This window comes from Sciurus vulgaris, assembly GCF_902686455.1.
Source record: "Sciurus vulgaris genome assembly, chromosome: 11".
In the NCBI taxonomy this organism is placed as follows: Eukaryota; Metazoa; Chordata; class Mammalia; order Rodentia; family Sciuridae; genus Sciurus; species Sciurus vulgaris.
This window is the reverse complement of record NC_136472.1, coordinates 123,947,867-124,092,045: the sequence shown is the minus strand read 5'-3', so window position 1 is coordinate 124,092,045 and position 144,179 is coordinate 123,947,867. Positions and strand designations below refer to the sequence as shown.

The 144,179-nt window shown below is 37.6% G+C and overlaps 1 long non-coding RNA gene across 1 annotated transcript; it reads left to right on the top strand.

Annotated features, from left to right (window-relative positions):
* Positions 1-63,965: 63,965 nt before the first annotated feature.
* On the top strand, positions 63,966-135,048 carry LOC306639301. The gene is made up of 3 exons (XR_013757606.1): positions 63,966-64,518; positions 118,254-118,328; positions 134,758-135,048. It is a non-coding gene; the product is annotated as an uncharacterized lncRNA (long non-coding RNA).
* Positions 135,049-144,179: the final 9,131 nt, after the last annotated feature.

Here is a 144,179-nt window from a genome sequence, read left to right as displayed (position 1 = left end):
GTTCTTTGGGTATAAATCTAGGAGTGAGATGACTGGGTCAAATGGTGGTTTCATTCCAAGTTTTCTGAGGAATCTCCATACTACTTTCCATAGTGGTTGCACCAATTTGCAGTCCCACCAGCAATGTATGAGTGTACCTTTTCCCCCACATCCTTATCAACATTTATTGTTGTTTGTTATTGATGATTGCCATTCTGATTGGAGTGAGATGAAACCTCAGTGTAGTTTTGATTTACTTTTCTCTAATTGCTAGAAATGTTAAACATTTTTTCATGTATTTGTTAATCAATTGTATTTCTTCTTCTGTGAAGTGTCTCTTCAGTTCCTTAGCCCATCTATTGATTGGGTTATTTGTTTTTTTTGGTGTTAAGTTTTTTGAGTTCTTTATATATCCTGGAGATCAATGTTCTATCCTGTGTGCTGTTTTCTGTCAGATGTGCACACTCCACTGGCTTGTTGCCAACTGCTGTCAAGCTCCATCTGTGACATGCTTTGCAAACTGCTCTATGCTCATTTAACCTCTGTAGTGAGGTGCTTGCGATGCCACCAGTGACACTGTGGCCCTTCCATGGGGATGAAAGTGACTGTATATTCTCCATGCTATGCTGCTGCACATTGGAAGACTGTCCACTAGCCCACTTATTTACACTCAGCTATGCTACTGTACAGCCCAGGTTGACACTGGGCCACTTTCTGAGTTCTGAAACTTGCCACAGCTATACCATTGGGAAGTTAAATAGTCATTGTTTTGCTCTGGGATCCTCCCTCTACTGTTGCCAGCAGGTGGATTTTAACTTTCTGCTGGAGATTTTGTGAATGTTTTGCTAAAGATGGGGTCCTTTTTGTAGACTGACAAGTATTGAATTTCTGGTCACATTCCTATGATTTTCCTTTCGACATGTGTTGAGCCTTTTATTTTCTTTTGGTAGAGAAAATGTTTTTAGACCATAATGCATTCTTCTCCATACTTCTTCCTTTCAAAGACTTGGTTTGTACGTTTAAATGCCTTCACTTTCAAGACTTTTATCATTGAAATTTGTTTTTAAGTGCAGATTTTCAAATTCAATTCCTTGAATTTGATTCTTGGTTTCTGGTGGATTTAACTGTGCTTCATAGAGTAGAATGTAAAGTAAGTCATTATTACTCATAGAACGTTAATAAAGACAGTAGAAATTGGTGATGAGCAAAGTGGGAAATGAGTCCAGTTAATAGCTCAAAGTTTTGTCCAGTTACACAATCCATAACATCTTCCTGTCATCAGGTTTTTATTCTGGACGTAGTCATTCTGAAGAACAAAGGAGAAAAACAATCTTCACAAATAGATTCATAGTGGGAAAAATGAAGAAGCTTGAAAATGAACTTAAGTAGGAACCAGGCGAGTATCTTTATCATTGTTGTATGCATTGGTTTTACCTTCAGAAACATTCATCTTTTTGGCTTCAACAAAACTCAAGAGGAAATATCAGCAATTTTACCCCCAGATATTCAGAAGATGAACACCTTTCACCACCACAAATACTTTTAAAAAGAGAAGGAAAAAGAAATTCTAACCGATACCCAATTTTTTCATCCTTCCCTCCCTCCCTTCTTTTCATTCTCCTTTCTTCCTCCTCCCTCCATCTCTCTCTTTACTCTCTCTCTCAAAGAAAGCATGTGGTTGAGTGCTTATTTTGGGGCACTATTCTATTCATTTCCCAATATCAAATTATGACTCTACATAAACTATAAGATTGTTCTGAAATTTAAGAGAATAAATAGACTTGAAAGTACAAGATACATTAAATGTATTAATGGAAGACAAATATTTTTACTATGATTGGTAGGGCTGAAAATGAAATGAATGTGATGTACACTAAAATACATTGGGGCACCTCATGGAATGCTATCTATTGGTATGGAATTAGCTAATTGTATGTTGCATAACTGCTCTATGTTCTGGTGTTATTTTTCAATATGGAAATTATTTTCACTTTTTTAAAATATAGGTTTCTATTATCTTCTTGTTATGGATGGGAAGAGTGGATTATCTGTTCTCACATAAACATCTCTTGTATCTTAAAGAGGAGCGAAACATCTAACTTTTTTCTTATTCTCTTTTAGATTCTGGGCAATAAAATGATTCAGATTTCTTTATGCATCTCTAGGACCTATGATTATGTTATGTTCTGATTACAAGAGAAGTTAATGCTCCTTACTTTTGCACATACTCATTCATTTGATATAAAGTTATCTAACAGGTGTGGTGTTCCACATGCTATGCAAGAATTATGGTTTCGATTTAGAAACATCCCCTGAAAGCTCATGTTTTAAGGCATGATTCCCTGTGCAGCAAGTTTCAGTGCTAGGGCTTTATTTTTATTTTTATTTTTATTTAGCTTTTAATTTTTTACAGACTGCATTTTGATTCATTGTACACAAACGGGGTACATAATTTCGTTTCTATGGTTGTACACAATGTAGATTCATATCATTCGTGTAATCATACATGTACATAGGGTAATGATGTCTATCTCATTCCACCATTTTTCATACCCCCCTCCCTCTCATTTTCTTCTACGTATTCTAATGTTCCCCCATTATTCTCTCATTCCCCACCCCCACCCCCATTATATATCATCCTCCACTTATCAGGGGAAACATTCAGCCTTTGGATTTTTGGGCTTGGCTTATTTCATTTAGCATTATGTTCTCCAATTCCATCCATTATTTTCAAATGTCATAATATTATTCTTCTTTATGGCTGAATAGTACCCCATTGTGTATATATACCAGAGTTTCTTTATCCATTCATTTGTTGATTGGTTTCACTGTCTAGCTATTATGAACTGAGCTGCTATAAACATTGATGTGGCTGTGTTAATGTAGTTTGCTGATTTTAGGTCCTTTGGGTATAAACTGAGGAGTGAGATAACTGGGTCAAAAGGTGGGTCCATTTCAAGTTTTCTTAGGATTCTCCATACTGCTTTCCAGAGTGGCTGCACCAATTTGCAATTCCACCAGCAATGTAAAAGTGTTCAGTGCTAGGGTTTTTAAGGCAGTAATTAGGACTGTAACCACATCAGTAGATTAATCCATTTGATAGATCCATTTTGAATGGACTACTGGGTGGTAACTGTGGACAGAGAAAGTAGGTAACTGAAGGCATGCCTTTAGGAACTGTATCTTGTTCCTGGCTTCTTGTGTGTGCTCCCCCACCCCTGCTTCCTGGCTGCCACAAGCTGCTTTATGCGGCTTTCCTCTGCAACACCCTTCCACCATAATGTTATCCTTCATCTGGGGCCCAGAGCAATGGAGTTGGCCTACCATGGACTGAGACCTCTGAAATCATGAACCTAAAATAAACTTCTCCTTCTCTAAGTTGTTCTTGTCAGTTATTTTGCTTACAGTGATGAATAGCTGACTAACACATCAGGTATCCAAAGGAGGAATAAAGACACATAAAAGGTAATTCATGTCCTTAAATTTCTTTCAACTCCAACAGAGAAACAGACATAAAAACAACCAAATCTATTAAAGATATAATGTAGGAAATGCTAATTAGGGTTACAAACTAACTGCTGAAAAAAATTTGACTGAAAACATTGGGCATGTTTTATGGATTGGGTAAGATTGGAGACTCTACTTGAATTTAATTTTGTATAGGTGTAATTGGTACCAAGGATAATGCTCATTCTTGGTCGGCAACTATGTGCACATGACTATTGAAGATGATACTGTGGTGTGGATATAGGGACAGTAAATTTTTCCTGTGAAGAGTCATGTAATACTTTGGGTTTGTAGACCATATAGTCTGTCTCAACTTTGCAATTCTGTTGTAGTATGTGAGCAGTTATAGATGATACATAATTGAATGAGTGTAGCTATATGCCAATTAAAGTTTATTTGTAGAAGTTCCAGATTTGTCACATGGGTTAGAGTATGCCATCCGGTGACCTTAAGAATTGGGAGGGATGTATCTAGAGTGACCTGAAAATTGGCTGAGTAGTTGAGAGTACTGAAATCTGAGCTAAGGATTTTTATAGTTTTTATAGTAATGAGATGCCACTAGAGGGTTCTATCAGAAAAAATAAGTAAGCCAACTTTTCTGATCATGTTCAGGATGGATGAAAGTGGAGAGAGAAATGAAGAAAAAATACCAGTTAACATTTAATCCATCAATAGATTCTATTAAAAATTAACAGATTTCTAACTGAAGTGACAGTGTGACAAGGGCTCTTCTCCACAGTTAGAAGTATACTCCTCCCCAGTTTTCTTGTGTAGGTCTGGAGCTCAGCAGGAAACAGGAGCATTTACACTGTGTAATTTGAGAAGAGTTTAGTTAAGATAGTTTACAAAGATGTGGGCAGAGTGTGGGGAAACCACAAGAAATGGTGTAATACACTTAGCCTCACAAGAATAGGTTGTTGGGGTCCCTGAAGGGATGAGAGGTGAAACCATTTTCTGGAAACTAGGAAGAATTGAAATGGAAAATGGTAGAACCCTAACCCCATTCTTGGCAATGCCACAGAATAGAAAACAACTATTATCTTGACCTCACTCTCCTTTCCTACAGGTGCTCCCTGTAAGAACACAAAAAGGTCAAGGCACAGGAAGTCAAAGGGTAGGTGCACATTCGATGCAGGTTCAGTCTCCCAGGTCATGGGGTAGGATGAAGAAAGGTAAAGAGTACCCTGAAGGAAATAAAAAATACCATTTTCATGATGTGCGGAGAAGAGGTTACTATCCTTGAAAAGAAGTGTGACAAAGACATTTATATCTTCCCAAACATCCATGTGCTTCCCAGCTCCCTTTATCAAAAAGGTCATGTGAGTGAGTCTGGCTAATGGGCTATGAGAGGAAATGGCATATCATTTCCACGTTGAGAATTAAAGGCCCAGCACTTGACCCTGTGGCTATCAATTTCTTTGCTATTGCAACTCAAGAGGCCAAATACGTTATAGCGTATCATTAGAGAAATAGATTGGAGCCTCTTCTCTGGCAAGAAGAAACTCATTGTGGAGAACTATTGGATCTGTATCAGAGTTTGCATAATGAGAAATTAAACTTGCTGTTTTTATGGTTTATATGCCATTGAAATTTTGGGGGTTCATTTCTTCTTGCAGCATAACCTAATCCTCCTGCCTAATCCATCTAGGAAATTTCTAGCCTCATGCATTGAACTCTCAAAAATGTAATTGGCTATTATCATTTAGCTGAAGGAGAATTTGTCAGTACAGGAATCTGTGATACATTTAAGAAAGATCACCAACCACTGCTTTGTAGGTAGTCATCCTCTTTTTGTATGACGATGATGGAGTATTACTGGTCCTATTACTGTTCTCATCTAACTTATTTGATATTATTTCTAGATGTGCTTCTTCATCAAACTTCACTTCCTCAGACTTCTCTTCTAGATAAAAAGTCAGGTAATTCTTCAGGATTACTGTCTTTTGAAGAACAGAAGTCAATTGAATTGTTTGATGTGACCAGGAGATGAGATTGTAAATTTGAAGTTATAGAATCTCTCTATGACCTATGGAAAGAGCTTGTATTTTGCAATCCAATGTGCTTCTGTTTGAGTTTCACTCTGGTCACTTATTAGCTATGTGACCTTATGCATGTTACTTTACTAAGCCTCAATTTTTTCTCTCTGTCAAATGATAATACTTACCCAAAACTGTAGGTAGTTTTAAAAAATATGTTAAGAAAATAGTACAGTGGCTGCTGCCTCATATATAGCAGGAACTAATTGCTGGAAAATCTTCTTTACATTTCGTCATTAAAAATTCTGGTATATTTGTAGATGAATTATCATCTACAAATTTGAGTTAACCAGAACACAGTCTCAATTCTTCATTTCCTGTCTGGTTATGTTGACTGGACTTGATTCTCAGTAGAATTTTTGTGAAGATCAAAGTAGATATTCTTCTGCAGAGGTTATTATATAAAGAATAATGCTTAGTTAAAATGCAGAATATTGTTTTGGTGGGGAAGTTTGGTATAGGGGATCAGAGATTAGTCTATGAGTTCAAAAGATATGGTTACTGGCTCTGTATCATCATTGTAAGTCACACAATCACTGTTGAATCATTTATTTTCATCAGTTCCTGGTATTCTCATTATTAAAGCCTGGCTTGCCTGCTTTTCCTTTAAAGCTGGCAGGTTTTCTGTGAGGCTCAAAGAGATTAGCACCTATGGAAAGTCATGGAAGCCTAGTAGTTAAGAACAAGCCATTACAGTTATTTTCATATCCAACAGAGCTTCGCATTTGACAAAATGTTGCTAAATGAACAAGGTGGATGAATAAACATAAGCCAAATCAAATGAAATAGAAAAGAGACTTGGAGTACAGTCACTTCCTCCTGTGGATTTAGCAGTGAACAGGGAAGTTCACTAGACTAGAGCACTGGAGTCTTATCAACATGGCTGGATTTCTACAGTAGAAAAAGTCAGTTCATTTAATCCTCTCATTCATTCATAAGGAAAGTTAATACAGAGGGAGGAATTGCTTATAGATTTTGGCAAAGCTGGAGTCCCAACTTTGTCTTCAAAACTTGGGATGAGCATGTTTGCACTATTCGGGGAGCATCCTCTGGATTTGATGAGGTCTTCTTCAACCCTATGATTGTGTAGATTCTAGGAAAGTATGTTTGGCTCGGGTAGTATACACATGAATTAAGATCATATTCATGTGCTTTGCTTTAGATCTACAAACTGTATTCATTAACTTTCAGACTTTCTTCTTCAAAATAAGTCCTGAGATTATTTATAGTTGTGCTCTAAAAACTCTAGAGTGATAGGAAGGTAGGTTTTTCCAACCTCTCGGGCTCTTCCCACATTTCCAAATTCCCAAAGGTCCTCTTCAGTTGAGTAGAGGCATTCACAGATTGAGGTAAGCCTCCTCCAGGTAGTCTAGGTTTTCCAGGCATATGTAGAGTTTTAGGCACATGAGTGATGTCATGTTCTGCCTGAGCTTTGCCATAAATGCATTTTCCATGATGAATTATGCTTGCATTAAGGATCCTGAGAAAACAACAAGGTTTGTGACCACTTCAGAGCAAACGTTGGCTTATGAAAGCTGAAACTTCTGAGCTAGCAAAAGCTGCTGACTTTTTAAGAGTGCTGTTTGTGTTGGTAAATTGGCTAGGTTATCACTCCCTGACTCACTTCTCAGAATTGACTGCATATGAGAATACATGTGGGTGTACTGTGACTGGAAGTGAAATATCAATTGGTCAGGTAATCCTCTTTCATGCTATTGATGGTTTCTTATCATAATTTGGAAGCATTCCAACATTGTATTTCAGTATATTTATTATGGAGCAAACATATGTTATGCTTTTCATATTCTTTATATCCTTCAGCCTTGAAGAACAATGGGATAGCTCAAGATTCTCTTGACCTTGGGTAGTATAACTGGTAGCTCAAACAAACTTCCATGACTTGATTACCGAGATCTTCACCCCAAAGTGTGGATTGAACCTGGATCTCCAATGCAAAATGCAAGTGAAAATAATTTCTAACATTCTTCTGGAAAAACAGATCCTGTTTTTGACTCATATATGGGTGTTTTTAATGAAATCATGTCTTAAGTTGAAAAGATAGAAATAGTTACTTTTGATTATATCATTTTTGATAGTATCCTAAAATTTTAAAATCTCAGTGTCAAAATTCTCCTTTTGACATGGTAGTTTTGACATGGTAGATGTGTATGTGTGTGTGTATGTTTATTAGAGCAGATTTAAATCTGAATATAAGTCTTTGGTTGATGAAGTTGGTTAGGCATGAGGCACTTTAAATAGGGGCAAGGTGTTTCAGGCTAGACCCAGGACCCCATGTTTCTGGTTTATGGTGTCCATCACACCTAGTGGAAATTAGGATCAATGGATGTGTAATCCCAGGTACTTGGGAGACTAAGGCAGGAAGATCACAAGTTCAAGGTCAGTCTGGGCAACTTAGATGTGGACATGGGCATGCTGGTTAGCATTTTAGCTAGTAAATGGAGGAGGATTATTAGGGTGCTCCTTTTCCTCTCCCAATCTTCATTTTATGAAAACACAGTAAACCCTATTCTACTTGTGCCTTTTAACCTAGTTTTTAGAGTCATTTTCTTCTTTCTAATCTGGTGACTTACTGGAGTTGAGGATAATGAGCAGAAAGTCTTGTTTTTGCACATTCTGTGCTCCTAGGATATGGTAGCCATGGATTGTATTTCTTGCCATTGCTCCTTAAATTCAGGGTGATCTTAGTTAAGGCTTTTGAGCTCACTTTGGGTCTGAAAAGTAAGATCAAATAAACTGGTCTATATCTAAGAGTTAAATCCCAATATACAGCAAATTTCATCATTTTTCCTGTTAGATAAGTCTGAGGTAAGGCAGTTTCATCATATATTACCAAAGGAAATGGATAATATAAAGACAATAACAGAAAGGGGCAAAAAAAAAAAAAAAAAGGAATGAAATAAAATGCTGACTTAAATTCCTTTTTTGAAGTTTTTAATTTTCAGAAATTTGATTTGAGAATTAGGTGAAGGTGCAAAGCAATGTCTTTGAACGGGACCAGTAAGAGATAAAAAGAACCAGTATGTGGTGAATATCTTCTGATGGGAAGAAACAAGTTCAGGTATCTGTGGTGACACACTGTTTGTCTTCTTGTTTATCTCCTCAACCATCCTTCAGTCTGCACAGTACCATCAGATAAAAACCACTGCAGTCATCACGTTGCCCCATATTTATCTTAGTGAGCTGACCTGAAAATTAAAATGGAAATTATCCCACTGCTTAGTTTCTGCTCTTGATTGTTGCTGAATATTGTTCTGCATCAATCGTACACACAAAATGCCTACTTAGTCATCTTCACTGTGGGGAAAGTTAGTTGGAGCCTTAACTAAGAATCCTCCTTCTTTAATCTGTCAACCAACCTAAGCAATTCTTAGAAATGATTCTTGAGATAAAAGAGAGTTGTTTTTGTTGTTTTAAAATAAAAATAATCACCTCATCTAATAATTACTTTGCAGTTTAAAACAGCCTTTAAAATTCTTCTGCCAAGTATGAAAAGATATTTTCTTGTGGGATTGAAACTGAGAATTCTGTCATTGTTTCATAGATAGGGTGTGGGGCTGAGAGCAAACATATTCACCCTCTGAAAGGCCACTGTTTTATTGACTGAGGATTGTCAAAGGCTTAGAGGAGAAAAACCTACATGAAGCCCATTGATACTCAATTCTGTGGTTGTGTATCCTGGAAAATCCCATAGCCCTGAATTTTGAAGCCATCATCATAAGGAGAGATTCTAATACTATTTTGGAAGCTCTTGTACATTTGTTGACAAAAACACATTGGCATCATTTATTTACTTGTATGTTGGTCAAAACAGAACTTCAAGTTTTTGCAATTGTCCAGACTGTTTTTCTAAAATTCCCTAAATATACAATGTTTCATTCTTTTTATAAATATTTATTGCATACCTATTCTATAGTAGGCTGGGGTCCAAGGCATTTGACATAAATCAGGGATATGTGTCACCTTCCAGGAACTTGAAACCTGTATTATTTTCTTTTCTATAATAAAAAAGCCAACAGTTCTGTTTGATGCCCTTTCCATCTCCATTTCCCATTAAAATAACCACCACTGTGCAGATAACACTTAGATGTCTTTCACAATGTTTGAAATCTGCTAAACTGTCATCTAAGATTTTCAACTCTCTGCTTTCCATACCCACCTATGTCTCAAGCTCAGAATATCTGGGATACTCCACATAGACCTTTCCCTGTCTTCCTCCAGCTAGGTTCTCTTTGTAACTTTTATGTCTCTTAGTGGTAGTTTTCCTGCAGACTCATGGTTGGCACCATCTTCCTCCATGGACCCTATGCACAGTATACCACCAGCACTTTGATTCAGCATCCTTATGTGTTCCTTGAAAGTTCTCCATCCTCACTGACAGCTCATTCAAGGTTAGCTTGTGATCCTTTGCCCACTCTGATTGTTATTTGCTGGTCCTCTGCTTCTTTTTCTTTTATCTTCATCATAGTGTACTCTGTAGATTGATCTTTCTGTATCATTCTCCTGCTTAAATACCTCCACTGATTTCCCTTTATCTAGAAATGAATCCTAAACTAAACCATTTTCTGACCATAACCTCCAGTTTTGTTCATATCACCTATAATCCATGTATGCACATAGATTACTAATCTAGAAAATTGCTTTTTACAAACATTCATTTTGCTGGGCCACACTGGAATGTGCTGTGACAGCATTGCTTTCTATTTTGATTTTATTTCCCTCAAATTCTAGTTTGAGCATCCAATTCTTCATGAAAACCTATAATAGACTTCCTATGGCAATCAATACTTGTGATGGATCTCTGTTGTCCTCAAAATATTTTTATTTGGAGAGGCATGACATGTACTTGTGGCAAATAAGTATCTTTAGTACATGAATAAGGTTGATCATGTTTATCTTCATTGCTCACAGTGTCTAGCCAACAACTTCCTGAGAATATTTGTTGAATAAAAAGAAAGACAGAATAAATTTAGTTGGGTGTGGTGGCACATGCCAGTAATACTAGTGATTCTGGAGGCTGAGGCAGGAGGATTGCAAATTCAAGGCCAGTCTCAGCAATTTAGTGAGGCCCATCTCACAAAATGAAAAGGGTTGGGGACTTAGCTCAGTGGTAAAACACCCCTGGGTTTAATCTCCAGTACAAAACAAAACAAAAGAAAGGAATAAATTCATTACTTAATAGGAGGTGGTAAGTGAAGTGTACCAAGATAGTTAGTAAAGCTCTAAAATCAGAATGTCTGATTTCTATCCCAGGCTCTGCCTCATAGTAATTGTGTGATTTTAGGCATGTTACTTCCCCTCCCTGTGCCTTGTATCATCACCCATAAAATAAGGATAGCACAAGTACCTTTCATGGAGTCATCATGAGAAGTAATTATTTTATTATCTAAAATGCTTAGACTGAATGGCCCAGAGTCAAGACCTCAAAGGCATTAGTTACCACTACTATTTTGCTATTACAAATGTGAAAGGGGAGTTTATATATATAAACTGGAGTAACTGAATAAGCTTCATGCGAAGGCAGTCAGGAGTTTTGGTGGATCATGAGTCATGGATCAGAAGATGGGACATTTTGCGATTTGCTTTCTTTAAGATCTCAGAGTCAGTGATCACATGGCACTATCCGTTGTCAACCATAAAGATGGAACTTCTTTTCCCTAAGTTCTTTCATTGATTAGAACAACAACTTTTTTTTAGGATCCTTTGTTACAAGGCATTTTTCTCCACATTTTAAGGGAGGGCCATGAAGGCTGAATTCAGGGCTGACTCCCCTCACCTCCTGGCCTCCAGCTGCCAAAAAACCCTCTGTGCTTAACCTTGGTCTGACTCAGCACAGGAAACATCTGCAAGGGTGGCTTTAGCTTCACAGTGACACATTCTCCGCATCAGACTGCCTGGCCTGGGGCAGCCTGCTGGACCCACCTCCCCCAGTATGCTGTGCATGGGGAGGCTGAGGAAAGAGATCTGGGACTGGACTTGTCACCTGGGGCCCAGAGGGCTCAGATGACATGATACTATTGTCTAAAGGACAACCGTCTGTTGTTTTGTTCTTTTTAGTAAAATAAATAAAGCCTCCTTTTTCTATGGTAATGTCTGAGCCACCAGAGTGCAGCCTGATGGTCCCACCTGGACTCATGGTCTGGGCTCTCAGCCTAGGAGGGTTATGGTGCATGTGGGAGAGTAATTATTTGCACAGCTCCAGCCTAATGAATAGCTTTGGATAGGGAACTTCCTGAAGTTGACTGGGGGAATACTCCACCCATGCAGCTTGATTACAGAGACTGTTTTGAAGTACACTGCTGTGACTCCCAGAAGGGAAGGCCATTTGATGGTCCAGGCTGTCCTTGTAAGCTAGGCATGCCTCACTCATCTCACGCGTGAACACTCAGTGCATCCTGGGCACAGACATGAAGGTACCTGGGCACTGCTCCCAATGTTAGGTTTCCTGCATTCATCCCTTTTCCTGCTTCTCTTCCAGTGTTTGTCACTCCTGGAGTGAATGGGTTCTGCTTGGGTTGAGGTGAAGAAAGATTCTGCAAGTTTTCTATGTTCTCTTTCCACCTTCCTGTGTATGTGAATTTCAGAGGGCACGTGTTCACCTGGTGGCCTTAGAAACCACTGGTCTTCCTTTTGGGACTGAAGGGTAGAACAAAGCTGTTTTCTGAGATGTTTTATGTTAGCTATGCTCAGGTTCTATGTTGGATATACAGGAGTGTATTTCTGAAAGTAGGGGAGTGGGTTGTTTGATGGGCTTGCTCAATAGATGTTTTATAACTGAGGATGAGAAAAATGAGGTCTTCTCTGTTGGAGTTTACAGTGATTTCTAGCTTCACTTGCTCTCAGCTTAGATCTTCTCTCACTGGGAACCTCTGCAGTCAGTTTGCTTCTTTGATATGGAAATGTGCACATTGATCCCTGTTGGAGGACCTGGAAGCCTCTGGGACCCTAGGGCTCAGGGAGGCAGTCTCAGGTTGAAAGTGGGAGAGAGGAATTCAGCCCGCCTCTGTTTCCACTTCCTTCCCTCACACTTCTGTCTGAAGTTTGTTTTTCTTTGGTATTCTCTTTCTTAGGCACATTCTTCCCAGTGCTTAGGGAAATCTCTCCCTAAAGCCAAATAAACCAAGTCATAGCACAGGCTACCCTGCTCCTCAAAATGCATCTGGGGATAAAAATGTAGAAATCTTAAAACTGAAGTGTGATTTGGGAATTGGGTGTGCTAAGCCCTGCCATGAATAATTCAATGATTTGCAGATTCTACTTACTCTTTGCAGGCATATGGATTTATTAAAAGAAAGCATTAGGCACAGTGGAAGCAACAGAACCAAGACCTAGTAAACTTACCCAAGATAATCACTAGGGACTTGCCACTGCACTTCCTCAGAATATGAGATATCATACATCTGAATTTTGAGACTTTTAACTCATGAGACCAAAGGTTGTATTTCAAAGTACAGTCCTCTTTTTGGGTGATTACATACTTAATTTAGTTCTGGGATTCTAAATGTTTCTGGAACAGCTCCTTGGGAAAAAACTACAGGCATTTTAGGCATTTTACCCCTAGGGTTGACATGCTTTTCAAGGTCCTAAGATAATATTTCTAATCACCAAAAAAAAAGTTTTTCTGTCTCTAGAAATCAAGTTTATATCTGAAAGAATAAAGATAAACCAGTATGCAGGATAATTAGTAGAGAATGTTTCATCTAAGAGGGCAGTTCTAATGATTAGGTTTCTAGTCATTCAATGCCACATGAACCCCAGCGAACCAAGTAGAGAATCCTCTCAGGATTCCTTTCAGGAATCCTCTCACTTGACTGGCTTATGATGATGCCTGTGATCTGAAAAACACAACTCCATAGAAGAAATAAGCTACTTTTCTACACAGGGAGAGCATGTGAATGACAAGTGTAGGTTTAGCATCTCCTGTCTAAAAATCCCAAATCTACAATGCTTCAAAATTCAAAACTTCTTGAGTGTCTCCATGATACATCAAGTAGAAAATTCCATACCTAACCTAATGTGACAGGTGAAATTCAAGGTACAGGCACACTGAGGGCTGGAGGTATAGCTCAATGTTAGAGCCTATGCTGAGCCAGCCTATGCAAGGACCTGGGTTCAATTCCCAGGATCGGAAACCAAACACAAAACAAAACACAGGTGCACTAACATTATTTCATAAAATCACTTTCAGGTTGAGTACAGAGTGTATAAGAAACATAAATAAATTGCTTTATTAGACTTGGGTTTTATCCATAAGGTATTTCAATATGTACATGCAAATATTCAAAATATGAAAAAGAATTCAAAATTCAAAACGCTTCTGATACCAAGCCTTCAGTTAAGTGATCCCTAACCTGCATTTCCATTGAGTCTGTCTTTCTGAAGTTTCCCAGACCTAACATGCTTTCCCATTCCTGGGACTCTTCCTGGACTGATGGCCATCATTTTTGACTTACCTAAAAATTATAGTAACAAACAGAGGGGTCCTTTGGTATTTATTGACATGTTACATGTAATGTGCACATCTGACATGTGGCAGGTTCTCAGTAAGTATTTTCTATTTTTAAGATGCCTATAGTGTTTTCTCTAATCTTTGTGTTTATTAGCCTGATTTCACACTCTTCTGTGACCATATTAAGGTGAGGGGCTATGTAGATTTATCTTCATTCTTGAACACCAAGCACAGTGCTTACGACAATAAATGTTCATTAAATGTGAGCAGAGTGGATGAATGAGTTAACAGGTAGCTCAGAAAGTTCTAAGACTTATGTCAGATTCTTCCATTTTCCTGAACTTATATTTACACAATTAACTTGCACAAGTAATGGACTCACAAACTGATCTATAAAACATGCAAAATGATCTTCCATCATTGACCGTTTAGCATGTTTTGTAGATTCTAGTATTAGGATCCTCTGGAATTCAATCTCCCCACTTTCTCCATCACTCTTTATTGACACACCAGAGATCAAGCTCTGTTCTTTTATTATGAAGTATGTGTTGACTAACTCATGGGCTGAGAATTCAGTTCAAATCTTGATCCTGTCCTTTACTTTTCATATAATCTTGGGAAAGTAACACAATGAAATGGTCAGTGTGTAGCATTTATCGCTACTAGCAATTATCGTATGTACTTATCATCCAGCTTCCTCTGTAAGAGTGCAAGCAGCTCAAGGGCCAAGACTCTGTCTTGCTGACCACTGTGTCTATGGTGTGTGGAACAATGCCTGGAAACTAGGAGCTGCTCACTGATATTTGTTGTCAGAAATGCTGATGTAGTCAGTGTGAAGTGATGAGTACAGTTTCTCATACCCATTGGACACTCAACAAATGGAAGCATCCATCTGGATTGTTCCATATCCTCCTTACCACCAGTCTTGCCTCCCTCTGTTCACTTGGAACTTGTGAACAAGAGTATTTCTTTATTGGAAGCATAATTCTGTCATTGCCATTTTCAGTTCTTTAATGACTCTCCAGTATCTTCAGATTAAAGGTCAGGCATTTTGATGTTGTACCCCAGGCCACTTGTGATCTGGGTTCCACCCAAAGAGCCATGATTACCTCCTGCTTCAGGTGTGCTGCAGTCTCTGTTGTGCACCCCTTTGCAAGGCTGTTGCCTGTGTTTTATGCTTGTCTAATTCTTAGCCTATGTTCCTAGAATTTGTCATTATTAAAAACTCAGCTCTGATCTCATGTCCCTGCAGAGACATCCTGGTGTTCTCCTGGTAAGTTTAGTCTCTTCAAGCATGTGTATGTGTGTGCATACATGTGTGTGTTATATTCTCACATCAGACTGTACTATTTCTATTGCATCTATTAGCTCTACCAAATTGTAGCTCCAGGTGAATTGTCCTGCTGTCAGTATGTTATGAGTAAGTGTAGACTGCACCTCATTATGCATCTTTGTTGAGTGAAGGAATGAATGAACGAATGATTAAATGAATGCTTTTGTATGTCAGGGACTGTACCTACTGAGTTTGTGTGGAGTGGTATTGGCTGGGCTACAGAGTCTGTGTTTGTTTATGGACTCTTTGGTGATGCTACTGTATTTTTTGCATGCTCCTTTTCTCTTTTGAGTATTTCTTTCTTTGAATCCATGACTTTAGCTTTATATGGAGCAGACTATAGAAACTAGGTAGATAAGACACTGTTCTCCAGGGCTCTCCCTCTACCTGCAAGTAAGGATGTATCTGCTGGAGTGATAAACTCATTTCTGGCATTTCATTCTTTTGATGCTAATCTAGATAACAGGAAAAGTTCCATCTCTCTTCCTCATACTTCCTATGTCTCCTTTCTATTCCAAGGAGGTCTATCCCAGCCATGGTTGATGTAATGGAATGGAGGGGTCACTGGGGCAGACAGAAGAGGTAGGTGCATGTCCCAATAAGCCACTTGAGCCCTCTGAGATTCTGTCTTCTCATTTACAAAAAGAGGGGTCATCTGGCTCCTTCTAGAATGTGACATTCTAGAATTACATGATGCCTATGGTGCTGATAAGGATGATCACATAGTAGTGATAGCCTTTGAAGAGGGTCAGTGGTGGGTTCATGTTCTCCAGGCAAGCCTCTGCCCTCTGTGACATAAAATCAAAGAGGACACATTTTGTTAATATGCTTTGTTTTGCTCATCAGCTTTGGGAACTAATTCCACCGGGTGATCACAGTTACTTGACCTTGTGGTCTAAGGAGATGCAATCCCAGGAGCAGTTGCCCTCTGACCTGCTGGCTGGCCTGTGCATTACTCACTCTGTCACCGGTCCTGAGACTGGCCTACTGCCTGCTGGGAGCTCCACATTCTGGAGCAGCAGCTGGGCCAGGAATGAAACAGGATGCTTGCTGGGTGAGAGGGCAGGGGTGGAGACTGTTGCACAGGGAGGATGATACAGCTCAGACCAAACACACACCCATACTCAACTTGTGTACCCAAGGAGCCATGGATGCACTGTGATCACAGACAGAGAGTGGATAGATGGACCCCAGGGAGAAGAGTATCTGATTGTTGGTAATTGAATTCTAGGAATAGATCATGGCTTTGCCAAACCAAATAATCAAAGCTGAGGGCAGCAGAGGCTGGTATGTTGGTGTCTTCTGTCACCTTTGCTTGTGTTTCCCATTCATGGCACAGCTCTGACTGCAATAACAGACAACACAGGAAGCCCAAAGCTCAGTTCCTGACAGGCTTCAGAGTGAGACAAATCAAACATCACAGTCAGCCTGGACTAGTGCCTGATTTAACAGGGAGCTCATCCTGGGGCCCAGAGCCTTGAAGCTTCTAAAGTAACCGTGACTCCTGAGGCCTTAACAATTAATCCTTCCAAATGGGGTTCATGGTTTCTGTAGATGTACCCACCTTGTTTCTGCTAGAGTTAATGACTGATAAAAGAGGAGATGCTGAGATACAGCAAGGTAAGCACTGAGGGAAGAAAGGACTTAGGTGACTTCAAGGCAGAACAAATGGCCCAAACTCTAAACTCTGAGGTTTGCAACTGTCTTGTAACTTGAGCAAGTTTCTTAATCACTCTGAGCTTTGGTTCTCTCATCATATGTATGGACAGTGGAAGGAGTTCCTTTTAACAATTAGGTATGAAAGCAAAGAACTGCAAAGTTGAAAGAGTATAGTCATAGATTCGCTTAATTACAACTGTTTCCATTCATCCATGTATATGTTCTAATGCAACATTCTGCAATAGGAGATGATAAAGGCAGGGATGAAGAAAAGAAGCAGAAAAGAAAAGAAAAAAAAGAAAAATCTTAGGAAACACAAAATTTCCACATTTGTGTAAAGGATATGTCTTCCTTCTCTGATATTTGCCCACAAGGGGAGGGGTTTTTGTCTGATTTTTTTTTTTTTTTTTAATAGAACTGGCAGTACATACCCGTAGGCGCCAAATGCTAGGGAACTAAGAGGTAAAATGAAAACTACAATTATTTGCAATTCCACATTGAGAAACATAGGGACACAGATTGTGTGTCTAAGTCCAAAATCATTTGCTTTGACTCAGAAACCCAGTTGTTTAATGGAGAGACTGTAATACCTTTGGGAGTTACAGTCTATCACATGGAAACCTTAGTTCTGTAAGTTGTTTCCTTGTAGACAAAGTACTGAACTAGAACGAGATTTCTCTCAATGTAGGACATACTGGGCTAAATCAAAGCTGGTAGACTCTGCTTAAGCAGTGACCAGAGAGATGCTTGCAGAGTGCAGTAAACAGGACATGGAGGAAGTTGGGAGCTGGACTTGAGTTGTTAACAAGCCCCCCCCACCCCATTGTCAGGAAACATGAGGAGCTGACGGCCACAGAGCACACAATGATGCAGCGGGAAGTAGCCTTTATAAATACACAGGGGTCAGGGCCAAGCCCTGCAAACAATAGGGGAAATGATGATGGCAGGGAGTGGGTGTGGGAGGTGGAGAAGGCCAGGATGAGTCCATCGATGACAATAACTGAGGAGGCAATATGTGTATGTGTGTGTGTGTGTGTTGTGTTGTGGGGGTGGGGGTTGTAGACAGTGGCCTGGGGGTTGCAAATTAAACAATACACATTTCCAGGTGACTCAGTAGCCACACAGAGGGCAGTGGGGTCTGTAAATAGTCCACTGTGAGTCCCATTGTTCCTTCAGGAGCCTCTCCCTGGCCTCTACGTGTGGAAGATCACCATTTTGCTCCACTTACCGAAAGTTAATGGAGTGTTGAAAGGCTACCATTCCTCACCATGATGAACGCGAGCTGTTGGATACTATTCTTTGTCTATGTTCACTCTTGAAAGCAAATAGACCCTAGAAAAAGCTTGAGGATCCTGGAGTGCAAGGGTGCAGGTTCTGCAGAGCATCAGGCAGTGCTTTCAGAGCTGAGCTTTGATTTAATCTCCTTGGATCCATTTGGTATGTGGCTGGGAGATGAATAGATTAGGATATCACCCTTCATTTGCTCTGTGGGGAAATGCATCTTTGTAACCAGAATATAACCTTGCAAATGAGATCAAATATTCGAAGTGCTGTGGAAAAGGTCATAAACCAAAGTGAGAATCTTAATCATTTGTCCAGCATGAATTATTCCTTGCTGGTCAAGCTAGTGAGTGACAGGCTATTTGTAAAGGTGCTTAAAAAATCTGGAACTTTCTTTCTTTCTTTCTTTCTTTTTTTTTTTGGTGGGGTAATTCTTAGTTCTTTTCCTTATTAGCTGGAGATGGCATAGACAACTTAAATTCTTTAGGTTTACTTTCCTATTACTGCCTGAGGTTTGTCATTCAGGATACCTACGAAATGCTAAACTTATGACAACAAGAAGATTTTGGATAAAGTCAATTTTTCTTTCTGTCTTTGCACAGCCATTTTCTGTTGAGCCCTGGAGGTTCACCTTTACCCTTGACATGTAGCATATGTTCCATTTGTTCTTGGAGCATGTGTGATTGCATGAAAATCAAAGAAAGATAAAGGAGAGAAGCTATCATCAAGTGCCATTTTAATTGTACCAGGTGTTTATAAAGGATGGCTTATAAAGGTGGTTTCCATGTGCAAAAATATTTGTGACATTTGAAGACATATCAAGGAGAAAGTGGAACATGTCTATAATCCCAGTGGCTCAGAAGGCTAAGGGAAGAGGATTGTGAGTTCAAAGCCAGCCTCAGCAACTTAACCAACTTAACAAGTCCCTAAGCAACTCAGCAAGACTCTGTCTCTAAATAAAATATAAAAAAGGACTAGGGATGTGGCTCAGTAGTTAAGAGCCCCTGGGTTTAATACTGGTACCAAAAATAAAAAAAAAAGTAATAAAAAAATAAAAATTGTGAACTTACTAGATTGAATGTTCTGTTTATCAGTTATTCTGTTTTAGAGCACTTTATTACGAACATAATTATTTAATTGAGTAATCTATTATTTAATAGATTACCCCTTTCTTGAAAAGGTATGCTTTCCCAAGATGGGTCCTGTGTCTCTCCTGTTAATGTGGTTCCAGTGCTCAGCATAGTTTTGGTAAGAGGTCTGTACAATTTAAAAGGCATTGATTTGTATCTGGGTGTTCACATTCCTCTAGTCATGGAAGGAGGACTCCTCGATTTAGGACAATAAATTTTGCTTTAGTAGAAAAGAATATATTGTGAAAGGAAACAGCTATATTTACCCTAAGAGTACATTTACTCTATGTTTACTCAATACTCATCCATTTAATATTTATTAAGAGCCCATGTAATGGGCCTTCAGTAAACACAGAGGGAGTGAACAGGGGAAAGCATGCACTCTGCACATCTCTTTTCCACACTCAGTCTCTGCAAGGAGCCAGTTGGGAGCTGGGAACTGGGGGCACAGGTGTATTGTGGGGGCCTAAGCTCAGCTCTCAGGTCTGGGGATGCCATGATATTCAGGGTGCCCTCCAAGAAGGTGTTGGACTTGCTTCATGTCTGATGACAGAGGAGCCATTTCTTACACATTCCACGGCAAATATAAAAAGGCAAAGTCTGGTTTAAATCAGAGCCCCTTTGAGTAAAATGAGAATGTATGAACTTTAAATGGAGGTTAAGCTACTTTATATCTACAGCCTTGTGCTGCTTAATGACAATTTAGTAACTTAAATGATGGCGTCCCATAAGATAATAAAGGAGCTGAAAAATTCCTGTCAACTAGTGACGTCATAGTGTTGTAGCACCACTGTGCATTGCCTGGCTGATGTGTTTGTGGTGACATTGGAGCGAGCAAACTTCCTGTTCTGCTGATCCATACAAGTGTGGTACACACAACTGTGTGTCACACTTAGTACTTGATAAGGAAAACATGACTGTTACTGGCCTATGTGTTTACTATATTATACTTTTGTCGTTATTTTAGTGTTCTTCCTTACTTATATAAAATAAAGGTTTCCTGTAAAATAACATGCCCTTGTATGCCGGTGGCAACCTCATTTATCTTGTATTTTGATTACATAATTTTCTCTTGTAGGTGATTTAATCTGATATTATTTTGTTTCTCATGGTCCTAGGAGCAATAGTTTATAATACAGACACAAACCATATGGCCTAGGTGCACAGAAAGCTGTACCCTATAGGTTTGTGCAAGCATAATCTACAATGTTTGCATAATGATAAAATCACCTAATGATATATTCCCCAGTATATATTCCCTCGATTAAGCAATATATGAATGTATTTTAATGCCTGTTGTTTGAGACATATACTTAATAGACATTGATTTTGAATTTCAGTGAGGAAAGACTAATCAGAATAAGGACTTCAAGCTTGTTAATGACACACTAAAGTTAACCTTGATATATTGCTGGTGAAAAAATCAACAGCCATATCCTTTCTAGCAAAAAATTATATTAAGCCATATTCTATTCTTTAGCCTCAGAATTTTATATTGAAAATCTTTAATGAAAATGGGGACAAAAACATATAAACAAAGGAGTTTATCAGAGATCTATAGAAGTAATTTTAAACGTAGGAAATACTTTTTTTCTAATAATAGGGATGTTTAATTAAATTACTGGTACAAACAAATGATAGAATACTATGATGGCACTGACAAAATTAATTAAATTAGTGACATTATTTAAATTACTTTTGTGTATAATTTGGATCAGTGACAATCATTTGACAAAATTGAAAAAATGCAGAACACAAAATCATATAGAATTTCTGAACTAAGAAAAATACATATAAATGTAAAAAAGACTGAAACAATGTTGTAAAATATTAGTGGGTGATTTCTTTTCAGCATGTTGGAGTGGTAATTTTCTATTTTTTTCTTGATATTTTTCTGCTTTTTAATATATTCAAATAATAAATCTCTGTGTTACAATCATTTAAAAAACTATTTTAACTTTACTTTGATATGTTTACTTTTGAAATTCCAAATTTAGATTTCTCTATTAATCTTTGGAAGAAATGAAGTCTTAGGAGCTAGTCTCTTCAAAAAAGAAAGAGGGAAAGAGAGAGGAAAAGTCATGTAGAAGAAAACCCTTCAGTTTTGGAAAAGATCATGAGGGAATCACAAATATATCAAGAGAGTTTACATATATATATATGTATATATGTGTGTATATGTAAGTGTATGTCTGTATATATGCACATATATGTACACATAGTCCCCATTCTCCCCACCCCCAGGCTTCTGATAAGCCATTGCAGGAAAAGAAGAAAATGAAGACAATGTTCCTATAAGAATGCCTTCAGCAGAGACTATGGGAAGTCCATGTGACAACTTTTAGTGATATGCTCAGGGTTACAAACACTAGACAATGTCATGTTTTTTTTTTGTTATTAGAATATTTTCAGGTACAGATAAATTTTCAAGAGAGGTTGAGCTAAATAAACTACAAACAAACACCGTAAGGATAATAGCTATAATATTGGGATGGGTTAAGAAATAAGGGCTAACTTTATTGTGTGCTCACCAAATACTGGGTGCTGCTTTAGGTATTTTTTTGTGTGTGTGAACTCCTGTAATCCTTGCAGTTTGATGAGATTACTACCTTCATTCCATAGATTAGTAGACTAAGCCTTAGAATGTCAAGCAAGGTCACAGGACTAATGGGGAAATCAGGAATTGAATCCGGAAAGTCTAGCTTAGAGTCTTTGCTTTTGCATCACAATATAACCCCTTACTGGTAATGAACATTCTGCACAATGTGAAAGGAATTGCATTATAATGAGGGTTTTGCATTCCCATGTCCAGGGAAAGAGGACTGTTCAGGAGGACAACAAACTGCACCATAGTGGAAAATATTACAGAGAAGAAAATAGCTATATTTGCCTCAAGATTGAAATTCTTATTCAATACTCATCCATGCAATAAATATTTATTGAGGATATCCTGGAATCAGAGATCAAATACTTACTTGAGAAAGAAAGACAAGGAAATGATATGCTGAAGGTCACCAAGACCTTTGGACTTATCCAGGACTGATGTAATTACACAGGGCACTTTGACAATCTGAATAATATCTAGGAGACTACAGGATGAGAGATTTGGTAGTAACTTAGCAATCAAAGTTAGATATGTTGAGGGCTTAAAATGTAACATTGTCTGAACTGAATGAAAAAGAAATTGGTCGCTTTATTAATTTGGGTACCATCAGGGAAGAGATGGAACCCCACTTAGCTGGGTACTATAATGAATTTAATACAGGGACTATTTAAAAAAAATGTGTGACTGGGATTTAAGGAATACAGTGTGATCCCAGTAGCACCAGAGAGGCTAAAGCAGGAGAATTACAAGTTCAAAGCCAGCCTCAACAACTTACTTAGTGAGGCCCTAAGCAACTTAGTGAGACTCTGTTTCAAAATAAAAAATAAAAAGGTCTTGGAATGTGGCTCAGTGGTTAAGTGCCCCCAGGCACTTAATCCCTGGTAGGACAACAACAACAACAACAAAGATAGAAAGAAAGAAAAAGAAAAAGAAAGAACGAAAGATAGTGTGGGTTAAGCAGTGATCCCAGTTGGCAATATTAGGAGACAGGAATCCTTTATCACCTTCAGACTGATGGCCAGCAGGAAGGAATGGTTTCTAGAACCCAGGAAATGACCTGTGTAGAAAAGGATGCCTGATGGTCTAGCCCTTTGTCCAGGATGCAGCTGGTCCATGACAACCCACAGCACACAGCACACAGGGAGGTAGCCCTCTCACTCTCCTGCCTCCTCCCTACCTCCCTCCAGTGCCCACCAGCTGGCAACCAGAGGGCCATGGAGCTCTGCAAGTTGATACTTATAAGCTAACTTCCTTGGGCATGCATATGGGAGAAGAGGAAGTGAAGCTGTTTAACTCAGTCTCCGTTTGCATGTGGTAATACAAGGGGGATGGAACCTGCCATGGGTCCCAGGTTTTGGGTTCAATGTTTCTAGATCCTGAGAGAAGAAATATAGGAGGATGTGTTGAATGCGGAAAAACAGGATATATTCTGTTGGGAATGCATTTTTGAAGTGTGTGTAACAAATTCATGTATAACTTCCAGAAGGTAGTCATCATAATCTCAGCTATGACGAGATGGAGAACTACTAGCTACCATCAGTTTATATGGGTAAGAGTGAAACCATCGTGGTAGACAAGTCACTCGAGGAGGATGTGTAAAGTCACGTAACAAGTGGACTAAGGATTGGGAGGATCTCCCATTTTTAAAGAGAAGATGGAAGCAAAGTCACCGAGGAGAAGTAGCCTAGGGGTTCAGAATTCACTTAAACCTGGCTCTTTTTTCTGTGCCAGACGTAATTGCTTTTTATGGACTCCCACTGTTCTAAGGTGGACACATAGCTTAGGCTGAGACTTGGGCTTGTCTGCTGGGCCTCAGAATAGAACCCTGGCTGCTGACCTTTCCTCTCGAAGCCTTCTTTACCTCTCTGGGACAGGGTTTTTTGACCACATCCTACCTCGCAGGGTGTTTTTAAGGATAAATGAGATAACGTCTGTGAAGCCCCTGGAGAGGAAACCTCCTTGTAGATAAGCACACCCTCTGGTATTTTTAGCTGGAGAGTGCTGGGTGTTCAGGATATGCCATTTAGCAATTCCTGGAGCCCTGAAAAGGAAAGAGAAAGGGGTGGGGTGGGGGCAGGGAATCAGTAGACTACAACAATATCATTTTTCGAGAAATCCCTCCCACCCTGAGTGTAAGAATCCACGTCAAAGGAAACAAACACCATGTGTAGATAAAACAGGAAGGTGACAGGTTTGCTTGCTTGCAACCAAGTCAGGGAGATGCCAAAGGGCTTAGTCCTGGCTATTTGCTCACTCTAAGGGGCAGGGGTCCAATTGCTGGCTACTCCTCTGATAATGACCTGAGGGTTTGGCCACTCTCTGTCCTGAACAAAGTGACAGGAAACATCTTCATCACCCATGACTCCTCAAGAGGTAATGAGGTCGGTGTATGTGTGTGGGGGTGTATTTCCTGTCAAGATTCCAAAAAGGGTGCTCATGGAGGCAACAAGAATTGGCATGCTGATCCAACAAGAGACAGGCTACAGAGTGATAATAGGGAATGGCCCGCCCTCAGGTCCACATCTGCCTCCTAAGCATAAAGTCTTTCAGAGCTAATAACAGGAACCTGGGAGTGATAACTTACTTGGAGAAAGGTCTTAGAAGAGTTCATCTAAGGGCTTCATCAATGTTCTTTTCCTCCTTTCCATTTCTGGAGTCAAAGTGTTTATCTCTCAATCCCATGCTAGAGAGCTGAATGTCCCTGTGTTTGGGGAGGAAAGTTTACCTTCCCTGCTCCAGGTTCTGAGTCTGACATTGTGTTTGCATTATGTCATTTAACCCTATATACATGCTTAGGTATTATCAGTACATTTGCACACATAAATAAGCTCAGACAGATATCAAAGTTTCAATATCAATAGCCAGATCTAGGTTTAAATTCTGTCTCTACTATATACAAGAAGCATGTTTAGGAAGTAATTTGACTCTTCCTAGCTCATTTTCTTTAACTATAACTTGGACAAAATAACTTCTATCATAGGATTATTATGACAGCTAAATGAGATAGATAGACAAAATTTGAACAACTAACCTATTAAACTCAGAAACCAAAGTGGCACAAAGTATAATTATGAGATATTGCTCCAACCACTTTCCCCAAGTATCCAGTTGGTGCAGAGTAAAATTAATGGGAGGAATGCAATATTTTTTCCACCTTGGTCATCTTGTTAATTTTTGTTTTCTTAAAACAGATGGAGTGTGCCCTCTGTAGACATGTGTGGAGATCTCTAGACCTGACTTTTGCATTGCTCCACATTTGTGAAACAGTGACGCACCTATTTTGGGGGCACTGGAGGTGAAGCATATAGTACATCCCTAATGTGTCTCCTGTTGAGTGGTTTAGTATCAGAGCAGCAATCACTTACTTGCTAGATAAAGATTTGGGAGATACAGTTTCCTCAGAAGATGGGAAGGTCTTAATCACACAAAGTCATAAAATAGTAGCATTCAAAAGATTCACTTCTTCTTTTTTTTTTTCCTTCTTTTGCAGTGTTGGGAATTGAACCCAGGGCCTTGTGCTTGCAAAGCATGCACTCTATGAACTGAACTATATCCCCAGCCCAAGAATCTACTTCTTTTAATTACAAATCAGGGAATTGGAATCCAATTAGGTCCAGTTCAAATTGTCACAGTTGGCTGAGTATTAAACTAGGGTTGGAGCTCCATTCTTCTTTACCTAAGGCTTCTTCTACTGTATCCTACTCTCTTTTTTGCATTTTATATCTTCTACATCTTCTTTTACCTGACTTGCCTGGTTTTTAGAGTATTTCCCCCCAAAACAATGGAAATGGTTTATAATAATGCTTTCTCATTGGAAAATACTTCACAAAAGAATTGCATCATGAATGAACAACTTTACTTCCAGAAGTATCATACTCACTTTCTCAGATCTGTCTGGTTCTCCCTGTTACAAAGATTTGAATTCAAATCAGTTAGTTCAGATAGTGTAGAAAGCAATTCTCTTAGAGGGAGAGTATGAAGAACAATGGCTCCTTTTTTCTTCTCATGCCAGTGTTTCCTGGATTTTTAGTATTATCCCTCATTTAGGGAATATTAAATATTACAGTTGTTATCCCATGCAATGACAAATCCTTGGCAGTGAATGCTTCTTACTACTAGAAAATTAGACATAGTGACAGGGTTAATTCCCAACAGGACAAAAAGGTGTTGGTGGTGCGAAGCTATTGCCGCCCTGGGATACACATCAATTCTGTCCCTGACAGTCTGATTGGCAGTAGAGACCGAACTCATTTGTGCCCAGAATATTATCTCCTTTCATCCTTCAACTAGGCCTTTGATGCTCCTTAAGCTGTGAATGTGAAGGAAATCAAGGTGCTTTCTTCAAACTTGAGTTTGGAATTCCATCTGTGTGAAGGTTGAAAATGATTGGGTAGCAATGAGCTCCTAACGTGAAAAGGAAAGACCACCCCTTACATCAGCATACCCCATGTAACTTGAGTCCACCCTTCTGGCAAAGCTCTCCACTGTTCATCAGGAGCAGAGGGAATTATCAACCTATTGAGTGGAAAGGTTAAATGAGTTTTATCATCTTCTCACTGAAATGACAATCCTGGTGTCAGGTTTCATTTTGGTGATGAATGTTATGGTGGGGAGGGCTAGTAGGATGCCATAGGCTCTCAGGCAGCCTGCAGAAGGACATTCAGGGGAACAGGCACTGCCTTATAGAAAGAAAGGCAGAGAAATGGTGTTCTGTGCTCTCTAGGAATGGTCTCTGTTTACCCAAGAACGTCTGAGAATTCTGAGTTCCAGAACACTTTTATCACATATATTTATGTCAATACAAATTTATGTCATCCACCACAATGAAACCATTCACCAAAGTCAGTGTGGGGTTCAAATCTCATGATGCTACTACCATTGCCATCTTGGTTGATTCCTTCCTCCCACAGAATTTGTAAGCATTTTTTCTACTATAAAACAACTACCTGGAATCCAAACAGTTGTGCATTGACGATATTTTTAGGGGAAGAAACCATTAAGATTTAAGGCAAGCCAACCTCATATTTGATACTCAATAAGTTTGTGTTGAATAAAAGAACAACACAAACATTATGCTGCACAATTCGATTCCTTCCTCAGGGCCTTAATACACTGTGCTCCACAGATCACCAGCATCATTATCTACAAATGTTACAAAAAAAAAAAAAAGAAAGAAAGAAAAGAAAATGCCAAGTCTCAGGTCCCACTCAAGACTACCTGAATCAATCAGAATCTGTATTTGTAGCAAAACCTTCAAGTGATTTCTGTGCATGTTAAAGTTTGAGAAACACTGTTCCAAGACACAGTCCCTATGGCTGCATGGTTTCCTCAAGGTAAATGAAGTCTTTTGTGTCTGTTAAGCATGATTGTAAGAGATCTAATGGATATGGAAAATGAAACAAAGTAAGTATATAGCACAAAGCCTATTCACATCCTTTTCTAGGGGAAAAAATGCAGCTTTTAAAATACCTTAGTGATAAATCTCTCTTCTATTTCCAAATATTATTATTCGTGTATTCAACTGGGCTGAATCCCTTTCAAAGGTTTTGTGCTTCTAGAAAGTAAGGATCATATTTCAGTCATTTGTATATATCCCTGCAATTTTACATGTGATAACTAATTTTAAACTGTATATTGAATCTAAGTAAAATAGTTTCTGTCATAGCATTACCCATTCTCTCTTCAAACCACAAGTCATAATTTGCAGCTATTTATTTCATTAATATCTGTTCCTTCATAAGATGAAAAAGTACAGGAGCAGGTGAAGTTCATCTCATTCTCTCTTGTGTCGTGTTTGCCAAATTGATGAATACACAGTGGTAACTGTCATAAATATAAATGTTCTGAACACTTTCAAGTCAGAACTTGTCATTCTACTTTGAGAAAAAAGAAACCTTTCTTATTTTATATGAGAATAATTGCAACAGTTATCACCAGTTGTTAGTTCCTGTTGGTTCTACTGCTGGGCAGATTGAAAACATTTATGGACTCCCAAAGGGCCCTAGTTTGAAGTTCCTTTGCTCCATCTACTTTCTTATTCAGAAAGAAATTGTTTTTAATTCCCCAAGCTAGAAACTCTCTGTTTCAAGCTCTGACAACTATCCATTTTTTTCTTTTGTTTGTTTGTTTGTTTTTCTTTCCCAGAACTGCCCTTCTCAAAGAAAGCAGTAGGAATCCATTCATGTGCAGCATCACCTCCGACCCCCAACAATTGTGCCATCCAACAGATAATCTCTCTCTCTCCCTCTCTTCTTCTTCTTTGTTGGCCCATTAGCATTTCCTCCAGCCCATAGAAGCTTTGGGTTTAAACTACTGTGTGTATGTGTGTATGCATATGCCTGTGTGTGTTGTGTCTCTTTGGCAGCTTTTACCATTCTGTGGGTGTTTTCTCGAACTGCGCTTGGAACCACCGCTACCAGCCGCTGCCATTTGTGCAATTCTCTGCAAAAATGGCTTCAAGTGTTACCTTGCTGGTTCCACTTGGGGGCAACCACAATGATGAACAGGCACGAACCCCTTGACGCATACACTTCACCTCCCTGACAGGCAGATAAGATCAAACAGCAGGGCTGCAAGTGGTCTGACATGCTGGGTTTGCTCTGTAGAGGGGAGGTGGCGAGGTGAGGTGAAGCGAAGGCCTCCCACTATCACGCTTCCATTGTGCAGGCACTGGGGCTGCCAGTGTCCCCCTCTCCCATGCCTTGCTTTCCAGGAAGGCTGACCTCAGTGGCAGAGCGACCTGGTTGAATTTCCAAAGGGGTTTATGAGTGCATATCAGACACAGAAATGGGCCTAGAAAAAATTCCTTTCCAAGGACCTAGTTTTCTTTTATATTGTCACTGAAATTATTATTCCTTTCCATCTTTTGCTATTTCTCCCCCCATTACATAACTGTAAGAAGAATTTCACATGGTGTGTGCATTTACACTGAGCCAGGTTCTGTGCCAAGGCCTTGACACATCTTCCCTCTAATTGCCTCTACCCTGAAAATGGACCTGATTTTGCCTCCACACTCTTGAGGGAAGTCATGCAGATGTCAGCTTCTAAACCAAAGCCAGGAGGACTTGTGAACCCCACAGCCAAGTTAGGCAGGCAGTGTATGCAGTAGGATTTCTGATAGACTTTCTATTTTTTTGTTTATCATGTAATGATTACTTGCAACTCAAAAGAGAAAAGCAACCCTTGATTGGAACAGGATTAACTAGTGATCATGTTGTGAGCAGGGATTATCTGGGTCTAATCTTTATTACAAAAGTCATACTTGGTGAACTTGACTGACATTGCCTCATAGTGCAACAGCCAATGGCAGGAGTCTGAAAAGCCCTAACAAGAGGAGCTTGTGCAAATTATTTGTATGTAGGAGAAGCTGTGAGATCTTGCACTGGTCCAATGTGGTGAGTGGTTCAGGAGCATTTATTCAGTTGAACTAAGGGTGGTAGGAGGAAAGGGATTTTTGTTCATTTGTTTACAAATGAGAAAATAGAGTCTAGAAGAAAATTGACTGGATTCATGATTCAACAACACAGTTGGTTAAAAAAAAAAAAGAAGAAAGAAAGGAAAGGTGTCAAAGCAAGAATATAATTTCTTCCTTAAAACTCTATAAAAAAGGCTATTATATACAACAAGCAGCTGTTCATTTTAGTTCTTTACAAAAATGCTGAGAGACAAAATTATCAAGGGGCAAGAAGTAGAGGGAAAAAAAACCCAGAGACATGCTCTTATTTAATATCTGCAGTATTTCAGGTTGCTTCACTTTTCATGATGTGTTGCTACTTTTGTTTCATAGGTAGGGAATTTAAAGCTGGGAGTAATTCGCCCAAGGGCATTAGGTAAAAAGCAGTGGAGCTGGCATGGACTCTGCCAGGTATGACTGTCTCAGACATACTCCCGCCTCCTGTCTCAAATGCAAAGCAGGTAGCCCGGGTTCTAACTCTGCCCCATGAGAGCTCACAACTCATCTAGGGTCCCTGGTTGTCCAAGTTTGCAGCAGGGGAGTTGTGCTTTTTCTCAGAATCTGCTTGAGCTGGGAAGTTGCAGTCCTTGCTTGCATTATGTCTTTTACCCATCAGCCACAGCCACCCACCTCCCCCCAACTGTGGCCTCTCTTTCTAGCCACATATGGTTGGCTCAAAATGTACTTTAAAATTTTTTTCTCTGGTCCTAGTAGTCAGAGAAATAGGGTGCTCCTGGGATTACCCTGTCAGTCACTGTGAAAACACTCCCTGCCAATCCTCCAAGTTCCAGAGAAATCCACAAACATCACAACAGCCCCAGGGGCAACAGTAATGAAATCTTGTAAGACTCCTTGCCATTCCTCCTGCTGAATGGCAAAATTCTGATAGGCTCATCGTATTACTTCCAAGGTTTAAATACCCTCAAGCCTAGCAAAGGTCATTTGGGGATAATTAAGGAAACTGTATACCTAGATATCATTGAACTCATTCTGTGAAGGCTGTTCTAGCAAAAGGGAGCCCTCTTACCTTGAGCTGTTTGCACTGTTTTTTCTTCTACTCTCCTTTGGTCACTTTGGGCAGCCAACTGTCACTGGCCTATTTCTCTTTGCCTAGGTTGGGTTAAAGATACTAAGTTGGTGCTGTGCAGAGTGGCTTTGGGGTACTGTTGGACCAGTAGTTCCTAGACATTACTAAGTACTCATATTTCCAACCTTGAGCAGCAAGGCTGCTGCCTTCAAACTTCAGGATCTCACGTTCCAAAGTTCCAGATAATGGGCCACTTGACAAGCTCATGAGTTTCTCTTTGCTCAGACAAAGAATCAGAAATTACTGGTCAAGAGAAGAATAAGAAGGGAGCTGGGGGCCTAATCAAGCCCTCCCCCATCTTTTCTGAACACCTAACTTGTTCTTACCACAGTTTCCTTTTCTTCAATACACAAAATGCAATAGGAGAGAAACCACATATACACATGTTAGAGACACTTGTGACTGTCTCTCAGATCCCCTGGTGCCTCTGTTCTCTCAATACTCCCTTTTAGAGGAGTTGGAAAAGGTAACCTTTCTGTTTTCAGAAGCATCTTTTGAGTCATTCTGGTGCCAGACCCCTTATTCCAAAATTTTGAGCTAATGTGCTCACTTCACTCCTGAGGATATTGGCTATTTTAAGTCAGGGTGGTTATACTTTATTTGGTCACAGAATTTCAAGGCTGGGGGCACCTGCAGAGGCTTTCTCTTCCAATTCTGCCATTTTACACATGGTGCACTGAAGCACTGGGAAATAAAGAGCTCTGGCTCTGGTGGAGGAAACAGGACTCACTCTCTGGCCTCCACACTCTAGCCTGACAAGCCCCTGACCATTAGCACAGCCTGTTTCTGTCTTTTTATTGAGTGTAGCATTGGGACCAGAAGGTTTTATAACTTGAAGCTCTTGTCACCTTTCTTCACTTGTTTTTCTTGTATTCAGTTACAAATCTGGCTCTGACCCTTGCTGAAGGGGTCATTGAAAGTGACCCAGGGACAGAGAGAGAGGAATAAGTTTGGTCATGACCCAGTCAGTCCATGGTTACTGGATTTCTCAGGATTGGAGTCTTTTTACAGGGTGGAGAAGAGGAAGTGGAGGAAAGCAGGGGCCATGGAGAGAGGGTCCAGGGAAAAGGGTGGGCACCTGGCAACACCATTCATTCCAGTGACCCGTGTTGAGGTCAGAAGCCTACTGGGAGCACAGTGGTAAAATAGCATCCACTGAGAAACTGGTGACCCAGGAATTCTCAGATAGCTTCACTGATTAAAAGAGGTGAAAGAAAGATGCTAATTTGAAAAATAGCTATTAGAAATGTCTTAAGGAAATAGTGGATTTGAAATAGAATAGATATAATAGAATTCTATGATAGAATAGAATATTCTATATTCTATAATAGAATAGAATAGAATAAATAATAGAATTTATTAAAAATGTGGCATCTTGCTCCTCTCCCAGCTCAGGAGATTCTTACAAAGTTTAGCATTAGAGGCCAGGAGTATGTTTTTCTTATTATGTTGTTATTGGTGGTTTTTATCCAGACCCCAGACCCCAGACCCTAGCCCGTGTGTGTGTGTGTGTGTGTGTGTGTGTGTGTGTGTGTGCGTGTGTGTATTGACTTTTCCCTCCATACTAGGAATTAAACCCAAGTCCTGGAACATACTACTACTGAGCTAAATTCCGTTTATATATTTTATTACAAGCAGCGTCTTGTTAAGTTGCCCTGGCCGGCCTTGAACTTGTGATCTTCCTGCTTTACTTTCTGAGTAGCTGGGATTACAGGCTGTGCCATCTCATCTAGTCTCATGTGTGTGTTATTTCTTAAAAATTTTTTTAATTTGTTCTAATTAGTTATACATGACAGTAGAATATACTTATATATTTTGATAAATTATACATAAATGGAGTACAATTTCTCATTTTCTGATTGTATTGTAGGATCACATGGGTCATGCAGTCATGTGTGTACATGAGGTAATAATGTCTGTTTCACTCTACTCTCCTTCCTACCCCCATAAGCTTTCCCCTCCCTTTACTCCCCTCTACCTAATATAAAGTAAATCTACTCTTCCCCATCACCCTAATTGTGAATTAGCATCTGCATATCAGAGAAAACATTTGACCTTTGAGTTTTGGGGTTTTGCTTATTTCGCCTAGCATGATATTCTCCAACTCCATCCATTTACCAGCAAATTCCATCATTTTATTCTTTAAAGCTGAGTAATATTCCATCATATATGTTATAAATATATGTATGTATTATATGTATATATATGTATCTGTAGATATGTGTCTATATATTCATACATGTATACACCCCACATTTTCTGTATTCATTCATCTGTTGAAGGGCACCTAGGTTGGTCCCATAGTTTAGCTATTGTGAGTTGAGCTGCTATTTTAAATAAATTTTTTTTTAGGAAATAATTTCAGATTTATAAAAACATTGAAAAGATAGATTGAGAATTGAGTACATACTTCACCTTTATCCTATTTCCCTTGATTTCATAAAATATGCTAATGAAATTTACTATTTTAATTGTTTTAAAGTGTACAGTTCCAGGACATTAAATATATTCATATGGTTGTACAAACATCACCATCATCCATCTCCAGAACTTTTTCATATTTCTACACTGAAACTCTGTACCCATTAAACACAAACTGCCCATTCTCCCTTCTCTCAGTCCCTGGAAATTACCCTTCTGTTTTCTGTGTCTGTAGATTCTTGGTACCTCCGATGAGTGGAATGCAGTATTTGTCTCTTTGTATCTAGCTTATTTAAATTGACAATTTTAGCATGTATCAGAATTCCATTCCCTTTACAGGCTGAATGCTATTTCATTGCATGTAGAAGTAACATTTTGTTTAATCATTTATGTGTTAATGGACATTTGGATCATTTCTACCTTTTGGCTCTTGTGAACAGCTGTGACCATGGGTGTGCAAAATATCTGTTTGAGTCCCTGCTTTTAATTCCTTTGAGTGTATACATAGAAGCTTGATGTTAATTTCCTACATAAGCATAACACATTAGTATTCATAAGCGACAGATTTATTCAGATTTCACCAATTTTTCCTTTAAAATACAATCTTATGATAAGCACTCTAGGAAATTCTGGTTTATGGATCAAGGTTTGAGGAAGAAGTGTCTTAAACTGACTTTTAAAAATGGCATATTTCACACATTTAGCAGTGTGGGATGTTGAAGAGAAGCCTGCCCTAACCGTGGGTGTGTATGCTGAATCTGGGGCAGGGTCCATGACAGACGGTGGTGATTCACTGCCTTTCACTAGGTTGAAGTATTGCTATCTTTCAAAAAGGAAAACTTGATAGCATTGATTGCTCGAGAACTACCTATAATGTTCTAGAGAGAAGCTCTTGGATGTAAAGTTATTTTGGTAAGAACTCTCCAGACAAATGCTGACTAGGGAGAAACCACTCAGTGTTTCTTAAATCTCAGAAGCAGACTCATCAACAGAGAAAAGCATGGGAAGGAACATGAACTGGAGGTTTTCTTTATTTCTTGCTTTTCTGGCACTGGCAGAACACAGGGTCTAGTCATACTGCTGACATCTACCTCCTACTGCCATTGAACACAAACAAGAAGAGATCAACTTTAGGTGATGGGTGGGATGCATGTTTAGTTTGAAGAAGTACATCTTGATTTGACAGGGGGTAATCCAATTCTTCAATGTTCTGGTTTTTTTTTTTTTTTTTTTTTTTTTTTCCCACATTAAAAAACAGACAAATAAAAAAACCCCAAAACAATCATGCTTCATTTCCCAAGTAACTACTGCTAGTTTTATTTCTTCATTTACTCAATGCTGATTTATTAAGAATGGAGCATGTTCTTCACAATGCTTCTGCCAGGCATCTAAGGTGGAGAGGTTGATCAATAGACTCTTCACCTCAAGACTCATGTGATTTGGTGAAAGAATTGGGTGGATGTTCATGTAAATAAATCTGGGATCAATGGTTATTTTAATTTGAGGATTATTTTTGCATGAAATGGACAAGGATCTGACTAAATCATAAGAGTTCTGGGATTCTTTTATAGCAGCATTAGGTTTTCATAAAACAGCATGGGGGTATCATCTATAGAAACTAGCCCAACATAGCACTACAGAACCAAGCCTTTAATGACAGCACAGGGAGAAAGAGCTGAAGAAGTCTAACATGTGAAACAGCCTCATTACTGCTGCCCCAGGAGTATGGTATTCTTCAGGTACTCTTTCAACTCAGTCTTCTTGTGAGAAAGATTTGGGAGCAAATGTGAAATGAGTCCATAGGGACATTTTTATGACAGTACTCTGGATGCAGCATGGGGATGTGCCTTTCACAGTGGAAGGATGTGAAACCAAAAGCAGAAACCCAAGCTACTCTAAGGAGGTGTTAAAACAAGGAAGCAAGGGGAATTCAGAGAGAGGGGAGGACCTGGGCTGAAACCTGGTTTGGATTCTATTAATCTCAGTGACTTGGGAAAAGCCCTACAGGGTCCTTAGCTAAGAGAGACGCAGTCATGACCTCAGTACTAAGGTTGTTAAATCTTTTTGGAGAGGTGTCAATTCCTGGGGACCCCCTTGTGGCAACCCTGACTCAGAAGGAAACTCAGCAGCCACTGCAGCATATCATCACAGACCACTTCCTAAACGGCTTTGGGTTTTCCCTAGAAGGCACTTGCTTGTGTACAGTCCTGCCAGGAACAGAGGGTATTAACAGCTGGCCAGGTCAGTTCTTTTTAACAAACATGCACATACCACAATATATACATAAAGGACAGCTGTAAGAATAGGAGAACAGAAATAAAGCAGAATTTGTACCTTTTCCTTGCTCTCTTCATGTTTATACATACACATATGCACAGACTTGATTATATACAGTTTATTATCTGTGCCTTATAATGTGTACATCAAAGGTAGACACAGAAACAGGAAAAACGTCTGGCGTGTGTGAGACCCTGAGTTCCATCCCAGCACCACCAGAAAAGAAAAGAAACAAGAAAAACCTCAAGAAGGGGAAGAGAAATAAAGCAGTCCATGACCTAGATCAGCCCTTCCTCCTTTGCATGCTCTAGGATAATAGGTATTATGCAAAGGCAGAATTCTGTGGTCATGTATGTTTAGGAAATTTGAATGGAAACAATTCAAACATTTATTGTTGGATCTCTTAGAATTGCTTATGTGCTAATGGAATCATAAATCTCTTTTCTAACATCTGTGGCCATTAAACAATTTTTTTGGGAAAGCATCATGTAGTAGAGGTCTGTGGAGTGCTCTTAGGGAGACAAACCTAGGCTGATGTAGTTATTCGTATTTGAACGTTAGGACTTCCTGGGCTTCCTGGCAGGCAAGACTAAAGAAATACAATTTGTTGTAAGTTTTTCATTAGGTTAAAGCCTACCTTTTTTGGATTCTAAGTTATAAATGAATTTTTGGGTTGGTTATATAAAATGAGGAGCTCATTGAAGCACATGATGAATTGTCTCCTAAGTAATGGTTTAATTGCAAAAGTAAAATAATTTTTATTCATCTATTTATCTGTTTTTTACCCCATATCAAGTGTAGGGTACGAGTTAGCCAAGGACTTATCCTGAAAACTTAAATGAAAGCACTGTGCCTGGGGGAAGGGCTGTTGCTGTCTGATGATCTTGTTTGATGAACACTCCTAAAGTTTAGTTCTCCTTGAACACTAAGTCATTTGTCTATGACCTGGATAGGGGGTGACATTCCCTGACCTATAGTTCTTCTTTTATTTTTTATTTTTATTTTTGGAGTACAACTTTTCATTTCTCTGGTTGTACAAGATGTAGAGTCATACCATTTGTGTAATTGTACACTGACATAGGGTAATGAATTTGTCTCATTCCACCATCTTTCCTTCCCCCCACCCCTCCCCTCCTGTCATTTCCCTCTACAGTATCCAATATTTCCTCCATTCCTTCCTTACCCACTCCCTAGCCCTGTTATGTATCAGCATCCACTTATTAGAGAAAACATTCAATCTTTAGTTCTTTGGAATTGGCTTATTTCGCTTAAGCATGATATTCTCCAACTCCATCCATTTACCTGCAAATGCCATAATTTTATTCTTCTGTATGTCTGAGTAATATTCCATTGTGTACAAATAAAACTGTTATTCATCTACTAAAGGGCATCTAGGCCTAACCTACATTTCAAATCTGTAGCAGGATCCAGAAGCTGCTTCCTAATTGAAGGAATTTTCATTTTTTAAAAATTAATTTTATTTGTTCTAATTAGATGTAATATCAGATATACATATGATGAAATTTGGATATTTTGTCAGAGTGTTGAGAAGGCTGGCTCTTAATTCACCTAAATAAAAGGTCTTTGTTCCTTTCACTCTCTCTAAAGATGGTCCCAGGGGAATCCCATAGGCAAATAGTCTTTCTTTATAGGCCATCTTGTATTTGCTAGGATGCTCAGACAGGGGCTTGAGCAAGACCACAAAGACTGGCTAGGTTGAGTGGTGAAGTCAGACCATGGCATTAGGGTTAAGGAGGAGGACTGTCTTCTTTTTTAAATGACACAGGTTTTGAAAGGAAAGAAATGCAGAAAATCTTCATCACAACTCTCTTATCTCCATGATGTCATTACTCCTTATTAGCACAAGCAGACTGGGGACAGTTATAGTGAAAGTCCTGATAAGGGGGAAGTGATCACTTTCAAACTAATCTGGTGTATCTGTCATAAGATGGTGACAACCAAGAACCATTTAACTATTAAGTAATCAGTAGCATAGATCCTTAATTAGAGATATAGCAGTAGTTCCTCCTTGATTATCTCTCCAATCACCCCACCCTAACACACACACACACACACACACACACACACACACACACACACACACTACACTAACCAATTGGGTCTAGGTCTGTATCATTTTTTGATACATCCATTGCCCCCAGTGTTTCTCTTTATCAGACTTAGAATTTACCACATCATGTTGAAATTAACTGCTTATGTGTCATCCTCTCTAAACTACAAATTTCTCAAAGATACTTTCAACATATTATCATCTTAAAATCCACCAAAGAGTGCAAAAAAATTTGATCAAGCATGTTGCACATATTATTTCTGGACTAATTTATGGACGCTCATTTATGCTGTGCTTACTGATGAAATTTGGTCAGATATTTCCTTCTTTGATTTGTCACTTTTTAAATTTGTTCTTTTTAATTATACATGACAGTAGTGTTTTGACACATTATACATACATAGAGTAAAACTTCCCATTTTTGTGGTTGTACATGATGTGGAGTTACACTGGTCGTGTATTCAAATATAAGCAAAGTTATGTTCAGTTCATTCTACTGTCTTTCACATTCCCAACCCCTCCTGCATTCCTTCCAGTCCCCGCTGTCCAATCCATGAACCTCCAAGCCTCCCTCCTCACCCAACCTATTGTGAGTCAGCATCCATGTGTCAGAGAGAACATTTGGTCTTCGTTTTTTTGGGATTGGTTTATTTCACTTAGCATGATAGTATCCACTTCTATTCATTTATCAGCAAATTTCATGATTTCATTCTTCTTATGACTGAGTAATATTCCACATTATCTTTATCCATTCATCTATTGAAGGGTACCTAGGTTGGTTCAATAGCTTAGCTATTGTGAATCGAGCTGCTATGAACATTGATGTGGCTGCATCACTCTAGTATGCTGATTTGAAGTCCTTTGGGTATATGCAGAAGAGTGGGATAACTGGGTCAAATGATGGTTCCATCCCAAGTTTTCTGAGGAATACCCACACTGCTTTTCAGAGTGGTTGCATCAAGTTGCACTCCCACCAGCAATGTATGAGCATACCCTTTTCCCCACATCCTCACCAGCATTTATTGTCACTTTCAGTCTTGATAATTGCCATTCTGAATGGAATGAGATGATCTCTTAGAGTATTTTGATTTTTATTACTCTTATAAAAATGTCAAACATTATTTCATTTATTTGTTTCATATATTTGGTGTATTTCTTCTGTGAAGTGTCTGTTCAGTTGCTTTGCCCATTTATTGACTGTTTTTTTTTTTTTTTTTATTGTTGTTGTTGTTGTTGTTTAAGTTCTTTCTATATCCTGGAGATTAATGTTCTATCCGAGGTGCAGGGGGTAAAGATTTTCTCCCATTCTATAGGCTCTCTCTTCATGTTCTAGATTGTTTCCTTGGATGTGAAGAGGCTTTTTAATTTAGGAATCAATCCCATTTATTGATTCTTGATTTTATGTCCTGTGCTTTAGGAGTGTTGATGAAGAATTCAATTCCAAAGCCTACATAATGGGATAGATTTCGGCCTACTTTTTCTTCTAGTAGGCACAGGGTCTCTGCTCTAATGCGTAGGTCCTTGATTCACTGTGAGTTGACTTTTGTACCGGGTGAGAGAGAGGGGTCTAATTTCATTTTGTTATATATGGATTTCCAGTTTTCCCAGCACCATTTGGTGAAGAAGCTATCTGTTTTCCAATGTATGTTTCTGGCACCTTTGTCTAGTATAAGACAAACTATTAATGTGGATTTGTCTCTGTGTCTTCTATTCTGCACCATTGGTCTTCATATCTGTTTTGGTGCCAATACCATGGTGTTTTTTGTGCTATAGGTCTGTAGTGTAATTTCACATCTGGTATTGTGATGCCTCCTGCTTCTCTTTTCTCTCCGAGGATTGCTTTGGCTATTCTGGATCTCATTTTTCCAAATGAATTTCATGACTGTGTTTTCTATTTCTATGAAGAATGCCACTGGAATTTTAATAAGTATTGCATTAAATCAGTGTAGTGCTTTTGGTAGTATGGTCATTTTGACAATATTAATTCTGTCTATCCAAGAACATGGGAGATCTTTCCATCTTCTAAGGTCCTCCTCAATTGCTTTCTTTAGCATTCTGCAGTTTTCATTGTAGAGGTCTTTCATCTCTTTTTTTTCTATTAATTCCCAAATATTTATTTTCTTCCAGGATATTGTGAATAGAATAGTTTTCCTAATTTCCCTTTCAGTTGATTCATCACTGATGTATGGAAACGCAATTGATTTATGAGTCTTATTTTTATATTCTGTTAGTTTGCTGAATTCATTTATGAGTTCTAGAAGTTTCTGGTGGATATTCTAAATGTAGAATCATGTAATTGACTAATAGGGATAGTTTGAGTTCTTCTCTTTCTGTTCATATCCCTTTAATTTCTTTCTTCTAATTACTCTGGCTAGAGTTTCCAGGACAGTGTTGAATAGAAGTGGTGAAAGAGGGCATCCCTGTCTTGTTCCAGTTTTTAGAGGGAATACTTCCAATTTTTCTCAATTTGGGCCGAAGTTGGCCTTGGGTTTAGCATATATAGCTTTTAAAATGTTGAGGTATGTTCCTTACTATCCCTAGTTTTTCTAGTGTTTCGAACATTAATGGATGCTGTATTTTGTCAAATGCTTTTTCTGCATCTATTGCAATAATCATGTGATTCTTGTCTTTAAGTCTACTTATATGATGAATCACCTTTATTGATTTCCATATGTTGAACCAAACTTGCATCCCTGGGATGAATCCCACTTGATCATGGTGCATTATCTTTTTAATATGTTTTTGTATGCAAGTTGCCAGAATTTTGTTAATAATTTTTGCATCTATGTTCATCAGGGATATTGGTCTGAAGTTTTCTTTCCTTGATGTGTCTTTGTCTAGTTTTGGTATCAGGGTGATACTAGCTTCATAGAATAATTTTGGAAGAGTTCCCTCTTTTTCTAGTTCATGGAATGATTTGAGGAGGATTGGTGTTCTTCTTTGAAGGTCTGGTAGAACTCAGCTGAGAATCCATCTGGTCCTGGGTTTTCTTTGATTGGTAAACTTTTGATGATGTCTTCAGTTTCATTGCTTGAAATTTATCTGTTTAAATTTTCTATATCCTCCTATGTCCTCCTGTTTCAATTTGGGTAGGTCATATGTCTCTAGAAATTTGTTGATGTCTTCAAGATTGTGTATTTTATTAGAGCATAAATTTTCAAAATATGTTCTGATTATCATCTGTATTTCAGTAATGTCCATTGCCATATTTTCTTTTTCATGGTGAATTTTAGTAATTTGAGTTTTCTCTTTCTTCCTCTTTGTTGACTTGGCTAAGGATTTATCAGTTTTATTTATTTTTTTTCAAAGAATGAATTTTTTCTTGTGTTGATTTTTTAGTTTCTTTTGTTTCAATTGTATTGATTTCAGCTCTGATTTGAATTATTTCCTGCCTTCTACTGCTTTTAGTGTTGATTTGTTCTTTTCTAGGCTTTAAGATGTAATGTTAGGTCATCTATTCATTGACTTTCTATTCTTTTAATGAAAAAACTCAATGCAATGAACTCTCCTCCTAGCACTGCCTTCATAGTATCCCTGAGATTTTGATATGTTGTATCAATATTCTTATTTACCTCTAAGTATTTTTTTTTAAAATTTCACCTCTGATTTCTTCTACTATCCATTGGTCATTGAATAGCATGCTATTTAGTCTGCAGGTGTTAGAGTAGTTTCTATTTTTTATTTTTCATTGATTTCTAATTTCATTCCATTATGATATGATAGGAAGGTATTATCTCTATTTTTTTTGTATTTACTAAGAGATGCTTTGTGGCTTAATAGTCTATTTTAGAGAAGGATCTATGTGCTGCTGAGAAGAAAGTGTATTTAATCATTGATGGATGAAATATTCTACATATATATGTTAAGGCTAAATTATTGATTGTATTTTTTAAGTCTATAGCTTCTTTATTTAGTTTTTGTTTGGAGGATCTATCCAGTGGTGAGAGAGGTGTGTTAAAGTCACTCAGTATTATTGTGTTGTGGTCTATTTGCTTCTTGAAATTGAGAAGGGTCTGCTTAATTTAAGTCACTTTCATAAAATGAGTGGCTCATTTGGAAATAATGGTTTTTAGTCGAGACCATAAAATGGAGCTAGCACTCCTAAAGAAATCATAAGGATTATTTCAGGAGGAATGTAACTTTGAAACATAACAAGAGTAACATAAATTTGAAGACAAACCAGGTCAGTCTCTTTTGTGAGTTCAAACTTGAGAAAATCAAAATAACAATTACATGCTAGCTTGTAGACAAGTAAATAATCTTTTTATTATCTCTTGAGCTTAGGACCACTAGTCCACTCTTGTTACTTCAAAGTTTGTTTCATGTCTGGAAAAGAGAGAGATTGAAAGCTTCTTGTAAAAGGGAATTTCTTTTCTTTTAAAAATATTTTTAGGTGTTTTTATGACTACATTATAGTTATACATAATAGCAAGGTTCATTTTGACATATTCATAACTGCATATAACATAGTTTGCTCTACTCAATCCCTGGTACTTTTTCTTACCCTCCTCTCCTCTCCCCTCTCCCTCTACCGTATTGGTTTTTCTTCTCTTCACTTCTCCTTAAAAGAGGTGTGTTATAGTCATATATGAAATCGAATGCACTGTGATACATTCATATATGCACATAGCAAGATTTGATCACCTTCATTCCCCAGTTCTTCCCCTTTCCTTCCTCTTGTGCCTCTCTCTTGATTTCTGCCTCTACTCCATGGATCTCCCTTCTATTTTCACAAGATTCCCTGGAATTTAATTTCTAAAATCCTTTCTTATATGCAAGCAATATGAACTCCTTCAAATAAGACTAAAAGAAAGAACTCCTTTGTTTTGATCTGTAATCTAACAGTTCCTCAGAAAAGCATTTTCAAGCATTGGTAAAATATATTCTAGAAAACGCTCTTTCCAGTAGAAATATATTGCAGGCTATATATGTATTTTTGAATATCTAGTAGTCTTATTAAAAAAGTAAAAAGAAACAGGTGAAATTAATTTTTATAGCATATTGTTTTTGACCCAATATATCCACAATATTATTCTTTCCATATGCAATCAATATGAAATTTTCATATTTTATTTTGCATTATTTTTTTGTATTGATTCTTTGACATCCAGTGTATATTTTATACATATAGAATATTTCAATTTGAATTGGTCACATTTCAGTACTCAATAGACACATGTAAACCAATGTCTACTGCTGGTCTAGAAAATCCACCACATGAGGAAAATCTTTCTCTTTCTTTTACAATACGTGTGATTTTGTTAAGAAGATATTGATGGGTCTAGTACTGATGAGTTGAGCAAAGTATTTGGTAATAGGTATTAATTGAGTTTGGTTTGAAGCTGTGTTCTAGGCACAGAGAACCTAGTTTTGAACAAAAGAGTCAATCTTTCTTTCCTTGGAGAGCTAACATTCTGCTATGTGCTACAAATGATAAGTTATATAAATAGAGTCTATGTTAAATAGTGATATGTGCTAAAAAAAATTGGAATGGTAAAGAGGAATAAAGAATGTTGAGAAAGACAATCCAGTATTAACATATTTTGCGAGTTGCCTTTGGACTGCAAAGGTTAAGGCCATGCACGGGCACAGGTTTTCCATGAAAACCATGTTGTTTGGTAACTATGCTTTTTATTTTAAGTAAAGAAATTGATGAAATGCATAAATTCATCTGATTTTTAAAGACACACAGGCTGACCATGGGCTAAGCATTGTGGATGCAGCAATGAGTAAAACAAACTTAATCTCTGTGCTCCTGGGGTTTGTATCCTAGAAGGTTAGTATTTATCATTTTCAAGGATAGAAATGCACAAAGATGGGCTGAATAATGATCTTTTGGACAAGGAAAGACTACATGTGTTCATATACAATGGTGAGCCCATAAGATTATGCCACCAGGTGACATCATATCCATCTTGGTTTGCTAGTATACTCTACAGTGTTTTCATAACAACACACACACACACACAAGAGTGTGTACAAAATGCCTAATGATGTCTTTCTCATAATGCATCTCCATTGTTAAATGGGACATATTGTAATTACAAATGGAGATCAGTCCCACAAATTCATATAGAATTCATATGACAAAAGGACCAAACCAGACCTCTGCTAGACTAAAGGGATATCTGAGTCCATGAGTTGACATGGAGGTAGGGTGGTTGGGAGAAGGAGCCATTGTGCAAATGCTCCATGTGCAAATGCTCCTGGTACTCCATCTAAGAAACAAAGCAGAGTTTATTTGACTGGTGTGAGTGCAAAGAACTCTACCAGAATGAAATTGAGATCTTGGGTGGAATCTACCTGGACATGCAGGCCATGATGAAAATTCAGCTTCTATTCTAAAAGCAGTGGGAAGCTATTGAAAATAGTTTGTTTCTTTTCAACCTTGAAGATTTTACAGAAAGTAACTTAATGTCATTTTGAAATACCCTGACCTTGAAGGTCAGATCATATGTCTTTTGGGCTCAGAGAACCAATTCCTTATGATGAGAGAACCTATGGGTTTCTAGATACTGTGACTTCAGGTGAAATTCATTAGGGACAGTCTCAATGTCCAGCCCTCCGACAAGAGACTTTTGGATGACTTTATGAGGACTATTGTAAATAAAAATGTTAATGAGACAAAGATGGGGCAGAGTTCTAAATCAGAAGAGTTTCATGATAGCATAAAGGGAAGTTTTGGCTGCTTAGGACCGTCTTATATTAGACTTAGAATTTATACCTTAGTCTTGACTATTGATAACTTGCTTTGAAGATTTCTATTTTGCCTTTGATGACTTTCCAAAAACTGTTTTTTGAAAGGGAGTAGAATACAGGGGGTAGTTATCAATTCATTTTCCCCACTTTTAAAGAATTTCTTTGGCTCCATTATGATTGAAATGAAAGGCTGGTTCAGAACTTGTTAAGGTTCTCTAGAAGGTGTTATTGATGAACATAATTTTTATCTTATATAGGTCACATTCAATGATACAGTCAAATACATTCTAAAAAACTTGATAAGAAAAAATCTATACTTCTTTAGAGCCCAATAGATGGGGCAAAAGGCTGAGATTTAAAATATTTTTATATTAGGAGTTCCTTTGATGCTTTCCCTTGATTGAAAATAAGCAGAGAATAATGCACTCAAGGTCCTTCTCACTTGATTAAAGAAGGTCTCTTACACAAGAAATCTTAGTAGTAAGATTAATAGTAGTGATGGTCAAAATTTTTTAATTGGAACTATAGCTAAACTGCTTTCTAAATATGTCATGATACGTAACCTTTACAATAAACTCACAACACAGGCTCTAACGTTATTACTATTCTGTAAAGCAGCAATCTAACATATAGAATGACCAGGTAACTTGCTTCAAATCATGGGCATTATGCTGTAGAGCAGGATTTTGAACCTTGGCAGTGTGAGTCAGAAGCTCACGTGCTTCTGGATCCTTCTCTCCTAGGTTAGTGATTTTCCCCTTTACCTTGGAAAACACAAGAGGTCCATGGTGAGTGTATCTTTTTAACTGAAATGATGCTGAGTGTGAGTCTTGCAAAAGTATGGCCACAGAAATAACTGTAAGGTACTTCCAAAGTGGTCCCTGGACTGACTACCATGAGAACAGAGATCACTGCCTCCTCTTGCTCATTGGATGACACCTGTCTTGGAGGTATCATTCTGTCTCAAACGTGGCCTCCTGTGTGTGAACGGTCTTGTTGAGTGCAGGTGTGCTGAGGACATGTCCCTGAGATCCCTGAACTTTCTGCAGTGTTTAGAGATAAGCACCTCTGCACAGAGCATGCCTTATCAAAACTCCTAAACTCTTTTTTGTTCATTTACTTGTTTACCTAAGCTAAGTGTATTCAATGTGTACCTCTGGGCTATCAATCTTTTAACTGAAATGATTTTCTTTGGAAACCTAGGCTCATAAGATACTCATTTCAGGATATAAGAGGAAGAATCATTCTGCAGATCCTGTAGCAGTATATGCAGATGAAAAACACTGGGTTTGGCCAGTCAGGACAAATATGTGAAAAATTATGTGAAAAAGAACCTGAGGCAGGAAGAGATCCACTAAAAGCAGAAATACATGAGTATGCCAAGGACTACCCCCCACCCCCCACACACACACTTTCCTTGGAAGGGACTTTAATTAAACCATTACGAATAGCTAAATTTTGATTTTAAAAACTACAGGAAAATCTCCAAAGAGTAGGAAGGCCAAGGGAGGCAAAGTTATAGCCCATTTTAATAGCAATTTTGTAGGGCAGACTGGAGACCAATGCAATCAAAGTAGGAGGAGGCATTTCCTACCTCCCCAGATAGCGAGGATTAAACTTCTAACCTCAGCTTGCCCAAGACATGAAGTTCTTTGAAAATGTTACAAGATCATTGCCAAGTCTAGCTCTGAGTCCTTTAGAGTGGGGAGCGATTTCTATGAGGGCAGTCACCTCTTTTCTCTAAAGGAGCCATTCAGGTAACTCTCCATCTGTCACTCTGGAGAAAGAGAGATTAAGCAAATGTTCATCAGAGCACTGGTCTTTTCCACAGGAGTACCCTCAGATGCTCTCTTCTTTCAGCTTGTACCACCTCTCCTCATCCCACTTATCCTAATGGACTTTTCTGTTGGGTTCCTTATATTGGATTCTCTGCCACTGGCCATGATGGATAGACTTCATCATCACTCATTCCTTATAGACAAGTGGTCCTGTAGCTTAGGACTATGTTTAGTAGCTCATAATAGTTGCATCCCATACCAGAGCTCACACTCAGAATTGCATTCATCCTGCAGGATGAGGAAGGATGTGAGGCCACTCAGGGTACAGCAAATGAGAGACCACAACTATATTCATGTTCAGAACATTACTATTACATTACTGAGTTGTAGAGCCTCACTATTTCATTTGTTTTTTTTTTTTTTTTTTTTCCTTTGTTCTTTGTTGAAGAATTGCTCTGAATAGTGGAGGACCATGCTGCTTTTTCCTAAGGAGTGAAGAGTTGGAGAAAAGGGAATGATGCTCAGGAGCACATTCCCAGGAGACAGCAGAGGCAAGGGAAGAAGTCTCTCCTGGTCCCTTCATGGTGCCTCTCCCTACTTCACACCCTGATAGATGGAAGGTTGCTCTTGGAAGCACGGCATCACATAACTCACTTTATTCACAGAAATCCATCTGAAGATCCCCAGTGGATTGTGATGGTGGCTAAAAGAAATTCCAAGTTCTAAGGGATCACACTGAGAGGAACTGAAGGCAGTTTTCACAGGGACTCTGTCAGCATAATATACTAAAAGACCTATTGAGGCAAAGTGAAGAAAAGGGATAACTGCAAAAATAAGACATAATAAATCTTAAAGCCTGAAACACCTGGTAACACTGCTCCCTATTATGGTCATGATCTATTTTATCTGTAATTATTTCCAGATTATTTTATCTAGTTATTAATGGGTCATTTATATGATCTTTAAAATTCAAATACCTTGAGGGCAGAAATCATTAAATTATCTTTCCACAGTGAAGGTCAAAGAACACCACAGATCCCTTAGACTTGAGGCAGAGTGCCTGGTCAAGCAGTGGGTTCCTCCTCAGAGGAGGTAGTTGTTTCCCATTGGAGAGGTTTTTGGGGTATCTGTCTAGGTGTTATGCAGAGTACTTGTACAAAGGTGGTAAGCACAATTCCCTCCAACATTGTAATTCTATGCCCTGAGTCCTTCAAGCGGTGCCCTTGAAGAAGACCTGTATAGCCAGATGTTTGGCTTTATGTAACACCCAAGGTATGCACGATCCAATATAATCTTTCCCATTATTTTCTCTCTAAATTCATCTCTTCCAAGACTTCCTCTTACCCTTAGTTTGGTACTGCAGAACACCCATATACCATATATGAGTTCACCTCATATACCTTGATATTTCTTGCCTTTAGTTTGGATCATCAAGTGCAAAGCCTTGGTCTGTCCTTTCAGTATTCAACCTCAATACTATGTCTTTCATCGACTGTACCAGGTACCTCTTTTAGTTCTTGCACCCTAAGCACATCACAAGTATATTTTAATTTACTATCCATTTGTTTCTGTCCAATACATTGTAATACAGCTCCTTGGGTTAAGGACCATGAATCATTTTCTCTATATCCTCAGTAACCAGTCTACTGCATCAATGTAGTAGATGTTAAAAAAGTGTTTATTGAATTCATTCCTAAGTAACTAAAACTTAATTAATGAATGCCAAATGTGTCGATTTACTACTCAATTTAAACCCTGTCTAGTCACTATAGTCATCTACTAATAACTTGGTTTAGACATGGGCAGGTATTGGCCATCTCTGTGTGCCAAAAAACTATTTTCAGTTTTTGCTCATAATGACCTGATCACCCAGCTTTTGGTTTATGTTCCACAGGCTGGAAAATAGGGGTGAAAGTGTCAGTACAAAAAACATTGCCCCTTTTCCTATGAGTGAACCACCTGATCAGGAAGTTGTAAAAGTGTGAAGAATATCTCTTTGCCACAGTAGTAATGCATGCACAGGCAATGTGGGCACCTCTCTGTACGGTAGGGGTTTTGTCAGTGACTACTAATCTTTTGCGACAGACTGTTACTGTGTATGAAACCTCGACAACTAAAATCATTCCCTTTCACTTAAGGCTTATCTCTACAAATTTCCTTTTTACAAATGAAGGAGACCCTTGAAATGAGCATCACACAGATAATTTGAAAGGATTAGTCTCCATCACTAGAAAATTTTCTCCTATGACAACAGACCTCAGAAAGATTCTTGATGAAGAATTTAATGTCCAGAAATATTTGGGTATAAAGTGCTGAAAGCAGAAGGAGGTGGGAGACCCCTGTGTGAAACTCTGTGTTGTATGAAGTAGCTCAAAATCTTAGGTGTACATTTGGGAGGGAAAAAGGTGGGGGCAAAGTGGAAAACTGACTCAACTTCTCAGCTTTATAATGGCACAGTCCTGCCCACCCCCTAAAATGGTCCTTTATGGTTAGGACACATTTTTCTTGATGTGCACAAGATATCACAAGATATCTTGGTTTCTCTGTTTTCTCGTGAAGATGTAAAGCTCTCTTTCTTCAGGGCGTGTCTCATTGCCACAGTTTAGAAGTGTAACATTTTGACAGCACCTTTGAAAATAGAGTGAAGCTTTGTGGCTACATATCTTCTTTGATTCTGCTTAAAGAAAACAAAATAAACAGGCTCCATGTTATGCAGAAAAGGCTCGAATCAAGTGACAAAATATTTATTGGCAGAGATGACACAGTGTGGTCACACATTTTATTTCCCACAAGCATGTGAGAAGTTCTGCTAACCCTCTTTCTGTGAAATATTTTACTCCTTCTGTGGGAGATGCTTTTTGCTGCTAGGCATTGGAGGGACTCTCTATGGATATTTTCCCTTCAGAGCAAAAGTAGTGACGGAATGTCAAATCCTTGGAATTAATACACACAAATAATTGAAGCATGGCACTTGACAGAATGGTCCTCCCCTGTGAATTTCCGCATTTATCACCTGACTTGTCAGCTTTGCCTAATAAAACCCAAAAGTTCCTGCTGCATGTCTATTTGGTCATCTTATGCCAATCTAGAGTTGAGAATTTTAGAAAAATATAAATCCCGAGGTGCTCACCATGAGTTCTGTTTCACTTGCAAATACAGACTCATAACAATGGTTCTTGTCCATCATTTGTCTTTCTAGAGAACCTACTGGAAGATCAAGAAGTATTGCTTCTGAGGAAAAGTTTTCTAATGGGAGGATTGAAGGATGAACTTTTTTTTTTTTTTTTTTTTTATCTTTCACAGACCACAACATGCTGTTGAGGAAAGTTAAATAACTTTAGCAAAAATTAGAAAGTTGCTTCAAAGGACATGCAGCACTTTCCCATGTATTTTCTCATTGGAGTCCTCTAGACTTGCCAATTCAAGCTTATTCCATTCCAGAAATAAGAAAGGAGGGATCTGTAAGAGTGAAGCAGCATGCCTGGGGCCACACAGTGTAGAGGTATCTGAGCTGACATCAAAACTTGTTTGCAGATTGTATAGTTTATTTTTTAGCTTTTAATTTTTATTTTCTGGGGTGCTGGGAATCAAGTCCAGGGCCTCTTTCATGCTAGGTGAATGCTCAACCACTGAGTACATCCCTAGCTCTAGGCTATATACTTGTAACTGTCACCAACCAGAGAAACAAAGGTGGGTTGGTTTCCATGTATTTATTATGATTCATTTTGAAACTTCAAACCAAACAACAAAGCAAAGCAAACAAACAAAAACAAAACAAAACACATGAGCTTAAGCAATCCTCAAACTTGAACAGCCAGGAAAAAAAAAAAAAAAGAAAAAAAAAAAGAAAAAAAAATTTTTTTCTTTTGGGGAAGCAAGTACAGATGGGCACCTGGTTGATTTCACTGGTATTAACTCACGTTTAACTCTGAAGGGCATCGTGGACTTCTCCATCTTCCTAAACCAAGACTTTGGGCTGCTAATGAATCAGATTAAAAGTCCAAGAATTTATCTGTCTTCCATCACTACTTTTGCTGACTGCTGATTTAAAGATATGAACACTTTCGATTATCTAACAGTTAGGCAGAAGGGAATCCAAATTTCAATGACACAGAGATGAAAGCCAAGACAATGCCTAAGAGTGACTGGCAATTAATTATACAGATAGCATCTTACATTTGGGAAGGACCTTAGAGGTCCAATCCAATCTCCCTACAGGAGTTGTTCACAGAAGACTTGACAATAGTCATGGCCTGGTCTCCTGAGCTGCGGATTTTCATTGTCTTGAAGTGGCTGTTGCTGTTAGTCATCTGCCTCTTATTGTTATACCATTTTGCCTCCATGTAATCAAGAATTTCCACCCCCATTTTTAGAATAGGAACTATGTTTATTAATGATCATTTCAATTGAAAAATACTCCCTTTTCGAGGTCGGTCCATCATACTCTGCCTCTTTGGAAATATGAAATCTATCTTAAAATTAAGAGCCATTTTAAAAGAAGACTGAAACTTCTATGCAGTGATACCAGGAATTTCCAACGATGAAACAGGGCTCCAGAAATTGCCAGTAAAACAAAGGAGCATTTCCAGTGAGAAGAGGTAGGAACCCACATGCAAAATCTAACAGAGCACACGTTGCAAAATGAAATCCGGAAACTGTATATCCCACCCCTACTCTGAATATGTTCCATGAGGGTGCAAAGCATGGCCTGTGAAGGGGCTCGGAGATGTAATTGCTTTTGTCTGAAGAATGTGTCCTCTGGGAATGGTACCTATGGGCCCCAAAATCAACTGTGTTCTAACTTCTGCTCAACATAATGATGTCCAGAGGTCTCAAGGAGCAAACAGGCACGGAAGTACTTAGCTTTGACTTTTGAGTAGAGGTAACACCGGCTCTTCATCCTCTGCTAAAGACAGGCCTGTATCCAAAGGCTCTCAGCTTTCCCACTTGGCCTTCTTTCTACGATGACTTGTTGGCCACACATCTTCCACTTCACTATTGTTCCTTTTCTTCATTCCCTGCTTCTTCTTGGTATCACTGATTTTATTTTCCATATCTTCACTATCTGATTCTTTGGAGCTTTTGTATTTATCGCAATCTGGAAGTCTACTCAAATCAAATCCATCATCATCATCATCATCATCATCATCATCATCATCATCATCATCATCATCACTCCAATCCAGAAAGGCAAGAATTTCCCCCATTTAAGCTGAAAGTCTACTTTTCTGACCTAGTTCTGCCCTCTGCAGCCTTGATCTGGTTACTCGTGCATTCACTTATAATTTTCTTGACTTTCTTAAAATATCTTTTCTCCAGGAAAACATGTTCGGCTTTTCCAACTCTTCCCACACTCACTGATTTTCAGGATTCACCTATTTGAACTCTGTTAGTTTTGTGAAGCATCCATAGCCTAAGTGAGTCTATTTATTTTTCCTTTTTTAATCTGACCTAATGTGAATACCTTTACTGGCCATGAGCTCTGTGCCACTTAAGCCATATCTTTGGTGGCTGGTGACAGTGTTAGTTCCCTCAGCTCATATAACTCATTGGAATTTACCAAATGAGAACTGGTTTTCTTCATGTAATCGAACTCAGAAGCCACACCATCAGCATAGGACCAGGACACATTGTCAATGTACAAGCTGCAACTCACACACTTGACACTCAGAACTAGTTTTTTGCCTCAGTAAGCCTTTTGTCTATCTGGTATTGCATCTCTTAAAATATAGAGATAAAAACAGGTAAGAGACTAGTTTACCAGCGACTTTGACAAATAGCCCCTGACAGACAGTCTGAGTGACATTTGGAAAGTTGGTAAAAGCCGCCACAGTCAAAGCAACTTCTTTAAAAAAAAAATTGCAGCTTCACTCTGCTCAACCAGGCCACACCTGTTTTCAGAAACCACCGAGTGTTCTGCAGATAAACAGAGATGCCAGGTCTGACAGTCTCTATGACAACAAGATAATGATCATCATCACACATGCAAGAGACAAAAAGACACATTGGTGACAAACATTGAGTCTGGTTTTCTCATGTACTCAACAAGGTTATAGCAGGTAGAGTCAGCTCTGACTCAAGGACCCAGCCCATGTCCAGCCTCAAACTCTAACCTCCAACTGCCACGGAGAGGACCTGCAGTTGTAATAGTGCCAAAGGCTCTGGAGCCCACCACTGAGGTGACAGTTCTGTGATCTAACCTGGACTTCAGTGGACTTCTGGGGAGAAGAGGACAAGATACGGCTCCTCACTCTGTCCCACTTTCCTCACCTGAAAAATAAAACAAAGTGTTTATATGGTGACAGTGTGATAGTCAGAGTGATAAGTCAGTGAACCTGGATGACACAAGGAGATAACTTATCTAATTTGACTTCCTAACGAGTGGGTTGGAATTTAATTAAAAAATCACCTTGTTGGTAAACTACAACCACTCCTTGTTTTCTGTGCTTTATGTCTATTAAAGATATTTAATATTTGCTTTCTCTTTGTGAGATATTTCCTACTTGTGACACTTTAATAAGAATAAGGCCAATGAGCACTTAAAGGAAGTTGGCACAGGTACAGGACAGATCCAGGAATTGGAATGGTTGCTTGTCTACTGCCTTCAAATGATTGCATTGCGGTTACTGATTTTGTTTTTCTCACTTGGTAGAGTTTGACCTCCTTAACATCAGGGGTTCAGTTGTCTTGTACATTGGTATCATTCCCACTTCCCCTAATGTCATGTTCTGAACCTGTAGACAGTCAAGAAATGGTTGTTGAATTGAGTCATTGTGTTGCTCTGGGGAGGTGTGGATCTAAGACACTGCAGCTATACTAAAGCTGCATGGCTCAGGATATGAGAACACATGCTATAAAGATGGGCTTCTTAATGACATAAAATTCCTTGAGAAAATAAAAAAGAATCATAAAGGTCAGTGATAAGTATTGGTTTGTGAAACTAATTATGCACGGCAACAAAAAAGAATCCAAATTGAAGGATTCAGATAGTATTCGTTTTATTTAAAGTTCTGGCCAGGATAAGAATTGTTAAATGGAGATGAGTGGGGAACAGAAACGTTCAGATTACTTATGGTGATAAAGTTGAACCAGCTTTCTGGCAATACAGGTAGGGATATCAAAGTAAATTTCTACATATCAATCAGAGGATTTCATATTTTATTGTCAAAAACTTACACAACACACACCAGTGAAGAGATACAATAAAAGCAATCACAGTCATTCAATCATGTACAACTAATTAGAATAAATTTAAAAATTTTAAAAAAAGAAATGTTTCTGCATTCTATGCTGTGTATGTGTGCTTTGAGTTTGTTTTACTCTTTCTACATCAAAACGCACACCACCCATTCACACACACATCCATGGACTCCCGAGTACGTGCTGTTTAGTAACTGACTATTTCACTGGACAGTGTAGCTGGTCACATGTCTATGTTAAATATTGTTTTTCACGGTCAGATACTATTTTATCACATGTTTATGTTATACATGTCATGGATTAACAGACACTCAAGGCTGAGTTCAAGGTTTTTTGTTGTGTATTCTTTTCCTTAAGTATGCTTGTCATTAAGGCTCCTCTTAATATTGTTCTTAGGGGAAGTTTATGGCAGTTGACTTTCCTGCCAGTAGGAGATAGATGGAACTTTCATCGTCTTTTAAATTAAGAGAGAATGTGAAGATTATAAGTCCTTATAAAGTTTTTTTTTTTTGAAGGAGGCAGTATGACTGGAGCTGAAAGATGACATGACACATACCTTCCTAATAATTTTACTATGGAAAAATAAGAAGGAATAAGAGAAATTGATGTATTCCTTGGAACTATCCATTGAAACAGATCCATAGAGCAGGTTGTTTAACACTGGAACATTTATTGTTTTACATAATATCTGGAATCAGGTTAGAATAATTATCCAGGAGATATTTACATCATCAAGATTTAAATAAACTAAATAAACATTATCACCTGTGTGGTGGGAAATAAATCCCTTAAAACAATATATATATATATATATATATTTTTTTTTTTTTTTTTTTTTTTAAAGGAGACCACAGAGGCCCTAGGTAAGAATGTCAACATAAGACTGTCTCCAGATATTGAGTTCTGTCTTATTATTGGGTCCTTTGACAGGGTTTCCCTTTCTGTTCTCTGTTTCCAAATGCTCCCATGTTATGTCCCAGTGAACACTGTGTTCGTGTTGCAAATCCAGGAGATTCTCCTGGTGACCATCTCAAAATTACTCTTCTTCTCCTTCGGAAGCAGAGATGATGGTTCAGCTGTTGAGAGTACAGAGACAATGAGGGCAGAGTTGTCTCATTTGGATCATTGTTGTCTCATTTGGATCATTTAGCTTTGAGTAGATAAAAACAAATCCCTCTTCCCTAGACTGAAACTATTCATCTCTCTCTCCCAACTGGACAACAGGGAGAAAAGATGGGGGTTGAATGTCTGGGAACGACTTGTCACCACAACTAGAATAACTGCTTGATAGTCAGGAAGCCTAACTTATGCTGGGTCAGTAGCTTCATCGTGGCAGACAAGACATGGCCGATTTCCCCCCTGGGCTTTATCTCTTCACAAAAATCCTCCAAAATATGATAAACATGCCATAAGCTTATGGCTGACAAACATATTGGGATAAAACCAGCACAATTTTTACTTTACATTGTCTCTACTGGTAAAAGCAGGGCTACTTGCTCTTAATGAACGTCTCATTTTCTTTAATTCATAATGTGGTGGTTGGGTGAAATAATAACTCCCAACTCTGTCCTTTTTTTCATTCATGGCTCCCTGAGAAAAGGAAGCACTTAATGATTTTGCGACCTTACTACACACGTGTCTCAGTTCCTCTGTTTACTAGCTGTGTGTCCTCAGCAAATCATCTAGCTGCTCCGTGCCACAGTTTCCTCATTTGTCAGAAGTGCATAACTTTGTCACTTATCTCCTAGTGGATTGTTGTGAGGATTAAATCAGTAAATACAAGGGGTGAGCATAGTGTCTGCTACAGGCTACTCCCTCAACAAATGCTAGCTGCTATTGTTATTCCTCAGCTCAGACTGTTTGGATACACAGCCTGGTTTTGGCTTTGTACAAGATTGTCATGACAGACTTGGTCCTGTTTCGCTATGTGAGTGCAAGTCTAAGAATATTTACTGAAAGCTGTAATTCTAAACCCTGCAGGGCCCCGAGGTATTAGCAAAGAGTGTGGGAAATTGGTAGAGGACACCAGAGAGTCATTGCTTTCACTTACACGATTATTCCTTCACCAGTCTTTTCCCACCCATCAGTGCAAAACAAATCCACAGAATAATAAGAAACATGCATGGCATTTGTGTCAAGAAAGCAGAGCAGAGCAGAAATCAGCAACAGACTGGTTTGCGCTACTCAGCTCATACTGTTAATACCTTGGGTTGCCAGCCCCCTCCCCTTCCTTCTATGACTAAATGAGCAAGCCACAAGCATGTGAACACATGTGCACACACAATTCCCACAGCCGCTTAAAGAAGTCCCTGTTCCTGACCAAGGCGAGTTGTTTCCTTGTGTCAGACGGGGTGATTTTCCTAATTCCAGGTTCTGGATGAAGCTTGGAATGTCTTTAAAGCAGGGATTGGTCCATGGTGTTGCCTGGAGCATGGAAACCTGCCTATCAAAGCCACAGCATGAGACAGAACAATGGATCAATGTAGTCATCGACCCACCTCAATGCATCTGATAATTCCCAGCCCACCTGCCATATGCTGTCCTAACCAACAATTCCCTAGTGGCCATTCCAAGTATGTTTAACAACATATTGTTCCTAGATTTATGGTGACCTCAGTAAATCAGTTGGAAAGAATCCTCTTACATTAGACAACACAGTTGGGAATTCAAAATCTCTTTTCTAGCATGTTTGTCAGGTGCTCCCTCTTCCCGCCTATGTCTGACTTCCTCCCTAAGAGTAAATGAGACAACTTAACACTCCATTTTCAACCAGAATGATGGCCAGAGTAGTCAGGGAGATGAATGAGAGCTTGTGAAAGGCCAGCACTTCCAGAAAGAAAAGAAAAAAACAGACTGAACCCTCAACCCTAACTCAGTTCACAAGAAAAAGCCTGCCATCCAGGGAAGTTGCTCATCCCTGGGCCAAACCCTCATTTCTAATTTGGAAACGAGAAGCGCTCCAAGGCTCAGAGGGCACAGGTCTTGGGTTCAAGTTGTATCTCTGAGCTTACTCATCTCTGCACTTAGACAAAGAATCTCTTGGAGAGTTGCCTGCTCATCTTTAAATTGGGAATGCTGAAAACACCCATCTATGATGTTTGTGAGGGCAAGCAATACCATGAGCATGGAAATGTTTTTTACATAAAAAAATTTAAGTCAAATATCAAGGGTCTTTGTTGTTGCTATTTTCTACCAGGATACATATAAGTAGAAGCGTTAGATCTAGAAGAGAGCATTCTTTTCTTTTCTTTTTAAAAATATATTTAGTTGTAGATGGACACAAACATTCTTTTCTAATCATAGCAAGTTCTAAAGGTGATACCAGATAATATATAAACAGACAGTGATCACTCCATTTCACTAAATCATGTAGGATTATTAGGTTAAAACACAAAGGCAGATTAGAGTATTAATGCTTTTGTGAAAAGGTAAACTGTCCTTTTCCATGACACAAAACACTACAATTCTCATCTGCCCTTTGTCAGGAGATAGTAATTCCAGTTTCATGCCCTTTATAGTCATAATTGTCCCTCCTGAGTGCAAAGCAAGCTGGTAATGTTTGCAACCTAGTACATTTCCTTTAAGGCTTTGTTCTCTATAAGGCTGCTTTACTAATTTCAGGAAACTTCAAATTTTCTCCAATTTCCAGTTGCAAATGAAAAATGTACTGGATTGTCTCCCTTTTATACATTGGAGTGCTTAAAATAATGGGGCATTATTTCAGCACCACCCTTCCTTGTTTCTTTGTTCTAAATATAGAAGGCAGGGATTCCGCCAGGTGTTAATTACTCTTCATCACTCTCTTGAGAGGTAAGCAAACCCCAAGAATAGGGAAAGTGAGGCATGGATGTTTAAACAATTAGTATGGAGACTTATCCAAGGTCACCAAGTGACTAAAAGGAAAAATATAATTCGTGGCCGTGTTATCTGGTCCCAGTGATCCCCCAGGAGACCCATGACCACATAAATACTTACAAGGCCAACATGTGCAAGAGCAGATGTCTTATCAAGCTGACTGCACAACAAGGCCCACCCTTGCCTATCTATTCCTATCTGCTTTTATTATACTTTGGGGCTCCAGCATGATAAGACCTCCCATATGGTACTTGTATTAACATTAAATAATGGCCATTGTGTTGTGTATACTATCACCATAGAAATATTTACTTAGTTGAACACAGACACCGGTCAAGCATGGTGATTGAAAACAAGCTAATCATAAAAACCATTCATGCTCACATCTATTTATAAAATCTGTTTCACTTGTACCAGTTAAGTATAGGCTTTGTTCTAAACAAACACACGCAAACCTTCTGTACACCCAGAAACATGAAAGGCACCCCTCCTCCCTCTCTGCAGAAAGCCACACGGGGTGTGGCTATGTATGAAGTGTCAGGTCTGTGTCTGGGGCTCAGCTTGGCTCCTTGGAGACTGGAGCTGGGGCTGTTGCTGACCTCTGCTTCCTGGGATTCTTTGTTTTATCCCTGTTTGGACACTGCCTGGGGTCTCTCAGTCCTCTGGTTCTCCAACTTGGGTGTGCTCCAAGCAGCCAGAGTGATTGCAGTATCTGCAGGCTCTTCAGTTCCACATCAGAGATCTTCTATGAGTTGTCGTGGAGATGGGCTCACGAAATGGCATCCTTAGGAAACACTCAGGTGCTTCCCCTGAGGGGAATCTACTCTTTCCATCTGAAAAGTGACCCTCTAGTGGCCTCCCCAAGCCTCCTTGTGCCACTCCTCACCCACAGCAATTGTGAGGCTACAGTTGGCATTAATGAGGGCTGCCACTGATGTCCCTGAACTGTATTTCAACAGATTCTAGTGATTTTCATAAACATATGCTCTTTAGTTGTATGCAGTGAAGTGCATGAAGATCTGGGCTTTGGAGTCATTGAATTTGACTCTTTTTCTGCAATTTGCTAATCGTGCGGCCTCATGAAGCTTATGTAACTCTTCTAGGCTCCACTTTTTTTAACCTGTAAGATGGAAATAATAGTGCTTGCCTCAATAAGTTAGTAAGGAGGAGACAGTGATAATGAATATAAGGGCACAGGCCTGGCACTAAGTGTGTGTTATTAGTGCTATTTCAGAAATAAATTGAGTTGGTGGCTCCTTGTGGATCTAGGTGTTAGGAAATGTAGCACAAAAGCTCGTTGTATAGGAAAAGACAAGACAGACCTGAATTTGATACCCAGCTCTGCTACCAAAGGGCTGAGTGACTTTGGGCAAGTCCCTCTTCTTCTCTAGAAGAAGTGTTTAAAATGTCATTTGTGAAATGGAGAACAAATTTTAGAGCAGTGATTTCCAAACTTTATGAGCAGGGAGACCCCACGTAAATATCAACAAAAGAATAAAAAAGATGGTAGTATTTATACTCCTGGTCTTTCACCAACACTCAATGACAAAAACATTTTATGTATTCAGTAATTTAAAAAGAAGAACTTATATTTATTAAACCCAGGCCCATGTCCATTTGTTTGAGAAAGAGTCATGGCGATACAAAGATAGGTGATTTGTGTAATTACCTGCAGGTCCCAGGAATTACAAACCTCGGAGTAGATGCCATTGACACAGACTTTTTTTTTTTCTTCCCTCTTTTAAATAGATCTCTCTTGATAATAAATATGATCATAGAAGCCCAAACTGCGAAGCAGACACCTTCAGAGCTGCTCTGATAAACAGGTACTCCAGCTTCTTTATATCCTCCCCCATTTCTGATATTTAGCCATGAAAGACCTGCAAAGCAACTCTTCTTATTCAATAGTTACTGACCACTTAGTATACACAGTCATTATCCTAAATACTGGTGGATGTCAGCAAACAAAACTGCATGCCTCTGGGGCTCCTTCTAGTGACCACATGCCTCTGAAGGCTCACATTAGAGGTCATTGGTCCAACTTACCTCAAAGCTCTGCAGTGCTAGGGTTCCTGGGTAGACTCAGAAAAAGAGAAGGGAAGTTGCCGTTGGCCACCCGCTCCTCTCCTTTGGCTCCACTCTGCCTGGTATGTTGTCCCTTTCTCCACCCTTTACCACATTTTCAGAGGACCAGGAGCTGAGTTGGTGATTGTGGGCAGATACCCTCTCCTCCAGGCTTTGGTCTCCCCATTTAAAGATGAGGAATTGGACGCTCCATCTGCAAGTCCCTTCCAGATCTGTAATCGAGTCTAATTAACTCAGCAGAAAGAATAGCACCCATTTAGCTCAACGATCTCATCATCTCCCCCTCCACATACCCAAATAAACACTTCATGGTGTCCTAGAAACAGGCCAAGTAACGGTAGTTAAGATTGAAGCTGTGTTTATTGGGCAGAGTCTAGAACTACTTTTTTTCTCTTTCTATCTAAAGTCAGTACTCTAGTGCCAATGATAGACATTCAAGATTGCTTTTGTCTTTAGACCTAGCAAAGGGAATATATGAAGGATGACAGCTACAGAGGTCCAAGTGTTAGTATCAAGAGTGTTTGTTGGGCACGGTGGTGCACTCCTGTAATCCCAGGGGCTCAGGAGGCTGAGGAAGGAGGATTGCAGGTTCAAAACCAGACTCAGCAACTTAGGGAGACTTGTCTCAAAAAATAAATAAATACATAAAATAAAAAAGAGTGGGGATGTGGCTCAGTGGTTAAGCACACCTGGATTAAAAAAAAAATGTGTCTCAGAAACATGGATGTTAGAAGCAGGACAGAAAACAGAACGTGCCCCCGATCTATAGCCCTGGTCAGACTCTCCTATATTTCTTTCACTTGCCTGACATTTGTGTACAAGTATGAACTATGTTCCTGGTATAGGGTAGATGCTGAGAAAATATTTGTCAAATGAATGAATAGATACTAGATGCTTACTTCCCCTCCCTCCCTTTTCTCCCTCCTTCCTTCTTTCTTTCCTTTCTTCTTTCATATTAGGAATTGAACCCAGGGGGGCTTCACCACTGTGCTACATTCCCAGTTATCTTTATTCTTAAAATTTTGAGACAGTCTTACTAAGTTGCCGAGGCTGACCTTGAATTTGCAATCCTCCTGCCTCAGCCTCCCATGTTGTTGGGGACTACCATAGCACCCAGCTCACTTGTTCATCCTCTCTCTCTCTCTCTCTCTCTTTCTCGCTCTCTTTCCTTCTTTCTCTTGATCCTATCTACCATTCATCACCTGGCTCTTCTTTGGAAAGAAAAACACACGATTTTGGATAGATTAATCTGCAAAAATGATTGTGAATGGGTGAAATCAACACATCTCCCAGTGGAGTGGTTTGTGCCAGGGAATTTCATGCCCTGCTTCCCTTTGCTCAGTCTTCTTCCACTCACTTGCTTTCTGACAAATAAACACAGGCCTCTCTATTATAGAGGATCTTCCAAAGGAAACAAGTCAACAAGGAGGTAGTCAGAAAAACTTTGGATGGGTGGTAACATTCCTAAGACGCCATGGTCTGACAAGTGGGGGACTTTGGGGAAGCCCCAGGCCTACACTTGACTCTCACCTGCCACCAGGATCAGCATCTGATCTGCTTCCATGTGCCCCTTCCCCTGCCCTTCCAAGGGCGCCTCTCTGAAATGATTCCGCCTAGGAGAGCAATCTGATATATAAACCTATGGAGCAGTTCCAGTGAATGCAAACTGGTTACATTAAGGATTGGGGTTCTGTTTATTGACAGGGTCATGGCCTCTCCTGGTTATGACCCCCGAGGGACCCTGGCATGGAAACGGGATTTGTAACGTAACACTAACAATAACACACTAGAGACAGCCGTGACAGGGCCCGTTTCTCCTACATGCTGCAGCTGGCTCCCCAGGATGAAGGCAGAGCTGGAAGCAGGCAGGGCGGGCACAGGAGCAGGAGACAAAGGAGCAAGGACAGAGTCCATGTGACTGGAGCTCCCGGGGCCGGGGTCCAGCTCTGGCTTCTGAGGTCCCTGTAGTTGGAGGATTCACCTCCTGTCTTCATGAAACTTCATGGCCTTCTTGTCACTCCCACCTCTGCGGATGGAGCTGTGGGCTCTAGAGGAACCACTGCCTCCTGCTCACCTCCCAATCATGGCACATGGACCCTCTCTACAGAGAGCAAACCTGCTCTGCAATCACCTCATTTTCATCCTTTTCTTGTGAATTATTCAGTTTTTTTCTTTATGGGGTTGGGGAGGTAAAGAAGCAGGATAAAGACAGGAATAGAAAACTGAAGTTCTAAGATTTTTTAATCCATAGGCAGCCTGGATGAAAACAGAACAGGGCATTTCTTCCATTTCTCTTGCTTTTTGAAGGAGAATTTGGGAGACTGTGAAATATTTTGACAGGGTTCAAGGGGTCCCCGAAATCCCACCACATTGGAAACTCCCTCTTCCAGCATGTCATCAGGGGTTTCTTTTCTTGCCTACCTGGAATGAGAAATCCTTGTGAACATACAGGATCTGACACAGGGCCATCATTCATTGGCAGACAAATGTAGTGTTTAGGAGAATAATCATGGTTTCTGCCATTTTTTTTTTTTTTCAGACCTGCATTTCCCTTCTCATCTATCCAATAGGCAAGTACCAGAGAAATGAGATTCTGGAATAGCCTGGCATGCATTCAGTGGTGCTTTCCAAGGGGAAATGGTTCAGAAACTTTTTCTCCATCATGCAGTCTGGGAGGGTCAATTTCCTTGAAGTGAGGTGTCCTGAACCACAACAGTTGGCAGGTCCTCGATGGTCTCAAATGAGGCCCTCCCTGTTGTTGATCCTCAGTTTCTGACAAGCTTTCTTTTGTGATGCCAATGTTTACCCAAGCCTGGTTGGCGTTCCAGAGGTTCCTCCTGGGCACCAAGCACTTCTTTTGCAGTAGGGCCTTGTCCTTTGAATTTACAATCTTGATGGAGAAAACAACTAACTCAGTGCCAATTATATAATTCCAGAGATGGTGGTCTTGACACTGCCTATATACTCTTAGCATTTTGTTTACAGAGAAAGGCTACAAAGTTTGCCCTGGCCATTTGTCGGTAGTAGCTGTCACACCCAGGGAAAATGTGGAGGCTTCATTCTTAATCAAGTTGCCATCTCACCAATTTCCTGTGCTTGATGATTAGAATTCAAATGAACAAGAATTTACTGGGCCTTCTCCCTGTACTAAGTGGAGATTTGAAGCACAGAATGGCAGATCCTATGCACTCTACTGATGGCACATGTAGCAGAAAAGGTGGTTTGACAACTAAATGTGATTTTCTTCATGACTAAAATACAACCACTCATCTACAAACTCACAACCACTTCAATGTTCATTTGCACCTTGCTCATCAGCCATCCTAGACTAACATAACTCACAGATGTGTTTTCCTTCTGTGTATTTCACCTTTATAAAACATTGCCTTGCACCTTATTTTGTACAGCTGCATTTTATTATGGCTCCTTAGTTCATGCATATGGTTTATTTCCTTCAAGGAAGTATTTGACCCTTGAGGACAGAAGCTTTAGGAATGTTCTCATCCTATGCTGGCACAGTTCTCAGCAGGTTGGGTCATTTGTGCTTCATCACAGCAGGTAGATAAAGTATGAGGGCCACACAAGGGTATCATGATGTCTGGAAACTCAGCATTAGTTCAGAATTATAACCACAGATTTCTAAAAGACAGCCAAAGAAGAGAGTCCAGATTACTGGTAAGTAATTTAGATATCAATTGCCTCATGTTTGCATGAAAAGTACATGATGATGGTCTCTCTCTCTCTCTCTCTCTGTCTCTCTCTCTCTGCTTTTCTTTTTCTCTTCCCCTCTTTTCTCTCCCTTTTCTTTTTTGTAAAAATAAAGACAAAAGGTACCGGAAGTCTCCATTGTCAGAGTTCAAAGCCTTTGTAAACCTTTGACATTTAACAGTGCGTCCCCCTCCCCTTCCTCTGTACCCTCATCTCACTTGCAAGGGCAACAGCTTAGAGAGATAACCATATCAGGCAGAAGAAATGAAGCTTGCTTCCTTCTAAATTTGCTTCCTCCTACACAGTAGGGCTATGCACCCTGGGGTTGCATGCACTTTACCCCAGATGGCTCTCTTTTGGCTTTTAGATAGTGGGCTAGACAGGGTAGATGAATTCATACATTTTCTAGACAGAAATCATGAAACTTGGAACCAGAAAGATCTAATAGAAAATCTCTAACTTTCTCATTTTATAAATAAAGAAATTGAGACCTGGAAAACTTTGATGAGTTATCTAAAATTTGAGCTAGATAGAGACAGAACAGGTACCCCAAACCAGAATTTTCTTAAAACTGAAGCTGATATTCTTTTTGTCTTAACACAAAGGCTTGGAAATTATGTATTTTAGCAATGTAAGTTCAGACGGTGTACATCTTCAGTCTCCAAGTAGACCAAAATCTATATATTCCTCAGGGAAACACAGAAACGTTTGTCCTCCTCCATCCTGCCTTGCAGGGTGTCTGCAGGAAATGCTCTGTCTATGATTTGGGGTCTGGGTGAAAGAGAAGCAGCTAGGTTCTTTTGAGGGTGGGGCCTAGGGCCTGTGCACTGGGCTCTCCCATTCTGTGTACACCATTATCCAGGATTTGAATAGTGCAGACTGTCTCTTCTTAGAGGCTAATCAAGTTGCACTCTTTACCATAAGATAACACGGTGACAGAGGAAAGGCCATTGGAGACAGAGCCCCGTTCCTGAGGAAGAAGAGTATGCTGCTCCTAACTTTGTCATTTGGGGATATCTGAAAGAGTGTCCAAAACACCCTTCAGAGAAACAGAAATTCTCCTGGCGAAGTTCCTTACTTTAGGTCTTTAGGGGATTTTAGAGGATAATATAAAGAAAAATGAAAATGATATTAAAAATTGTAATAGTCCAATAGGAATTGGAAATGTGGATAAAATGGAACTTGAGAAAGGAAACTAGTCCCAAATCTTGACATTTTCTACCCTCCACCTCTGGGATAGGCATGTGGGTCTCCCCCATCCAACACCTGTGCTTTCTGGAAGACCAGCAGAGGTTTGTAAGGCCTCCTTCAACTGCCACCATCTTGAGGAAGCAAATCTCTCCTCCAGAGTTGACATGGTATGCCTCCCATGTCACCAGTGTGGGGGCCTCAGTCTCAAGATAGGAGCTATCCTCTGATATCACAGTTCCTTACTTTGGGGGCTGAGCAAGGATTCTTACAGCTCTGGCCAAACTTCTACAGGGATCAATGAGTTTGCCTGCCATGCTGCTCATGGACACCTGTGGCCCTCCCATGCAAACCCGCTATGAGTTCTTGGAGTGCATTCTTGTCCCACACACTTGGCCTCTTGGGTCCCCCTGAGGCAGAGAGCCTCCCACTCGCTGGCTCACCACTCTGCCTGCGCGCTTCCCAGCCGACTAGGGCAATTTTTCAGAAAACTATTTTTAGAACTAGTATCTTCAGAATAAACACAGCACACCAGATGCTGGTGTTTTTCTGGGGCAACTGAGCTGAGGAGCATTTGTTTAAAGAGAAAGGTGAAATACCCAACCTTGCTGTTTTGGCCTTGGGATCACTTTGCAGATTGCTGGGTTTTACTCCCTCTAGCGGTACGATTTAAGAAGACAGCACGATGCCTTGATCCAGGTGAGAAAGACTCGAATAGAATTTTCGAGAGAACTCAATCTTACTTTACATGTATGCTTCTAGTTTGATGACAAGTAAAGATGGAGTCAATACTAATTTCGTGAGCACAAATGTGTTAATAATAGTAGAGAATTTTCTCTGCATCTTTTTCTTATCCCTGGAAAGACTGATTAGTAAATAGAACTGTATTTTGAGAATCCTGAGGCTAAAGTGAAATTCTGGATATCTTTGTTTAAATAAAATTTATTCCCTAAGAAAGAATCTGCATGTGATAGAAGGGACTGTTAGGGTACATTTTGTACTATGTATTTCTTTCCAAAATTAGGACCAACAGTACTGCCAGCTGCATAGAGGAGAAAGAGGACAAGTTAGAGGGGGGTCTCATGGGTCTAATGTTGAGGGGAAAACAGAAAGAAGGAAACAGCCATGGAACTTTCTGATTATAAGACTCGAGGGACCAGACAACACATTAGTAAGTGACACCAAACTGTGTCTTTCTCTGGAAGTTTTAGTAACATTCCTTAATCTTTGTGTCTTAGTGAATTTGGTTAATCCTTAAAAAAGAAACAGGAAAAAAAACTTGTTGTTGTTTTTTTTTTTTTTTCTAGACCAGTGAATTCTAGGATTCTGTAACCAAGTGCTGTAAGATTTCTTGGACTCTGGAAGTGAAAAAGTTTTCATTGACCTGGAGACCTTAGTCCTATGATCAAAAAGCTCATCAGTGTGGAAAATAACGGATGGACAAAGATCTTGTCAGCTTGTAAATGACTGGATTTCTCCTACGGCTTGTGGTTTACTAATGTCTAAGATACAGAGTAAAACCTGAATGACAGTGGGTGACAAGAGGGAAAATGTGTGCAGTCCTCGATCAGTTAGACCATGCTCATATCTCTCAGCCCATTTTGAGTCAGGCTTTGTAAAGGATGGAACTGCGCTCGTTCATTGAGTAGAAAGCATTCCATTCACAAATACTTCAGCTAAACCGACAATTGATTCATTATGAGTTCTTTTGCTGAAGGGTTGCGTTTCCAGGGCGACAGTCTCTTCTTTGACTGCCCCTTTCTCTGTATTCTCATTCACTGTTTTTTGCATTTTTTTCCTTATGGATTATCAAACTTCTAGTGACTGCTGGTGGGGAGACCAGAAGTCTCCTTCCCCATGGCCTGTGATTATCAAATGATAGATTTTTTCCTTTAAAGAGAACATTTTTGTGATAATTTTCCTGCACGCAATTGGTCTGTTTTCCTTTGCTGCCATAGAATGGAAAAACATGCACACTACCTGACTTTGGATGCAAAAATCATCTCTAGTTGAAAACCACTGTTTTAAGGAGAGGAGAGATGTTTGGAGTAAGAAATAGTTCAGTCTTTTTTTTTTTTTTTTTTTTTTTTGCAACAGTTACAGAGAACCTATAATTGTGGAATAGCCCCATAGAAATCCATGGTGAATAAAAATTAAATTTCTTTCTTCAGGTAACTGCTATTCTAGCGTATTTGTGAGAAAAAGATAATAAACACAGAAACAAATGTATTAGGAGGATTCCAGATGTTGAAGAACACAGTGAAGACCATAAAACAAGGTAATGAACCACAGTAACCAGATCAGGTTTGGCAATACAGTATGGGGATGACAGAGAGCTCTCAGTGCTAGACATTGCATCCTGGTTGATTTGATCTAGAATCTAAATAGATAAAGGATTGCCGTTGGTGTTCGTGGTGGGGGTGGTGGTATCAAGAAGGAGAGGGACATGACCAAGGACATGGCTATAGAAATTTTCTCTGACAGTCATCAATACGTAAGGATGTCTGGAAAATTGCAAAGCCTTGGAAGATAGCAGATTATTCAGGATGTCATAATTATCAAGGAAAGAGAAAATAAAATACTGAACTATTTTGTGACAGTGAAAATAGAAATGAGGGAAATTGTACTTAAGGAATTTACAGGGAGACTGCATGATACTTATTAATCTATTTACTTTTATGTTTGTGCTTTTGATGTTGGGGATGAAACTCAGGCCCTCACAAATGCTAGGTAAGTGCTTTACCACTGAGCTACGGCCCAACCCTTTTAAATTGAATAGATCATTAAAAAAATGAAACCTCATGGAATTTTGCCACATATCAACATTAAAACAAACCATCAACTGTGAATTCTCCTGGGTGGAAAAAAAGACTGCATGGAAGGGCAGACAGAGAACATCCCAGAATGAAGGCAGCCCGCTAGGTTAGGACTTGCAGTTTTGTGAACACATCCTCACTGAATTGTCTTATTTTGAAACAGCAGCTGTTCTATGCAGGTCTGATGTTATTCTAAGAGCAGTACTTCATAACCCATGGGTTCCAGGCTTACCTGAAAACATGATAGGCTATGTGTCCAGATGAAAAAAGTAGATGAGGTTACTCCAGAGTGTCTATTTGAATGAGCAAGTTTTTGAGTGACTCATTAACAAGAATGAGAACAACAATAATAATAACAATAAAACCCCAGGAAGAAGAAGAGAGAACTATGAATTAAAGGCAGTATATCTGGACTGAAAGCTGATGAATTCAAGACATCTGAGAACCATCCCTGATAAGATGTCTGATGAGCAGCTGTAGGCATAATAATGAGATTAAGGATAAGAGGATGATAAATATAGATTTTGGAATTATTCCAATGAAAATAATTGAAGCTGTACAGTGGACATAATCTCAAAGAGAGAAAGGGAGAGGAGAGTAAACTAGAGTCAGAACATTGGACAAAAGTGTCAGACAAGAGTTACCAGAACCCAAATCATAGAGGAAACCAAAAATAGTCAAAAGGTTTAACAAATCTGAGTAGCCAGTTGTTTGGGAATGAAGTTGTAATTCAGGTAGTTGGTGGGTAGAACACTGAGGAGAAACTACTAACATCCTCCTTCTGGATAATTGTAAAATGAAGGATACTTTATTTGTTAGTAAGATAAATGAAAGGACTGAAGATATTTTATATGTTAGTATGATAGGGGGGATTTTTTTTGAATAATGGCAATTGAAATACATGTGTAACTAGGAGAGAAGTTCCTGTTACCTGAGAAAAAGAAACAAACACAACAAAACTCAGAACCTGGGTGGAGAGGTGAAGGGACCTGGGTGAGGAGGTGGAGGGATTGATTTTGACGATGAAGGGGTCACCTCTCTCTTAAGTGAAGGAGGAATCATTGTGTGATGAAGTTGCTGAGGTTGCAAGGTAGCAAGAAGATAATAATCACAGGTGAAGAGAAAAGCTGAGCAAGAAGCTCCCACAGACTACTGCCGCGACCTGCTGTAAGACAGGAGGGAGGAACTGGGAAGAGTGAAACAGTTTAGAACAGCCCTGTGGAAACAAGAGCCGAGAAAGCACCCTTAGGTGTGAGGGGTCCGCTGACTATAGATGATGTATATACTTATTGTGGATCAAATTGGCACAGTGTTGTGAAGTTTTTAAGTTAGACTTGGCTACTGGGGTATAGAAAAAGAGCAAACGGAAATCACAAATTAGCTGTAAAGGCAAGAAGAAAAGTCATGGCTATGAGTTCAGAGTTTTGGAGAGAGGCCTTAATAAGGTCACTACAGAACCGGAAGTGTATCAGGACAAATGGGAAAAAAAAAATTGAGGGACAGCAGGTCACACTGAAGGGAAGAGCATGTTCCAGGGGCTTCATTAACACCACCATGACTTTATTGAGATCAGAAGGGATGAGTCCCAAGATTAAGCATAATGCCACATCAACTTTGTGCTTAATCATTTTGATCGCAGTGGTTATTAGAACATGCAAGGTACCTGAACTCATGGATCTATACAGAGGAGAACAAGGCAAGGGGAGATGTGAAATAAAGAGACTGTGCAGGGAAAATTCTAGGTGGGATGATGATATGTGGAGTGATGTGATGCTAGGCAGCTGTGGGTACCATGCTCCCAGTGGGAAAGTAGGTTCTCAGAGTAAAAATCTTGCAGATGAGACCTGAGTAACCAGGTAGGTTTGCTCCGTCACAAGAGTTCTCAAGACATTCTTGTGCTCTGGAGTGGAGAAAAAAGGGAGACAGACATCAAGGGCAGGTTAAAGACTTTTGATTCAAACAACTGATGGCCCTTTTTACTCATGAAGAAGATTCTAGAAGAGTAGGTCTTGAAAGGGGTGAGGGTTGTTAGATAATGAATTCTCTTTTGCCATGTTCATTTTAAGACGTCAAAATGTCATCCTGAAGATGATTTTAAGGAAGAAGAAAACATGAATGAAGATCTGTGAGGTTTAAGGTCAGAGAATCTTAAAAGTAAAGAGCCTCAACTTGCAATATAGGTAGTCAATATCATCCCTAGTAAGATGTTATAGGATAAATGAACAACAACAAAAAGCACCTTGAAATGAAATTTCAAGGAATGAACTGGTTTTCCTAATGACATTCTAAAGTCTAAAGGATGGGAGAAGGATATGGAGGTAGGGCATATACACAGTCTCAAGGAAGCAATTGATGGGGATTAAATATGCTTAATTGACAATAAGTACAGTGATATTTGGGCAATTAAGATGCTTATTAACATAGAATACATAAAAGAATAAAAAGTGTAGGCATTGATAGATGCTGCATTAGCTTAAAGTTTTGCTAACCATTAAATACAGCATTCTATTGATGAGTGTTAAAAGAGATCAAGGCTGTTACAAACAGAGCATAGCAGAGGACTCAGAATATCCAACCTTGAGTTTTAATTCTTACAAGTTCAACCTAAGATTTTTTCCTTTCTGCATCTGCTCCTGTGTGTGTTCCAAGATCAGTTTTGGGCTAATATTTCTCTAAGCAAACATGTGATTCTAATGAAATTTGCTGAATTTCAAACAGCCACACGTGTATGAAAGCTGCCCAACTCAGATATTTGTGGAATGCTGATTTTCCATACATATCAACATTTGGTAATTATCATCAGAACTATTCATGTAAGTTTAAAAGTGGAAATAAAATTAAGAGAGATTCAAACATGGGCCTCAGATGACCTTCTGGGTAACCCTTCGAGGTAATCAATCCTCTCAGTAAATGTACAAGGACTGCCAACAACGTGGCTAGGCATTCTTCTCAACTCCATTTTTCATGCAAATCTTAACAGATAAGCTCCCTTTCCTCTTAAAACATCACGCATAAGGTGGGGAGGCATTTCACTCACTGATGAGCTACAATCAAGTTGTAATAAGTATGTTTCTAATTGACATAAATCTGTGTTTGCATTCTTTCTTAATTTCTCAGTTTTCCCAGGCCTGCCCTTTTCTATGGTTTGTTTAGTTTTTTTTTTTTTTTTCTTACTCTTTTGCAAAGGTCTAGTATGTGGATTCTGAATAGTAATACATTGGCATGATATAACAGTGATGGATAAACAGTGCAGCAAACTACCCCAAACTTAACTGCTTAAAACAACCAATGCTACTTTTCTGTAGGTTTCTGTGAGTCAGGAATCCAGAAGTGGCTTGGCTACATGGTATGACACCAAGATACATGATATGACATAGAGAATGTCAAAAGGCTGTGATCAATTGTTGGCTGGGGTGGCACTCCTCCTGAGCTCAACTCAGGGAGGATTCACTTCCAAGATTACTTAATTCCATGCTGTGTTTACAGGGCTGCCTCAAGACATGGTAGCTAGCTTCCCCCAAACTGAAGTGATCCAAGAGAGATGTGAGTGAGAAGACTAAGATGGAAGCCAGAGTCTTCTTATAACCAAACATTAGATGTGACATCCATCACTGCTCCAATGTTCTGTTCACTAGGAACATATCAACAAGTTCAACTTAACAATGAAGGAACGGGGAGTATACAGGGTGTGAATGTCAGAAGGAAAGTCCATTTGGGACCATCTTATAGACAGACCACCACACAGGATAAGTCATGTGAGCCTCATTTGGCAGATGGGAAGCTGATAGAGAGGATTTTAACTTACCCAAATCCATGACTCTCAGAAATGCAGCAAACCACCTGATTTCAAAACTCCATGGTTTATTTTTCTAGCACTGCAATTGAACTGCTATATAAAAGTGTTATATTGATAGTCATATACAAAACTGCATAGAAACTATTGAAATCAATATAATTCAATATGGTTGTGAAAATGGCTTGGCAAGCTACTCCTCTAGAACTTTATTTATCCAGTAAGCATTCACGAAGACCCATTTTATGACATACACTGTTATGATCACTGCCAATCCAAGGTGATAAAACAAAGTTCTTGTCTTACAGGTATCCATAATTCCTACAGGGAAAACAAATTTATGAATGGATTATAACAATATAAAAGTGATTATAGAACACAAAACTATGACCTTGAGTTGTTTCTTTTTTCTTTTTGTTTTTTGTTTTTTTGTTTATTGCAGTGCTGGGGATCAAATCCAGGGCCTTGACCATAATAGGCAAGTGCTTTAACACTGACATAGATATGTGGCAAGAATTCTGAATTTGACTCTATGACTAAAACCAGAAAAAAATATTGACATATGTCTAAACTGAGAAAGGAAAATATTTAAGACCTGAAAGGAAACTTAGCTTAGAAACAAGTCACCCCAGTGGTAAAATGATCCTGGGTTCAATCCCCAGTGCAATAAATAAATAAATAAATAAATAAATAAATAAGAAGCAAGCCAATCATTCTAGGCTGTGGTGGAAGCAGAATCATTCATAAGAAATCAGAATCTGTTTTTTGTACTATGAGAACATTTGAGGTCCAAATCCACAACAATATTGAGGTGAATAAAATATTACTGAAAAACTCACATGTGTCCAGAAACACAAAGGAGCCAGGCAGGTAAAAATCCACAAGTTTCCCACAAGAATCATCACAATCTGGAATTCACAGGGTCCTATGAAAGATGGCACCAACAGAGGACGAATACTTAGGTAAAAATCTCTAACACATAAAGAGAAATTTGGCACAGTCAATTCTTGTCAATCATGCTGTGTTTCATGAAGTCACCACAATTAGAGAATAATGAAAAATTATTCAATATTGAACAATGACCCTTAGGGGACCAAGGGGGCATTGGTCCTATGAGTTGCTATCATATCATTTTTTGTCAATTGATCAAAAAATAACCTAAACTCATGTGTATTTCTAGTTAAATATACCTTACTTAATCTTGATTGTTAATTATTTAACATTGAATTCATGGTCAACAGCACAATAGTCCACACCTGAATGAAGTTTACCTAGTAAGCACATTCCTCTTCTACTGCCTTCTTGCATGTAAGAACAGGAGACAGTTCCTCAGCAGATACTGGGGGCCATTTAAAAAGGGAAATCACCAACAACAAATGCAGAAATGTGAACAACATGGAATGAAATATATTGCACAAAGAATATGTGTTTACATTATGAGAACTGAGACAAGAATGCCGAGTGTTTCCCCCTTTGACCTCAGCTGGGGACCGAGATGTCAGAAAATTCAAATTTATTGCTACTTTGTCTATGAATTGCTGGAAATCTTCCTCCAATATTGATTTTGGTGCTGCAAACAAATTTTAACAAATTGGTAAGTTCACAAATATGAATCTACAAATAATGAGAACTGACTGTACTTAAATTACAGATTACACATCTAGTAAACAGAATGTTTTACTTTCAAAGTCCTAGAGCTATAAGAGACTTTGCTATAGTCCAAAAATACAGAAAGAGAATTCTTTTCAAAAATTTTTCTACATTTTTGTATTGATGCATTATGGTTGTATGTACTGATGGGAATTGTTACATATATGTACATACACACGATTCACAACATAACAATGTAATTTTTCCAATTTCACTCCAAGAAATAGAATTCTTAAAACAAGAACAAGATTATTAAAAAGGAACAAGTAAACTAACATAGAAAAGAACCAAAAAAGGCATTAAAGTTAAAAAATTTTTGATTGAAAATAAAAACTCAACACATGGATTAGAAAGTGGAGAACTTTCATTTCATAAAAAAAAAAATTGAAGTTAAAAGAGATTTTAGGAGATTATTCAAAATGTGCATTAAAAATTTAAAAATGAATTAGAAGGCAATAAATAGCAAAATGATCCAATATTATTTCATAGATATTCGAGAAAAAAAGTGTAGGGAATAAGGAAAAGCTAATATTTGAAAATATAATTAATGATGATTTTCCAGACTTTAAGAAAGAGTACTCATATAGAAGAACTGCACAAAGTATAGACACAAATTTTTAAAATTCCACACTACATATATATTAGTTAACTATTCAATATCATAATGAAATGCCTGAGGCAGACTAACCTTATAAAGAAAAGGTTTATTAAGGTCATAACTTTGGGGGTTGAAAAACAAACATCATAGTGCAGGCTTTGATGAGGGCTGGTCTTTGCTGCGTCACCTCATGGCAGAGCACACATGAGAGGTAAAGATCATGCTGCAAAACAGGAAGCTAGGAGACTAGAGTCTTACACTCTCTTCCAAGGACACACCCTCAATGGACTTAATGAACTTCCCCTAGGCTCCACTTCCCTTTAGGGTCCACATCCAAACCCTGCCAAATGAAGGATCAAGCCTCAAAAACATAAACTTTGGAGGACAAACAATATCTAAGCCATAGCTGCATACATTGTGGTAAGACACATGAATACCGAGGACAAAGGAAGTAGAAAACATTTTGTTTGGAGAAAACAAAATGTTACTTATAAAGAAAAAAAATTCATAAAGAACTCTGGATGATAGAAGAAAATTAAACAATATATTTAATGCATTAATAGCCATGAAACTAAAATTCTATACCTAGCTAATATAGCTTTCAAGAGCAAGAAAAAATAAAAACTTATTTATACATCTAAAGACTCATAAAGCTTCAATGAAATAACTACTAATGATCATAGGTCAGCAAGAAAAAAGTAAAAAAACCCAACAGACTGCATAGAAAAATGCTAAACAGAAATATTGGTAAAACATATTAATGAATCTAAACTGGCACAGACTATAAAAACATGGTGTAGTGTTTAAAATCCTTTTAGGAAGAAAGCATTTAGATAGTTATAACAGAAGAAATAAAGAGCATTTGGTAAGAAAGTTAATATGCTATAAGTTCATTATTTTTATTATGAAGAAGATAACAAATACTTTATTTTTATTAGAAAAAAGTATATGACCTGATTTTTAAAGTTTTAAATGTAAACTCCAGTAGAATGAAAATAACATGTATACCTTTCAAGTTGGTAATGGAAAAAAGAAAGGAAACAGAAAAATTTCTATTGGCCCTCTAGTGAAGACGTGCTATTATTTCATAATTTGAAAAGACTTCTGTGTTTATATCACTCAGCATGATATCTAAACTTAGCTCAGAATGAGAGAAAATGGAGCAAATATAATTAAATATGAGTCAGAAATTAATGAGAAAATAAACCAATGAGCAGTGACTTGGCTGAAATCTTGACCTGATGGATCTGATGGCCTGGATTAGGGTGGGAAACATTTTTCATGCTTTGTCTCGCTCATTTGTAGTATCGGATTATAATTACACCAGATATTCTGGGCTCCAGACACTTGCTTATGATAGAGTAGCAGGTGTTTTGGTGAAATTCATGAAAGACGAAGTAAAGTAAAAGTAGCTCCATTTGTTGTATGCTTGGAGAGAGGAAACACTGCATTGATACAAGGAATGAATTATGCTGATGATCCACTACACAGCAAACTTAATCTATGTCATCTTGGAATAGCATGCATGAACTGCTAATTGAAGAGGGTTCTTGAGAGAGACCCTAGGGGTCACATAGACTTAAATTTCAGACTAATATACAATAGATTGTGACATGGAGGGGGAATATGAAGAGTGCTATTTTTTCTGGTATGCCCAAAGAAGTCTAGAAATATCAAAAACTAGAATCTGGTTAAGAAAAAAATATATATTTCTCATGTTATAAGCTAAATTTCAAGGGCATATTTTTCCTTTCAGGTAAGATGAAGTCATTTATGAGGAAACAATATTTCTAATGGATTATACCTAGAAAGCCAGACTAAAAAATAAAATGAAGCAGACATTATTACCTCATGTGTATATATGACTACATGGCTATTGAGATCCTACAATATGTACAATCAGAAAATGTGAAATTACATCCCATTTATGTGTGCTTTATCAAAATGTATAAATGCGTTCTACTGTCATGTACAACTAATTAGAACAAATAAAAAATTGATAAAATTTTAAGCATTTACAAACATCAGGGAGCTGTGCATGCAGCAAAGCTGTGACAGAAAAAGGTTCCAGAGATGAGGAATGCAGAGAGGTAAACTGAGTACCTGCAGCTTGTTCTGAGAAATTGTTCCTGATTCTGGTGTAGATAAATTTATTGTTCAGCTTAAACTTAAATTTAATTTTTTTTTTTTTTTTTTTTTTTTTTTACTATTTTCCTGGCAAAGCTAGATTTAACTCAGGGAAGTGATATATTGTTGTTTGCAGAACAAACAGCACATATTTTTTGGCAGCAGTGACAAAATGGAAGCTTTAATAAAACCTAAAATGCACATCTACATCTGAATTCCGATGTGTGGAGTAGGTGAGACTAAAGGGCTAAACCAGAAGCCTGAAATAGAAGTAGATTTTCCATCTCTGCTAATCAAAAGAGACAAAGATCTATCAGAGGAAGAGAACTGGTAAAATCACAAACTCTTGATTGAAAGCCCTGGCATGTAGACAATAGGAAAGAGGCAGACTAGAAGTAGACCGAGTCTTACTACATGAAGTATGAAGTCTCCAGCTAAGCTCATCAGCCCACCTCACATTGTGTTTGCCTAGCATTACAAAAAGGGCTAAAGTGATCAGTATGTGTGGTACCAGCAAGGAAAAAAGCAATAAAAAAAAAAAAAACAGAAACAAAACAAAACAAACCCCTCTTTATAGGAAGTGACATCTTTAAAGTGCTGGAAGGAAAAAAAAAGAGCAAAAAATTACTATTCTAGAATTCTTAGTAAAAATGTACTTAAAAATGGACATGAATGAAATCCTTTTAGTCATACAATTTAATGATATTTTCCCAGAAAAACACTCAGATGCTCAGATTTGACATGAAAATCATAACACACAAACTTAAAGGGTTAAATGGGTAAGGAGGTTTAATGTCACCCTGCCCTAAATAAGACCCTAAAGCCTTTGTATAATCCAAGATGTGAGAAGGAACCTCACAAATGATTGAGGTTGATTTTCCGCCTACCTGCTGGAATGAAGTTTAGAGTTAAGATAGCAATATTCACGTAAAATAGCCTTTTAACTCTAAATGGTGTGAGCACTTACTAAGAACTTCCAAGAGTACATATCTATTTTTCCTGAAATGAAGATTCCTACCATTGTATGTTTAAAAGTCACTTATTCATTTAAAGATACATGATTTGTCTCTAAAAGTCCATGTTTTCCAGATTAATCATACTTTCTTCAATTTGTAAGTATGTGTTATTTGGTATAGTAGCTAATCTTAAATATACACACATATCTTTTATGCTTTCTGGCAAACATAAAATTATTCTTGATTTCTGATAAATTGGCAAAATTATCAAAATTATGGAAAGGACTCCATGACGAGTCATTTGACATTCACAGGTAATCTAGAGTTGCTTTGTCAACAAAAAGAATTCAGGTATGAATTCTCACAAATGTGAGGCTGGTAGCCAGTTTTTTTCCCTTTATGAAAATAGCAGTTATCTGGGCCTCATTTATTGTAATTGTCCAAAATTTACTCAAAGATCTGTTATATTCCTTTGGTCATAGTTAAGTGTTCATATTATGTGTTTTGGAGACCTTATTCTGTTTCATTTCCTATTTTTATCTATTTGCTTTAATTATTTATCTTTATAATTAGCTTTGTATCTTCACATCCAGATTCCCCTAGCCTTGTTTCTTCTTCTTCTTTTTTTAAATTTCTTTTTAATTTTTTATTTGTTCTAATTAGTTATACAAGACAGTGAAATGTATTTATGCATTTTGATTAAGTCATTCATAAATGGAATGTAATTTCTCGTTTTTCCAATTGTATATATTGTAGGAGCCCATCAGTCATGTAGTCATATAGGTACATGAGGTAATAATGTCTGTTTTACTATACTATCCTTCCTACCCCCATACCCCTTCCTTTTCTCTTTACTCCCCTCTACCTAATATAATGTAACTTTATTCCCCTTATTGTGAATTAGCATCCACACATCAGAGAAAACATTCAGCCTTTGGTGTTTGGGGGTTTGGCTTATTTCACTTAGCATGATAGTCTCCAACTCCATTCATTTACCAGAAATGCCATAATTTTATTCTTCTTTAAAGCTGAGTAATATTCCATTGTATATATATATATATATATATACACCACATTTTCTTTATTCTTTCATCTTTTGAAGGACACCTAGGTTGGTTTCATAGTTTAGTTATTGTGAGGTGAGCTGCTATAAACATTGATGTGGCTGAGTGACTGTAGTATGTTGATTTTAAGTCCTTTGAGTATGAATGGAGGAATGAGGTAGCTGGGTCAAATGGTGGTTCCATTCTAAGTTTTCCAAGTTTTCTGAGGAATCTCCATTTTGCATTCCCACCAGCAATGTAAGAGTGTACAAATGTAAGAGTGCACCAATGTAAGAGTGCATCCTTGCCAAAATTTATTGTTGCTTGTATTCTTGATAATTGACATTCTGATTGAAGTGAGATGAAATCTTAGAGTACGTTTGATTTTCATTTCTCTATTTGCTAGAGATGTTGAACATTTTTTCATATATTTGTTGATCAATTGTATTTCTTCTGTGAAGGATCTGTTCAGTTGCATAACCCATTTATTACTATTTTGTTGTTGTTAATTTTTTTGAGTTCTTTATATTTATCCTAGAGATTGATGTTTTATCTGAGGTGAATTTGGTAAAAATTTTCTCCCAATCCGTAGGCTCTCTTTTCACATCATTGATTGTTTATTTTACTGAGAAGAAGCTTTTTTAGTTAGATTCTATCCCATTTATTAATTCTTGATTTAACTTCTTGTGTTGTAGGGGTCTTGGTTTTTTTTTTTTTTTTTTTTTTTTTTTTTGCGGTGCTGGGGATTGAACCCAGGGCCTTGTGCTTGTGAGGGTTTGTATCTGTGTCTTCTACTCTATACCTTTGGTCTACATGTCTGTTTTGGTGTTAATACCATGCCATTTTTATTACTATAGCTCTGGAGTATAGTTTGAGTTCTGGTATTGTGATGCCTCCTACTTCACTTTTCTTGCTAACGATTGCTTTGGCTACTCTGGGTCTTTATTTTTCCCAATGAATTTCATGATTGCTTTTTCTAGTTCTATGAATGATATCATTGGGATTTTAATAGGAATTGCATTGAATTTGTATAATGTCTTATGTAGCATGGACATTTTGACAAAATTAGTTCTGCTGATCCAGGAGCATGGGAGGTCTTTCCCTCTTCTAAGTTCTACTTCAATTTCTTTCTTTAGTGTCCTGCAGTTTTCATTGTAGAGATCTTTCACCTGTTTTGTTAGATTGATTCCCAAGTATTTTATTTTATTTTTTGAGGTTTCTGTGAATGGGGTAGATTTCTTAATTTCTCTTTCAGTGGATTCATTATTGATGTATAGAAATGAGTTTGATTTATGGGTATTGATTTTATATCCTGCTTCTTTGTTGAATTCATTTCTTAGTTCTAGAAGATTTTTGGTGGAATTTTTTGGATCTTCTAAATATAGAATTGTGTCATTGGCAAATAGTGATAGCTTCAGTTCCTTACCTATTTGTAACCCTTTAATTTCTTTCTTCTAATTGCTCTGGTTAGAGTTTCAAGGACAAGGTTGAATAAAAGTTGTGAAAGAGAACATCTTTGTCTTGTTCCAGTTTTTAGAGGGAATGCTTTCTGTTTCTCTCCATTTAGAATTATTTGTTTCTTCTTAATGGGTTAATTTTCTATTCCCAACATTTTCTTTCTAAATGATTTTGAAATGATTTCTTTCAATTTCCACAGAATTCCTGTTGGTGTTTGTTTAGGACTCCATTGGTTCTGTAGATAATTTGGAAAAGAGTAAATTTACCACCATGAACCTTATTAAAAGAATGCGACAAGAATGTACATATTAATGTGATATTAATTTTAGCAAATTCCTTGGGAATCCTTTGAAATACTGTCTTATGCCTGTTGAGTTAAATATTTTATCATTATAAAATATTTATATCATTATAAAATATTTATAATATTTATAATATTTTATAATGATAAAATCATTATATTTTATCTTCATCTCTGGTGAGGTCCGTTTTTAAAGTCTGCTTTTAAAGCTTCCCTGACTGTTGGCATGGTATGTGTGTTTTCACTCAATCGCTTGACACTTATGTTGAAGTAGATCTCTTTTTATGGGAAATGGCTGATTTGGTATACATCTACATGATAGAATATTATATTAGATTATTATCTATTCATTTAAAATTATGCTTATGAAGTCTAAAAACACAAAGCAACAGCAATAAAAAACACCAAATATTTCTATTCTGGTAAATTAAAGAGCAATATTTAAAAATGACGATTCTGACCTGTAAGTGTAGATAAATGTGCACATTCATGGATGCAGGACTGGAGAACATGAACAAAACCAGAAGCACTTATTTTGGTAGGATAATAGGCTTATTTTTGTAAGTTTTGTCTTTTAAAATTTATTTAGTATCATGGATATTTACAACCATAATAGAGGTGTGGAAATTAATGTACAATCTTTGTTCTGTATGGTTGATGGCAAGTCTATTGTTTCAGAAATTCTTTTTCCTTTTGTAAAAATGGGATCTGTCTCTGTCCCTAACCCTCTAGGGATGTTCTAATTCTCTGTGATTTTTACAAGATTACAGGTTGTATTTCAGCAATCACACCCCGAAAGACTGTGTATTCAGTGAGAGGACATTATCGTAGGCATGAATTTACTGAAAGTGGCTACAAGCTCCTATATCCCCTTATCTCTTAAATTTCTAATCCCTCTTCCTGATTTTTTTAAGTATCTTTCTTGGCCAAAGCACCCATCTTCTGGAAGCAAAAAAGGAAGTTAAGTGTTATTTATAGAGTTTTGCCTTTCTTCTGCCCTTGGATAATGTTATATGACTACTAACAAGTAGTTACCTTCCACATTCAGCTTCCTGTTCCAAAAATAGCTTAAAAGGTCCTTTTTGTTTTCTTTGACCTTAACCTTGATTCTATTGTTATCAGGTTTTGATGCAATAACATGGTTTGACATGGTCCATGATTCTGCACTTCTTCTAGAACTGGTGGGTATACTTTTAAAACCTGAATTTTTTAATAAAATGATTTGCATATTGGTTATTATCTCTTCTTTTCAAATATCTTGCAGTCTTTACACTTAAGAACCCTTCTAAACACATTTGACCTGCCTTTATTTTAAAATAAGACTTCAGCCTTTGATATCAGATTTAATATTTTTAAATAAAGCTTTTGAAAGGGAATCTAATAAAGGAAAAAAAAGAAATGGGAAAAATGTCTATTTTTAACTTTCTTACATTGTGCCAGTGACCACTAAAATAGCACTCTAATTGTGTAACAACAATATTTGATAAAGTGAAGGCTTTCCTTAACTATATTTTTGAGGTTCTGGGACACAGTGTTACATAGGATATGTACAGAATATACAAAGTGAGATCACTTTGCAACAAAACTCTCTAATCTTTTCCTAAAGGTTACTAATTTCTAATTACATCATGACTCATGAATAGTTTTCTAATGCAATGAAACCTTACTATTTGGCAATGCTTGCTGACTTCTTTAGTATCATCAAACTGATTAGGTTAAAAGCAAAATAATATGCCTTTTTTAAAATTTAGAAATGCTCAATATTCTAAAATATAAAACATTTGGTTACCGGGAATGTCAATTGTCTTAGTCCATTCAAAAAGCAATAAATGAAGTAAGACCGTGTGTGTGCGCGCGTGCGCGTACTTGCTTTGGTTTGCTCCCAACATCTCCCTCTTCCTGAAATAAGTGCTCAGTTCAAAGCAATCCATTTGTCTGGGTACAACAAATTTATTCTAATTTGGAGGTTTATAAAAGCTCACCCCCAAGGAATATTTTCCAACATTTCCTCCTAACATCAACTTACTGAATTTACCACTTATGTAATAATGTGTATTTCTGAATATGAAACATTTTTATTGGAGAGATTTCATGGTAAGTTTGATCACTCTATAAGGCATTCAATCTATCATAACATCCAAAATTTAAATGTAACATGAGCTGACCATAAAACCTTAAGCTGAATTTAGTGGTTTAGTGATGTGTCTTCTGAGGAAAATGTAGTCAGCCATGGGATAATTCCTGTCCCTTTGCCAAGACTCCCAGGCTAAATTCAATTACTGTGGAGATCAGATAGATTATCTCCCCCACTTCCATGACCTTGTACACAAAGATGGCATCTCTCATAGTGTAGCATATACTTGTGCAGCATATACTTGTATTGCACAACTGTGTTACAAGAAAAGTTGCAAGTCAATGGAAGTTCATGGCAAATGATAAGGTGACATCCCAAGGGATAAGGTGGCATGCTCTGTGTATTCCTAAGGGTAAACACAGACACACATGTAAGTTCTCTGGATAGTTATGTAGCTGTACCTATTACAAATATTTACATCCTAGTGTTTAGCTAATTCATCTCATTTTTACCATAGCATCTGAAGAACAATCAATTATCTCTTATTGGAATTGAGAACTACAACAGGCACTACTTTTCATTGTTGTTCAGGGAAAAAAGAGTAAAAATTTTCTTTACCAAATTGCTAATAAGATTTTAGATGTCACTGCAAAATATGAGCAACCACCTTCTTTGTACCATTTCCTGAAGGAGAGAAGAAAGACTGAGTGTGAAGTCTCACAGTTGATCAAGGAGATGAGGGGTCGAAGGAGGAAGGGAGATAAAAACTGAACTCACCTCTGTAAGTGCTCACTGAGGGTTTAGATGCAGAAAGGTCTGTGAAGACTGATGCGGTATAAAGGCAAAAAAGGCAAACCAGAGGGCTGGAGTGGGCCTTTCTACTTTTCTCACTCTGCCACAGTGTCAAAGGGCTTGCTTATGGCAGCAATGGCAACAAGCTGGCTCTAGAATTCATCATCAAGCTTACTCAGGGTATCTTTTTTGTTTGTCATTGTAAGTGATTGATTTTTCTATAGTATTTCTTAATTCCTTTCTTGCTCCAAGTCTCCAGAGCTGGGTAAATGTTACATAATGCAGAGTTGTCAATGACTCAATTATGCACTGCCCCATCCAATGTCTATTATTAGAGCTGAATTCATTCCTATGGTTTGAGTACATAAAATTCATCAATAGACTCATCTTAGAAAATAAAGTTTAAAGAAATTGATCTAGGGGCTGGGGAGATAGCTCAGCTGGTGGAGTGCTTGCCTTGCAAGCACAAGGCCCTGAGTTCGAGCCCCAGTACCGCCAAAAAAAAAAAAAAAAAATTGATCTACTTTAATTTAATCTTTTTAGTGAAGAAATTACTCTGTCCCAAACTGGGTGGCAAATCATCATGAACTGGTTTAGTTGAATTAATCTGCAAGGTAGCTGACTGAATATAACTGAAGATGATGGTTTAATGTCAAGGAGAGTGTGAGAGTATGGGTGTGAGGTATAGTTTAGAGCTTAGTCCTGTAGGAGAAAAGAAATTCCTTTCTTTCCTAATAGTAGGCTCAAAAATCAGTCCCCTATAGCAAGAGTCAGATTAATAAGAGAAAAAAACATACAAATCTGTTTTATATAAACCTGTTTAAGATAAACCTGTTTATCTTTATGCTAAGTTTGATGAAAAGTGAGGAGTCATGGAAAAAAAATGAGATGACAAAAGGATATGATCTAATGGCTATGAACTGGGAGACCTTAGCTAGGCCTGTTTGTTCAGATTCCTCTCAGTGTCCTTGTGTGCTCAGAGATAAGGATGTTCACTTCCTTTAGATATACGGAGGGTACCACTAGAATGAGTGTCTTATACCCTGCTTCAGGGAAGAAGGGCAAGGAAAATGTGGGCGTGACCTTCCTCTTTCTGCCATTTTCTCAAATGCCAAGGTACTGTATTTTGGTGAGTAGTATTCTGAATCCTGTCAGCACCCTGTCCAGGGAGACAAGATCTGAGTATGGGTTTTGGGACAGTCAACAAAAACCACGTGACATTATCATGAACCAAGTTTCCAAATAATTTTAAAGAACTTGATACACCCTCTGCTATAACTCCACATTTTTTTTCAAATGAGAAATAATTAAGACTCAGGAAAATAAAGTAGAGTTCATGATCACTCAGGATAGTGACGCCAGGACAGGAACTTAACTCTTTGTTGGTCCAGAGTTCTTTGTTTTAGGCCATCAGTGCCGTCCTTCTCTTCAGTAGATGCTCAATGATCCAACCTTATTCTATGGATCTCAAAACGACCATGAACAATAACTACAGTATGAATTTTTTTTTTTTTTTGGCCAAAATGCAAAGAGTTTTACAATAGTCAAAGTGGCTTCTATTTTTCAAGTAATTTTGTCATCATAGAACCCAGGAAAGACTAATGTAGGGGAAGATAACATGGGAAGTCAGCAGTCCTGCTTTGGTAGATAAAAATCTATGTTTAGCTGAGGTAAACTCATTTGCATAGGTTAGAGAACTTTCTGCTTAAACATTGTCTAAGTTCACTTGGGCTGTTGCAACAGAAACACGTTAGACTGAATAATTGATGAACAACAGAAATTTATTGCTCATAGTTGTAGGAGTCTGGGAGGTTCACAATGAAGGAAGTGGCAGATGTGACATCTCTTGAGGGTTCGTTCTTGTGGACAGTGCCTTCAATGTGTCCTCACATAGCAGAAGGGATGAACAAGGCCCCAGGTTCCTTTTTCTAAGGCACTGACCTCATGTAGGAGGGTGGAGCTTACATGACCAAATTATCTCCCCAATACCCTGTATCCAAATACCACAACATTGGGAGTTAGATTCTCATATGAATTTTCTGGGGGACACAAGCTTTCAGAACATAGCCAATATGATACTTTTTGATTTTTTTTTTCCTTTGTGTGTGTGTGGGTAGGATAATTTCTTTTCAGGTGGTAGAGGAATTGATTTTCACATATTATCTAAGATATCTAAAAATATTTTTTCTTTAGAAGAAGAAAGGAAAAAAATTTGGTCACATATTGTCATTAAAATGCAAGTGCCTGGGTTTTGTACTCACCATTGCTGGCCCTTTGGGAGTATATTCCATAAGGTAAGAGGTGACAATCTCAGCCTAGATTCTCACTTTCTGGGTTTTTTTATGGATTAGATACTCATGTGTGAGATTCACTGAAAGATAAGGAATCTTCTTTAGGTCTGTCACTTTGTAGGATGCTAAGAATGTTTCCCCACACCTTATAATTTAATATTCTTGCTATCATGGTAGCTATGTAAATTCAGAAAGACCAGAAAAGAAGTACTGTGTATTTTTGTTTTTATTTTAAAAGCAATGTAAGCTCATTTTAGAAGGGAAATAACACAACTAACATGACAGAGAATCTAAAACAAAACACAGAAGTTCTCTTCAGGTCCTTCTGACATCCAATTTTTATGTATAAATGAGATTGTGCTATACAGCTGCATTTCCATACACTCCACCTCTCCTTTGCATGTGTTCTGGTCATTTTTTCCACTTTAGTGTAGGTGGGTTTATCTCACAGCTACACCTCTACAGTGGATAGTTGTATTGTCAATTCAGTGATGTATTCCGTCAGCTCTTATTGATGGAATCTGTTATCTTTCAAATTTTCTCAGTTATTAAGAACACTTTAGTGAATATCCTCTCAGAGACACTCACTGACTGAAGCAGGTATAGAGTAATTACAAACATGGTGGAAAGCAGCAACCATCAGGAAGGTTCATCATTGACCTTCTGAACCCTTTCCAGTGAGAATCAGAATTAAAATAAAGGTCTAAAAACTAGTTGAGTCACTTGTCCCAAAAATAAGCTTAATGTTCAGATTTGAAAATGGGATAAACTTTGTAGATGGGCGAGAAATGAGATAGCTTTCTTCCCTATTGAAGAAATAAGTCAATTTCAGCAAAGAAAAATAAAACAGAAGTAATGAATTGCTAAGCAACAGAGATCCTGTTTACATGCAAATATTGGTGGCAACAACAAAAAGACACAGGGCGCAAGAATAACACAGGAAATATGATCTGAAAGCAAAATTCCCTATAATAAAATATTTGGGGTTTGTTTTGGAATGGTTTGGTTTTCCACGAGTCAACAGCTATTTATGTTGACACCATCTGAATTAATCTGTTCCAAAGTTAACCTGATATTTAGCAAACTGCCATCTGCCTAGGAAGGAAGTTTACTCTGACAAAACAAAGACCACAGAGGTGCTTGTGTATCAGCTTATCTCCTCAAAAGACCTTAACAAGGTCAACTCCGAGTACTTTAGACTTCTCTTATTAACTCTTAAAATCTGAACAATGTTGGAGCATAAATATTTTCACTTGATGTGGGCCTTTTAAAGTATATTGCTTTATTCTTTTTATTAGGATGGACTTTTAAGCTTCCAGTGAATATATATATATATATATATATATATATATATATATATATATATATAGAGAGAGAGAGAGAGAGAGAGAGAGAGAGAGAGAGAGAGAGAGAGAGAGAGCAGTTGTGGGTTCAATGGAAAATTGAGAGAACAGTACAGATATTTCCCATGCACCCCTGTGAATTGCATGGAATCTCCCTCAACAGCCTTCTTTACCAGAGCGGTACATTTGTTACAACTGAACCTCCATCAACATTTTATCAGCATCCAATGCCGGAGGTTTACATGAGAGCTCACTTTGGCATACATTCTGTGTTTGGACACATTCATAACCACATGTATCCATCCTTAGAATATATTATCACTTCCCTAAAAGTCCTCTGTGCTTCACCTACTCACTGCCCTTTATTCTCCTTACCCTCTGGCAAGCACTGATCTGTTTATTGTTGCCATAGTTTTCCAGGATATCAGTTAGTTACAATGTTACAATGTGTAGCCTTTTCAGATTGGTTTCTTTTGCTTATTAATTATCAGTTTTTCTTCATATCATTTCATAGATTGATAGCTTAACTCACTTTTAGTGCTGAATAATGTTCCATTGTCTGGGTGTACCACAATTTATTTGGTCTATTTACCTAGGTAATGATCCAATAATGCCCAAGATATCCAGACGAGGACATCTTGATTACTTCTCAGGGTTGGCAATTATGTGAAAAGCTGTTAAATACATCTGTATGCCTGATTTTGTGTGGAGATCAAGTTTTGACTCCTTTTGGGAAGTGGTGAGGAGTGCAACTACTAGATTGTACCCTTAGTTTTGTAAGAGACTGCTACCCTGTTGTCAGAGTATTTTGATCTCACAGAACAAAAAGTGTTCCCTCTGCTTTATCTTTGACATGCCTAAACAAATTTGCATATTCATTTCAGAGTAGACCTACTCTCCTGATCTAGGGCTCTAACATGGGACTCTAACATCTAGAATGCTACTTAAAGTACCTCAAGGACTCCTGTGCATCACGACCTCCAGGTGCCGGTGCAGAACCTTGAGATTTGCTCATTTTGATTCATTTCACACTTGACTTTTTCTATCTTTAACTGTATTTCTGTACACTATTCCCTAGCATATGAAACTTTCTTGAAAAAAAGAAAAAAAAAACTTAGAATTTTTTTCTAATCTACTGTACTGCATTACTTTGAAAATCATTGGTATACAATAAGTATTGATGAAATTCCCAGTTTGTTGACTAACTTTATAGGGCACTAAACACCATGTTTACTTCATCTATTTATTCATATTCAGTAAATACCTGTTGATCACTTGTAATATGTCAGACAATGTGTGAGTAGTTGCTCATGAATCCAGGTTTTCATGGAGAATAAAGATAACATGGATATACTAACTGTATATACTATAACAATATAATATTTATAATATAATCAATATGTAAAAATAAAATCATTAATAGTAATTAACTATGAAAACATTTGCATGACAAGGTGTTATGAATGTCTGCAGTAGGCCCCTCAGAATGAGGAGGTATCTTGGCCAAGATCTCAAGAATGAGTAGGAGTTAACAAATAAAAATTCTTGGAGCACATGGAGAAGGAATGGGAAAAGAAAAACTCTACAGATTTTAGATGACATACTCAAAGTACAAAGAAGGAGAGAGAGTTTGACATGTTTGAGATTTGAAAGAAGCACAATTTCAGCTTAGAGAAGGGGGCAAGAATAAAGGTGGACTAGGTTGAGAGAGCTTGGTAGGTATGTCTTTAAAAATAACAATAAGTACTCCTCTCTTTTCATTATTTATTTACTGTAAACCAGGGCCTCGAACACATTAGGCAAGGACTTGACCCCTGAAATACACCCCAGTCCATCAACTATACTTAGTATTTTTTTGAAGCATAACAATACATTTTTCCACATGGTCAGTCATACCTGAAAATGGTATATTTTCAATTTCTCTCCTGAAGATTTCCTTGGTGGAAATCATAATCATCCTGTTTCAATTTGTACTGAACTTTTTATGGACCACTGCACCCCTGTTATCCTTGCATCTTTCTTAGATGGAATTATCATCATGTCGATCATGTCAACACTCCCTTATAATGCTGATTGAATGGAAATACTTGTTCATTTTCTTGATGTATTCTTTTGCTTTAGTCATATCTCCAGCAACTTTTCCAGGAAAATAGAAACAAAAATTAGATATTCTGGTTTGAATTTTTATTTTTATTTTGTGTTTAGAATTTTTCACGTGTAAAATATTGGTGGTTTTGTTTTGCCTTGAAGTGTATTAAATTTCTGATTACAGAATTTTAGATTAAAAAACAGTTTTCTGCAGAACTTTGAGGGACATGTAATACTTTTTAGCTTTCAATAATCCTACTGAGAAGTCTGATAACATTTTTATTTGTGATTTACTCATTACGATTCTTTTTTAAAATTGATTTCCTTTTTCTCTAAGATGTTAGAACTTGTCTTTATTGATACCATATTGAAATTTCATAAAGATACATATTGATTTGGATATCTTTCAAAAATCCATTTTTTGAGCATTGGATATATCCTTTCAATCAATGGACAAATATTTTACAATTATAATACAAACTTCTTTTATTATTTCTTTAGCGAATTCTCCATTTGCCTTAGGAAATCCTGTTGATTGTAAATAAGATATGTAGATTGATGCTCTACTTTATTCACCTTCATTTTCCATGTCCCATCAACTTGCTTAATAGAAAACTCCACTTTAACTGTTTTTCCGTGGTATTTTTATTTTTAATTTGTATATAAATGTTCCCTGATAGTTTTTGTTTTATAGCATTCTGTTCTTGCTTTAAGGATAGGACCCTTCCACCAAGTTGTTGATTAAATTTTCTGAGGCTAGATGTTTGGTTTTAAGTTCATAGACTTTTTGGTGTGCAATATTTAGGGATGAGCAATAAACAAAATAATATTCAAAATATGAGAAAATATGTGATACTTTAGGTTTATTCAATAGTGACAGATGTTATTAATGAAGATGATAAAATGGGAGTTAGATTTTTATTATGATAAAATGAATAATCCCACTGACTCTTACTCCAGTGAAAAGAATGAAAACTCTAATTGAGAATGATTTAAATTCTCTGTTACTGGTCTTTTCTTTAACTTTTAAAAAAATTATTTATTTATTTTTATTTTTTACACACTGCATTTTGATTCATTGTACACAAATGGGGTACATCATTTTGTTTCTATTTTTGTACATGATGTAGATTCATATCATTTGTGTAATCATACAAGTACATAGGGTAATGATGTCTGTTTCATTCCACCATTTTTCATACCCCCCCTCATTGCCTTCTACATAATCTAAAGGTCCCCCATTATTCTCTCACCCCCCACTCCCTCACCCCCATTACATATCATCATCCACTAATCAGGGAAAACATTCAGCCTTTGGTTTTTTTTTTTTTTTCACTTAGCATGATATTCTCCAATTCCATCCATTTATTTGCAAATGCCATAATATTATTCTTCTTTATGGCTGAATAATATTTCGTTGTGTATATATACCACAGTTTCTTTATCCATTCATCTGTTGAAGGGCATCTAGATTGGTTCCACAATCTAGCTATTGTGAATTGAGCTGATATAAACATTGATGTGACTGTGTTACTGTAGTATGCTAATTTTAAGTCCTTTGGGTATAAACCAAGGGGTGAGATAACTAGGTCAAAAGGTGGGTCCATTCCAAGTTTTCTGAGGAATCTCCACACTGCTTTCCAGAGTGGCTGCACCAATGTGCAACTCCACCAGCAATGTAAAAGTGTGCCTTTCTCCCCACATCCACACCAACATCTATTACTGTTTTTATTCTTGATAATAGCCATTCTAATTGGAGTAAGATGAAATATTAAAGTTGTTTTAATTTGCATTTGTCTAATTACTAGAGATGTTGAACACTTTTTCTTATGTTTATTAGTCGCCTGTATGTCTTCTGTAAAGTGTCTGTCCAGTTCCTAAGTCCATTTATTGATTGGGTTCTTTGTATTTTTGGTGTAAAGTTTTGTAAGTTCTTTATAAATTTAGGAGATAAGAAGTACATGTGGGAAAGATTTTCTCCCACTTTGTGGACTCTCTTTTCACATTATTGATTGTTTCCTTTGCTGGGAAAAAGCTTTTTAGTTTGAGTCCATCCCATTTATTGATTCTTGCTTTGATTTCTTGTGCTTTGGGAGTCTTGTTAAGGAAGTGATCCTAAGCCAACATGATGAAGATTCAGGCCTACTTTCTCTTCTATTTGTTGCAGGGTCTCTGGTCTAATTCCAAAGTCCTTGATCCATTTTGAGTTGAGTGTTCTGCAGGGTGAGAGAGAGAGGTTTAATTTCATTTTACTGCATATGGATGTCCAATTTTGCCAGCACCGTTTGTTGAACAGGCTATCTTTTCTCCACTGTATGTTTTTGGCTCCTTTGTCTAGTATGAGGTGACTGTATTTATGTGGGTTCATCTCTGTGTCTTTTATTCTGTTCCATTGGTCTGCCTGTCTATTTTGGTTTCAAAACCATGCCATTTTTGTTACTATTGCTCTGTAGTATAGTTTAAGGTCTGGTATTGTGATACCTCCTGTTTTACTTTTCCTGCCCAGGATCAGATGGATTCTCAGCTGAATTCTACAAGAGACCTTTAAAGAAGAATTAATACTAATACTCCTCAAAATATTCCAGGAAATAGAAAAGGAGGGAACCCTTCCAAACTTATTCTATGAAGCCAGTATCACTGTGGTACCAAAACCACACAAAGACTCATCAAGGAAAGAAAACTTTAGACCAATATCCCTGATGAACATGGATGCAAAAATCCTTAACAAAATACTGGCAAATCACATAGAAAAACATATTAAAAAGATAGTGCACTATGATCAAGTGGGGTTTATCCCAGGGATACAAGGTTGGTTCAACATCCAGAAATCAGTAAATCTAATTCATCACATCAATAGACATAAAGTTAAGAATCATGTGATTATTTCAATAGATGCTGAGAAAGCATTTGAAAAAATACAGCATCCTTCATGCTTAAAACACTAGAAAAAAATAGGAATAGTAGGAACATATCTCAACATTGTAAAGGCTACCTGCGCTAAGCCCATGGCCAACATCATTCTTAATGGAGAAAAACTGAAAGCATTCCCTCTTAAAAACTGGAATAAGACAGGATGCCCTCTTTCACCACTTCTATTCAACATCATCCTTGAAACACTAGCCAGAGCAATTAGACAAACCAAAGAAATTAAAGGGATACAAATAGAAGGTTGTATATTGCTCATCATATTCTCTCCCCATCCCTGGCCCTGTTATACCAAATCCAGCACTAAATCCAAGCACAATATGCTCATGAAAGTGTTGAATTACACAGTTGAATAAAGAAAGTAGGACAAGTGACACAGAACTAAGTTTTAGAAGAAATAGAGAAAAGGATTAACTATTTTTGGTACATGCTGTGCCAGATATACATCAGAATCTTAACAACAGCCCTGAAGGGTATTATTGTCCCAATTTTACAGTTGTAAAAACTGAGCCCTAGGAAGACAGGCACTGTCAGTGGTTGGTCGCAGTCATGGAGCAAGTTGGCGGTGAGTCAGGCTGCCTGCATCGTGGAGCTAGGTGGCGGGCAGCCAACCTGCCCAACCACCAGGCTGAAGACAGATGCCATCACTGAGTGACTTCAACCAAACACCACACTGAGGTCTGTTGCCATCACGGAGCAAGCCAGCAGACCAGCCAGCCCGCCTGCATTGCGGAGCTAGCCAGAGGCTTCTTTATAGGCTGGTGCAGGCATTTCAAATTATTCCTGAGGGCGAGGTCCATCATCATTGGAAGGGCAGCTCCCTTCCTGAGACTCCTACAGGAGACTACAGGACCTTTGACAAGACCCAGGAGCCAAGAAGAGGGGGTATTGAGAGACTCGGTACAAACTCAGAGCCACCTGGTGAGTCTCTCCTCTGGTCAGGCTCCCCGGATGGGGCAGTAGTCCCGAAACGTAGGGAACTTCGTGGAGTAGAGTGGCCCAGTGAGACTCCCCTGCTGGAGTGGAGAACCCAGTCAATCAGGAGCATTGCAGAGGAGGGCCACGCAGCGAGAGGCTTCGACATAAAGTGAGGGTCCGAGGCCCAGGGAACAATAGCGGAGAACAGACACTTCACAGAATAAGATCTACAAGCAATTGACAGATACATGAAAAAATGTTCAACATCTCTAGTAATAAGATAAATGCAAATTAAAACCACCCTAAGATTCCATCTCACCCCAATTAGAATGGCGATTATCAAGAATACAAGCAACAATAGGTGTTGGTGAGGATGTGGGGAGAAAGGTACACTCATACATTGCTGGTGGGGATGCAAATTACTGCAGCCACTCTGGATAGCAGTGTGGAGATTCCTTAGAAAACTTGGAATGGAACCACCATTTGACCCAGCTATCCCACTCCTTGGCCTATACCCAAAGGACTTAAAATCAGCATACTACAGAGATATAGCCACATCAATGTTCATAGCTGCTCAATTCACAATAGCTAGATTGTGGAACCAACCTAGATGCCCTTCGGTTGATGAATGGATAAAGAAACTGTGGTATATATAGACAATGGAATATTACTCAGTCATAAAAGTGATAAAATTTGGCATTTACAGGCAAATGGATGAAATTGGAGAATATCATGCTAAGTGAGATAAGCCAATCTCAAAAAACCAAAGGACGAATGATCTCACTGATAAGTGGATGATGACACATAATGGGGGGTGAAAGGGGGGCAAGAATGGAGGAAGGAGGGACTGTATAGAGGGAAAAGAGAGGTGGGGGGGTGGGGGGAAGGAAAAAATTAACAGAATGAATCAAAAACTATTGCCCTATACAAATGTATGATTACACAAATGGTATGCCTCTACTTCATGTACAAACAAGATGTATCCCATTTGTTTAAAATACAAATAAATAAATAAAAAGAGTAACATGTAGGCCTAATAAACTTCAGTACATTAAACAGATAAAGAGATTTTTATCAATTAAAAAAAAGTATTGTGTCCATCTACAAATAAAAACAAACAAACAAAAAAGTTTTAGAAAAGTCTGTTAACGTCTAAATCCAGAGATACTTGCAGGCCAGGCTTTGCCACTGCTCCAGTATGTCTATACTATTGTGTTATGTATACTATTATGTTATGCCAACTTGAAGTCATTAAAGTGTTCCTAACCCAATAATAAATAATAAAATTTTGCATTTCCTAAAACAAAACAAAACAAAACAAAACAAACAAACAAACAAAACTGAGCCCTAGAAAAATGGAGAAACTTACCTGCCTTTACATTCTGAATGACAGAATTGGAATTTGAATACAAATGTACCAAACTTCAAAATCAAAAAAGAGTTTGGTACTGCAGGCTTAAATACATTGGGATTCCAGTGACCTCGGAGGTCCATTCCTCGTTATGGCCTCTGAGATGAAATGCCCTTACGTGTACTGACGCTGCAATAGGCTTCTTCTGACCTCCCTTTCCAAACTTCTGTGGAAATGTGATGAGTCTCCAATGAGATGGCAATTATTTCACCTCACAGGGCGTGAATATTGAGGCTCATACAAATTAATTCTAAAAAGTCAAATGGGAGAGCAAATGTGGGAGATTTACTAAAGATATTTTTAAAAATCTAGTTGGAGAAGTCTTTCTTAAATCTGTAGTTAGTAAGGGACTGGATGCAAACATTTTGACCCTAGAAAATGCAAATAAACTGGTGTAATGGAACAGAGTCTAAAAACAGATCTAAAAGTACATGGGAAATTCATATGTGATAATATATGTCTCTTAAAATGACTGGAAATATATATTTATATTAAATAATGTTGGAAAAATTGGTTATAAACATAGAATACGATAATTAAGTTTCTGACTGTAATGCTGCATGCACAAATAAATTTCAGATGGCTTAACATTTAAATGGAAAAATCCATAAACTAAAAGAAAAAAATCTAGGATATTATTTTATTATTTTGGACAGAAAAGAGGAAGATTTTTTTCTAATATAAGGTTATCTATCTACATACCTACCTACCTATCACCTATCTACCTACCTACACATGAACATATATACATATATGCATATGTATGTGTTATATAAATATGTGTGTGCATATATATATATATATATATATATATATATATATATATACACATTATTTTTTGTACTGGGATTGAACCCACTGAACCACATCCCCAGTCCTTTTTAATTTTTACTTTGAGACAGGGTCTCACTAAGTTGCTGAGGCTCTCACTAAATTGCTGAGGCTGACTTTGAACTTGTGATCCTCCTGCCTCAGCCTCCAAAGTTGCTTGGATTACAGGCATGTGACATTACTCCCAACTAAATATACATCCAAGGTTGATCGTTGGTGGATTATGGGGTCTGTGTTATGATATTTTTAAGATAAAGTTAAATATATTTTAAGTGAACAATATTACCAATAATGTTCACTCTACTAATAGATAATATGTCTTTATGTGCAATTATTAAAAGTCACCAAATAAGGAGCCCCCTTTTATACTGAAGTGAAATTTTAAACCCACCTAGAAAGGACATCTGGTTGCAGTTTACTGTAGCATCTGAGCTCTGTTTCTGGGCAAATTGAGGCTGCCCTTTTAGGCCACTTTGCTCTGCATGATCCACCTAGTAGTACTGAGGAAACTGGGGTTCCCCAGGGAGGACATAACAATAATTTTCTTATCAGATGAAATTCTCATGATTACTTCTTTTCCACATAACTTTCTGCGGCATCACCAATATTTTCTTCTCCTGTTCTCTTTCCCTTCCATTCTTCCTCACCTCTTCCTTGAGGTGGCCCTTCAACACATAAAACATTGTCAGTCTAAAACCAACCATCGAGGGTTGGGGCTATAGCTCAGTGGTAGAGCGCTGGGGCACTGGGTTCGATCCTCAGCACCACACAAAAATAAAGAAGCAAAATAAAGATACTGTGTTCATCTACAACTAAATAAACAAATTTAAAAAAGAAAATCAACCTTCGAGTTAGAAATCTGTTTCTAAAAAGTGTTAAAGTTTAGGTGGGTGATTGTATAAATCTTTTCTGAAAACAAATCTCTGGAATATACTGACTCTGAAGAGCTTCCAGGAGCTGTGCCCTCTTTATTCACTGCTGTTAGTCTTCCTTCATGTAGCTCAGAACTCCTTCCCATCTCAGTCCTCTTCACCACCTCTGCCTGACTCCACAGCACTCAGAGATATAGTGGGATGATTGTACTAATGTGGCCATCACAGCTAGAATGCCTGCTGTTCAGAACAGTCAGGAGTTTGTGATCAGAGTCCAACAGGTCAGATGATACAGAGAGAAAATAGTGATACGGTCTGGAGGTGTTGGGCATAAAGACTCATCAGGGCTATGGAAGTGGGGGCTGGAAAAAATAGAGGATGGTGTGAAGACAGATCTTTTAGGTCAGCACGGAGGTGTTTCACACAAAAGGGAATGCAAGGGTGATTCACAAGAAAGTGATCATTTCAATGAGAACTTGATCTTTTGGGTTGAGTGCCAAAGAAGCCAAATTGTAGCAGTTGCCTGTAAGGATAAAGGGAGATAGAAATGGAATCATTTTGAGATTCCTACTGATGAAATTTGGTGTTTACTGTTCTCTCCCATCTATCTCTCAGATGAACCACTTTGTTCTACCTCACTTTCTAATGTTTGCTGATTCCTTGAGGCTAGAATTTCTAATCGGAAATAAATGGGGGTGGGTGGGCGATAAAAAGAAGGGGAAGCAGAGTTTTCCTAAGTTCCCTAAGCCAGAAAAAAACATGTTCAAATCACAAAATTTCCTTTTGGAAGACAGAAATCGAGCAAGAAATGGAGAAGTTATGGTAGTATTAAAGTGGCAAGTTTCTTGCCAACTTTTCTAAAGACTTCCTTTGATTCCTGGCTCTGTTCTTTTCCACTGAGACCCACTACTCTAAGGAGACATGAACTGATCTAATGTCTCCCGTACACATGTGCCACCTATTGACCAGCAGGTGTGGGACTGCAGTGCACAGTGCTGGGGCCTCTCTCAGTGCCCAGGAAATGCTTCCTGTCACTCACTTCTTGGAAAGTCTTATGTCCTGATGAATATCATGTTGGGTAGTGTGCATTTTTGAAGTCTTCCAGAAAGACGATTTCCTATCCTACTAACAATTCTTCTTATTAGAAAGTCCTTCCATCTATAACCAAAATTCTATATCTTTGGGGTAAGCTTAACCATCTGAATTATGCTTTTACTTTAGTATAGCTCCCCTTTCCTATTTCTATGTGGAAATGCTAAAGGGGATTGTCCAAATCTTAGAAAATATTCCTTGTTTGCTGTGCTGCACTGGCACATTTCCAAAGAGCTGTGCTAGGGGTAAGAATATAGTTGCATTGCCTGGCCATTATACCTTTCTTATAAAATCTAAGCATGCCCTGGACCTGTTTTAATGGGAACACAGCAGCTCATATGAATATCATTAAAAAAACAATAAACTCTCCCGATACCTCTTTCACTCTCACACCATTAAGCTAGACCAGGCCTGAATTATAAAGCACTAGTACTTTTTACCAAAGTACAAAGTAAGTGATCCTTTTAAGGCAAAGGAGGAATATAGTACTCCATGATGCCACAGTTTCGGAGGGTGGCAGTGTTGAAGGTCAAAGTGGACTGAGAGAATAAAAGAAAAATCATGCACTGAATATGTGAAAATGGAGTGTTGAATTTGACCTTTAGTCTCATAAGAAGTCAAGAGAATTTCTTGGATTCCCAAGACGATCAATTGAGATTCTCCATCTGTCTTGAACTCTGTTTCTATCTCTTTCTCTTCCTGTTAGAATTAGATACTGAAATTTCCCCAGTCATGATTTTTTTTTCCTGTTTGCTTTGTGACTTTTCTCTGTAGCAGGAGCATTCAAGCTATTTAGAGGAGAAACCAACAGACTAGATTCCCCAAGGCGCAGCTTCAATACACTTGCTGGTCCCTATGGACCTTGTATCTCCAGAAAGATCTGAATTGCTGTAATGTGACAGAGGGAGAGTTTTAGAACTTTGCAAACATAACAATTACACTTGACTGCAGATATGGGCCAGTGGACACAACTTCCTCAGGAATACAAATATGTCGGATTATGTGAAGGGATACTTGATCATCCATGACTGGAGGGGACAGTACTAAGTGGCACAGTCAGGCCATGATGTTGACTTATTTCAAAAGGAAGCGGCTAGAAGTTCAAAGGAAGCTCCAGATTAAGTACTTGTCAAGAAATTCTGACAAATGAGGAACATATCCTCATACTGCCTAAATAAGACCGTGAAGAGTACAGATTCTGAAGTCAGAGATGAGAGCTGTGTGACTTTCCCAAAGTTGTCAATTGCTCTGAGTCTTTGCTAACATGATAGAGAATGAAGATTAAAAATAGATTAGACTTGAATGTTACATGAGTCAGCCTTTTTGTTTCTGTGACCAAAATTCCTGACATAAACAATGTAGAGTATGAGATTTATTTTGGCTCATGATTTCAGAGTTTTTAGTTTGTAGTTGGCTGACTCCATTGCTTTGTGCCTGAGGTGATATGGATCATGACAGAAGGGCATGACAGAGGAAAGCTCAATCCATGGCAGCCAGGAAGCAGGGCATAGGGAAGGGAGGAAGGAAAGAGGGAGACAGAGAGGGAGATGGAGGGAGGGAGAGAATGAGAATTCAGGGACAAGATACAGTCCCCCAAGGGCACATCCCCAGTGACCCACTTCCCTCAGTGATTCTCACCTACCTACAGTGTCCACCTCCTCTAAGTAGTCCTTCCAAATTATTAATCCATCAGAGGTATTAATCCATTGATGAGATTATGGCTCTCAGGGTCCAGTTACTTCCCAAAAGTCCTGCCTCTGGACATTCCTGAGTTGAGGGCAAGTCATAAACCCAAGAGCCCTTTGAGGGACATACCAGATCCAACTGCATTGTTTGTTGTCCCAGTGCCACAGAGTTCTGCACGTCCATAGGTAGCTAGGTGTGTTCTAGTGTGAGAGTGTTGGGAGAGTCATTCAGGGAGCTGGTCAAATAGTAATCTGAGATTCAGGCTTGAATGAGATCTGTGTCCTGCTGCTTGCTGTACATGAGGAATCAAAGTGGAGTTTCAGATCCTTTTCTTTACTAACCATCTTTTCTGACCCCATCCCATGCAGTTCCCACAGACATTGAGACCTGCATGCTTTGGTCCTTTGTAGCTTTCCCATGCTTCAGGAGCCCAAGAGACATTAAAACCCATATTTGATGGAGTCCTGTATCCTGTGAGTTCCCCAAACACATACTGAATAATGGAATTCTGAAACAGAGTTCATGGTCTGTTTGTTCTGTTTCTCCTCCTGACTTTTTTCATTTTTAAATCATGAGTGAATTCAGCTCCAAAGCATGTAAGTGCAGTGACTTTGCTTTTTATATGCTATGTTTCTATTGACTTTAAAACAAATCTGATCACTCAAAAAAGCTACCAAATCCAGCCCTGAGAAATAAAAAAAAATAAGAGGCAACCTTTAAATGGGGGAGGGTGGGCATCCATGGCTGCTGACCAAGAGAGCACTTCCCCCAGGTGTGACTATATTAAAGCCATATTTCACTTTAATGGGGAAGGACTGGGAGAGAGTCAGGGGAAGGTGGCCCCTCCTGATGCATGGGACTCCGTTTGGGCTAATAAAAGACCACTTAGCTATGAGGGCTCATTACAATTAAATTGTCTCTAAACAGTTGCTTGCTTGGTAAACTTCAAGAGTAGAACAGCTGGAGCACATGTAGGTTGGGGGACTGAGGTCTGCCCTTCCCCTGGAGCCAGTAGAGGATTTCAGGGACCCTTGTAAATCTAAGTGCATGGAGGTGCTATTGAACGTTCTTTTCAGTCCTTTCCCTCAGCATAGGACCCAAAACCAAGGTATGGGATCTGCCCTAAAGCTCAATATAACCCATCTTTCCCCCTACTCATGCCACCTATTCTAGTTTGCTTTCAAGGTAATATTGGTCTTGTTAAATGACTTGGAGACTGTTACTTCATTTTCTATTTCCTGAAACAATTTATAAAGTAGATTATTTATTATTGGATAGATGGGTTGAATGTACTTTAAAGCCTTACAGTAACTTCATTTGTAGGCTTTTAGTTTTAAATGTATGATTTTTGTATCTACCCATGAGACCATGATAATGATCAAGATAATGGAAGCATCCAGAATCTCCAAATATTTCCTTTAATTTTGTAATTTCTCTCTGTGATTTCTTAAACATTTACACCAGCCTAAGCCCCAGAGAGTGACTGACCTGCTTTCTTTTTTCTTACCAAAGTTTGTGTTTTATTTGTGTGTGTGTGTATCTAATATATCACACATATTATAAACTTCATGTCACATTATGTTCTTCCACAACCAATTATTTTGCAAAGATATTCAAATAATAAAAATCTAATATGTTCACTTAGGTAAATGAATTGTTTGAGTATACCTATGCATCTGTGTGGGATCATTTTTTCATCTACCTTAAGGATTTCCCATCATATCTTATAACTTTGGTCTTCTGGAGATGCCTTATTTCAATTTTTTTAGGTCACTGTGGAAAGATATTTTCACTTGGTTCAATATTCTAGGATTAGTTTCTTCTTTAGTATTTAAATGTGTTGCTATCTTGTCTTCATCCTGGCATTGTTTCAGACAATAAGTCTGCTGTCATTCCTTCTGTTTCATGTTTTGCTCATTTCCTTCAGGATATTTTTAGAATTTTCCCTTTACCATGGACAGTGATGAATTCAATTATAATGTCTTAGTATAGTTTTCTACATGCTTCTTTTGCTTGAGGTTTATTATGCTTATTAGATTTATGGGTTTATAATTTTCATCACAATTTGAAACATTTTGATTATTTTTTCCTTTTTTTTTTTTTTTTTGGTCCCATCTTTTCTAAATTAGAGATTTATAGTCATACATAGTAGTTGGATTCATCCCAACAAACTCACGCTTGCATGGAAATGTGTTGCAGTTAATAATCCCCTACTTTTGCCTCTCGTCTTACCCTCCCCCTTCCATTATCCTTCCTCTGCTCTACTAGACTTCCTGTCGCTTGTCTATTAATTTATAGTTGATTGGTTCTTTATGTTATTCTATCTTCCCCTCCCCCTTTTCTTTATTTTGCTCTACCTGCCACACATGACAGTAAACATTCAACCTTTGAGTTTTTGAGTTCAGCCAATTTCACTTAGTATGATATTCTACACTTCCATCCATTCACCAGTAATTATGATAATTTTAATATTTTTAAAGGCTGAGTAGAACTCTAATGTGTGTGTGTGTGTGTGTGTATACACACACATACACACCAAAATTTATCTATCCATTCATCTATTGATCATTATTTCTTTACATATTTATTTTTGCTACTTTTCTTCTTTGTTTTTAGAGATTTAAGGTAAATGTGTGTTTTGGTCAGCTTTTTCAATGATGTGACCAAAAGATCTGAAAAGAACAATTTTAAAGAGGAAAATTATATTTTGGGGCTCATGATTTCAGAGGTCTCAGCCCCCTAGACAGCCAACTCAATTCCTTGGGGACCAAGGTGAGACGGAACATCATGGTGGAAATACGTGGTAGAGGAAAGAACCTGGGGATATGTCACCAGAAAGCAGAGAGAGAGAGAGAAAGAGAGAGAGAGAGAGAGAGAGAGAGAGAGAGAGAGAGAGAGAGAGAGGGAGGGAGGGAGAACTCTCTTCAACAAGGACAGATATATATACTCCAAAAGCATGTCCCCAATGATCCACTTACTTTGTTCACACCCTACCTACCTACAGTCACCACCCAGTTAATCCTTATCAATGGATTAAGGCACTAATTAGGTTAAGATTCTCACAACCCAATCATTTCACCTCTAAACTTTCTTGCATTGTCTCACACATGAGCTTTAGGGGGACAACTAATATTGAAACTATAACTTGTGCCCTGGTCCCCAAAAACTTGTGCCCATCTCACAAAGCAAAATACATTTAGTTCATTTCTAAGAGTTCCCATAGTCTTAACAGTTTCTTAGATTTATGGGTTTACAGTTTTCATAAAAAATTGAAACATTTTGACCATTATTTCTTTAAATATTTATTTTGCTTCTTTCTCTTCTCCATTTTTAGGGATTTAAGGTCCATGTGCTAGGTCATCTGAAATTGTTCCCTAGCTCACTGGTGCTTTTTCCCTTTGCTAAATTATTTCTGCCCTTCCTGGGAATCATTTAGATAGTGCATCTTCAAGTTCACATATTTAATATTTAATTTGTGTTAATCCCATTCAGTGCATTTTTAATCTCTAACATTGCAGTTTTCATCTTTAGAAGGATGACTTTGTCTTTACTTTTCCCAGGTAGCCACTTAACTTTTGAAAACATAAAATGCAGGTATTCTTGTCTGGTAATTCCAATATTTATGCCAATTTTCTGGGTTATGCGTGATTGATATTTTTCCCATTTGATTCACTATGATGATATTTTCCTTTTGTTGTCTGGTAATCTTTAATTAGATTCCACATACTGACATTTACATTATTGGGTGCTGGATATTTTCTTCAAATATTCCTGAGTTTTATTTTGAGATTTTATAACAGCAATTGCAAACAGTTCGATCCTTTTGTTTGTTGGGTCTTTTGAAGACTTCTTAGGTAGGGTGAGAACAGCATTTAGTCTAGGTCTAATTATATTCCACTTTTGAGGTAAGACCCTTCCAAATCCTCTACCTGATGTTCTATAACTTATGCAATTTTCCTGTCCATTACATTGGGACAATCCAGGCAATATTCCAGTACTGTGTGTATGTCAACTACAATTCTCACATATCATTTGGGATTCTCTTTCCCTTGTCTCCTGTAGTTTACACACACACACACACACTGAATACTTACTCAAGAATAATCTTCTGCTTGTCTCTTTAGTGTTCCCTCTGTGTCTCTCTCCTTTCTGCTACTCGTTCCTGGAAAGTCCAGCCAACTTGATCACCCTAGATTTGCAGTTTTGTCTCCTCAACTCAGGAATTTTTCAGGCTTGTTCTGGATTGCTGCTTCCAGAATTATATTCTATATATTCTCTCAAAACATTTGGGGAATTCTTAGGCTTTATTTCTTTTCTAAATCTTTCTGAGGGTTCATGTTATTTTTTTGCCTGAAGTCCAGTGTATTTAAAATAATTATTCCAGATATTTTATCCATTATTTTTATTTGTTTCAGGTGGCTAGGTAAATATAGTTTCTGTTACTCCTTGGTCAAAAGTGGAATCTGTATGAATTCATTTTCTAAATAAAATATCATATTAAATATGTATTTGCTTTGTCTTTTAAAATTTTTCAGTACTTTTTCATAATTCTTTAGAAAAATTACTACTTTGAGTTTTCACATTTATTATATAATGTTCTTAATATTCCCCTTTTTCTTCAATAAAGTCTATTTTATGTGCTATTATTACATCACATTTTCACTCTTAGGTTAGTTGCTTGCAAGTTCCATTTTATATTGAGCAACCCAAATTTTATGTATTTTATCGTATCAATTATTTTTGTTGCTTTTGGGTTTTTTGTTTGTTTTACTTCATTAGTGCGTGTTAATATCTCTATTATTTTCTTTCATCTATTTTTTCTTCAAATTATTTTTTTATTTTCTGAATTCTTGAGAAATTATTTTTAATATTTCCTACTCCCTAAAATAAACATGAATATGACTCTCCCTTTAAAAGTTTACTAATATTTTCATTGTAATTCGTTTCTAAATTTTTTTATGTCCAACAGAATTTCTGCTCTGACCCACGAATTACTTGAAAACATTTAAAAACAAACAAACATCAAATACATAAGGTGAGGATGAGAATACAGTTGACCATCTTTTCAGACTTAATGACTTTATTGTGACATGATATGGAAAAGCTAGGTTGAAGATTAAATATTTTATGTTGTGTAGTTCTCATACCCACCAGTTTTTAAAATTTGTTTAAGTCATGATTACTGAAATAAATGTTTTTTCACTCTTGACTCACATTCATTGTTTATTATGAGGAGTTACAGTTATTTGAATCATTTTCTCCCTGTGTGTAACATGTCATTTTCTTTGACTGATTTTGAAACATTCTCATTGTGTTTGGTTCATAGCACTTTGTGTGTGAAGGTTGAGCTATGATCATTTCCATGTTCAACTTCTTGGGTTGGCTGATCTTCTTGATTTTTTAAATTTCTAAATTTCTTCAATTTTTTAAACTTTATGGTTCTTCAAATAGTCTTTGTTTTATCTTCCCTCCTCACCTTCTTAGATTCAAATTCATTATATTTTTTAATATTTAATATTTTTCTCACAGACCTCTGAAGCTTCCCTGTTCCATTTTTTTCTCTCTCTCTGTTCTTCAGATCAAATTTCTTACCTTGATGGTCTGTATCAACTTTATTATTTGGTTGAGATTATCCATTAAGTTTTTATTTTGGTTATTATGTTTTTTAGTTCTAAAATTTCCATTTAGTTCTGCTTCAGCACAAGATTGTCAGTATTTTAATTCATTATGCTCATATTTTCCTTTATTTTACATGACAGAGCTGTTTAGCTACATTAAATCTGCCCATCTGTTCAAACAATCTGTGCCATCTTGGAATTGACTTCTACTAATTCCCTAGGAATGGATCTTAGTTTGCTGATTCCCTACATGCTGAGTAATCTAGTTGTGTCCCTGGATAATGTGAATGTCATACTGTGGAGTTTCTGGATTTTGAGACTTTTTCTTGAGAAATTTACACCTTTTTATTTGCAAAGGTATCACTGGGTGAACCCAGACCGTACAATTTGGCTCTTGGGAGTCAGTTCAAATGCCATTCCAGTTAGTTGTTTATCATAAGGTATTGTTTCCTTTGTACCCCACATGTGTTTATTTATTTATTTATTTAATATTCAAAAGGAAAAATATGATGTTTTATATAGTCAAAGTGTCAACTGTGAATTACATAGTAGCATAGGCCATAATGGCAGATGGATACTTTGATTTATCCCACCTCACTTCCATTGTAATTACTTTAATATATTGATAACTATTCCTAAATATTAAAAACTTTAACATTTTCCACATACATAAAATTTTTAACACTTCTTTGTTTCTCAGATAATCTTTAGCTTCTATCAATTATGCCAACATATTGGCCTTTGACCTGCCTTTATTGCCTATGTTATCTTTTTTTAAAATTTATTTTAATTAAAAATCATAAATTTACATAGGGCAATGTTGTTTGATTCATTCTGTTATTTTTTTTCCTTCCCCACACCCCTCCCACCCCTCTTTTCCCTCTATACAGACCTTCCTTCCTCCATTCTTACCACCCTCCTTATCCCTAACCCTAAACCTAACCCTAACGCTAACCCCTCTTACCCCCCCTTATATGTCCTCATCTGCTTATCAGCGAGATCATTCATCCCTTTAGTTTTTTGAGATTGGCTTATCTCACTTAGCATGATATCCTCCAAGTTCATCCATTTGCCTGCAAATGCCATAATTTTATCATTCTTCATGGCAGAGTAATATTCCATTGTATATATATGCCACAGTTTCTTTATCCATTCATCAACTGAAGGGCATCTAGGTTGGTTCCACAATCTGGCTATGGTGAATTGAGCAGCTATGAACATTGATGTGGCTGTATCTCTGTAGTATGCTGATTTTAAGTCCTTTGGGTATAGGCCAAGGAGTGAGATTGCTGGGTCAAATGGTGGTTCCATTCCAAGCTTTCTGAGGAATCTCCATACTGCTTTCCAGAATGGCTGCACTGATTTGCAACCCCACCAGCAATGTATGAGTGTACCTTTTTCCCCACATCCTCACCAACACTTATTGTTGCTTGTGTTCTTGATAATCACCATTCTAATTGGGGTGAGATGAAATCTTAGGGTAGTTTTGATTTTCATTTCTCTTATTACTAGAGATGTTGAACATTTTTTCATATATCTGTTGATTGCTTGTAGATCTTCTTCTGTGAAGTGTCTGTTCATTTCCTTAGCCCATTTGTTGATTGGACTATTTGTATTCTTGGAGTAGAGATTTTTGAGTTCTTTATAGATTCTGGAAATTAGCGCTCTATCTGAAGTATGAGTGGCAAAGATATTCTCCCACTCTGTAGGCTCTCTCTTCACATTACTGATAGTTTCCTTTGCTGAGAGAAAGCTTTTTAGTTGGAATCTATCTCAGTGGTTGATTCTAGCTTTTATTTCTTGTGCTATGGGAGTCCTGTTAAGGAAGTCTGATCCTAAGCCAACAAGTTGAAGGTTTGGACCTACTTTTTTTTCTATAAGATACAGGGTCTCTGGTTTGATTCCGAGGTCCTTGATCCATTTTGAGTTGAGTTTTGTGCAGGGTGAGAGAGAGGGATTTAGTTCCATTCTGTTGCATGTGTTTATTTAAAAAGTAATCTAGAAGTTTGGACGTTTCTAAAAGGAATCTGGGATTTTCCTTATCTGGTTCTTTCCTTTCTGCAATTCCCCCACTTTATATTAGCTCTATAACTTGGTCTTCTTGTTCATCAGGTCACAAACACAGCACATTTTGGTACAGGTGTAGAAGTTTCCCAACATATTACTCTGACAGCAACTATCCTCAACCTTGAACAACATGAAAAAGGGCTGCCATTCTGCTCTTGTCTTTCAAGTTTTGATTTGGTTCTCTTTTGAATTCTGTGGTCAGATGCTTTTGTTTATTTTACCTGATTCGTTCAGGTTTAAGCTGTCAATAAGCAAGACGATCATTTTGTTTGGTCAAAGTGGATAAACTTTATAACTTCTTTTTTAAAACCTAATCTAAACATCTTTGTTTTTAATCAGAAAGTATAATCAATTTATTTTCATAAATTATGTAGCTGAATTATTATCACATCATTTAGCATTCTCTTTATACTCTTATTACCTTTTCGTTCTGTTTGTTTTCTTTACTTTTTAAAACTCCCTCTGTGATTTTGGAAGTAGCACATTCCATCTTTATTTAATTAGTCATTATGTTTTAGTTTCTAATATGCACAGTGCACCTCAAAATCTGAAGTTAATATCTCTATCTTCCTAAACAGTATAAGAATCTTAGTACATTTTAATCTTGATCTATCTACATTCCTTTATTGAGTTTCACAGTCAATTTGTCATTTATATTTTATCTTTCCCCCTTTATCATTATTTTCTTTTCACATTGTTTCGTTCTGGATTCAATTTTATTCTTGAAATTTATAGAAACACACTTTCAGTAAGATTGTTTGTTTCTTAACCTGTGTTCGTTCCACCTTTACCTTTGGATGGTAGTGTGAGTGGGGATGGGGTTCTACCTGGTGTATTGCTTTTAATTTTCACTGTGAAGAAATCTTCCAGCTGTTTATTTGCTGTTTCCTGGTAAATCAACTTTCAGTTTACTTTTGTTGTCTTTTATTTTCCTCAAGTAATTGCAGTGTGCCTTGACACATCTTTGAACTATTTTATTTTTACTTTATTTTCATGAACCTGAGCATTTAGATGTGCCATCATTTGTAGACATTTCTCTGCCATGTGTTGATGAAAATCTCTTCTCCCCCTTTCTATTTTCTCATGGAATTCCCAGACCATGTAGCCAGTGCTGCAAGTTCCAACTTTCTTTCTCCCGTTCTTCTTTCATATTTTCATTTTCTCCATCTTTCACTGTCCCACTATGTTTAACTTGTTAGTATTTATCACATAGGCGATGAGTTATATATTTATTTTAGTCCAATCTGCTTTCTAAGACATTGTGTTTCAATGGCTGTTTTTAATTTCTGAAACTTCAAGTTTGTTCTTTCTTAAATCTGCAAGTATTTTTTTAAAATTTCTCAGCATTTTCTCGTATGTTTTAGATGCTATTTTATCTCTTTACTGTTGTGCCTCCTAACCACATTAATGTCTTTGGTTATTATTTCACATTAAAATTTTTTTCTTGCTTTTTTAAAAAAATGAGAATTTTGGTCATTTTGTTATATTCCTTCTTTGTGAATTTATTTTTATTTCTGACAGGCAGAGATGGGAATGGAGGGATGTGGTGAGACACCATTTATTTAGGGTCAACATGGTGGAAAGAAGAGGAAGAAAGGATGCTTCTGAGAATTCACCTAGAGATGTTGTCCACCCTGGAAATTTAAGAATTTTGATTTGATTTTAAAATTAAAGGTTTGTTCACTTCCTTCTAAAGATGTAGAATCTCTCTACTCTTTCAGACTCAAAAATATAAGCAACAGTGACACAGTACAAACAAATTCCCAAGGTAACCCTTAATATGGATTGTGAAGCATGTTTCAAAGGAGAATTAGATTATTATAATTCTGAAGGTCTGTAGTCTAGCATCATTAAAGTGTGCATTGAAACCTTTATAAACTAGTCTTAAATTTTGAGTACTTGCCTGTGGGAACATTTAAAAAAAGCCTATAGTTGATAATAAAAAATTTAGTACCTGAGGACAATTATTTTCTTCAATCAGAAAATCTTCCATGGTAAATTTAACATAAGAAAAACAAATTATAAGCTACTAGATAGAGGAAACTTAGCTATAAATTCTAAATGTGGTGGGACTGAACACTCAGACCACAGTCATGCTATTTATTCCTCCCCTTGCTCATTCAGCCAATAGTGGAGGTGCCCTGCTACACTGCAATTATTCTGCCAGACCCCAGGGACATATTAACAATCAAAGCAGGACTGCCACTCTTTTAACTTCAAAAATTATTTTGGATAAGTTAATTGTTTATGAAATTAGGTGGATTGATTTTATCATGTCATTATCAATTAATTATTTATCTGTCTTTTAAAAAATCCTGACTACACAATTTGCTCCAGGCATAGCTTTGCTTTCAGGATAAAGATATTTTTTGCCTTTTTTATACCTCTGGTCCCACTTCATTCTTCTTCCATTAACCTTACTCTGTCTTAAAGTCACACTGTTTTTTTTTTTTTTTAACTGTAAACAAATGGGATACATGTTGTTTCTCTGTTTGTACATGGAGTCAAGGCATACCATTTGTGTAATCATAAATTTACATAGGGTAATGTTGTTTGATTCATTATGTTACTTTTTTCCCTTCCCCCACCCCTCTTTTCCCTCTATACAGACCTTCCTTCCTCCATTCTTACCATCCTTCTTAACCCTAACCCTAACACTAACACTAACGCTAACCCCTCCCACCCCCCATTATGTGTCCTCATTCGCTTATCAGCAAGATCATTTGTCCTTTAGCTTTTTGAGATTGGCTTATCTCACTTAGCGTGATATTCTCCAATTTCATCCATTTGCCTGCAAATGCCATAATTTTATCATTCTTTATGGCTGAGTAATTTTCCATTTCTTTATCCATTCATCAATTGAAGGACATCTAGGTTGGTTCCACAATCTGGCTATGGTGAATTGAGCATCAATGAACATTGATGAGCCACACTCTTTTATTTGGGTCTTCTGATCATTGTCCCCAAATGACCCGGGCCCTCACAAGCACCATTTCCTCTGCCTGAACTGCCTGACCCTTGTCTATTTTAAATGATGAAGTTCTCTTCATTCCTTAAACATGACTTCAAGTTACTTTATATTTTTTCTTTACAACAATTTCACTATTCCCAAGTACCTACTAATATACGTGGTCATTTAGAATGTTAAGGCATTTCAGTTGCAAGTAACATGGAGATGTGACTCAAATATTTGTTCAAATAATAAGGAGGGTTGTTTTCCCCAGAAACGTATAGCAAGGATTCCCGGCCTTTTCACTGTAGAGAGTTCTGTGATTGCCCAGGAACTCTTAGGTTACCCAGTTCTACTCTCTGGGAGGCTCTCTCTTATCCAACATGCACCTTGTCCACACTGAGGGGACATTAGGAAAGAGCAGTTTCACCACTTTAATAAGCCATTTCTTTTTGATATGAATTCAGGAACTTGGAAATTGCTAGGGCCAAAAAATTGTAGGCCAGAAAGTCATGACCAAATTTGGGATTTCATTTACTCAATGAGAAACTCTGTGTGGCTTTCAATAAAAAGTCATTTGTTTTCTTGCCCATGGATCAGAAATAAACAGGTACAGCCCCAATTCACCCTCCACACTTTGAGTTAGGTTACAGTCTATTTTGTGTGACTTTTCTGAGTTCCTGGATGAAGAATAAGGGCTATTTTTAACTACCAAAGATGAGACATAACTTTCCTAGTTCATAATGACTAGTGTAACTCCACATCATGAACAACCACAGAACGGGAAGTTTCACTCCATGTATGTACAACATGTCATGTATACCTAAAAAGAACATATTCAAACAACTGGAAAGAACAGAATGATGATGTGTAGGACTTGAAATGTCTTAGTGTTTAAAAAATGTTGATTTTTCTTTTATCTCCTCCAAAAGGCTTTTTCATATTTTTAGGTCATAAACAACAGATATCATTTCTCTACAATCTAAATCTTTTGGTAGCTATAGTAAATATGTTCATTCTTACTAAAGTGCCAATTACTTTTACCCAATGTTTCAGGATATAAATATTTACTTCTGTATATTTTCTGAGAATTATTTCATTTATGTATACACAGATTGAATCCTTTCTGCTGGCAATCATTTGAGACAAGTGATGGATTTTACGAGGAATTCTTGGGATAGCTTAGGGAAAATGTGGTAAAATAAAACTGAGCAACAGAACTGTTAGTCAACTTTCTGTTATTCTGACAAATACCTGAGAACATTGCCTTATAAGGAAGAAATTATTATGTCTCCTAATTTTGAAGGTTTCAGTCGATAATCAGTTGATCCTTTTGCTCTTGATCCTATGATGAAACAGTGCTTGGTGGCGGCAAAACCTTTCAGCTTGAGATAGGGTAGCAACAGGAGAAAGGAAGAGGAGGGGTCGAGGTCTCACTGTCTCCTTGGAGAGTACACCCCAACGTTGGAAGACCTCCCACTAGGCTCTACCTCTTAACATTGTCAATACCTTTCTATATCATCACAGGCCTGGGAGCTAATCTCACACCTGGGCATCTGGGGACAAGATTGTATTTCATTATGATTTTAAAATGTGGTTTGAGGAATCTGAGGTAAGTGGAAGAGGGTCTGATCTATCAGGTCAGAAAGCTCATCTGTGAAGGATGTGCTATGGCAAGATGTTGCTAGGAGCAGAGCGAAGGCTGTGGTACTTCATTCTCTGGGGAGGAGGTCCAAGACAAGGTCCAGGACCCTGGGAACTCAAGAGGTAAGATTCTAGGCAACAAAATCAGAGCCATAATGAATTTTGAGGAAAAAAGCAATAAAGTAGTATTTTATAATGCATATTACTGCAACAGAGTGAAATAAATTTATGCACATCTTGTTGAATTTTCTTAGAAAATAAGTTCTTAACAGTTTCAAAAGAGATTACTAATAATTGATATATAATAAAGTATTGTTTTTAAAAATGTAAAGGGCAGTTCTCAGTGGCTTTTACTGCATAATACTTTTGTATAGCATTCATGATTTATTTTAAGAGATGTTATTAAAATACATCATGGAATTCCTTGCTGTGTTTACTGAAATATTATTGAAGATATTCCTCAAAGGATAATAAAGTATATTCCCTATGAGAATCTATGGATTCAGGAGAAATGTATTCTTTGTTCACAGGATTAAAATAGCACTGAATGTCTATAGCAGTGGTTTATTTTTATTCTAGAGGCATTTATTAACTCAGACTGTGTGTCAGCTTCTGTGTTAGGTCTGAGGGTACAGCAGTGACGAAGACAGTCAAAAATCTTTCACAAAACTTGTAGTGAGGGAAGAAAAGTAGATCAACAACAGCAAACAGATTAACAGATACACTACACCAGCTGATGAAAAGTTCTCTGGAGAAAAAAATAAAAAGGAGGAAGATAGGGAAGGGTTGGCCCATGAGGCCCCACTGAGACAGTGATGTTTAAATAAGAGCTTAAGAACAGGTGGCTTTTATTTCATGACACTTGGGGTATAAGAGAGAAAGCTAGTTGGATATCTGCGGGGAAGGTTTTGCAGGCAGAGAGGGGCAATGCAAATTCTCTCAGGTGAGAACATGAGTGGAGGATTTGAGGAACACTAGGGTCAAGAGAGGCTGAAGCAGAACACAGAAAGGGGAGTTGTGGAAGGACCAGGGAATGTTCCCAGCACACAGGAAGTACCAGTGATTTGAACTGAGAAGGCTTCTAGTAAAGAGATACTCAACTGATAGGAGATTGGACTAATAGGGGAGTGAGTAGTAAAGAGATTTCTAAATAACATAGAAATAGATCCAGAGCATTTCCTGCCTCTAGGTCCGAGACAGCTCAACCAAGGTAGGATCAAATCAGGTTAGAGACCCTCCTCCAAGGGCAGGAAGTTAGATCTCATGAGTTTACAGAATTTCTAACATTTCCAGAATGCTCCTCTGTGTAATAAATTTCTATGGTCAAAATAAAAAGGTGACCTCCTACAATAGAGGTCAAAAGAAGGTTGGGCAAGACACTTAACCTTTCTGTACTTCTGCTACCTTATCTATAAGTAGGCTTGGTAATGTTTAGTCACATAGAATAATTAAAGTAAGAATTAATAAATTAACCTTTATCAAGCACTCAGAATGAGACCTGGTGCCTAATCAGTGTTCATTCAGTGTTAGCCATTATTATTAACACTATTGGGCAGACTTCACAATATGTTTATGCTCAAAAATGAACATATTTTTATGGTAATAACTATTAATCATGATGAAGTTTTTGGAAAAAAATATTCCTCATTAAGTCTTAATGCAGGGACAAGTTCAATTTAATACAAAGTTGATTGAAAACAGTCAACTCCTTCCCCCAACTAATTAGTGGGAGTATGAGGGAAAATTTTGGGATCCATGTATCAGAGTACTCCCTTACATTCCTTCTAGGCATGGACTTCAAGAGTGATAGTTTCTATCTGTACCCACTGGGTTCAAAAGGGAGGAAATGGGGTGAGATGATATGGCTTTGTGCCATTGGCAGAAGATGGGGGAATAATATCTATTCCAGAAAGAGGTTGACTGCACAGCCGTGAACTCTGGGTTCAGCCTCTCAGGAGGAATAAACACTGAACCCAAGTGCATTAGCCCTTCTCCAGGCCTTCCCAATCAGTCCTGCAAAAATAAACAGTTTATACATTTAAAGTAACCCTAGAAGACCCCCTCACCAATTATTTTATAAGTTTTCCTTGGAAGACAAACACATTTCTCTTGCTCCTCTGTTCGTGGCAGCCATTTGTCTGTCATGCACTATTAAAGTGGGAAGCTAGCCTGTCTTCCTGGGGGCCTCAGGGTCCAGAGCTATTTTGGGAAATAGAGTATCTGAACATTTGCTACTGGCTGGAAAAGTGTTTTCAACCTTTTAAATTTCCCTCTCAGTAAAGCCCTCCTACCTCTTCACCTGAGTGAGGTTTTCTGTTTCTCGAGTATCAGCATTCTGTGGTTGTCCTGGGAGGAAGCTGAGTGAGGGACCTGGGAGACATAGTACTCTTAATGCTCTGTTCTGATAAAAATATCTACCTCTACTTAACAGGCATGACGAGCCAGAGACTGTGTGATTTAACCCATGTTGATATTATATGTGGTGTGTATTAATAACCAATGTTTATTTAAAATGAGGCAACCGAGTCAAAGACTATAGAACAGCATATCTGTTCAGCCTATCTCTGAAACTCACCTTATCACAGTAGTCAACTCTTTCTTTTATGCCATGCTGAGTCCCTGTGAGAACAGTTGGCACAGCTTCCATGACTCCCATGTGTTGGGTTATGTCACAAGGAGATCAATGAAAACAATTGTCAGTCACTCTAAGAACCATCCTGTAGTTCATGCATGAAACAGGGAAGCTAAAGTTCATTATCATAAGCAAATTACCCATGGTCACATAGCTCAAAAGTGATAGCCTGATATTTGAACTCAAAGCTCTTTTTTGAAACCCACACATTAAATTGTTGCTCCGTTACTCACCTCAAGAATGTTTTTATTCTGTCTATCTCATCTTCTCCAATCCTATCACAGTTATTGGCTGTGGGTGTGAGTACACATATTTCCCCCTATGATTAATTTTCCTACCTTCTTGGGCAGAATTAATACCATTTTGTCTTCCAATATTTTCCTTTCTCATTAATCTAGGAGTTGTCTTTTTCAATTTTGTCTTTTCTTGTGTATATAAAAAGATTATATAGAAGCCTTTTCCTTAAAAGTGCTCAGTAAAGAATTACTGTTTCTTCAAGGTCATTTTGTCCTTGTTTAAGGAAACTTCTAAGTTCCTATACGATTTCCAATTCTTATGGACTATATTGCGCACAATTGGATTCATTTGCATTAAGTATGGGATGTGTGTGAGTCTTGTGATAAGATACCCTAAACTCTAACAAGCCCTGCAGTAGACAAATTTTTTTGTTTCTCATGTGAAAACCTTCAGATTATTTACCCTCTTGATCTGTAGGTTAAACCAAGTTGAGTCTAAAAGGAGGATTGAGATTATTAATTGTCAATACTATATTAGAAATTATATTAGCACTAGCTTTGTAGAAACCCTATCTAAAGGCTTCTTAGAGAGAAAGAGACTTCTTTTAATCAAACCCAAGTTCCAACCAAAGGCTGGATCAAGGTTGTGGAGGTTCTGACACATTCAAATTTAATACTAACTTACAATTAGTTTAACACCTTAAGAGTAGACACTACATAGAGTTCTTTTTTGTAGCTGACTTGCATGTAAGAAATGTGTGAGTATGTATGTTTGTGTGTGTTTAAGTAGCAAATCTACTGGGTAATATTTTAAATACCTAAATCCATTTTCTCTCTAAATTCACTAACTTTTGGTGAAAAATGAGCTGATTATATTCTACATTTGAAGTAAGACAAAATGAAAAATAGAGGAAGTTGATAGTATGACTGGTTTTAGTTGTCAAATAAATAGTAGCGCTACTTAGTAATTAAGGAACTTTTCTTGAACTATCTTGAAAAGGAGTCAGGGCTGGGCTGAAGGCATCTCATTGACTCCTTCCATGAAGGACACCTTCTCCTTGACCCCTCATTTGGTTGCTTGTCTCCCTCACTAGGTCATAACTCCAATAATTGTGTGGATGGAGCATGTAATAGCTAACATTTATCAAACCCTAACCACATGCTAGTGTATGCTGTGAAGCTTTTCTCGAGGATCAGTTTATTAAAATACCTTAAGATCCCCTTCAGGTAGCTAATATCATTACAGCTATATCACATATGAGGAAATCATGACCCAGCTAATTACTTACCAAGGCATCCAACTACTAAATGGATTTGAACAAGATTGGAACTTAAAATGTCTGGTATCAGAATCCAAACTCTAAACTAGTAGGCTCTACTGCCTCACTGAATAATGATTCAATGAACGTCTATAGTTTATGATAATATGCTATATTTAAATATATTGTATGCACTAATTCAAAATATTTATATTGCTTCTATGATGTATATAATATCCATATCCATATTCATGTGTGTGTGTATATATATATATAAAGCTTACTAACATATATACTGTCCCAATATTTGTTAAATATACACATATATATAAAACATATATTTCATATAAATTTGTAGATATTCCTCAAATGTGTTAGGGTAGTATGTTCTATATTGTTATATTTGGTATGAAATAAGTGAATAGTACATTATTGCTATATCTTATATAATTTATGATTATTAAATTAAAATTAATGGTTCTGGAATGGCTGCACACTCCTTATGGTCAGCTTAGTTCTCACCTGTGACTCTAATGCCAATCAAACAACCTACAACTACATATATTCAGGTTGTTACTATAAAAATGATGAAATGGAATCATTTATATCACTACCAGTAGGCAACCTTTGATTTCCCAGTCCTCTTTACATGGTGCACACTCTTTCCTGTGGCTATTTCCTATCAAAAGTTTTCTTTTTTATGATGACAAATCTTGTTTTTCTAAGACTTCTAGATTCTGAAAGTGTTTATCATTCATTCTCTCAACAAATTTGCAGTGACCTGTAAGCCATAGGTTAATAGTTTCACAATTATGGTCAAATACACTTTTTCCAAGAAGAGGCAAAATATTTGGCTGGGAACAAAGCATCACCTTTCTATGGAAGATATTTTGTGTGTTCTCCCTGAAAGATGAATGTACCGGTAGTTTACATGCTAGAAGACAGGTCATATATAATTCATCTTTTACTTTGGCAATAAACCAAAGACAAAAAAAAAAAAAAAAAAAAATTCCTCCCTTACATTATTGCTTTAATGAGAGAAAAAAAAAAAAAAATCTCCAGTTGTGTTCTGACAATAAACTGTAGACTAAGATAGAAGTCTGGGAACATCTACTCTTATTTAGTCAGATCGTGGAATTCGGGCAACATTCCCAGATTGGGTATCGGGAAGGAGCTGACAATTAGAACCCCAAATTAAGGAATTCCGAGTCCATGATTACATATTGTCTCCTCCAGGAACCAGTGTAGATGGAATGATCTTCAATGAAATAACTCCAGCTTGGATATGGAAATACACACACACACACACACACACACACACACACACACACACACGCACACACATTCCTTTGTTGGTCAAATAAAGTTGTTTGTATTCATGCTGTTGCTTTAAGATCCCAGCCTTTAGTGAGAGCTTCCATTTTCCCAGAGCAGTTCAAATGAACATGGAATTGGAAACAGATGTGGGCTCCGGCATATTATTGCACAAGGGCGAATGGGGCATAGGGAGGGAAAGGAGGGGGAGGTGGCAGGGACGGAGTGAAGGGACCTTCAGCAGCCCCAGGACTCTCATCCCTGGAGGGGGTCTGAACTCCGGATTCCACCAGCCTGCACTCTGAAAATGAACTCCTAACAGAAAACAGATGAGAGTAGACCTGGAGTTAGGGGAGGGGGCGGGGAGGGCGTCGTGAGGAGAGTGCGGGGAGCAGGGTTAGAGAGAAAGCAAAGTCAGGATGGTGTAGAATGCGGTGAGTTTATCAACATTCCCCGTATAAGGAAACAAACGTGCTTGAGAGGGTGTGGGCGTTGTGGGTGAGGCATGCCTAAGACACTTAGAGTCTCCTGCACAAGGAATCCCCATCGTTTTCGCTCTGCTGAGAACCAGTGACATTCAGAAGTTACAAGAGCAGGAAGCATCAAGCCAGATTTTTTCCCCTTTCTTTTTGCCTGGGAAACATCTCATCCAAACAGATCACTTGCTTTTGCAAATGCCAGTAGTCCTGATAAATCAAGCTCACTGGAGTCAGCGCAGTCCTCATGTTACTTTCCATAAGGGCTTTGTCTGAGCAGAGACATGCCAAGGAGCGTCTGCAGCGGGGGAGGAGAGAGCTGGTCCAGAGCACAGTCTGGACAATAATACCCCCTAGTTCTCTCCAGCCTGGGAACCAGAGTTAATTCACTTCTGTCTCCTTCTAGGACCTGCTTATCACAGATTTGACAGTTCCCAGATTTGAATGAGCCTTTCCATTTTTCTTTCCTTCTTTTGAGCAGTTTAATCTTCCTTCCTTAGTAAGCAAGAGGAATAAGTAGGCAGCTATAGGACGCAGTGGAGCTAAGGAGGCTACTGTTTTTGGATCTTGCTATGTTGGCATTTGAGAGCATTGAGCTGGCACTACATGTGGTGGGTGTTGTTTGACCCTTGAACTCATTGGGCAAGACAGCTTTAAAAGTTCTTTGAGGGAGTCACACTAATCACAAATCAATGGCTCTCAATGGGAGGGGGAGATCGAAAATGGATATTTTGCAACAACTGAAGACATTTTTGGTTGTTCTAATTTGGGAGGGATTACTACTATCTTTTCCTAGGTAGAGGCCAGGAATGTCATACGACCCACAGGACAGTACCCACAAATTTCTGGTTAGAATATCAATTATGTCAATATAGAGAAAACCAAATTATAATGTGTAATTCATAATCCTTGTGATAATTTGAGGACAAAGGTGGTATAGATATATTAAATTCAAAGATCATTCTTGAATATCATTTTAAGGCCATATATCAAAAACCCTAAGTGCCCTAAAAATCTTTTTGAAGATGATGATGAAATTATACTAATAGTTATTAGTCATCTTGTGCTAGGTATCAAGCAAAAATTCAAGCACTGTCCACATTAATTTGTTTTTCACTAAAAATTTAGAAGATAGGAAAGATCATTTTGCTGAATTTCAAAAGAAGGAAGAGAGACACAGACAGCTTTAGTTTGAGGTCACATAGCCAGTTAAATGCAGAACTGGTTTTTCATGGTGCAAATGCCAAGGGCACCATTCTCAGGAGGGCCCCTCTTTGTTTTAGTGCTTTGCTGTTATTTTAGAGTACTTAACAATTTTTCACTTGATCTTGTGTCTTATAGTTGAAGATGGACAAGTGTGTGTGTGTGTGTGCATGTGAGCAGGGTGCGCAATGCCAATATCTTCTGTACCATGTTGCTCAAGTCATATGAATACATAATTCTGGTGGAATTATGTATGGGAGTTCACAGAAATTGAGCAAGTCCCAGGTAAGTGTGGACACTGGCATCCCACACATTCGGTTCAAAGCAGAACTTACAATGAATGCAGAAGAAGGTAATGGGATTCTAAGAAACAAGAACGCCCAGATGCCCTGGCCTAGCCCTTCTTCCTCATGTCCCTCCCCTGGATAACATAACTGTGTAATTTCAGTAATTCCTATGGTTTGAATGTGTCCTCTGAGGGTTCAGATATTGGAATGTTAATCCCTACTGGAGGCATTGAGAGGTAAGGCCCAATGGAGGTGTTTAGATCATGAACGTCTCCACACTTATGAATGGACTAAGGCTGTTCTCAAGGGAGTGAGTTAGTTCCCCTGGGAGTGACTTTCTTATAAAAGCTATCTCCTCTGAACACAGGCTTGCTTTGTTCTTCTGCTTTTCTACCATGAAATAATAACAGCATGAAAACCCTACCATACCAACGTTGTCCCCATACCCTTGGATTTCCCAGCCCCCAGAATCAAGACCCAAATAAACTTTTCTTGGTAAATGACAGTCTGTAATATTCTGTTAAGGCACATATACAGAAGGCAGACTAAAACTGTGATTCTGTGTACAAATGATCTTAGATTTGTATTCAAACTAATATTGAATAATATAAAGATGAATGGCAAATTATGTGCCGTTTACAATTTTAATTCTTCACTTAGCATTTCATTAAATAGTAAATCAAACACCATGGCATATGCATGAGCATGTGTGTGTGTGTGTGTGTGTGTGTGTGTGTGTGTGTGACAGAGAGAGAGAGAGAGAGAGAGAGAGAGAGAGAGAGAGAGAGAGAGAGAGAGAGAGAGAGAGAGAGAGAGATATTGAGGAAGATAAAGAAAAAAAAAAACTTTAAATGTGAGTATCTTTCATGGCATTTTCCCCAAGTATTATACAAGGGACCTTGCATTTTCATGTGGACGGGGCCCTTTAAATTATATAGCTGAATCTGAGTAACAGAGCTATGATTTGAATTTTGGCAATGTGAACTGAAAATCCACACTCTTATCTACAAGAGTATCTATTTCCATTCTAGGGTCCAACATAATAAAAATGAGCTAGACTTTTAAGAGGAATTTTTCTTACCGTGAACAGATGCCTTCCAGGGCACAAATGTCACCATTTGAGTAGTAAGAGCAATGTCTATTTCCTCGAAGTTGCAACTGTTGCTTTCTGTTGGTGTTGCATCTGCCTGTGGGGGTTGCCTCCTGAGCAGCATGTTCAAAACCATCTTATGGTGAAGATGAACTCTCATATGCTGCTCTACAGTCTCCTTGTTTTATGACCACACTTTCCATTGATCTAGTTCATAATAATTTTAGTAAATTTAATCTAGTGTGATCTGTGTACTAGGCATTTTACACATCTTTTCTCAAATTAATCTCAACATCCTTAAAAGCTGATTTCTTGAGTAATGATGATTAGAGGTCTCATAGAAGGAAGTTATGGAGTTATTATTGGTACCTGAGTCTGAATGATTTCCACAGTCCATTTAGTGATAATGAAGTCTCTGTCCCTCTCCTCTGCTGTAAAAGTAGCCATACTCAGGTATTCTGTATTAGGTTTTATTCATTTGAACATCTTTAGCAAGGTAAAACATTATTTAGGACACTTCCTATGATATTTAACATATCTGGCAATAATGACCTCTATGGAAAGCTGAATTTTTATAATTTCTTATTTTGTAGCATCTTGGCTTGAAACAAAACTTATTGAAGAAACTTACAAACCCCACAAGTTTTGATCAGCATTGTTTTGCTGAGGTAAGTATATAATGTTTTCCTCTGAAATATATGAGGGTTAAAATATTTGAAGAGAAGGAATACCCAAATGGGACACATTTTGGATCATTTGGATGTTTTGGCCATGCCTCTGATCCTATCCTGGATACAAACTTGTATGGAATTTTTTAACACTGGCTTTGAACTCTTTTAAAACTTCAAGCACAATTTTTAAAAAGGAAATGATCAAAGAAAGAGAATTTTAAGCAAATTTGATCTTACTCTATATTTGCACACTTCAACTTTGCTAAGCTGTTCACATTCACCTTCAGGAATTATATGCAGGGCCTTTGAGACAGTATGTAAAATGCTGGGTAAGTTGGCACACAGACTCCTTGTGCTCCATGGTTTGGCTGTGTGTCTTATGTCCAGGCCCATATATAGGGGTGTGGCTCCGCACATGGTCCTCAAAACACAAAATACTAGAGAGATGGGGAGAGGGAGAATGATGAAGATTGTGGTACCTGGCACTTTCTTCAAACGCTCAGAAAAAATACTGACAAACAGCACTTTGATCTATAATTATTCATAGGTGTAGATTTCTATGTGTGCATCTTATGTGATAATATCTCTGAGTTCTTTCAGTGTTACCCCAACTTTTGGATCCAACTTGTGCAACTGAGATTAGCAGAGAGGTTATCGCAGCCTGAGGAGACATGGATAACTGGGCTCAATCCCCAAAACTTCCACTTATTATGTATATTGCTTAAAAACCAACCAACCAACCAACAAACCAATTAACAAAAAACACAGCTTGGGTTCATTTATCTAACCTCTGCAACCTCACTTTGCTCATCTATAAATTAAAATAAAAGAAATATACTTATTCTACAGGGATAAAGACTACATGACAAATATAAACTTACTGCACATTGTAAATGTTCAATAAATCAGTTCATGATGTTTATTGCATGTGGCCTCTGAACATTGATATAAGAAAAATGGTATGGCTAGTTGTTTTGTTTTTAAATGTAATGAACTATAATGAAATGTAATGTAATGTGCTGAAATCTGTCCAAATTCTGCTGGTAGCAGAGCATTACAATACCAAAACATAATTGTCAAAATATTACAATTATTTTTGTAACACGATGTTTCATTTCTAAATGATAAAAATGTTTGGCCACCCAAGATACATATTTGTGTTACAGGATTTGATTTTTGGTATAGGATTTTATTTTAAGGGAAACTAAAAGTTGGTTCATTAAAAGTAAAATTTACACCAAACACTTCTGCCGCAAATGTGCTTCTGTGATACCTTGATTGATGAACATAAAATAACTCAAATCGGCTTAGAGATCTTCAAGACTGACTTCACAAATAGATATTAGCATTCACATTGAGGGGAGGTTTTCATACTGATGTAAATGTCCTTTTGCCCTTTGATTTGATATTAATACCAAATACCTCTCAATCCATTTAACTTCTTTTATTATAATGAAGCATGTGTCACCTTTCATTCGCCTTCTTGAACAAACTTCACAACTTGGTTGGTTTGATAGGAGAGACCCAACGTTTAAGCAGAGTCAAGAACACCAAATTGAAGAAATCAATGGTAGGTTGTAGTGATGATGGAAATACAATCATAGTGGAAATTATACATAAGACACAGATGGCCTTTGATGCCATTCTAAACATAAAATCTTGTCATTTGTTTATTCTTTTATTCATTCTCTTACCATATATAATTTACTGTGCAAAGTCTGGATTTCTGATTGTCCTATGACTTCATGTTCTTTAGCACCTGTTTTTTTTTTTTTTTTTTTTTTTTTTTTTTTTTTTTTTTTTAGATCAGAGAAAACTATTATCCTGATCCCCTGGAAACTTGTGAATTTTCCAAAAGCCATCTTTACTTATCATCTGCTACATATAGCTTGAGAAACCCCACATGAAGTACAGCTTTGAAATTGTGTTCTTAATCTCATTTATCATTAACTCAAGAGGGAGCCTTTTTCCAGCTCACACAAAAACACAGGCATTGAACTCTGTATACACACAGGCATAAGCACATTCACAGGCAAGGTTTTTGCTGAATCAGCTAAAGTAATTGGTGCATTGGAGCACACTGGCTGCCCTGCCAGTTCCACATCAGATAGCCAATGCTATTTATGGTAGGAATGAAATCGGAGACTGAGAAGCTAACAAAGAAAAATCTTCCTTAGAGTTGCCCTTCTGTTTTCCTTAGAGGAAGGGAGGAGGAGCTAGGGACTCAGTCTGGCACTATATTAGCCTCAGTAGAGAAAGCAAGACCAGATCCTGGGTAAAGCTGAAGACCCTGCAAATAAATATAATATGGGGACATGTTTCACAATGGACTGTTTCCTAGCAATCATATTCACTATAGGGAGAAGACAATGGAAAAGTTCCAATAGGAGAATAAAGAAACTGAATACTTTGTGAATTTCTCCTAAACTCTTTTAACCGAATCCAAGAATCATGCCAACATTAATAAAATTGCAGAATGCTTCCCAGGGTATTGGAAATGTATTGTGAACCTGTACTTGGTGATAACTATGGGTAGGTGGGGCATGGCTAGAGGAAGTAGGTCTTTGAGGGCATTCCCTTGAAGATTATAGCTTGTCCCTGGATCTTTGCGTGTATTCCCTCCTGCCCCCTGTTTCCCTGCTGCCATGAGTTGGTCAGCTTTCCTCCACCTTGTCCTTCTGCCATGATGTTCTGCCTCACCTTGGGCCTAGAGAGATGGAGTCAGCTGACCATGGACTGAAATCTCTGAAGCTGTGAGTCCAAATAAGCTTTTCCTCCTCTATGTTGTTATTGTTCGCTATTTTGGTCAAAGTGATAAAACACTGACTAACCTTAGAGCTTTTAATCATCAAACAACTTCTATTATTTTAGATACTTGATTAACATAATTAAATGAATCCTCACAACAGAACTAAGAGTTTGCAGTACTATTTCCTTTGTGATTGTCAAATAGGAGGTTTGGAGATGACAAAGATTACAAGGGAGTATAAGAATTTTTAAGCCACATCACGATTGAAATGTTAAGGGGTAACATTGCTTATGAATACCCAGATGACCATAACGAAGACACAAACAAGTGACACTGGTAGAGGAAAGAGTTGTTTCTTTGTAGATGAAAAATATTTCACACGAATTCTCATCCTGCCCTGAATATTTCCAAACTTGATTTTCCCTAAGGTCTATGATGTGAGACCTAGGAAAACCTTGTGTCCTCTGTTTGATATGACTTTTGACCCATCTGTCTCAGTCCAGTCCTGGACAGGGTGGGTGTGGTGGGTCAGAACCACAGAGGGGAGCTTTTTCAAACCACACGATCCTTTCAGAGGATGAGACGGATTCTAGTGCTTTGAGGGGAAGGCAGAACTGAGGGTGTTGTTTTTGGGCTCCAGAGGAACCTAAGCAAACATAGTTAGAGCAGTGCTTCTCACTTTTTGTCCTTCATACATACAAAGTCTTCTGGACAAAGTACTGATTCACTTCTAAGTTTTCCTTTTCACATCAGAAGGTGGAATTTCATTAAGCCCTGCTTAAGTCTCTCAATACCGAATCATGCCCTTGGTAATTTCTTCAATCTCGGCCACCAAAACACCTCAAGCCTGAGATCCCATCAGAAAAATGACATGTCAGATCCCCACTGAGGAAGCCACATGGAACTGCAGGTGGGGACTGAGAAGCCCTGAAAGAGAGATGATGCATCGTCTGAGACAATACCAGGATGGCGAGATTCCTAGAATTTTAACTTGGGAGTAAACCATCATCTGGAATTAAATGTCCTGTTCTGACAGGACCATCATGTTTCTAGCTTCCAAACCTCTTTCTTGTTTTATGATTGTTCTTACACACAGCTTTCCATTCCTGTTAAAAGTGAAATATATATATATATATATATATATATATATATATATATATATATACTTGAATTTTCAGAACTATGATTTGAATGATCTTAAATTCCTTTCTATTCTAAGACTTTCTTCCTCTGGGTTTATGTGTATCTGCATGCATATATGTATTTATATGTTTGTACAGAGAGATGATTTTCTTGCTTAAAGAAAGAAAATCAAATCTAATTTGAAAACTAAATTGCCTTTGTCAGAATTAAAGGAAGAATGACACTAATAGAAAACACATAACCAGTGTCTGTTTTCTCAGATGATCTTTCTCCCGGATTTTAGCTAGCTTTGCCAGGCCTCTTAGGGCCACTATTTCTGGAGAACTTTTTTGCACAAGGATGTGGGGGCACCCCTTCCACATATGAATGACTGGGACTACTCTGAAGCATAATAGGGTTATCCATAGTGGCTACTGTGCGCAAGGAAGCACTTTGTTATAAGCATCTCTTAGTTGTGTTAGTTTTCCAATACTATAACAAATACCTGAGATAATCAACTTATCAAGTGGAAAGGTTTATTTTGGCTCATAGTTTTGGAGGTTTCAGTCCATTATGGATTGGACCTGTTGCTCTTGGTGAAAGCACAGTGATAGAATAAGAATTCTCACCTCACGGCCTAGAAGCAAAAGAAAAAAAGAGGAATGGGATCCCACCATCTCCTTCACGGGCATGCCTTTAAAGACTTGAAGACTTTCTGCTAGGCTCTGCATCTTAAGGTTCCACTAACTTCCAGCAGCTCCAAGCTGGGGACCAAGCCTTCAATACATGGGCCTTTGAGGATACTTAACTAAATCATAGCATCTGTGTTCGTGGCATTATTTCTGTCCTTTCTGATTAAATCTGAAGATCATCTATGTCCATTAATACAGTAAGGTCATTATTGTGTGATCTGATGACCACCCAACCCATAATCCCTTTAGTCATTGACTGAGCCTCCATTTTACACCATATACTTAAGAAAACATCACATTTAATTGAATCTGTCAAATTATATAAGGTAGTTGTTCAACCATCCCTTTCTGGATAGGTGAACTAAGGTTTAGATATATTAAAACAATTTCCTAAGACAGCAGAACTAGCTAAGTGACAGAATATGGAATCAAATCCTGATCTGTTAAGCTTAAATATCCTCTCTGTCTCACCCTAGAAAATGCAGGTCATGAATTTCATGAATCATTTATTCAACGTGTATTTATTGAGCTCATGCCAAGTGGTCAGCACTTTCTAGGCACTAGAGAACAGGAACAAAGATAAGGGAGTAACAATGTAGACCCCTCCTTCTGCCTCCACCAAATTTCCTGATCAAAACTCTGTACCACGTTGCTCCTGCCATGCCTGAGATCCTGTAAAACAGAGTTCAGATCCTATTCTAAATCCACTATTGAGGATCAACAGTCATCTGTGATTTAAACTCAGTAGCTTTGATTTCCTATCAGTCTCCTTGGAGGAGGGTAACTTCATTCCCACAGGGGCCCTAGAATTTCCCGTTCCTTCTTGCCCTGTGATTATAACTTTCAGTTCTGCACAACCAGAAAAGTTATGAATGGTGCTTTCCCCCTGTTCTTTCACTCCTCCCACCTCCACCTCCCAAGAGCAGCTGTTTTCTATTACAAAACAGGCTGACAAGGTGCTGGTCTGGAGCAGAGTCTCTTTGGCAGGTAATTTTGATGGGGCCCAGAGGTAAGGAGGTGGGTGTCTCTGATGGGTTTCCGGTCCGATTATCAGTCCGTCCCGCACCCCCAGACATGGTTGCTGTCTGTACATCGGGCTGACTTCTGGCTTGGAGCCCGTGCCTGCTGAGAGCATCATTCATCCATCAGGGCTAATCCATTAACTTTTTTCCTACTTAAGCCAGGAGCCTGGTTATGAAAAAAACACCCGCCTCCCTCTGCAGGAGAACTTGGTACTTGAACACTGAATATTAATCCTGCCAGCTCTGGTGGGGCATTTGTGCTTTGGTTTGTTGTTTTAAGAAAGTAAGTAGCAATTCCAAATACTAAGAAACAGATGTAGTACGGAAAGTAAATAACAAGTAAGAAAAGCCTCCTTTCATGGCCAAGTTATCTGCAGAAGAGTGGATCCTGTTATGGTTTAAAACAAGAAGTTTCACCTATGATCAAACCAAGCTTTATATTCCTTTTGATTTTCCGAAAGTACAGGTGTACTTCTAGCAAAAAGACTCAGCTGAAACCTACTGAGCGTTAAAGTCTGGGTCCTGTTCTGCCTCCTGATGGATACCTGTAGGGACTAGTTTTCCCTGGCACTCAACTTTATTGTTTAGATGCAACAAACAGAGATGGAAAAAACTAATAAGATTTATCATTAATAAAGAAACTGTGCTTTACACTTAATTGACTTTGCAGGACTGGAACACTTTCTCTTTGTGGACTGGAACACTTTCTCTTTGTGAAGAACACCAGATGTCAGAGACTTGGGTGCATATCCCAATTCCATGATTAATAATAATAACAAAACATGACAGAAACATTTAACATTCAGTAGCATTTAACACTAACAATATTTATCAAGCTCTTACTCTGTGTTAATATGAACTAATGTATGCATGTAACACATTATCTGATTTAAACTTCATTACAACTGTGATGAAGTAGGCATTATTATCATTATAATCTCTGTTTTACAAATGAAGAAACTGAGCCTTTGAGAGATTAATTAATGTGTGAAATTTATACCTGGTCTTATCTGTTTCCTGTTATGTAAAGCAGGGGTAAGGACAGGGGTTACAGAACACATTCGGAAATTTCCTTATAATTCCAAGATCCTTAAAGAAAAAAGAAAAAACAAACAGAATATTGTGGAAGGCTTTAACGTGTGTGTGTGTGAGTGTGTGTGTGTATGTGTGTGTGTGTGTATGTGTGTAAAATGATCATAATGATATCGTACGAATTTACACAGTTCTATGTAATTTGTAAAACATTCATTTTATAACAGTCACAGAATGAGTGTTTGTGTCCCTCCCAAATTCATGTGTTGAACTCCTGGTTGCCAAGATGTTGGGATTTGGAGGTTGGGCAGTTGGTAGACAATTAGGTTTAGGTAAGATCTGGAGAATGGAACTGCATGATGGAATTAGTGCTCTTACAAGAAGAACAAAGAATTGAAAAATGCGCATGCTCTCTCTATCTCTCTGCCACTTAAAGACACAGCAAGAAGATAATCATCTGAAATTCAGCAAGAGTTCACTCATCAGGAACACAATCTCTGGTACCTTAGTCTTGGACTTTACATTCTCCAGGATTATGGGAAATAAATGTATTTGTCTAAGCTACTCAGTCTATGAGATTTTGTTACAGCAGCTAGAGCAGACTAAGACAATTTGCTTATTTGGTTCTTATAACCATCTTACTAAGATGGATAGAACAGGTACTACTGTTTGTTTTGAAGATGAGAAAATCAAGACTCAAGAGGTTTACTTGTTCTAAGAGATACTAAGAGACAAGTGCCTAAAAGTATCTTCGAATGCTCCTCCAACCTCAATATTCTCCCTTCACAGACTGAATATATAGGCTGTGTATTGGTTGAAATCTACATGGAAGCTTTTCCAATGGGATTTCAGACTTGTTAAGTTAATTTTTTCAGGTAGCCACAGTATGTGTCTGGCCTCAGAACTTTCCTTCTGAATGCAAATACCACGATGCTGGTTTCGAATGACACTTATTGGGGCCCTGACTTCAGAGATGAGTTGCACCGAAGACATGGGACTAAATTCAAATAAGAATTTGCATTCATGATTCTCTTATGTTCATTAATTAGAGTATGACCCTTTTCCAGGCTTGGCTATTGCCAGGAGTTCTTCTCTCCTTTCATCTCTCCAGTCAGCCAGATATATAAAGTCTCCTTGCTCCCCTCTGCCCTGGTGACTCTCTCTGCTCATCATAAATCTCTGCTGAATGGCCTCTTCAGAAAATTATAGTAGCAAACATGGTCCCAGACAGAAAAAGGTCAAAGATGCAGATGGCCTTAAACACTGCATGACTCCCTTCCTGGGTTCTGGCTAAGTGGTCTCTTTGGGTGAGTGTCTGGAAGCATACTTCTTTGAAATAAAATTTAAGGATGTAATGCCCATCCCATTTATATTTCCATGCACATGTATATCTATACTTAGCTCTCACAAAATACATAGGTTTGGAGAAGTTAAGGCTTCATTTGAATGACCTCTGACATTCTCAGTCTCTTGGTCTTTGTGGACATGGGGAAGATGAGGAGAGGGAAGCACAGTGCTAGATGGACCTTCTTCCTGGTTAACTTGAGATGGTGTTCTTTGTCCTATCTGGTCCTCCAGTGGACTCCTCAGAACACTAATGAGAGGTTCCCCACTGAACACACACCATTGTGCCATTTCATCTTCCCATCATTTTATCTCTTATTCTACAAAACACTTCACTTTTAGTTTGGGGTCTAACCCTTGAGCTTGTACTTTGAGCCAGTTCTCTCTGAGGGATATGTGTGTTCAATAGGGTCCAGAGATAGATATTTTCTTAAATGGGGTTAATTCTCTTATGATTCATTTCCTTGGCTTTGACTCATAGTCCTTAGGCAAGTGCCCTTCTTTTTTAAGAAAAATTATTATTATATTTTTTTTATTTTTACAGATTGCGTTTTGATTCATTGTACACAAATGGGATACAACTTTTCATTTCTGTGGTTGTTCTCAATGCAGATTTGTGCCCTTCTTAATCAGCATACACATGGGGTTAAGTGGACAAATTGCATATCATCCCCAAGAAGTCCCCCAGTCTGGGAGAGTGAGCAAAACATGGTTTTGCAAACACCCACACTTCTTTCATACCACAGTTTAAAAGTTCTGGCTTATTTGACTCATCTACCTCTCTCCTCTCCAATGATAGATAAGATGAATGCCAGGCAGTTAGCTGTGTGGGAAGGGTTGGGTTGAGGCTAGAAGAGATGACAGATTTTGCAAGTGATAAGGACTAGAGTGGGGACATTGAAAATTTGCATTAGGGTCATTGGGTCATTAATTGGTGAATCACATTCACAGATATTGGAAGTCTCAAATGCTGGTCTTTGTAATTCATTACTTGTTTTGCACATACCCCTCCATCATTTTTCACTTTCTTGTTTGAGAGTCAGTCACATTAATAGCATTAAAACTAGACTTAAGAGGTGGGTCTCGGTGGTGCACACCTATAATCCCAGCGGTTCAGGAGGCTAAGGCAGGAGGATCGCCAAATTCAAAACCAGCCTCAGAACTTAGCAAGGCCCTCAGCAACTTAGTGAGACACTGTCTCAAATTTTAAAAAGTAAAAATAAAATAAAAATAAAAACAGGCTGGGGATATCTCTCAGTGGTTAAGCTTCCCTGGTTTCCTGGGTTTAATACCTGGTTAAAAAACAAAACCAAAACTAAACAACAACAACTACAAAACTCAAATACACACACCACACACACACACACACACACACACACACACACACACACAGAGCCTAGTCTGAAGGAAATGAAGTGGTATCATTCAACTGGCACTTTTGAGATTAAGTACACTTTTGCCTCCAGGGACTCTGGATAGATCCAAACATCTTCAGAATGTTTATCCCAGGTGTGCCTTAAATATTACAAATAGAAATCAATTTCTTATTTTATAAATCTGGATGTGCTAATGGTAGTAAGAATCTTAATGAAGTGTTGCCTTGGAGTCAGAACAGTCTGGAACCAAATCCTTACCAATCATGTAATCTGTAATTGGGGACAATAAAATGATACCAATTTCCACTAATATTTTAAGGAGTAAATGAGGTAGTGACTGAATGCCTAGCAAAATGCTTCATTATTAGAGTCAACAGTATTACCCTTTATTGCCATCCTTACCATAAACCAACCTCCACCTCTGGAATGGGGAAGTAACTCTGCAAGCCATATTTGTACGAGTGTTAGCCACACTAGACTTGACCAACTCCAGTGATAGGAGTATACTATCTCCTGGGGATGACAAATAATTTTTCAAAAGTCGTAATTGTTAGAGGCTTCATTCTTAATTTGAGGCTAATCTCCTTCCTTTAACCTCCATATGTGGGTTTTAGTTAGAGCCCTTTGGGCCAAAGAACACAAGTCAGTGACAGACAGCCTTTCCAGTGTCCAAAAGAATTTATGTTGATGGAATCCCTTCTTTGTTATCCCTATTCTTGTTTCCAGTATATTAACTGTTCTGCTTGTACATATGGCGTCTCTTAAAGTTCTTAAATTTTCTAGGTCTGGAAACCTTGTAGTCCCCACTAAACTCCTTGGATTTATTTGTTTTTTTCTTAACTAAAAGTAAACAAAAAGAAAACAAGTGTTAATTAATAAATGCTCACTTATTCATCATCAAGATGGAAAAACAATGTATTTTTTCCAAACTCATTTAAAGGAAAAAATCTTCTAGAAAAAAAGATGAGAACTATGATGCTCTCCTAATTGCATTCCCTTCCCTTCTAGAGCTAGCCATTGATGAGAATTTGGTGTGTATCCAATCTAACTATTTACTCTTAAAATATATACCTGTATATCTGAAATATATGTGTTAAGTTTATGTATGTTGGTAAAGCTATATAATTCCCTGACTTGTATTATTTAAATTAAGTACATATAAAGTTCCTAGATTTACTTTTTCATTCAATATTATATTTTCAAAATAGATTCATGAGAATACATATATAGTTTACTCCTTTTTAACCACAATATATTTCATTATATCAATGTACCACAATCTGTCTGTCCATCTGCATATCTGTCTGTGTATCTATATCCACTTCACTGGACATTTGTATCATTTCCACTTTTTACCACAGTAATGTAGTATTTGACACCCTTCATATCATTATATATTACTCTGTAAGTGTACATTGAGTTTTTCTAGAGCAAACACACATGTACACACATTCTCACCTTGGATGGCTAGATCAAAGATGTCGGTCATTCTGTGTTATTGCTATTGATTTTCACCATGCTTCCACTATTCACACTCTCAATATATTTCTATTTCCCTGCCTTCTTAACTAAATATTGTGGTCTTTAAATATCTCTGATTATTTGCATATTTGAACATATTTTCAAATGTGTTTTGCAATTCAGTTTTCAATTTCATTTTTTTTCCCATGAATGACACACGGAGATACATTGTCCATTTAATATTACATTCTTTAATATTTTTCTTTATTATTTATATAGCTCTTTATATTTTGACTATATACTAGAATTATACACACTGAACTTATTTCTTATCAGTCACCTTTAATTTTGTTGATATACCCTTATTCATGCATAAGTTTTAAGTATAAAATGTCCAGGTTCATCAGTCTTTTCTTTATAACTCTGACATTTTGTGTCTTGTATAATAAATCATTCCCTACTTGGAAATCTAAAAGATATGCACCTATATTTTCTCTTAATAGTTTTCCATTTTTCCATTAAAATTTAATTTATTTATAATATGTGATAGCTATATAAATCAATTTATACATACAATATATGCACAAAAATATATTGTATATATGGATAGCCAGTTCTTCCAGCTTCATTTTTTATATACTGCATTTTTGTGTATTTTATTTTTTACAGTAAGCATGAACCATTTTTACAAGAACAAAATTATATTCCTAACATGAAAGAATATATGATGCATACATCAAAGAAATATTTTTAACTACAAAAGCAAAATTTTCTGTTATATATACACTTAAATCTTTGTCTTAGACAGGATTAAATGGATGTTCAAGGAATGGGATATTTTATATGTATAACCTCTTAGCAACTCAGAGTTATGAAAACAAATATCTTTATGTTTCTAGAATATTGGACTGCCTTTCAATCTTAGTAATTCATCAATTGAACTCAACTGTTTTATAAGTCTGAAAATTTTTTAGGAGATAAAGTGTTGTCATTGTGAGTTCAAATTCTGAACTATTACATATTCCATGTAAAATTAAGAAGTATTGACCTATTCTTGTCCTAATTTTTTAATTGGTGCACTATAATTATACATAAAAGTGGACTTCATCATTCCATGTTTGTACATACACATAACATAAATTGATCAATCTCATTCCCTAGCACATTTCTATTTCCTCCCCTCCCAACTCCCACTGACCTACTTGCTCTATTCTACTGATCAGTCTTCTATAATAAGTATTATAAATTAATGCATTATAATTGTATATGAGGGTTGAATTCATTGTGGTATAATTGTACATGGAAACAGCATACATTGGTACATTTCTTTCCCTAGTACATCCTCACACCCTTTCCCTCCCCCTCAATCCTCTTCCTCTGCTCTCATTGGTCTCCCTTCTATTTTCATAAGCTCCTCTTTTTTTTTTTTTTTTTTCAATTCCTTTATTTTCTCTCTCTCTAGATTCCACATATGAGAGGCAACATTTGACCCTTTACTTTCTGAGTCTGGTTTATTTCACTTAGTGTGATGTTCGCTAATTCATTCAGTTACCAGCAAATGACATAATTTCTTTCTTCTTTACGGCTGAATAAAGTTCCATTGTGTACATATACCACATTTTCTTTGTCCACTTGTGACAGACACCTCAGCTGTTTCCATAACTTGGCTACTGTGAATTGTGCTTCTATAATATTGGATTCATGTATCATATAGTTTGCTGATGTTGGTTCTTTGAGATAAATACTAAGGAGTTGAATAGATGGGCCACATAGTGTTTCCATTCCTAGTCTTTTGAGGACTCTCCATACTGCTTTCCAAAGTGGTTGATAATTTACACATCTATATTATGTACAATATATGCATAAAATATATATTATATATATACATAGCCAGTTATCCCAGTATTATTTTCTAAATAATCCATTCTTTTAATTCACTAATTCTCTTTTCATCCTGTGTCCAGTTTAGATTTCATTCCCTCTACTGAGTTTTTATTTTAATTAATATATTTTTCATTTTTAAGATTTCACATTAGTTTTTATATCTATTTTTAGTGCCCACCTGTTTTGTTCCATATTCTTATTTGTTATAGATTACCCCCATTTTTCTTTTAAAGTATCCTAAAGATTTCAATGTCCTTTTACAATTTTTCTATTCCATTCATGTTTTCTGAAGTAAATTTCTTACTGACATAATTGGTTTTGTTTGGCTGTCCTTTTCTCCATGGAAGCTCATCTTGTGTAAGGAAAAGTTTCCCCTGCACCTTCTCTGGATACTTACTCTTCCCCTCCTTGCCCTGTTGGTTCCTTAGCCACCTTCATCAGTAATGAATTTGTCTTCTCTTCTGTGAAATGACTGGAGTAGCAGGCCCAGTGCCTGAGCCAGGAGACCACCACTTCAGTGACAGGTGTTCGTGTCAACTCTGGGCTAGGCCTTCGCTCTCTTACCACTGAGACCTGGTTCAGTGATTTTGGTTTTTGACCCATTCAGTGCATGGGTTGTTTTAAATACCATCGTCCCATAAAAATCAAACTTATTTCTATGCATTTTAGTGTTTTTCTGGCTTATGATGAAGTTTGTATCATTTTTAAAATATTTAAATATGTACATTTTTCATTTGGAATATTATTTAAAAGTATTAAATATTTAGAAGGTGGGGTTCACTGTGACCAGAAATTTGGTATTTTGTGTTTGTCATTTTTCCTCATCACTGGCCAGCAATCCACCCTGTAAGGAGTGGAAACTAAACCTGATTAATCAATCAGCATAATGAAGGGATGGGTAGAACAAAGCCATCATATTTTCTTTCCTGGCACAGACATCTGGAGTAGACCAGAGCCATAGTATCCAATTTGTTGTGCTAGAACCAACTGACAGTGAATTTTCTTAGGGATTCCCAAAATTCCAAAGTAGATTTTTATGCCCAGCAAGGTTTGGAAATGTGCTTTGAGTGAGGAAGTCAGAAAGTGTGATGCTCAGTTCTCACTCCTTCTAAAAATCCATCTAAAATTGATTGAGCCAAGACCTCTCTGGGCCTTCACAGTTTCACAGTGAAATGAAAGGGTGGGGTTAAATGATCCCTGAAGTACTTTTACGTACTCAATATATTTAATTCTTGTATTAGCAAACGATTGTTTTTCTTCAGTAATTTTGGCATCTGCATTCCAACCTTGACTTAGATTGAGATCATAATCTGTTAGAGATTATGTAAAAGAGCTGTAAAAGAAAAGTAGAAGAACTGTAGTTCTTTTTCCATGTGTCACTATCGAGTCAACACCTCTCCAGTTTGCCATTAGATTTTGCTCCTAAGGACTTTATATTTTTATATTTTATTTTACTATTTATAAACGTTATTATTGAAAACAAATGCAGAAAGATGAATTAACAGATCTCAAATGTTTCAACTAGGTAATTTTTACCAGTTATGCCTGTGCATCCAGAACAGATGTCAAAGAGCAGAATATTTGCAGCACACGAAGAGCCCTCCCTTGTACTCTCTTCCAGACGTCACCTGTCTTCCCACGGGTAATCTCCATTATGACTTCTAAGATTAGTTTTGCTCGCTTTTGGACCTACATGTGGAATTATAAGTATTTACTAGCTCAGTCAGTTTTTTGTTCAATATTATGTTTATGACATTTGTTACAGAGCAAATAGTATGAAATATATTAAAGTTTATTTATCCATCCTACTATTGATTGGCATCTGGGTAATTTCCAGCTTCGGCTATTATGAATAATGCTATTCTGAAGATTCTAGCACCTGTTTGGTGAACGTGAGTGTGCATTTCTCTTGGGTATATAGTTACAAATGGTATCACTGAGTATTTGGTTACATATCTGTTTAGTATTACTATATACTGCCGTACAGATTTCTCATGTGATTAAGTCAATTAATCTCCCATCACTAGTATTTCATATTCCAGTTGCTCTAACTTTTTGCCACATTCAATGTATTACTTTTTACTCCCTGTAGTTTTTGCAGCTTAAGGGACATCACATTGTGGTTTCAATTTATTAAGCTGAATAATTTATTGACATGATTATTATTGGTAACTTCTCTTCACTTGTCTTTCATATTTTATTGGGTGGGGGATCCACTCTAAACCCAAGTCAGTAAGTAAATATATAGCATGATACAGATGGTAAGTGTTTTGGAGAAATATGGAATAGAGTGGAAAAGTAGAAAGAACCAGACCAAAAAAAAAAAAAAAAAAAAAAGGTTAAATGGAATTATCAGAAAAGTTCCCACTAAGTATTTAGAGCTTTGGAGATAATGCGGACTTGTTGGGTGGGTGGATCAAATAGGGCCTTGTCAGCTATCCTAAGAACTTTGGCTTTTGTTTGGTAGTAGGAGAAGGCAAGCAGGGAGGGGGAGTGACATGATCTGACTGCATCCAATGGGGCAGGAGGGGTTGTGTGGTAGAAGCTAGAAGCTAATCAAGAAGCTCGAAGGAGTAATTCAGGTAAGACACATGGTGGCTCTTGATGTCCTCTTTTATGAAGTGTCTATTCAAGTCTTTTGAACATTTTCCTATTAAGTGATTTGTCGTTTTCTTGTTGCTTTGTTGGAGTTGTTTATATAATTCAGATAGGAATCCCTTTTTAAATATGTTTATTGTAAGTACTTTCTCCCACACCATGGATTATAATTTCACTTATATTTGATGCTGTTGTTTTGCCACTGAGGATTGAACTCAGGGGTCACATATGCTACACATGTACTCTACAACTGAGTTGTACCCCCAGCCATTTATGTATTTTCACAAACTGAATTCTCAATTTATCTATGGTCATCACTTTTATCTTTATGTTTAACAATTATGTCATACTTAAGAAATATTGGCCTATTCTAAAGCTACAGAGGTATTCTAGAATTTTTGTTGTTTTACCCTTAACATTTAGATCAGCAATCTTCCACCTGAAATTAAGTATTTTCTTGGTTGCTTGGTTGGTTGATATGATTTAAGGAATTTTGCTCTCTCTTCTCTGTCTATAAAATATGTTCAGATACATGTAGACATACTTATTTGCTCTTTCCTGACAGAGTTATTTTTTTAGATCTTTTATCATTCAAACTTATCAATCATTTCCTGCCTCATATAACTCACAAATATCATTAGTATGTCATTAAAACAAATACCCAAAAAATAAATTTTTAGTGCATTAATTTAAAATCAAGTTAGTAAGACTCCTTGGAGTCTTCTGTAGAAATGCAAACACATTTGGGAGAAGTAGCGCATTAAAACTGTAAAATACATCTAAATCTAGAGGTGATCATAAATCAGAATTAAAATGCTTTGAATGGCCCTCTGGGAATTACATAAGGAATAAATCTAAGAAATGGGAATGTAGCGAGTAGCATTTATTTGTACGTTGCTGGTGCAGACAGGTCTGGGTAGGATGCTGGGACAAGGGTAGCATACTGTGTGAGATCCTGGCAGCTTAGGAACAGAAAGGACAGAGGGCTTTGAGAAGAAAGATGGAAGGCAGCAAAGGAAAATGTCTTTTGTCTTTAAATTGCCTTCAGGACTGATTAAGAGTAACTCACTATGATAATTTGCTTTTTCAAGAAAGTCCCGGAAAAACACTGAATGTTTCTATCTTATTCCCTCTCTATTTGTTTAGCCATTCACCATGAATCGCCTAGTCTTTCCCAGTCCAAGAGACTCCTGTACAAAACTGGAGAAGGGTGGAGCCAACTGGAGTCATGGAGTGTGAGACCCACCAAGCGAGGTTCCCCTTCCAGGAATAAATAATCACCACACTTCTCAGAAGGCTGCTTTGTTTACCACTTCAACCACCACGTTTATATGTGAGTGTGTGTGTATGTGTGTTTGAGAGAGAGAGAGGACTTAAATATACTAGAAAGTTTGGCATTTAAGGATGTTTCTGGGGATAGGATCTGTGAAGGTAGAATGACACTATTAATGGCTGTGGTGACAAACATGAGAGGACATGAAAGAAGTTTCAGCTGAGTCGGAATAAAGTGTGTAGAAGATGTCTGGACTCTCAGTTTACATGAGTTAGCTCTGCTCACTCCACAAGGAAGTGTGTTTGACACAAATACCTCAGATGTCAGTCTCTGCTTGTTTCTAGACAAAGTGTATTTTCACACTGTATTTACACATATCAACATTGATAATTAAAAATATATTTCCTGGAGTAAATGGCATTAAGTTAATTTGATGCCATACTCCTATAATCCTAGCAATTCATGAAGTTGGGGCAGGAGGATAACAAATCCACAGTCACCCAGAGCAATTTAGCAAGAACTTGTTTCAAAATTTTAAAAATGCAAAGGGTTGGGTACATAGCTCGGTCATAGAGCATCCCTGGATTCAACATCCCTGGGGTCCTCCCCTCTCTCTCTCTCTCTCTCTCACACACACACACACACACACACACACACACACACAATTTAGTTCCTTTATCAATTTGCTATTCAGAGTTAAATCTGAAGCTATATCTCAAATGTTTCAAAATTTTGTTTTACTCTACTGATATTGTTTTCATCTGGATAAATCCTTTTTTCAAATAAATTTTACAAAGATAAAAATTTCTGTTCAAATCAAATTTTCTTCATATGCAATTGACAGATCTCTTATGGTCATAATTTCTACAAAGTCCAAACATCCTGAGTAAAAATTAAAGATCTAAATTTGTGAAGATATTTTGATTTTTCAACAAATATAATTCTTCAGCAATCTTTACAGTGTATTATTTTGCTTATTTTCAGTCTATATGAATTAATATCTATCAAGGCTTTTTTTTTTTCTCTTAGCCATAATGTTATGGTAATTTTTTGATCAGTGTTTGGACTTACCACAGGTTTTATTACATGGAGTTTTGGTTATTGTTAATTTTGTGGTGTGTGTGTGTGTGTGTGTGTGTGTGTGTGTGTGTGTTGAGTATTACTACAATGATGGATTTTTTTAATGTGCCAATTGCAAAATTTTCACTTTACCAGGCAGTTTTAAGGTTCTTGACTCAATTATTTATCTGTTATCAGCAGAACTGAAATGTTCTTATGACTAAGTTTGATTTTTACTTTGCTGAACCTGCATTAAAATGATCCTATGCCTGGATATTATTTTTCTATTATTTAGAAAGATATGTACTTGTGGTTAAGCAATCCCCAACATGTGGAAGTCAGGTGGAAAATGGACAGGAGCAATAAGTCAGAAGTGAGGACTGGCTTTGTAGCCATCTCTAGTAGAAGTTCTAAGATCCTTTCTAACTGAAAACAAGTAGTCCAGGTTTGTCTTGACAATAGTCCTAGTGAGTTCTCAGCTGTGCTGAAGGAGATTCAGAAGAAGCAACTGAGAAGAAACCAGGGTTCCCTCTCTGAAGTCACAGTGTGGGTGTGTCCCTTGTTGATTTCCTGTTAATACAGCATTGAGAGAGGGTAAACTCCTTTCTCCATTCACATCCACTGATTGCAATATCTTTCTGGATTGACTCAATCCTCCTCTTCCTCTTAAGTGTTAAATGTTACACGTTTCACATTAAATCCTGGAATTCCCCATGCAGCTAAGGGCTGATTTGAGCACGGGTGGGGCATTCAGTCTTCGGACTTTGGGTTTCTTCACAGACTGAAAGAAATCAGAAAGGAGGGTCTCCTTGAACCCAGGATGTTGGTTTTCCAGGAAAACACCCAGCATCTGATTTCTGTACTGAGTAGTTTTTTCCTGACTTCCCATGACAAACTGATATCAGAAGAATTTCCAAATACGAGAGAATGACTTTTTGTTTATAGAATTTAAAAGTTTTGAGGCATTTATTGCCCAGGACTGAAGGGAAAGCCTCCACATTCTTTGTTTTGGACAAAGGTGGCTCTTTCCTAGCAGCTCTAACTCTTCTGAACCCCATGCTTCTTCAGTAAGTTTCTAGGGAAAGCAGAAGTGAAGACCCCTCTCCATTCCTACCTTCCTGAAAGATGGAGACCATAGAGTAGGTCTTTCATTTGCAGAGACTTGAAGAAATAGAACACCATCACTAATTCATCTACTGTTTAAAAAGCATTTATTGAGCACCTTTTCCATACAAAATACTGTTCTTTGTTGTGAAAAATGCAAAATCTTGTTTTAAAAACTCAAAATATTTAACCAACTGGAGTGCGTTCTTTCTTTCTTCAAGGAAACAATACGAAGAAGGGAAAATAGATGAAAGATGTTCCAACTCAAGTCAGTGGACAGTCAGTGCCTTTTGAATTCCCTAGGGAGACAGTCAAGGCTAGGGAGAAACCTGGACCTGCACGTATAGAGGGTAAACAAAATCAGTGAGGCCATACTGTCTATTATGATAGTCCTCCCCAAGTCCATAGCATCAGTGCTATGGCAAGTTGAAAACTGAGAACCCAGGTGGAAATGGTAGGATAAGGCTGTACTGTGGCATGCTTTGAATGCAGGGTGCTGCCCAAAGTCAACATTCTTTGAGAGTATGATTTTATGATCTGGGGTTATTGGCAGGAAACCAGAAGTAGGTCACCAATGTGACTCAATGAGTGATGATAATTTTAAGGCACATATTAACTAATTAATCTTTGTAAGTCTTTTATGATAAATGGGGAAGATAGTCTGATTTTGCAGATGAATCCCTGAACATTAGAGAGGTTAAAAAGACTTTTAACAAGATGAGCATAAAGTCACAGGACCAGCATTCCTTTAAACTCAAGCTGCTTCACACTCTTCTGTCTTTGACATAACAGATCCATATTGTATTGAAAACTCCAGCAACCAGACATACTCTAGAATGTTCTGTAAAATCAATTTTTTTTTTTTTTAACAAATAATAAGGTAGCTCTTGTCTTGATCCATGGAGGCAGGGGGTGGGTGGGAGTGTGTCAGATCACTTTGCAGAGCCTTCTCTTATTACTTTCTCCCCAATTTTTATTGGTGCATTATAGTTTTACATAATTGTGGGATTTAGTGTTACACATTCATACATGCACACAATGTAACAATGTAAGTTGACCAATATCGTTCCCAGTATTTCTTCTTTCCCTACTTCCTCTCACCCTTTTGCCTTTTTCCTCTACCTATCTCCCCTTGGTTTTCTTGACACCTCAAACCTTCACCTTTCTTTTTCCTTTTTCTTCTCTAGCTTCCATATACAAAAAAAAAAAAAAAAAAAAAAAAAAGACCCTTGACCCTCTGAGTTTGACTTATTTTGCTTAACATAATGTTCTCAAGATCCATCCATTTTCCTACAAATGACATAATTTCATTATTTTTATGGATGAATAAAACTCCATTGCACTTACATACTACATTTTTTAAATCCATTAATCTATTGATAGATACTTAGCCCGGTTCTATAGTTTGGCTATTGTGAATTTAGTTACTGTAAACATGGGTATGCCTGTATTGTTACAGTATGAGAACTTTAATTCTTTAGGATAAATACTGAGGAGTGGTGTAACTGGGTCATGTGGTGATTCCATTCCTAGTCTTTTGAGGAAATCTCCACATGGATTTCCATAGTGGTTGTTTTAATTTACAATCTCAAAATCTGTATAAAAGTGTTCCTTACCTTCATGTGTTCTCCTTTACAGTCTTTTAAAAAAAACTAGATAAAATATCTGTTGATTTTCCAAATTCCACTTCTTAATCCTGTACATTTTAGTATCTCATGATGAAAAGCAATAATATGTAGACTAGTGAAAATATAGTCAGACTCAGTCAGTGCTAGGTTACTCTCTACTAGTAATACATTGTTTATAAAAGTAACACTTTTTTCAGTTCAATGGGGCTGACTGGATAAGCATTATAACACTTTTGTGTTCACAGGGTCAAGGCCACACAACCTTTCTTATTACCAGAAGTGGGATGTCCCATCAATGTTTTGAATTGGCAACTGATACTTTTTTCCAGATTCTATACAATATTACCTCTTTTCCCACCTCATGTATGATGCAAGGGAGCTCTGGGACTCTGAGAGAGAGAAAACACTTTGATAGGGAGATGATTTTAGCTGAAGTAGACTGAGTTCTCTGGCATCATAAAAAGACCATCCAGGTTGCTTTGAATTGCTTCTTCCCAGGTATCATGCCTGGAAGACTTTTTTATTTTTAAATTGCCCCTTCTTTTCTTCCTCCACCTTGCACTGTGCTAACCGTTCAGAGTGAGAACTGAAGGTACTCAGGAAAATCTGAGACAGAGGATTCACTTGGTAGAAGCCTAGGAACTAAAGAACTGCTTCCTCTCTGGAGGCAATTCATCCCCAGGACTCTCAGAAGAGGCCTGGTTTCTGGCTTCCAATTTCCCTTCACTTCTTGTTTTATTCTTGATCCTTTTTTCCCCATCACCAAAATTATTTTCTTGTCTCATCGCTACTAATATTCTGCTCCCTCTGTTTTCTGTTCTATCCCTGGATTCAGTCAACAGATAATAAAGGATCATAGAAATTATTTCCTCCTTAAAGTGAACTCCAAGGAGTGAAATGACCAGCACAAAAAGATTTTAGATGCTGGGGAGAAAGTGTTTATACTTTTGATTTATCTTTATCTTTGGTTAGCTTGGCTTACTGAAGACTTGAATGCTGACACACAACAAAAGATTTTTCTTTGATAACTACTTTGAGAAATGCTCTGTATCTATCATTCCAGCCTCTCATTAAAATTCAGACATTTTTCATAGATTGGCAATCACTTTGGAGTATTTCTAAGTCCACTTAGAACATAAGTCACACTTAGTATTATTTGTCTGCTCTCTCCAAATTCAGGTTTAACTCATTTTTCAGGGAATTTTTTTTTTGGGGGGGTGTGTGTGTATGTGTGTGTGTGTGTGTGTGTGTGGGTATGTGAGAGAGAGAGAGAGGATAGTTTCCATGACTCCTTTATGTCATCTTTTTTCTTGTTCTTAATTCCCAGAGACAAGGAAATAGAACTTCAGAAAAAGGGACAAAGTTTTTGGACAGGTTCTATGGCCATCTGACCTCCATTGTATCTTTTCCTTCTTTAAAGTAGTAGCCTATTCCAGTTTTCTGCCTCAGAAATGTTCCAGAATAGAAGTGGACATTGGTTTGTACGCTAGAGTGTACCCTCCAGCACTGCTTGTATATGCTCATCACCTCTGAGTGAGTATTCTCAGCCTAGCAGCAGTACTGATCTGAGCCTGAGTTCTGCAGTCCAGCCCCATCAAGCTGATGAATGTGATGTTAATCTTCTCCTGGCTCTTAACTCCATCTGTTCAGAGGCCCTCGTGGAGTATACCACCACAGGGTTGAGGTCAGGGAAAGAAGAGAAAATCAGAGCCTTTCTTCATATGCCGTTCTTATTCTAAAAATTCTTTCCTGCATATGAGTTTCTCTTGGATTTTTGACCTTTTCTTTACAGAAGCTGTTTGCATCCACAGAAGCTGTTTGGGTTGAGGGACACAAGAATGATTCTACTCTTTATTAAATTCTGGAAGCTAAATATGGTACCTTCCAGATATCATCTTTAGAACACAGGGACAATCTCGGCATATTTTCCCTAAATTTGGGTTTAGAAATGAGGAAAATTCCACTTAACATTCTGTTAATATTCTACTTAGTGTTGTTTATATGCTGGGTTCAATATAATGTGTGGTTTATAGTTAGGGTTCATTAAATATTTAATGAACAAAGAATAAATAATGAAAGGTCAAATGAAGGAAAGTGAAGGGAAAGGAAAGTCGTTTTGGTACATTTGTAGTTCAAAACGATATTGATGGCAATTTTGTTAGTTATCTATTTGTTGCATAACAGATGTCCCTACAATTTAATAACCTAACATTTACTACTTCACACAGTTTCTAAGAGTCAGGAATCTGGGAGCTGAGTGATTTTGGCTTAGAGTCTGCCATGAGGTTGCAGTCAAAATGTTGGCCAGGGATACAGGCATCTGAAAGCTTGAATGAGCTGTAGGTTTACATCCAAGATGACTCACATGGTCGGTGGCAAGTGTTTCAGCACATGGTCCTCTTCATAGAGCTCAACACAGCATGACAGCTGGCTTCCTTCAGAGCCAGAATCAGAGAAAGGATGAGAATGGGTGGGGTGAGAGGAGAGGAGACATTAGGTCACTACTTCTGGCATATTCAGTCTGTCACACAGACCAACTCTGGTATAATGAAAGAGATGACTATACTGCACAAGGGTGTAAATAACAGGATGCAAGAATCACCGAGGTTCCTCTTGGATGCTGGCTACTACACACAGCAACTATTCATGTGTCTTAACTCTTTGAAGGTTCATAAATTTGATGATGTAGAGAAACTGACCAGTTTCATCAAAACTATAAACTTTTCAGGATGAGATTTTTTCCAGAGTGGCTGCACTAATTTGCAGTGTGGAGATTCCTTAGAAAACTTGGAATGGAACCACCATTTGACCCAGCTATCCCACTCCTTGGCCTGTACCCAAAGGACTTAAAGTCAACATACTACAGAGATACAGCCATATCAATGTTCATAGCTGCTGGATTCACAATAGCCCGATTGTGGTACCAACCTAGATGCCCTTCAATTGATGAATGGATAAAGAAACTGTGATATGTATATATACAATGGAATATTACTCAGCCATAAAGAAGAATAGAATTATGGCATTTGCAGGCAAATGGATGAAGATGGAGAATATCATGCTAAGTGAGATAAGCCAATCCCAAAAAAACCAAAGGACGAATGATCTCACTGATAAACAGATGATGATACATAATGGCGGGTGGGAGGGAGGCAAGAATGGAGGAAGGAGGGACTTTATAGAGGGGAAAGAAGGGAGAGAGGGGTGGAGAAAAGGAAAACTAACAGAATGAATCAAACATCATTACCCTATGTAAATGTATGATTACACAAATGGTATGCCTCTATTTCATATACAACCAGAGAAACAAATTGTACCCCATTTGTTTACAACAACAAAAAAAATTTAAAAAGATGAGATTATTAACTGAATAGTTCTATAACCATTGAAAAAATTAAATTTGTATTTTATATGAAAGAGAAATATCCAGGCAGAGAAATATCCAGGCTCACAAGGTTTCACTGGAAAATTCTACGAAACATTTACAAAATAGTTAATGCCAATTTTATATCCTCTTTTCCCAAATTCTATAGGTATATCATCACACAAAATGGTAAATGGCTTTCCTGCCAAATTTCTCCTTTTAAAAAAGGAGCATAACAAGGATGTCATCTTTCATTAATCTTAATCCATATAGTAGTAGAAATTCTAGCCATTATGATAATATAAGGGGAAAAAAAAATCAAAATTTGGAAAGGAAGAAGCGGAACTGTCTCATTTTCAGGTGACAATTAATTCATCAAAAATTTGAAGGAATCTACCAAAAATAACCACCAAAAAACCCTCAAGTTTTCAGATACAAGATCAACACACAAATATTAGACATATCTATACACTAACAATGAATGGTGGAAAACAAAAATTTAAAACATCATCAAAAGCACAAACATTTATAATCACTACAATGAAAATGAAGTATTCAGGATTAAATGGTTGAAGGAACTCAAATAAGTACTAGATAAGTAGAGATACTGTGCTTTTTAATTAGAAGTCTCAAAATAACAGATTCCATTTCTCCTTAAATTGATCTATACGTTTAATGTGATTTTCATCTAAATTCCAACAAGACTTTTTGTAGACATATACACACTTATTTGGAGATTTGTAGAAACAAACAGGGTCTAGAATAGTTAAAACTATCTTGAAAATGAAGAATGTAGTTGGGCCAATGGTGCATCATACCTATAACTCAGTTGCTCAAGAGGCTGAAACAGGAGGATTGCTTGAGTTCAGGAGTTCAAGGCCAATCTGGACAACCTAGGGAGACCCAGTCTCAAAAAGAAAAATAAAGCTAGATTAAAGATAGACAGATAGATAGATAGATAGATAGATAGATAGATAGATAGATAGATAATAGATATATAAGGGGATGTAGCTCATTAGTAGACTGCTTGCCTAACATATGTGAGGTCCTGGGTTTAATCCTTAGTACTGCAAAAATATTCAAAAAATAAAAGTGCAGGATTCATTTTACTAGTTATTAAGGCTTACCATGTAAATTTAGTATGGAATTGGTGGAGAGAGAGAGAGAGAGACATTGGAAAGAACAATAGATATGCAGAAATAGACCCACACAATAAGCCCAATTAACTTTTTAAGTTGAACTTTTTATTTTGAGATGATTGCACATAAAGTTGCAGGGAATAACATGGGGGAGTTCCATGTACTGATTACCTAGTTTTCTGCTATGGTACTAGCATCTTGCAAAATCATGGCATAATCTCATACCCAGGGAACTGACATTGATAGTTATCAATGTCAGGATCTTGTGTTGCTCTTTTGTAACCACGTTCCCTTATACCCTTCCTCCTAAGGTCTAAAAATCACTAATTCATTCTTTATTTCTAGTGAAATGTCTAAAGAATATTACATAATTGAAACAAGACCCTTTGGCACTTGTTTTAAAACTCAGCCTAATTTCCTAGAAATAGTTGTTGTCAGTAGTTTGATCTTTTTTATTGCTGAGTTGTATTCCATGGTATAGATGCAGCAGTTTATTTAATGATTTGTCTGTTGAATCACTTCTGGGTTGTATCAGTATTTGATCATTATGAATAGAGTTGCACTAAACATTCATATGTAGGTTTGTGTCTTCATATTAAATGAAGTTAAATAAACATTTAAGGATATGTTTCCATTTGTGGAAATATTTTCAGTAATTATGAAATGTTACCAAAAAATATAGAAATTTTGGGGAAGGGAAGGTGTTCCTGAAGGTCGTAGGCTCCATTCTCCTTACTTTCTGCACCCCTTCACAGTCCTCTCTCTTAAAACTCTTTCCTTTCAGATGTCCCTGACACACACACCCAGCAAACTTTCTGTGGGATAAATTATCCTTCCATAGAATGTGGACATTCCCATTTTCAGCTCCCTTGTCATGTTTTGCAAATTCTGGTTAGGGAAATTCTGATTTTGTGTTTGGATGCATGGAAGAAAGGAAAAAGCAATGGCTATTTCCAGATGGTGTCTGATTTACTCCTCCATTTCTAAATCCAAACACGGTT